At 39.7% G+C, this 121,896-nt stretch overlaps 11 protein-coding genes and 1 pseudogene across 15 annotated transcripts in view; 5 read left to right on the top strand and 7 right to left on the bottom strand.

The window, feature by feature from the left end:
- The first annotated feature begins 2,162 nt into the window (after positions 1 to 2,162).
- LOC147222969 (uncharacterized) lies at positions 2,163 to 9,728 on the top strand. Its single transcript, XM_086167528.1, has 12 exons — positions 2,163 to 2,362; positions 3,048 to 3,156; positions 4,540 to 5,019; positions 5,869 to 5,942; positions 6,242 to 6,834; positions 6,907 to 6,994; positions 7,094 to 7,166; positions 7,498 to 7,534; positions 8,244 to 8,340; positions 8,504 to 8,620; positions 8,712 to 8,771; positions 9,225 to 9,728. Exons 2-12 carry the CDS (start codon positions 3,117 to 3,119, stop codon positions 9,312 to 9,314), a joined length of 1,749 nt encoding a protein of 582 aa, XP_086023654.1. The 5' UTR covers positions 2,163 to 2,362; positions 3,048 to 3,116; the 3' UTR covers positions 9,315 to 9,728.
- On the bottom strand, positions 9,659 to 13,614 carry grcc10 (gene rich cluster, C10 gene). Of its 2 annotated transcripts, XM_086167533.1 has the most exons (5): positions 13,496 to 13,614; positions 12,871 to 12,924; positions 12,234 to 12,410; positions 11,983 to 12,106; positions 11,109 to 11,241 (listed from the first exon to the last, which is right to left on the bottom strand). In XM_086167533.1, the coding sequence occupies exons 2-4, from the start codon at positions 12,920 to 12,922 to the stop codon at positions 12,015 to 12,017; spliced, it is 321 nt and encodes a 106-aa protein (XP_086023659.1). In that variant the 5' UTR covers positions 12,923 to 12,924; positions 13,496 to 13,614; the 3' UTR covers positions 11,109 to 11,241; positions 11,983 to 12,014. The 2 variants fall into 2 exon arrangements, with proteins under 2 accessions (XP_086023658.1, XP_086023659.1); XM_086167532.1 differs by lacking the exon at positions 11,983 to 12,106 and having other exon boundaries at positions 9,659 to 11,241; positions 13,496 to 13,565.
- On the top strand, positions 13,513 to 15,025 carry saysd1 (SAYSVFN motif domain containing 1). Of its 2 annotated transcripts, none has more exons than XM_086167530.1 (2): positions 13,513 to 13,980; positions 14,610 to 15,025. In XM_086167530.1, the coding sequence occupies exons 1-2, from the start codon at positions 13,765 to 13,767 to the stop codon at positions 14,931 to 14,933; spliced, it is 540 nt and encodes a 179-aa protein (XP_086023656.1). In that variant the 5' UTR covers positions 13,513 to 13,764; the 3' UTR covers positions 14,934 to 15,025. The 2 variants fall into 2 exon arrangements, with proteins under 2 accessions (XP_086023656.1, XP_086023657.1); XM_086167531.1 differs by having other exon boundaries at positions 13,518 to 13,971.
- A 132-nt stretch (positions 15,026 to 15,157) lies between these two features.
- Positions 15,158 to 20,426, top strand: bpnt1 (bisphosphate nucleotidase 1). Its single transcript, XM_086167529.1, has 9 exons — positions 15,158 to 15,697; positions 16,688 to 16,812; positions 16,929 to 17,033; positions 17,126 to 17,233; positions 17,370 to 17,418; positions 18,759 to 18,850; positions 18,928 to 19,125; positions 19,355 to 19,460; positions 19,610 to 20,426. The coding sequence occupies exons 2-9, from the start codon at positions 16,696 to 16,698 to the stop codon at positions 19,759 to 19,761; spliced, it is 927 nt and encodes a 308-aa protein (XP_086023655.1). The 5' UTR covers positions 15,158 to 15,697; positions 16,688 to 16,695; the 3' UTR covers positions 19,762 to 20,426.
- Positions 20,427 to 20,754: 328 nt separating this feature from the next.
- Positions 20,755 to 24,558, bottom strand: LOC147222965 (serine/threonine-protein phosphatase PP1-beta catalytic subunit-like; annotated as a pseudogene).
- A 2,179-nt stretch (positions 24,559 to 26,737) lies between these two features.
- LOC147222964 (phospholipase B1, membrane-associated-like) lies at positions 26,738 to 44,370 on the bottom strand. Its single transcript, XM_086167137.1, has 41 exons — positions 44,212 to 44,370; positions 42,732 to 42,792; positions 42,603 to 42,637; positions 40,843 to 40,927; positions 40,710 to 40,761; positions 40,460 to 40,522; positions 39,933 to 39,998; positions 39,779 to 39,837; positions 39,595 to 39,667; positions 39,038 to 39,133; positions 38,515 to 38,613; positions 38,186 to 38,257; positions 37,959 to 38,033; positions 37,806 to 37,866; positions 37,087 to 37,145; positions 36,336 to 36,409; positions 36,154 to 36,197; positions 35,947 to 36,055; positions 35,519 to 35,570; positions 35,257 to 35,337; positions 35,107 to 35,172; positions 34,922 to 35,022; positions 34,673 to 34,754; positions 34,480 to 34,584; positions 33,475 to 33,570; positions 33,227 to 33,298; positions 33,062 to 33,139; positions 32,381 to 32,441; positions 32,056 to 32,114; positions 31,840 to 31,907; positions 31,500 to 31,543; positions 31,209 to 31,308; positions 30,390 to 30,441; positions 30,225 to 30,305; positions 30,061 to 30,126; positions 29,881 to 29,975; positions 29,645 to 29,726; positions 29,460 to 29,564; positions 29,274 to 29,369; positions 29,103 to 29,177; positions 26,738 to 28,287 (listed from the first exon to the last, which is right to left on the bottom strand). Exons 1-41 carry the CDS (start codon positions 44,240 to 44,242, stop codon positions 28,000 to 28,002), a joined length of 3,219 nt encoding a protein of 1,072 aa, XP_086023263.1. The 5' UTR covers positions 44,243 to 44,370; the 3' UTR covers positions 26,738 to 27,999.
- Positions 44,371 to 50,716: 6,346 nt separating this feature from the next.
- Positions 50,717 to 53,363, top strand: LOC147222963 (protein yippee-like 5). Of its 2 annotated transcripts, none has more exons than XM_086166926.1 (3): positions 50,717 to 50,844; positions 51,511 to 51,688; positions 52,353 to 53,363. In XM_086166926.1, the coding sequence occupies exons 2-3, from the start codon at positions 51,548 to 51,550 to the stop codon at positions 52,572 to 52,574; spliced, it is 363 nt and encodes a 120-aa protein (XP_086023052.1). In that variant the 5' UTR covers positions 50,717 to 50,844; positions 51,511 to 51,547; the 3' UTR covers positions 52,575 to 53,363. The 2 variants fall into 2 exon arrangements, with proteins under 2 accessions (XP_086023052.1, XP_086023053.1); XM_086166927.1 differs by having other exon boundaries at positions 50,722 to 50,844; positions 51,522 to 51,688.
- Positions 53,364 to 55,537: 2,174 nt separating this feature from the next.
- On the top strand, positions 55,538 to 61,463 carry slc35a1 (solute carrier family 35 member A1). Its single transcript, XM_086166916.1, has 8 exons — positions 55,538 to 55,721; positions 56,026 to 56,206; positions 56,924 to 57,083; positions 58,041 to 58,193; positions 58,276 to 58,342; positions 58,634 to 58,810; positions 58,908 to 59,042; positions 59,532 to 61,463. The coding sequence occupies exons 1-8, from the start codon at positions 55,712 to 55,714 to the stop codon at positions 59,663 to 59,665; spliced, it is 1,017 nt and encodes a 338-aa protein (XP_086023042.1). The 5' UTR covers positions 55,538 to 55,711; the 3' UTR covers positions 59,666 to 61,463.
- rars2 (arginyl-tRNA synthetase 2, mitochondrial) lies at positions 61,464 to 72,085 on the bottom strand. Its single transcript, XM_086166915.1, has 20 exons — positions 71,958 to 72,085; positions 71,682 to 71,755; positions 71,487 to 71,589; positions 70,788 to 70,871; positions 70,591 to 70,691; positions 70,467 to 70,522; positions 70,299 to 70,382; positions 69,969 to 70,045; positions 69,548 to 69,706; positions 69,315 to 69,421; positions 68,729 to 68,824; positions 68,458 to 68,518; positions 67,699 to 67,775; positions 67,480 to 67,604; positions 66,911 to 66,978; positions 66,321 to 66,430; positions 65,922 to 66,017; positions 65,747 to 65,821; positions 65,567 to 65,630; positions 61,464 to 61,601 (listed from the first exon to the last, which is right to left on the bottom strand). The coding sequence occupies exons 1-20, from the start codon at positions 71,991 to 71,993 to the stop codon at positions 61,515 to 61,517; spliced, it is 1,740 nt and encodes a 579-aa protein (XP_086023041.1). The 5' UTR covers positions 71,994 to 72,085; the 3' UTR covers positions 61,464 to 61,514.
- Positions 72,086 to 72,938: 853 nt separating this feature from the next.
- Positions 72,939 to 76,882, bottom strand: akirin2 (akirin 2). The gene is made up of 5 exons (XM_086166884.1): positions 76,364 to 76,882; positions 75,840 to 75,974; positions 74,180 to 74,329; positions 74,023 to 74,094; positions 72,939 to 73,537 (listed from the first exon to the last, which is right to left on the bottom strand). Exons 1-5 carry the CDS (start codon positions 76,533 to 76,535, stop codon positions 73,527 to 73,529), a joined length of 540 nt encoding a protein of 179 aa, XP_086023010.1. The 5' UTR covers positions 76,536 to 76,882; the 3' UTR covers positions 72,939 to 73,526.
- A 1,932-nt stretch (positions 76,883 to 78,814) lies between these two features.
- Positions 78,815 to 82,973, bottom strand: cnr1 (cannabinoid receptor 1). Of its 2 annotated transcripts, none has more exons than XM_086167143.1 (2): positions 82,593 to 82,973; positions 78,815 to 81,870 (listed from the first exon to the last, which is right to left on the bottom strand). In XM_086167143.1, exon 2 carries the CDS (start codon positions 81,823 to 81,825, stop codon positions 80,416 to 80,418), a length of 1,410 nt encoding a protein of 469 aa, XP_086023269.1. In that variant the 5' UTR covers positions 81,826 to 81,870; positions 82,593 to 82,973; the 3' UTR covers positions 78,815 to 80,415. The 2 variants fall into 2 exon arrangements, with proteins under 2 accessions (XP_086023269.1, XP_086023270.1); XM_086167144.1 differs by having other exon boundaries at positions 82,598 to 82,836.
- A 37,587-nt stretch (positions 82,974 to 120,560) lies between these two features.
- Positions 120,561 to 121,896, bottom strand: part of rngtt (RNA guanylyltransferase and 5'-phosphatase) — a 78,484-nt gene continuing 77,148 nt past the window's right edge. The window contains exon 16 of the mRNA XM_086167289.1: positions 120,561 to 120,935. Within this exon, the coding sequence (XP_086023415.1) occupies positions 120,781 to 120,935 (155 nt within the window). The 3' untranslated portion in view covers positions 120,561 to 120,780. The remainder of the gene's footprint in view (positions 120,936 to 121,896) is intronic.

The following is a 121,896-nucleotide window of genomic DNA, read 5'->3' as shown; positions in this document are numbered from 1 at the left end:
TTCCTAGTAGAAATTTACAGGTGATAAGTTATGCAATACAAACTTACAGTTGAAATGGATGTTAAGTAGTACATGACTTCCATTTCAACTGATATCTTCAACAATATTGCATTGCGTAATGTTGAATTTAATAACATTATTTCTTTGAAATAAATATTGTTGAAATTCATATTCAACTTTTTCCCATTTATTCTTTGCTCTTAACTTATGATCAATACAATCATGTGTGTGTATGTGTGTGGGGGGGGGGCATTAGGGGAATCAGTGAGCACCTCTAACTGCTGCAAGCTGTGCATGTGAAGAATACGTGTTACTATATGAGATGACGTGCAGGAGAGGCTGTAAACCGTTGTGTGTTACCTTTTTTTGCTGTTATCTTTAAAACATGCAACTGAATATCGAAAGGTGAATAATCAAATTGCCTTGTGTGCATGTGTGTCCTTTTTTCCTCTCTGATATAATACACGTGCGTCAGACATGGCCTCTAGGGGGGACGGATGAAATCCATCCATCCATCATCGGCCGCTTATCCTGCACTCAGGGCTGCAGGTGATGCTGGAGCCACATTTACAGACAGACATTCATTCACTCACTCACTCGCTCGTCCGGGGCAATTTTTCCCAATTTTTATCAGTTAAGCTGCTGCATGTTTTTGGGCCTACGCAGACACGGGGAGAACATGCAAACTCCACGCAGAAAGGTCCCCTGGTCAGAATTGAATAAGGGTTCTTCGTACTCTGAGGCCGAACCACTAACCACTGCACCTTAATGGGAAAATCAGTTCACCAAATTCGAGATAACACTTACTTTTTATACCAAGAGTTTTTACTGTCTTGTGCCCTTACCTGCAGCTCAACCTCGCGGTTTGTGCCGAAATGTAACTTGTGGCACCTTAAACCCACCCAAGACATCTGCAAGATCTTGGGCCAAGAACCGGAAAATTTTTACACATATATATATTTTTTTTTTCTTTTTTCTTTTTTTTTTTTATATATATTTATTGATAGAAGACTATCGGCCAGAATGAAAGGAAAGGTGCACAAGATAGTGGTGAGACCAGCGATGCTGTATGACCTAGAAACTGTTCCAATGACAAAAAGACAGCAGGCAGAGCTAGAGGTCGCAGAGATGAAGATGCTAAGGTTCTCTTTGGGAGTGACCAGGATGGATAGACTCAGGAATGAGTATCAGAGGAATAGCACATGTTAGATGTTTTGGAGGGAAGGTCAGAGAAGCCAGACTGAGATGGTTGGGTCATGTACAGAAGAGGGAGAGTGAATATATTGGTAGACAGATGCTTGAATTGGAGCTGCCAGGCAGGAGGTCTGGAGAAAAACCAAAGAGATGATTTATGGATGTAGTGTGAGAGGAAATGAAGGTAGTCGGTGTGAGAGAGGAGGATACAGAAAATAGGGTTAGATGGAGATGGTTGATTCACTGTGGCAACCCCTGAAGGAACAAGCCAAAAGGAGAAGCAGCAGAAGAAGTTTAATATATATATTATATTTCCACCCATTGCTTTTTCTATTTTATCACTTCTTTGAGAAAATTTTCTTGTCTTTTATATCAAATTTGGTCTCTTTTCTCAACTACCCCTGGTCACTAGAAAGGCTTCTCTGCAACGGATTTATCACAACACTAACACTAACCATTGCAACACCCACGAGTTAGATTTTTTTTTTTCTTGTTTAGTTTTGTTGTTTTTTTTTCCACATATAGTATACAGACAAAACACATGAACAAAACACATGAACAAAAAACATGGCTAAATAGAATCGAATGTCAATGATATATACAGGCATGAGGAAACATAAGGACATGAGGACATTCATTTTGTATGTAATCAATGAAGTGTAAGAATAAACAGGTTTTAAGGCCTACGAGTGAGATTCTTTGTTTAAAATTCTGCTGTAGTGACGTCAGGCTCACCTGACGAAGTCACTCTCAGGTAGCAACTTTTCTCCCGCATCTCTTTTCCCGTTTGCCTCTGACGTTACGTGATTCAGTCCACGATCACGATGGAAAATATGCAGTATATATTCATACATACATTGCTGTTGCTTCTTTAAAAAAAAAAAAATGTTAATAAAAACACACGTGTCGCCGCTGTGCGGTGTCACGTCTGCGCACGGGGTTTGTTCCTCCCTCCCTGTTTGTCGCATTGGATTCAAAAGGCGAGGCACATTGGAATTATCGGAATTTAAATTGCAGATGGAAGCCGCATCTTCGAGGATTGTTCTTATTGAACATTCGGGTGGAAGATGACTGTCACCGAGGCGGTGCGTGGGTGAATTGGTGCGGGACGAGAAGCGACTGGTCGGGGGAGAACCCGCAGGCAGGAAGAGGAAGACGCACTCGTCGGGTAGGTAAGGGGAGAGGAAATAGAAATAAAAAGAATCGTCTCTAAAGTGAAACCGTCCCAAACAAAAAGTGATGAATGGATGGAAGGGCAGATAGACGCATGAATGGGAGGACTAGAATACTGCAGCTTTCATTGTATTTACATTTACCGCTGCGTGTCTTTTCTTGTACATGCGCAATGTTCACCTTTGTGAAAATGCGGAGGTGCTCGAAGTTGGGCTCTTAATTTTAAAAATGACGATTTATCGAGAGAATTTTCTTGCAATTCCCCTCCCCCGTGTTTATTATTCCTACTACCTTCAGGTACGGGTTCTCACTGTGATCAGAGAAACTTGAAAATAAATAGACACTCCAGTGGAGTTTAGTTAATCGTTGCGTTATTCAGCTGTGTCAGCCAGACAGGTGAAAAGGCTACTGTTTGCATGTTTGGTATGCTTTTGAAGTGACATGTTTAACACACAGCAAGTATAATCTTGTCAACTAAAACTGGAGACACACACCCAGAATTTTTTAGATATTTTGTTTACATCCAAAGCAAACCTTATTTCTGTGGTTTTTGAGATCCCACAGCTATGGGCGGGATGTGGGTGTTCTCAAGCTCAGTCTCAAACATGAATATTGTTCTTTTACTGTTAAGACCTCTACTTTTGTTACATAAATATTTCCTTCTCCTCCTGAACATACAGGGCTTTCACAAAACACAGGACAGAGTGAAAGGCAGTGAGATAAACTGCTGGTACCATCCATGCTGGACCATGGGTAACCATAATGGCAAGGACAGTTACCGCCTAACAGGTATCTGAGCGTACACAAATTTATTTCTGTGTCATAGACACGCGGGTTAAACTCAGCAATTCTACTAGAAGCACTACACCTAAAAATTGAGCTATTTCACTTGTAAACACATGTTGTTAAATGCTCTTTTTTTACTGAATTAGTGTTAATTCCGAGACTGTGATGAAGGCCAGCTCCTTGATAAATGTCTTAGGTTATTGTCTTACCATTACAAATTAGAAATAGCCTATAATCATTTCACAAAAACAACAATTAAACAATGATTTAATAGTTTGCAAGGAAAAAACATGTATTCAATTTATATAGTACCTCTGCAATTGTTGGACTAATTTGTGTATTGTGAAACAAAGTATCCAGGAGTGACTCAAAAAGATGCTGTAATATTCCAACTCTACATTTGAAAATGGCTAAATATAGCACAATACTGAGTATTAAGTAGCTTCCACAAAAAGTGATGGGTTGCAAATCCTGGGCATCTGTGGTCTTTATTTTGAAAACTCCAGATTCAATTTCAGGGCACTGATACAGTCTTTAATTAGAGTTTCTATCACTCCTTTTCTGTTCAGTTGATCTGTTGATTTATCTAGTTCTGATTAGGTACTGTCTGATAGCAAAAGTCTTATCTCGACACGTGTTAAAGCAGCATAGAGCGGCAGCTTAGCCCCTGATCGAGCATCTGTGGAACACGAGTGGTTTTTGTCACGTCGACAGCTGTTTTAAAATGTACCTTCACTCCCCGGCCCCCTCCTGCGCAGGGCGGCATGCCGCTATAGAAGGAAGTGGTGAGTCTGCAGAATCTTGCAGTCCTACACAAGGGCAAGGAGAGGAAGCAGAGTTCTGACAATTTTTTCCTGGATGTTCATAGGAGTAGAAAAAGTAAACACTAAAAATGGCAAACAATAAGTCTGCTGCAGAAAATGTTCTTCTTTTGTGGATGTTTTGTCTTGCCTTTCTTTTTGAAATCAGCGGTAGAAAGCAGTCAGCGCTGTTGGTTGATAAAAGAGGCTTTTGTCAGTAGTGAGACCAGCTGAAAGAAGATAAGGGAAAACAGTGTCCCATACTGGATTTTGCAGTGTGTGTGTGTGTGTGTGTGTGTGTGTGTGTGTGTGTGTGTGTGTGTGTGTGTGTGTGTGTGTGTGTGTGTGTGTGTGTGTGTGTGTGTGTGTGTGTGCCAGCTGAGATATTGGCAGAAGAGCCTTTTGCTGCATCAGTCCTCCCAGGACAGAAAATAAGGGAGTGGACTCAGTGCCTGCAACTGCATTGAAGCAGCAGAGGGGTTAGCTTCCAGCACTGTAGTGTTTTGAAATATATTAGATTATTCTAAGGATCAAAACAATTGTGCTTTTCGTATTTTTTATATTAATCTCCGATGTTACTCCTCAGGATCTCCTTTAGATTTCTTCCAAACTCCTCCTACAACACCGTCCGAGGCAGAGCTGAATGCCATGGCCTTATCCTCAGAAGCTTCTTATAATAAGGTAGTAACATCATCATCGGAGGCTGCTACTGGCACCACCCCCTCGACTGCCTCTCCAGTTGCAGACTGGACACAGAAACTATCTGCTCCTTCAGAGTGGGCTGTTATCACTGTGGACACCAACGTCTCACCGGAGACAACTGTGAGCGATGGAGCGGCCGGACGGGACAAGGCAGCGGTCGGTCCATGTTGTGCTTCATCCCTGCCTCCATCCATGGGATCGCTTTCAGACCAGAGCTGGCAAGAGCGGGACAGCGGGCTGGAACCTCAGGCTGCAGCAGAAAAAGGCGGGGATGAGATGTCCCTAGTTTTACTGAGTCTAATGGAGCATTACCGAGCTTCACTGGGCCTTACCCCCAATAGTGGTGCGACAACAGGACCAGTAGGTGGGCCCTTTACTCTTCTTTTTACCATTTAAAATAAGTTGTATCTTATCTCAAATCACTGCTGTGTCTGTTTGTTATTGAAAAACCACTGCCTTGTGCTAAATGTTTGTTCAAATCCCAAGTTGTTATTGGTAAAACATTGTTATAATTATAACCTCTGTCAATCCTTTAGAGATGTTTGTGTACTGTAAACTATTCTGCATTGATAGATGAACTGAATCTATAACGACAACTTACATTATGTGTCTGCAAAACCCATTATCTCCAAACATGGACCTGAACTTGTGTTCAGGATGTTTCTAGTTTACATCCCACACTTTTCGAAAGACAGTATGATTGGCTCCAACATATTTTCAATGTGAGTGGCATGGTGGCACAGCAAGAAGGTCCCTGGTTCGATTCCAACCAGGTTCCCCCAAGGTCTCCAGTTTATTCCGCATTCAACAAAAGGCATTGGAGATCTTTAAGTACCCAGATGTGTAAATGAAAGTGTGGCTGGTTGTTTGTCTATGTGGCCCTGCAATTGTCCAGTTGTACCCTGCCTCTCACACAGTGACAGCCGGGATAAGTTCCAGAACCCCTGCAGTCATAAGTGCAAGATAGGCATGTAGACAATGAATGAATTAATGAATATTTGCACATTGTCACAAACATATATAATAACGACAGGTTCAAGGAAAGCACAGCCCAGTACCAATCTACAAAGGGAAAAACTCTGAAATATAAAAAAAGCAACAATCAGTAAAACATAAACTTCACTGAAGCGTTTAGTTAATAGTTCTAGTATTGACATACGGTTTTTAACATGTTGGCACATTTCATGTGTGGGGTTTTCCTATTATTTGTCAGAGCTGCTTAAGCACTTGATAACAGAGAGAGAGGAGCTGTTTGAGGAGGTGAGCAGCCTGAGGGAGACACTGAGGGTGAGTGAAAAGTACAAACCATTACTTTACAGTATTTGAGGCCTTTTGCAACTGCTGTGAGAAAAAATAAAACAGTATTATTTAAAAAATTTGGGGGGATCAAAAATTCTCTTGAATTGATTTCTCTTTAAAAAAATAAAGAGAAAAAAATCTTCAACTTAAACGAGAATATGCAGTGCCATTGGGCATCAGTGATATACATTACTTGTGATATATTACTGCATTATAGAATTATTCATGGAAGTGATGCTTTGTGCTAGTTTTATAAGGTGCATCCATTATTTTGTCCACTGTGATAGACAGAGAGGTTGGAGTGGCAACAGTTCCAGTGTGACCTGCAGGTGGCCGTGTCTGTGGCTGACCGGCTGCGGGCTGAATCAGAGCAGGCTTTGAGTTTGCTTCAGGAGAGTCACAGGAGTGTGGAGGAGCAACTGGCCCGGGCTCTCAGCAGACAGCAGGATCAGGACAGAGATCTGGCGGCTCTGAGGACAGAGCACAGAGGAGTCTGCAACAAATTGGCTGAACTCACCGTGCAGCAGCAGCGGGACCGAGGTGAGCTGGATGCTCTGAGGAGAGCATGCGGGGAAAAGTCTGACACAGAGGATGCAACAGCAGGACAGAATGAAAGGGGAAAGTCTGGGGAGAAAATGGAGGAAACTGTGAAGGAAGCTGAAGCAGAGCCTGAAAGAAAAGAGAACGCAGTGGCTATAGAGATGGATGCTAAAGGTGTGGATGAGTACCCTGAAGAAAGCAACGGATCAGGAAATAAACAGGTGAAAGGGAAGGGGGTTGCAGAGGGATACCTTCGCAGTTTGGCTGCCCAGGAAAGGAAAAAAGACGGGCGCGAAGAAAAAGATCCGAGGCGGATTGTGATGCTGTCCGAAAGATCTTGGTGAGTTTACGTGAAAGATACATTATAAGAGCATCCAGCTTCTGATCTCCTATGTTTTTCCTCTTCTTCTAGGAGCCTCTCTCGTCTCCCGTTCTCTCCGGACTCCTTCAGTCAAAATGGAAGCTCAAAAAACTCAAGCACAACATTGCCACTATGCAAGGTTCAAACACAGTTTGTACATTATCGGTGCATTTACTCTTTAAACCTTGGTGAGTCTCGAACTTAGCAGTCGGTCCACGGTCTCCTGATAAACTGACAGAAAGAAGAGCCAACCAGGGGAAGGGTGAATCGGGTGCTGCAGCGGCAAGACAGCTGGTCCAGCATTTGCACAGGTGTGTGTGAATTCTTTACTGTGCATGCAGCACGTTAATTCATACTGAACTTAAAGTGTTTTCTATATGACAATATTTGAATTAAATAAGGTGATTTCTTGTGTGCTGCATTTTTTTTTTTAAATCAGAAGCTTTAAAGTAAAGAGATGGGACCCAAACTACTGGAGGTTTGTGGTTACAAAAGTTAATGCTAAATGTCTATTTCAAAGTCACTTTGAAACTTTTTGACAGTGAGGCTGATGTTTTGGTTGAGAAAAATAAATATACTTCCAGAACCACATGGTGTAAATGAATTAGCCAATATAATTGTGGCTGCATTTAAATTTTTCAGCAACACATGACGAAGACCAAAGCTCAGACTCCTTCAAGTGAGTAATCACAATGTTATTTTATTGAATTTGCCCATAATGTAACTCCTGTATCTCTTTATTCGGAGAGACAGGTAAATGTTAAGCATTATGAAACTCCATATCAGTTTTTACAATAAATTTGTTTCTTTTTTTCCTTTTGGCTGCCCCCTTCAGGTAGTCAGTCATCTGTCGCCATCTAACCCCATTCTCTGTATCCACTTCTCTCATACCAATTAATTCCCACTTGAAAAACACACAACACTCTTCCTTTTTCAGCTTCCACTACTTAGTCCTCTGTCGCCTTTGTCTTCATCTTCCTTTCTTGATAAGAATCCTTCACATTACATCTGAAGTCAGACGATCTACTTGTCTCCTCTTACATTTACTCCTATGTTACCCTATGTTCCTGTCTTTTAAGGAAACAGCCGTGGTATTCACTGCAGCCCTTTCCATAATTTTTGCAGAGTGCCTCCATCTGTCCCTCGGCATTGCTATCCTGGATACCAAACCTACCGATTACTTCTTCATCATCTGTTATCAACATGTCCATTGAAATCAGCACCAACTACCTCCTTCACATTTCTAGGGATGTTCTGCATCACCTCATTGAACTCACTCTAGAATTTCTTTTCTTCTCTTCTAACATCCATCCTACCAATTTTTTTTCAAAAGAACTAAAACTTCAAATGACTTCATGAGTTGGATTGAAATCATCTCTACTTCACAGACCTCGAGATGGTTTCAGTGCACTGCTGAGGCGCCATGGTGGCTCTAGAAGAAATTCTCTTCTGCGCTGGTGCCAAGGTCGTACTCAAGGTTATAAGGTTTGAGGAAAAGAATTCATGAGATAATCACAATCTGAAAATTCCATAATTTTCAATGTGACAGTTAATGTCACTGCTGCTAATGCACCTCAGCATACATACTCTGTGTGTGTGCTGTGTGTATATACATACATTTATGTATATATATATATATTTCTGGCAGAATATTGATATCACAAACTTCAGCAGCAGCTGGGAGGATGGCTTGGCATTCTGTGCAGTGTATCACACGTACCTGCCGACTCGCATCCCGTTCGACAGCCTCAACCCAGCAGAAAAGGTAAAACTGCTGTAGCAAATAAGGCTTTTTAAAAACATCAACATGAATTCTTTGTAAATGCTGCCTCACTTACTGCTGTCTTTTCTTTTAGAAGGAAAACCTGGACCTTGCTTTTAAGACAGGAGAAAGTGTTGGAATTACTGCCACTCTGGTAAGACTCTACCCATACACCTTTTGATCAAAACTAACAGTGTGGATGGATGGATGGATGGATGGATGGATGGATGGATAGACACTGTGTATCCAACCAAGACTTATGTAACACTGTATTTCATCAGAAATTAATTGAAGATATCAAACAAGTTAATAAATTTACTACATCGAATAGATCACCACTTGTTAATTTGTGTTAAGTTGGCATAAACCAGACGGACTAGGTCATTACGAATAATTGACATAAAACACTACAAAGCCCAAAGGAGGTCACGAGGTATTTACTAAATTCACGATTTAGTTCTGATGAACAGTTCGGTGACTGAATTGCAACTTTTGTAAGTCGCTTTGGATAAAAGCGTCTGCCAAATGTAAATGTAAAATTAAAAGATTTCTTTGTTTAACATTTGACTGTCCGGTGCTTTCTCTCTTTTCATGGTCACCGTGACAGACAGTGGATGACATGGTGAAGGCAGATGGGCCGGACTGGCAGAGGGTACTAGGCTACGTGGAGAGTATATTTCGTCACTTTGAGATGTGAAGCTCCTTCGTCTTGCCTCTCTTCTTATCCCTCAATTTTACAACTGGATCGGCTGTTTACTTAAAAGGGAGCTGTGCTCACATGCTGTTCTCCAGCAACCATGTTTCAGCAATATTGGACTTTGACCTCGATTTGATATCGGCACACTTCCACTGCTCAAAAATGAGACATGCCTGACAGTGAAATTACTATGGCGGTAAAATTGACTTTTTTTTTCTTCAAACACAGGAACACATCATTTGAGCTACTAGGTTACTGTAATTACATTGCACAAGAGTTGTTTTGCATGTTGTTTTTTTGCACTATTTTTGCACCAATTAGTTCTTTAGATGGAAAAAAGGCACTTTATGATGAATAGAAATTTTATTTTAAGTAGATTTGAACACTGGGACTTGATTTCTTTTCAAATCTGCCAAGAAACACACTGTCAGGGAGCACCCAAAAACTAAATATCATGCAGCTGGGGGCAGACTTGAAACCAAATTTTAGATGTGCAATAATATTTTAACCACGTTGTCTCAATAAAACAGTAAATGAGTGGATGTGAAACTATGTAAGGTCTTAAATATTTTTTTAAAAACTCAAGATTGTTGCCAATGCCTAACTGCAATAAAGTTATATGTGGAAGTTTTCTTTTCTCTCAGACATTTTTGTTCTTGTAAAATTCAGAGAAATATCTTAAATACAAGATGACATTTATTTGATAGCATCAAATTGGTATAAAAAATGATAAAAGAAATGTTTAAGGTTGAATAGCACAAGAAAAACCCACTGTGTAAGAAATAAATACAGAAACATTCAAAAAAGCAATAAGTTAAAAATTTAAGCAAACATGAAATTCCCTAAAACACGTGCAGGGTAAGCTGAATGGGTATGAGTAAAAACATGATTTATACACAATTTTTATCATTGAAGGTATCATTGTCGGTTTAAATTTCAGTACTTTCATAATAATGGTCTGGATGTAGCACTTTCATAATCAAAACCAGGCATGGGCAAACTACAACTAGCAGATCCCTGAAGGTAACGACCTCCTGGAGGTCTCCCGCGGCAAACAAGGCAACCTGTCCACTGGGAAGGGAAAGAAGGCAACCTGGCAACTAGTGGGACTGGAAGTGGTGTTTTTAGTCCCACTGATTGCCTGCCATGGGCGGAGTTGTGCATCAGAGTGGACCAAATCAGCTGGACCACCAGAAAAAGCACTTAGAAGAGTGCTTTAAAAGATTAGAAGAGTGACAACCAAGGCAAGTTTTAAGCTGGCAGTCAAATTAGCGATTGGCCACATTTCTAAACATCCTGCAGATGGCACAAAAGATGCTGAAGATGTTTGGCTCAACCAACATATGTGAGCAGATATTCAGTATCATGAACATCAACAAAGCCTGTCACAGATCCAGGTTAAATGACCAACACCTTTGGATCCATCCTTGCCTAAACAAAACTCAAGGATTTGACACGCTGGCAAAATAGGTTAGATCAACAACACTGTTCCGACTGAAACTGAACATGAGTTTCTCTAATGTTTTATGAAATCAATGCATTTGGAAAAGAATTTTACAAAGACCTTGACATCTTCATGCTTTGCTAAAAGACCAAATACGTTCATGGAATGGCTTTACTAAAATTCAACCTATGTCATTTATGTTAGTTCACACAAACACTTCATCCATCTGTTCCTGGCTCAGCCCCTCTGTCAAATTTCAGAAACCACTGTGGCCCACGAGTCAAAAGGTTTGCCCACCCCTGGTCAAGACAATCCTTAGTTGTACCAGAGAATGAAAAAGTCCCTATGAAGCTGGAATGGCGCCCCCTATAGGTGGTGTTGACAGAGGCGGCAAGAGGAGAGACTTCAGTTTGACTGACATGGCTGCGATTTCAGGGTCTTGTGTTTCATACATCTTCACCAGTCGGGCAAATTTGAGGACACCTGTGGGTGAAGAAGATTATGAACAGCAAATTCTTTTCTAATCTCTATTTTGACAATTTATGTTGCTGTGACAGTATTATATTCCTGGTTCGCTTCCGAGCTCTTCCTACTGCGTAGAAGTGTTGTTGAGCAAAACACTAAACCCAATTGCTACCCTGGCGCTGCTCGACAGCAGTTTACCACTCATGGCTCATTCATGATGGGTTATTTGCAGAGAACAAATTCCCCCACGAGGATTAATATAGGATAAATTATTATTAATTATCATTATTATGGCAACTATCTACATATACTTAATATCATTGTATCACAATTTCTTCATCTAGACATGAAACACTGTTTGCTTAAAATCTAATTTTGCTTTTAACTATTTTTTCATGCTTAGGTATATCATTTTAAGCAATTCTACTTGTTTTCAAATTGAGGGGAAAATACCATAGGTGAGCAAAATATAAGAAAGGTCAAAAGGGTCATGAAAATATTACACAAATTGGTAAGAAATGTTACTTCGAAACAGTGGCACAAATTAAAACACCAGCAATACCGGAAATGGTGGACAGGAGCTATTTTTCACTGTGTTGTGAACATAATCAGTTACTTGTTTATGTATTTGCCGTTAGATGTTTTCTTTACTAGCGCAGATGTAATATATATCTAAGAGGAGCCTGTTATTATTATGTGGGTTTTCTCAAACATCAAACTATCCTATCTTTGATGCTGATCTGTAAACAACTTATTTACCTGTATCCCTGTTCCACAGTAACAATCTGTTGTCAACATGTAAATGTATTAGGGTCCCTGGATCCTTCTTTTGTTTTCATCAAGCTGTGGGCCTCTGGCTGCACAAAAAGTGTTCTGAAGTATGCTGTTAGGTACCACAAAAAGGTACATCTTACTCAGAGCATTGAATTGCACTGAGTAAAGCTGCATGCCCTCTTCAGAGGAAATGAATAAAGTCAAAGAATGACCAAAAAAGTGTTTGGCCATCTCACCTTCTCCTTCATTGTTGAAGCCATAAGCTTTGATGACCTCTTGTTGAATCTGTGTGGCCACAGGGAGCACTAGCTGCAGCATCTTGCCCATGTCATTGCAGGCACTCTCACGGGCCTCCTCCATCCTCACTGCATTTTCAGGGACTGAGAAGGCCTGGATCACCTCACTGAGAACCACTGTCAAAAAAAAAAAAAACATCAGGAGGTGCCATGCTTTTGAATCATGTGTATTTCATCACCACATAAACCGATTCCCCTCAAAACGTATTTCCACTTAAGAATCCACGGCACCCAACAAACACGAAGTGATCTTCGGCTTCGGCTTTAATTAGTTCTTTTGACGTATCGAAATTGTAGAAAGCTTTGTGAGATCTAAAGTAAAAATACAAGGGTAACGCCTAACCAATTCTCTATATTTCTGGAAACTAAACTAGATAAAAGCAAGTCCAGATATCAGTGAAGGAACTTACACATCACAGCAAAAGGACAAAACAAAGCCAAAATGATGTAGATGCATTGTTTGACTAACAGAGCTAGTCAAGAAAGAGTTAAGCTGGAAGGAAATACACCAATGTCTCAAAATGATGGGATGAACAGAGAATCCGATCATGACCTTGAGCAGGTCAAGTCTCCTCACCTCTAGTCTGCTCAACAGTGAGGGTGGGCTGCTGTGCTGGAGCTGAGGCCATGTCTGGTGGAGAGCAGAGGGACACAAAAGTTAGGCATCAAATTTGTATCTTAATTTTGGAAACCTAAGAAGCCACGACTGCATCGAGCAAGGACTGACCCCTTGTTGTTCACGAAAAAGGTAACAGTTGTAACAGTATTCAAATTACAACAGCCATTATAAATACAGGTCAATCTACGAAGAAGTGATGATCTACAGTAGAGGCTATTGTTGTATATTGTGGTCTTATTTCATGGTAGTCGGGAGCACGATTCTGGCGTTAACTATACTAATAAAACTGAAATTATGTCAAGACTTTAAGTCGGCTAGCCTGACACCAACATTAGTAACTTGTGATAGTTCAGATTTTTTCGTCAATAGTCAGCTCACAAGATGGTCCTTCAGATAAAAAGTGCCAGAGAGATTCGACACGAGAGGGTTTGCCGAGTCCACGTCTCGATAATATAGCCGTTTATTTATACCATTTCGACAGTTAACAGATCACTAACACATGCTAGAAGTGGGAAAAGGTCATCGGGACCCCTCTAAATATGTGGATTTTTTACCATTGGCGTATTTTTCTCCTGCTACTCACCATAAGCTAGATAACGAACAAGCCACGAAAGCGCCGCCCTTTACGACAGAAAATGCTGCTTTACGTCGTGACGTTTTCATTTCAGGCAAACGTGGCAGAAGGAAGTAAACAACATAGAATTAACCAAAGTTCTACCAAATGTAGTCTAATTGAACGATAGAGTTCATGTCATTGAGGATGTTTGGAGTATAATACAATTTATTATCTAAATGCAACGCCGGGGGAGACGAGTTTGACCGAGTTCTGTGTTTTAAACCCGACAGTGTAAAATGAATGCTACAAGTTCCGGACGAATGGAGCAGAAGCTTGCGGAGTTCCGAGCACGGCGGCAGGCTGGGAACCCGCTCCGGCGGGCTCCGTGTGACGCCCCGGCGCCCAACGCCGACCCGGGAACTGACACGCCGGCGGCTGACGGTCAATCGAAGGAGGATCGTCCATCGAACAGTCAGGCTTCACCTCCGACCCCTCAACACAAGGTTGGCACAGTAAGCTAACTTCTGAGTATTTTGAAAGCGACATGCCCTGTCATCAATCGCTCCGTGCACAGTTTACTCCTCAGTTAGCACCGCTGGCTGATCCGTTTATCAATTATCGATTTTATTTATAATGGATGACAGCTCAAGCACACGTGTGACTGAACCGCACATTCCCAAACACTGTAACTAAAATGAACACCAGGGATGTTTGTGTTTTAATCATGAATGCAATTTATGCAATATTCTAGATCTGCAATTTTGCCAAGTGAACTGTCTTGCGAGATTCACTGTTTAAGATCCTCCTAAAATATGTGTATTAGTTAATTCTAAGTACTATTGACAATCATTCAAGTCAATAATGTAGACCTTGAGTGGCATGGTCATATATGTGGGACCGGTCCTGTGGCAAGGAATCAAGAAATCCCAGAGTAAAAATAGTTATAACTTTTGTCATGTGATTGAAAAAAAAAACAAAGACAAGCAAGCAATGAGAGAGACTCGGTGTCCTTAAATTATCCTGATATCGGTTTTGTCACTGCGTCATACTCAGAGCATTTAGACACAGACGCCTGCAGGATATATTATGTGGCAGTGTTTACAGGCAACCAGCACTTCATGTGATGCCATATGTTTTGCAGGACCAGAGTGACTGGCTGCTGAACAGCACACTGGGGAGGTGGCTGGCTTCCAGAAATGTTTTCATCTCTAATGTTTCAGTTCTCAAAGTGCTGCTTTGGCTGGTGCTTCTTGGCCTCTTTGTCGAACTGGAGTTTGGTTTGCCCTTCTTTGTCATCTCCCTCTTCTACTGGATGTATGAGGGTCTACGTACCCCCACTGGCCGTGAACCTGGAGAACTGAGTGCTTATTCCGTCTTCAACCCGGACTGTCAGGCTCTGCTGGGTTCTCTCACAGCCGAGCAACTGGAGGGAGAGATGGGTTACAGACCTCTGGCAAACAGATGAATGGATTTTGATGCATATCAGTGCTGATCATGATAACAAGAGCATTATTTCAGTATCACTCATTAAACTGGCAGTTTTCTTCTCTCTGTTTCATTCCACCTTTCTGGTTTATTCTGTTCAAGTTTTGCACATTCACAGTTCTAACTTGTAAAATAAAGTGTACAACAGTTACTTAAGGTTACAAATAACCTTTATAATAATAACTTGAAATATCTTAGACTGCAGCCCAAGTCAAGTCAGAGAATACAAGTACCAACTCACTTTTGTGATGGGATAGCAGAGCTGGCTTTAGTTTAGTAAAAAAAAAAAAAATGAAATCCCTTGGTGTGGGGAAAATATGAACAAAATAAAAAATAGACGCGGGTGACGACGCACAACTTGCAAACACGCACTGATACATCAATTTTGATTCACCTAATAAAAAGGAACGGGCAGTAGAACCGTGTTAAGTTTGACGCAGACTCCCCGGATTTAAAGGAAAGGCGCAGTGTGTGTGTCTAGAAGTACCAAGATTATCGTATCTATATAATTTTGCATTCCCAGTTGAACTGTGTCTGCGAAGTCTGTTATTTAATTCAGTTGAAGTCAGTAAACATTCCCGATTGTTGTAGCCGAAGTAGTGTGTCACCAGCAGGTGTCTCACTATCTTGGCACTTCCTGTTCTTCTGTTCAAGCGTATCTCACTACTTTAGTTCAATGATCTTACATCCCTCTTCTCCAAAACAATACCGAATACTTCCAACTTTCATCTCGAGTCCGTAGATGTAAGTATTAATCGTATTCTTTACTGAAACTCGCATGGGTTTTAATTGCACGTTAAAGGTTAGCTTGTTTTTAGCTTGTTAGCATGTTAGCTTTCACTAAATTCTGACTTTAAGCCAGAGCGATCTTGTGTCCAAACCGGATCCCCCGCCCCCTAAAGCAGTTTATTCCATGGCTGGCAGGTTTTGGAGCATTACCGAACTTGAAGATGCGGGGCAGGATACTTTAGGAAAAAGTAGTAGTCAATACATACTAGGATGCACCGGTGCATGATGTGCTCCGTGCATGATGTACTCCGGTCCTTTACTCAAGCTGGGGAAATGCAGTCATCTTTATTTAAATTAAAGCAATCAGATGTATTATCTGTGCTGACACCTATGTATTGTACCTAAATTAAAGTCCTCATTTTGCAGACTGTGTCTGTTGTCTCTTTGTATCGTGCATGTGATCAGTGGTGGGCAAATAGTTCAGAAGAAAAATGTGAATACACTATTGTGAAAAGTACAAGTTTGTAAGTATGACTAACAAAATGTACCTAAAAGATCAAAGTTGTCAAAGAGAAGCAGAATGTTCACGGTCTGTCTTTTACTATTACCTAAGATTGTTTGCAACGCAAGGTGTTTCCACCCAGATGTGTGGCTTATAAACACTGTTTAAGTGCAAAGCCTGTTTGTTTGTTTGGTGTGGTTTTTGCAATAGATATAGGAAGTTTGAGGTCATTTTAAAGATTTTATATGCCAATTAAGCTCAAGTCCATCCTGCAGATACATATTCTTCAAAACCTCGTGACTAGACATCAAAATCTGTTCTCCTAAGAGCAACTGGTAACTATTGTTACTAAAAATATAAAGGGTACCAGCTTTTACTAATGGATTGTAGTGGAGTAAATATACAACATTGTCAAGTAAAATAACCTTGAAGAGAGTTGATTAAATTATTATTTTGAATGTACTTAGTTGCTGCCTATCACAGATCAAATTTGTGTCCACCAGACTCCACAATGTCTGGGAGTCCTGCGGTGATTCGTCTGGTGGCCTCAGCGTTCACTGTAGCTGAAAAAGCTGGAGAAATTGTGAGGAAGGTGCTTCAAAGCGGAGAGCTTGGCATTGTGGAAAAGGTAAGACCTGCAGCATTAGAGTTCTGCATGCAGTAAAAATACAAAGTAAACTTCGCTAAAGTTTTAGTTATTTTTGTTTTCTTTCTTTTATGGATCTCCTGTGGTTCCACATGCAGAGTGGTGCAAATGACCTGCAGACCTTAGCAGATCGACTGGCACAGCAGAGCATTTGCACCTCGCTCTCCAGACATTTCCCCAAAATCACCATTATTGGTGAGGAGGTGAGCGTCGTGAGGGTTTGTTAAGATTTGTGAAAGAGAAAACACACGTAGGTGCACAACAACAGGGTAATGTCAACCATTACTTAACGTAGGAGCTTCCGGCTGAGGAAGTCCGGGAAGACCTCATTGAAACTGGTCATGCTGAGGAAATTCTACAGAAGAGCTGTCCTGCAGAGTATTGCGCCCTAAACGAGGAAGAGGTAACAACACAATAGTCTGAGAACACTTTGTTAACATGAATCCAGTACTTTTGTAATATTTGTACTCATGCTTGAGACTTTTGGTAAAAGATCTGATCAATTCCACGGGAAAATTCTTCTGCTTGTACAACCTCAGCTAGTTGTCTGGGTGGATCCCCTGGATGGCACAAAGGAATTTACTGAAGGTGAGAAGAGTTTGTTTTTTTTCTGGTAAAGAAGATTAACATAGTGAACATCAGAAAACACACACCCTTGTGACTTGTTTCTCCATCGAGACAAATTGAACTAAATTATCATAGTCACACACATCCATTTGTGTACAGAATAAGTGATGGTCCAAAGCCTATTACCCCACCACTTTTAGCTCTGCCACCAGGGCAAGGGAGAGAGTGCAACACAGACTTTTGATTATTGGCTGAATATATCAGTGTTTGATTTATGATACATAATGCACTCAACATTTCAAAATTCAGCCTCTCCATCCAATGGGACCTGTCAGTATTTTGTTGCTATCTGAAGAAAAAATCCTCAGAAATATGTTGAGATTTAGACAGTTTTTTGGAATCAAATTTAACCACAGTCAACAAACACTTAAAGTTTAGTGCCTCTCTGTTGTTTTGTACAATTATTTTTATGCTGTGCTGTTCTTTTGTATTGTATTCTGTGTTCTGATTGTAATCCATTACATCGCCTTTGAGCATCAGGTAAATGGATCAGATTTCCCCAGATTTTGTATCAAGTGACACAAGTTGGTGTTAGAAGGCATGCTGTTGAGTGGAGATATTTACCTTTTTAGAATGAGCTCCAGAACCTATAATCCTCTTGTCAAATGAGATCATTTAATTTAAGCTTCTACACAAATGAAATGACACGTGTATATTTTCACACTGCACAATGATTTTAAAAATCGGTAGACAAATTAACAGTCTAATCATAGACAGAAAATGCAAGCACCCCAAAAACAAACTGCTTAACTGAAATTGTCAAGCTTTCTTTCAAATAACAACCAAAACATTCAATTATTGTATTTAAAGTCCCATACATTTTTTTTCGATCATCATAGGCAGATGCATAGAATGTTATGAATAGCAATATTAGATATTGTTTGGTTTAACCTCACTTTGTCAGTTTGGGGTGCTCACTTGGTTCACTGTTGCTTTTATTTTCCTCCTCTGTGTATACCTGTTTTTTCTTCTTTCTCTGTCACCCCATGCCCATGTCTGCTGGTCCCAGCAGCATCAAAGTGCCTCCATCCACAAAGGCTCAGACACAAGGTCGGAAAGCCTCTCAGCCTCTCAGCACGCCTTCTGTATGGGTGACAGGCAGCCTCTGTAGGAAACTGACAATTTAACATTGGCTGTCTAGAATATGAATACTTTGAGTCAACTAGACAGTGACTTATTGTCTTTTTGTGCATTTAAACACCACTGACAACTTATTGAAGCATAAATGTCAAAATGCAGGAAATGCACTCTCAAGTGGCTAACATCCTGCTGTTTTCTTTTTTTTTTTTTTTTTAAATCAGGGCTACTGGATAATGTGACTGTGCTCATTGGAATTGCATATGAAGGCAGTGCCATTGCAGGAGTGATCAATCAGCCCTTCTACAACTACCAGGTCCAGACAAGACCAAACCACCCACTGAAGTATCATTGAATTTGCACACATGCTTAAAACAGGCTTTTCCCCATCAGCTTGGTGCAGGGGCCACTTGGGGGAGGACCATATGGGGAATGCTTGGACTGGGCGCATTTGGATTTCAGCTACAGGAGGTGCCAGGGGATAAACGCATTGTCACCACTACCCGTTCCCATAGCAACAAGCTTGTAACAGACTGTGTCGATGCCATGGAACCACATGAAGTGATAAGAGTGGGCGGGGCAGGAAACAAGGTGAGAAGACGTTAAGATAGTCCCGACAAAAAAAACTCCAGGGGGGGCATTCCATTTTTATCCATTAATTGAATATTGAGGGTTAATTTTTCCAATCCTTAGAGGCCAGGTGATTACACTGTTCCATTGAGGTCTGCCTTAGAGTTCTGTTTAATGAAAAATCAGAAATTGAAGAAGATGACAACCAGGTATAAGATTATCCCATTATTTTTGTGTAATTGGTCTGCAGATTATCCAGCTTGTTGAGGGGAAGGCGTCCGCCTATGTCTTTGCTAGTCCAGGATGTAAAAAATGGGACACGTGCGCTCCAGAGGCAATCCTACATGCTGTTGGAGGTAAAACCTGTTTGGGCACTTTATGAAGAAGCAACAAAATGTGCATTTATTTTGAATGACTAATCGCAGGAAAAGCGGCAACCGCAATTTAGAGTTCAACAATGTAGAGAAAATAGTTTCTCAGGTAAAACTTTTCTATATCATTGCAGGGAAACTGACTGACATGCACAACAACGCATACCGCTATGACGCTGATGTGAAGCACTTGAACTCTGCTGGAGTTCTTGCAACGCTACGCAACCATGAGTACTACGTCAGTCGAGTCCCACAGTCAGTGCTCCAAAACCTGAAGTCCGACTGAAATCTTTATCTCCATCAACAGTAGCAATTTAACACCACATTTATATGTCCCAGAGACCGCTTGATTTTGTAGTCTTCATTTTAAGGTGACAGTTTATGAAAGTTCATCGAAGATTACCTCAGCACTGAATTACTTGAGTTTCTCAGCAATTTTGACGTTAGCAACACAAAGAAAGAAAGCAAGTTCAAAACTACTTTGATTTATTTCACTTGTTCAAAACAAACTTGTACAAACCTCAAGACATTAGAACATCTCAACTTGAGGGCAGATGGCTTGACAAGTAAAAAGGTTAAAATTTAAATGAAAAATACTTACTAAATCTCAATTAGTACAGATGATATGTTTTACTTCTTTCAATCAGCACATAAATATCATGAACTAGCACGATGCAAGCACCTTGACTTGATCATGATGATTTTTAAACTGTCCCGTATGTCCACTGAGTGAATGTACATTTCTTTCAATGTGAATTCAGGGCTTACATCTCTGGGTGGTAAAAAAAAAAAAAAAAAAAAAAAAAAAAAAAAACTCTCCAGTTTGGATACTGAATACACACCCCCCTCTTTCACTTGCCTACTTCAATGAGAGAAAATACTCTGATGTTTTGTGAGATATGGATATTGCACCCAATGTTACATCCAAATAATAAAAAGGCTTTAATATAATTGTTTGCAATTTCTGCTGGGTTTTTAAATAGTATTTATTGCATCTGTACTTAGATTGTATTTCCACAGGGGGAGGAACAGGTCATATAAAGACATGGTTTTAGAAAATTAGCTGTTCTTAAGTGCTGCTTGGTCAGCCAATCTGGACAGAAAGTGGAAAATGTGAATCTTTTGATGAAGGCCAACTGAAATACTCCAATCAATACAGTAAACGTGCATATGTTTGAAAATGTTCTAGTATGGAGAAAAAGACAGCATCGGATGCTCTGTTTTTGTATTTCTGTTATGAATGTTATGTTACTGTCGGGTGTAAGTGTGGGTATAGCAGTTACTGCCTGTCCAAAGGCAGAAAGCTGTAGAAGTAGGTGCAACCATCATGAAATCTATGAAAAAGGAGAAATCCTTGTCTTCGAGAACACATAGCAAACATGCACATGTAACTTCAGCTGAGTTTGTTTCAATATTGCTGAAAGGTCTGGGTCATAGAAATGAGACCAGGGTCACGCAAACCATGACATAAAGAAATACTACTCACATCTTGACAAATATTCACAAAAAGCAAAAGCACCCCATTAAATCATGGCCTAAATCATGGCGGTTGAGGAACTTGCTCGCCACATCAGGATACTCCCCATGTCATTCTCCCCCCAGCCCTGGACATCTTTGTCTGGGTCTGACCACAGAAGGCCACTCAAATAGTTGAGAAAAATATCAGGCAGTCACCCACTCAAGCAGTGACTTAATGCAAGTTTAATTTCCCGGCAGTTAAGTCTTAGGTTCCAGTAGTGGGTCCCCCCTTTTTAACAGTTAATTTGTTTCACATAAAAGGCATTGTGACACACAGAATAACAAGATCGACCGCTTTAAGGACAAGACGGACAACAACTAATGCTCAAGGAATTATTTTTCAGTGTCAAGGACATTTACCAAATGAGCAAATCTATCGAAAGCCAGTCCTAGCAGATACAAATGTAAATACGGCATCTAGTGCCTTCCTGGATGATCTTCTTCTCTCGGCTTTTCTCTTCAGGGGTCACCACAGCGAATCAACTCTCTACATCTAACACTATTCTCTGCATCCTCTCTCACTACGTCCATTAATGTTCTCTTTCGTCTTCCTCTAGATCTGTAAAAGATGGTTTCAGCTGATGGGTGCTTTAGTGCCATAGATGATAGACACATACTGCTAGATGTAGCATCAGAAGCAGACCTCCACTCACTGAAAGCTGCTTTTTGACACAAAGGGCAATATTCTTTCAATAAACTCCCACATGGTGGGGGTCAAAAGGCAAGCATGCAAGAGACAAAAAGTTGGTAGGCTGGCAAAAATCATGTTTTCAATTTGTTGTATACTAATCCAGTAGTGCCAAGATGAAGTTTTGCATTGTCACCCAACATTGTTCCGACATCTATTTCTCACCGCACCCATGATTCTTGCAAGACACTGGAGAGCAGACCTGTGTTTGAGACGTCAGCGGATCTCATGATGCGTCGAATCTGTTCCATGGACTGTTGGTCAGGTGACAACCCTAAAGGGAACAGGATATTAATGAAGATGTCATACCACAGGACATCCTGTGTATAATGAAAAATAGTAAATTTGTGAATGTGCAATGGCAGCACCTACTTGTACTTTGGACATGTTTAAACAAATAAAGGGCATGTTGTTATGTCTTTTATTATGTGGAATGACAACATTTTGAAATTCTGTATCTGTATAGCACCACGTTTGGTTTTAAATAAAGCTGTTCAGAGATTTAAGGCAGACTTGCAGGGTATTAAAAGAAATTGTGCAAATTGTCGCAAAAGTTTTTGATTTTCATTACTTGCTAGATTTTGACAGATGTTTCACAAAGTTCCATAATAGCAGAAAATGTTCTCATCAATAATGAAAGCTATTGGCAAACAATTAAAGCAGTCTGTAACTGTTTTCCCAAAGCTTGATGTTGAATCTGCACTTCCCTGAGGAAAAGATTAACAAATATAAAGTGGGTGGGAGTTCTTTAACAGAGTAAGAGGATTTTTTTTTTAGTCATGTAAATTTTTAAACTTGCACTCATCGTAGAAGCTATAGATCCGATTTATGGAGGCGCATTCGTTGTTACCCTGAGCAAGAAAACGTTTTCTGGATCTTGTATGCAAGCAGCAGGCACATGGTCACCAATGAAATGGTCTCCACATCACGCCCCAGGAACAGATAGTGGCCTCTGGGGCGAATCCTCCACATAAACAGCCTCAGTAGGTCTGTGTATTGTCTATGGATATCGCCTGAAAATATTTGGTGTCTCACTATTTGCATGAATCATAAACCTGCAATTCAGATCCAGGTTGCTCAAGTATTTGGAAAAAAAAAAAAACAAATAAGAAATTTGTTTTGGGGTTTTCAATAAAAGGGTCAAATACTGCTGAGCATTATTTTACTGATACCATTACTTTCAAAGCAGGGGTTCTGAAAGAGGAGCGTAGAAGTTTCAGAACCGAAATTCAAATTGACTGACTTGGAATCAGAAGCGGTCATTGGAAGGCTGGCTAAAGTATAAAGTGCAGGAAAAAGAGTTCAACACTGACCTCTTATGGTTTGGTTGCATCTTAAGACTTTTGAAAAGACTCGTGTAACACTATCATCTCACAACAGCGGACATCTTCTAGACTAGTTTTTAAGAGTTTTAAGTCTCAGTGTAGTCTGAGACTAAAGGTTGCAACGCCAGTAAGACTCCCTTATAGCTCTTAAAATTTCCTTCCAACTTCCAGTTATAAGTCTAGAAAATATGAGCACGAGACGTTCGACATTAATCATAGTTTTCCATTCGGTTGACTATTAACTTTACCTTTTAGTTCTCTTGAATAAATGATCAATAAAGCTGTTGATTAATTTCTCACCAAAAACAGGTTAGGTTTAGGTGTCCGTGGCAGTCATTTGCTGGAGTATACATGACTCACCACTTTTGTTTGGATTTTCAAAGCACATATCAAACAAAACAAAGCCAGATAATTTTATTGAAAAATATGAACCGTAGATAAAAACCTGTAGACCTTTGCTAAAAATATCAATTGGGCTCAAGTTACAATCATCATTACTCAATCTGAAACAGCAAATCTAAATTTATCAGAGTCTACGTTTGATTTTTAGATTAAATGTTAATTTGCTCAACTAAAAATTGAGTTTTTGTTTGCTTTCACTCTCACCTGCCTTCAATCATGGAGGGTGATGCACATAAACATGGACTAGACACACACACAGACATCCATGCAACAAGTTTCTTTTACAAACACATGATGATTTCTAATCTCATTTTACACAACAGGAAAAAGTAGCTTACAAGGAACCGCACTGTTGTAAGTTTTGAGGACATGGTGAAATACCTAATAAACAGGTCGAGATCTGATCCCTGAGACTAATACTTAAGTTCCACAGCAAATAAGTTTAGGTTAAGGCAATTTAAATGAAAGTCAGGAGATTTTGTTAATTATTTAACTGGGTGGCGGGTGTTTGGGAGGATAAGTAGGTTGTGTGACCATTGGCGAATGGCGTCCTGACAAGGTGGAGGGTTTGCAGTATGAATGTTCCAAAAGAACTTTGTGAAACAAACCTCAGACTATCATTACTGGAGCTCATCTTGGAAGAGAGAAAAGAAATCCTTATCCCCTCTTTCTGATGGCAAGATTTTCACCACGCGCTGTCTACCCCGGCGTTCAAATACGCAAATACGGACAAACGTACGTCCATAACCATAACTAACTGCAGGAGAAGAGATGAGCTTAAATTTTACATGTCGACAGTGTGGGGGAGTGACGGCTGTGAGACAACTCGGGGGAGTCCACGCATCCGCTTAAAGATTCGGTCATTGGCCCAAACGAATGCAGCCTTTCTTTCTTTTTTTTTTCGACTTTTCCCGTCGAATGCAGCCTAAATACTTTGTATCATACACTCTAGCTTCCAGTAAGTGGGAGATGAGGCAGTCAACAGTCCACTTGCTTTCTGCCATGTGTCAGATATGTGCAGGTGCAAAGAAGAAGGGCGCATCTGCCCTGAGTAAGAATTTTCAGGGCTCAATAGGAGATAAGCCAAAATCCCCAACAGAGAAAACTGGGTCCCTTCTGTTAGTGTTGACAGAAATTCGTCTGGGTACATTTTAGACAAAATATTCAATATGAGCGTTTTTACTTCATGTGTATTCAGTGACGCCGATATTGGAAATTGCATTATTCTCTCACTCATGTACAAAATGAAGGAGATGATATTGGACTTGAGGAAGGAGAGGTGGATCTCACCTGGTCATTCAACACCATGCAGACGGTTCAAAGGGCTCATCAGCAACTTCTACAACTGCATTTTTGAGAGCATCTTGACTCGGCTGCATCGCCGCACGGTACAACAACACTTCTTTGGATGCAAATGCCAGCAGTGAGTAGTGAAGACTGCCGAGAAGATTACCAGAAATCCACCGCCTTCTCTGCAGACCATCTATGACCACAGCGTCCACAAGAGAGCTGCCTCCATTGCTAAGGACCACATCCGATCCAACATGGACTCTTCACACTTCTAGCCTCCGGCCAGAGGTGCAGGAGTGAAAAGTAGAACTTCATGGGTAAAAAAATTATTCCAACTAACTTCCACCAGACTCCTGAACAGCTGACAGGAATAAACAATTATGTGCTACCTCAGAACAATCAGATGCACCTGATTCTCTGGCACTTTTCATTCAGTACACTCATGCTATACTTAACTCTTAACATTGAACCTACACAATTTGCACTTTCTCAATTGCACATCCAATACTGCCCTTATTCTGTTCATGATCTATCGTTTTGTCGTCGCTAACGTACAGATTTCTCTTCTACTTACACCCTATCAAACTATCTGGGTTCGATGAGGATGGCAAAGTTAGAATTTCACTGCACAGGGAAACACATTTTTGGACTGTGCAAATGACAATAAATGCTTTGAATCCTTAAATAATTTCATACATAACTGCTAGTTATACCAGTCCCGTAGAAGAATGGACCTGCAAAAAAACTGTTGACAGCAGGCTGTGGTCATAATTGTTTTTTAAAGATACAGCAGGGACTTTGGTGCCCCAAGTTGTAAAAGGGTGTTGAAAAATATCCCAGTTGAATATCTTTTAGGGAATCAGCATGTCATATGAGTTTAATATCGGTCATGGGAAGGACTTATTCTTGATTTCTGTACAGGATCACAAGATATTTGAACATTTATTGTGAGATGATTGTCTGTTCCCCTTCCCCCACCTGCCTAAATGTAAATGTGATGTGTGTGTGTGTGTGTGTGTGTGTGTGTGTGTGTGTGTGTGTGTGTGTGTGTGTGTGTGTGAGTGTAAAGCTACATTATTGATGTTAGAAATAATCCTGCATTTACATAAAACCAAGACATTACAGAAAAGGTTCATAATAATAAACATGGCCTGAAAAGACAGGAGCCATAGCACAGGAATTTAGCTGGACAAAACGATAACGCTTGAACATAATCTGTTGTGTCCATCTTCTCCACATGGAAGGACACTATGGATGCAGCAGATCCGTGTCAAGATCATAGATGCTGTACATCCTGATCAGATAGAAGATGCATCAAATACTGTACTGTAGACAACCATCAGCGGGAAAGGTCAGATCCACAAATCTTTTGCATACACCTCTCTCCTGACCTGTTGCCAGAAGGAGTCAAGTCAAGAAATTAAGGCAAGTAATGTCCGAATTCAGTTTCTACTGAAAGTTCCTGCTCATTATCGACTTTAAGCTGTACTATACACTTTGACCGATGAGTTATTTAGCATTTACTGGAGAAGCCTGTGCTACAGAATCTAAGGCTATTGTTACAGGACAATTAAGATAAGACACCACAAAAGAACAAACACCTCTATTGCTTCTATTCGGGTTCTGTATTTGATGAGGGACCCGAAGGATGTCCTGGTGTCTATTTGCCAAGTTGCTAACAGTTGGGTGATGCTGGAAAAGCGAAAGAACTTTGAGGATTTCTTTCAGGACTTCCTCGATGGAAACAGTAAGTTTACTTTCTCAGACGATATTTTCTGGTCCAAAGCAAGATGCTGGATTCTCGCGACCACCACTTATCTTAGAGGTCCATTAAGTCATGACGTGATCGTATTTAATTTGCTCTAATAGCTCCAGCTAACATATATTGTTTCAAAATGATTTATTCAGTTTGTGAAAGTGTTGGATCATAGGAATCAAATTGATCTTTTAACAGTAAAAATGACTGAAGTAAAGATAACTTAAAAAGGCTAAAGTTTATTATGTTGTAATTTTCAATAAAGAATTTGCTTACAGAAACACAATAAGCTGAATATGTACAAAATAAACAATATTTACATTCACCACTTACAACAAATGTAGATTGACTTCCGAAATCAGATTTTTTTTTTCATTTGATCAGTTTTCATGGGATCCCGGTCTGACCACCTGCAAGAATACTATGAGGAAAAAAATCAGTTGGACATGTTTTTTGTTAAGTATGAAGATTTGTCAAAGGTTGGTGATCATATTTCTTTCAATAAGTTACAATTCAAGTTGCTATTGGGATAATTATTTTTCTTTTTTTAAACCATATTCTTGAAATTGTTAAGGAGAGATCCATTTCCTATTGTTGAGAGATTGTAAAGATTTGTGGCTTTCTGGGAAACGATCTGACAGATGATGTCATTGATTGTATTGTAGAGATGTCTAGCTTTAAATACATGAAGACAGACCCAAAGGCAAACTTCACAGACTTGATTGAAACAAAATGCTACACACAAGAAACCATGAGCAAAGGTTCATATTCACCCATTGTTTGCTTTGTGTCAACATTACAAGGGATACTTGGAGATTATTAATTGCCTACACTGAGGAACACAGCGATGGCAGCTCTTAGTTTGTTATTCAGTGGTAAATAAGTGCGGGGTACGCCAAATTCATGTAGATTTGTGCTTCATTTTCAATCAGCTGCATATATGTCAGCATATGATCCTATAATTCTAAAACCTTTTGTCAAATAATCACATTTTCTTCTGTAATTGATGCTGTTTAAACATCTAATGGTAATTTCTTTGTAGACTATTTACATATCTAGCTATGGACTATGGACTACATTTCTTGGCAATTCATCAACTTTATCCTCTGAACCTACATTATGGAAAAAATGAATTCCATCCATTAATTAACAAGTTGCTGATAAAATGGTGGAACAAACAAGTGGACCAAGTTCCGAAGAGCCATCCTATTATGTGTTGCAAACAAGATGGAGAAGAACATGGAGAAGACAAAGTTGTCTCAGCAGTATTTCCAGGAATCGTGCTTTACTGCGGTTTAACAGGGAGACAACACTGTTTGCAAAGTACATCTCCCACAACAAAAAGATTGTGGTAACCTTTTAAAATAATAAATAAACAAATAAAGAGACATTTACCAAATGTTGGGATTCAATGAGGTAAATCAATGCATATAAAAAATAGAAAATAACCCTCCAATGAAATTTCTCGAACTCCCTTTGTACACGTAGTGGTCAGATATAAATTCTGACAACGTTGGAAAGAAATTAATTAAAAAAAAAATGGTATTAAAAACCAGTACCTTTCATTTCTAATGGTCTCTCCTTTTTGTTTTTCTGACGCTGAATGCAAGAAAGAATTGTCCAGGCCAAAGCAAAACCAAGCAGTAAACTACAAATTCCCACAACAACCGGCACCCACACTGGCAGGGTGGGAGCACAGAGTGGTGTATACACTGTGGATATTGGGCTAGAGCTGGTTTGGGTAGAATCTTCTGAGGTAGGAATATCAGTCGTAGTGGTTATTACAGGAAGGATTTGGATACTGTTGATTTTCGTAAAGATGAAGGGTTTGGCCTGTAAGAAAGATTAAATAATTCAGTGAATTTGAACACAAGTCAAGTAATACAGACAGGGGGGGTGCATTATGGATACTCTTAAAGGGGCCCTAGTAAATGCAAGAGTATCTTAATTCATTATTATCTCATGCATTCCTCTGAATTCCACTTGGTAGTGGGCTTTCAATGAAATAATTTATGACAAACTTTGAAATTTGAATTCTGGGAAAAAAGGGACAGACAGAAATATGACTGTATGATTGTTGCAATTTATTTAGGGAAACAGCCACTGAATGATACATTGATGAGATGGGAGATTTAAGGAGTTGCTGTTGAAAGATACCGTAGTTAATGTAAAAAAATGTCTTCATTAAATGAAGTACAAGACCATGAGGTTAGCATGCATTCTCAGATTTAGTTGGAAAAAAAACAAACAAAATTAGAACCATCTGACAAAATGATCTTTTTCATAACTGAGAACTCCTCCATTCTTTTTTCCATCATTAACACATTTACCCATCTCTATTTGAAATAGCTTTTAGAAAAGAAATACTCCCACATTTCTTTCCTCGTATTTTGTATGTTCGTTTAATAGAACTAAGTGCCATTGGCATTAAACACTATTGCTGACTTCTAAAGTGTGCTGATTTCTAATAAGTTTGACAGTGTTTTACTCCATCCAATTTATTACAACAAACACTATTTTATATCACATCATGATTTTCACAACAAACTGTTTTGTGTCTCTATGAAGGGAAGATTAAAGTACTATAAAACGTCTTGTCCCAAACCATTTTTGATGTGTTGTTTCTCTGAAGAATAAGAATATCTTACCTCAGAGGGACACTGAATTTTTGAACGGTCATATGTGAAGTTGTTGTAATCTTGTTTTCTGCTCACAGGCTCCAACTGTTAACATAGAATTTTCATTTATAACCAGAACAACTGGAACTACCCATGATGAAGTAAAGACTTGCTGTCTAGTTTTTCTTGACAAATGATTACCATATTGTTCCAGAGGGCGATGGCCATCTCAGCGTGAGCACGGTCACTCATTTGAAAGCAGTCCATAGAGAAGAAGCTGGTGTCTGCCTCACCTTCCTAGTGAATAGGTCCAGCAAGAACTTATTTTTGTATTTGCACATACAGTACATACATTTTTTGTTGTGCTGAAACGTCTTTGAAACTTACACCTATATGAGGAATGTAATAATTGTGCATAAAGGGTTGAAGAACAACAGCAAAGTCATCTCTTCCTTCATAACGATCTCCGGATATTAGATACTCCAATTCAGTCTGAGACAGATTGAGGGAAGGGGTGGCTGAAATAGATCACATTTTCACAAAGAATGTATTTGTTTACGTTTTATTTTTACCTGGTATTGGTGATTGATTCGTTTTATCTCTTCCAGCTCTGGGGAGTTCTCAGCTGCATTGACAACGCAAGGACAGCTCATCCTACAAGAAAAAAATATAATTTGAGATGGCAAAGTTCAAACAAATGTTTGCATTTTCTTAATATGAATGTCTTTTTACTTGGTTTGTAAAATAATATTTGCTCTCCCATACATTTCCATGATATATCTAACAGATAGAATACTGAAATACAAACCTCCTTATAAGTGAACATCCCAGACTATTTTTCTTTACTGCTTTTATTGTGTCTATCTGCATGATTTCCACAACATTGACCAAAAGCCTTGGAACCTAGTGTGGCAAGTATGGCAAAAGAAAAACAGATTAACGCTTGAAATAATAACTCTTTTGTATTCAGAGGATAGGTAAAACTCACCTGCTCATAGAGCATGTCCAAACTGAGCATAAGATTGTGGCTATAATTCTTGGGTGAGAGATTTTTCTGCAGAGAAGCGCAAAGCATGTTTCATTTTGCAATTACTTGTCAAAGGAATATGCACAATTATTTACAGAATAGATTTTTTTTTTTAAAGTACCCACTTGGTCCATGCAATAATAGCAAAGGTCATGTTCCCCTACAAATATTGTCACGAGTTTCCAATCCTCTTGAAAATTCACCTCCTGTAAGTAGTTTGAGTGGATCATGAACACGAAAGGTCAAAAACATGGTAACGGTCAGAACAGCAATTACAGAAGTTATCTCACCTTGTTTCCTCTCATGGTCTTGATGAGAGCTGGAATCTGTGTCTGGATGTCCCTGTGACAGAACAAGGGAATATTTGTTGTTAGACAGGCACCGGCAGCTGGTTCAGAGGTGAAATTTGGCTGCTATATCATACTTTGAAATCTAACTTTAATATTGTAGATGTTACCTTAGAGCAGGCCTAGCTAACCTGTGGCTACCTGAGCCGCATGCGGCTCTTAAGTTCATGTCGAATTTCGTGTTTGTGTGTTTTTTACTTGTGCAATCGCACAAACACAAAAGTCGACATGAACCACAGGTTGGCCAGGCCTGCCTTAAAGAGTTGTTAAATATGGTCAACTTGCAACTTGCTAACCATCGCATTGGTCCATCATGACACAGTCATGAGGAACATTCTCCCCAAAAAAGATGAATGGAGGGTTGGAAAAAATAGCCTCTTAAATAGCCTCCCCCCACCCCATTTTGTTCTTTTTTAAGATTCATCAAAATCTCCACTCCTGCTCTCAAAAAGCCTTTTGTTCTGTCATTAATGCTATAGTCAACCTTTATTCTGGATTTCTCTCTCAAAATAAGTCTGAAAGGAGAAAGATTTTCTCATGTTACCCATTGGCTAACCTGTCTTCCTACTCCCTCAGTATAGCAGGTTCATTAAGCCTGCCAATGTGACCCACAAATGGACAAAAAAGCAAATAAATGGAAAGAAATGAAGCAAAGAGTACGCTGTTAAACACTATGACATGGTTTAAAATAACACCTATCGTGAAATACAGTGATTCCCTTTCTGAGGATGTCCAAATAGGCTACCAAATGTATACACATACGAGGCTTTGGCTCCAGGTACAGCCATATTGAAACCCTTCCGTAATGACCCTTGACCTCTTGAGAAACCTTTCAGTGAAGGGTTGAACTTCTTCAAGATGTCTGTAAAGATAGATGGAAAAGCAGATATAGTAAGAGGCTGAAAAATAAGGTGTCTGTTTCTGCAACAGCCCTGTTGATGCACTTTGCCTGGTGAAAAAAAGGAGTTTGCATTACTAAAGATGGTAAAAATATAAGCTTTATGTCAGTGAAAACATTTGGTTGTTAGATGTCAGATGTTCTTTTCAACTTACTTGGCAATGTTGTGATTGTGTCAAGTGTCCCATCTCCTCCAATGCTGCAAGATATAAACAACAAAACACAGTTTTGGTCATTTGTAAAAAATTAGTAAACCTATTTGTTGTGTTTTGTGTAAAAGAGATGCGACCGGAGATATTAGAGTAGCACTTAGTTATTTTTACTGAAGAGCAGAGCACAGGTTATGATAGCAATTCGTACCAACAGACATAAGCCCCGCCTACAGCGAGTCTGCACATGTGCAGATTGCAAGTAAACATATATGGTTAACTGTTCAATATTACTGTGTCCACAGTCAATATTCTACACTATTATTCAACCATGGTGTTGCTGTACCTCCAAGATACTCCTTTGTATTCTTTGCTGAGTTCAAACAGGTTCTTTGCTTTTGCACCAGCACCTGCCTGTGGACAGCAGCAAATAAGCAAATAAATTAATAAAACATAATTCTAACAAGGTAAAAGCCTTGCAACTGTGAGATGTGAATGTATTTTCAAATGCTTTTGATCTCAATCAGAATTAAACATCATGTCACAGTGTTATGTCACCAACCGTAATGGAGTCTCCGAGTGCCGCCACCACCTTGATGTCAGCGGGCCTTAGCTTGTGGACTTAAGATAAAAAGTGTGTTTGAGTGACTTTATTACATGTAGATGCAGTTAATTTCAACTCCCTGTAACATTGTTCAACAAGTGAACTATAATTTGAGACCACACACACACACACACACACACACACACACACACACACACACACACACACACACACACACACACACACACACACACACACACACACACACACACACACACACACACACACACACACACACACACACACACACACACACACACACACACACTACTTTGTGCCTCACCTGAAGTTGGCACAACTTCAGATGGAGCAAGGTCTACACAGGCCAGGTCACTTCCCCAATTCTGGTGAGAAAGAAAGCATCATAAAGCTATTGTCATATCATTTCCTTCTTTTTTATCATCAGTCTTGAAGTAAGAGTTGAAATGAGTAGTGACAGTTTGTCTTATCTCTGTGATATCCTAGGCAGTATACAGGACTGTCTCAGAAAATTAGAATATTGTGATAAAGTTCTTTATCTTCTGTACTGCAATTACAAAAACAAAAATGCCATACATTCTGGATTCATTACAAATCAACTGAAAAGTTGCAAGCCTTTTAATATTTTAATATTGCTGATTATGGCTTACATCTTAAGAAAACTCAAAAATCCTATCTCAAAGTATTAGAATATCATGATAAAGTAATTTTTGTTTTTTTAATTGCATTATAGAAGATAAAGAACTTTATCACAATATTCTAATTTTCTGAGACAGTCCTGTAAGTGTGTTATACCTGCCGTACAACATCTTTTTTAACGTTGGTACAATAGACACGATAACATACTTTATTTGATTATTTACATAGGAAGAACACACTTCACAGTGGTGAATCTGTTTTATTTGAATATAATTTAATTATTAGAACTTATTAGATTGGATTGGATTGGATGAAAAAAATACTCAATTGAATGGTATATACTTACTTTCTCTGGTTTAGGTGTCGGAGACGGCTTACTGTACGTATAATTGCTGTTTAGATAAGTTCGAATGTAGGGTGAAGTCTGTGAACAAAGAAAGTATCAGCATCACACCATCTGTCTACTTACATTCTGAGCGTTTTCCTGTTTTGTTTTACTATTATGTCCTACCTTGTTTGGACATTTCAGCGTATTGTTCGCAGCAAAATCCAGTGCGGATGTTTTGCTGCCCAGATTTTCCAGCTTGTAAAATAAAAAATAGAATACCATCTCGTTCAAACGATTCAAACAATGGATAAAGCATTCTTTGTGTATTTCACATATTTCAGAGTAATGCAATGTGGTATCCTTTATGTCATGAATAACCGTTCCCTCATACTACATTTGGTTTAAGCCCACTTTTGGTATTCGAATCCTACCATGTTGTTCCAGAGTGAGCGAGCCATGACTGTCTGTGCTTTCTGGCTTAGGTGGAAGCAGTCAGCACTGAAGTAGGAGCGATCAAGACGGCCATCCTGTGAGACACATAAATTAAAAATAATATTTCTTACCGACCAACTAAATAAGGTTCAACAAGTAAGGTTATAATATGCCAGTACTCAATTTTGTCACAAATCTTATCACAAACATTCAAGTTACAATAATGGAAGTTGTCAGTCAATGTCAGCTTTATTGTCAATACTGCCATATGTTTTGCAAATGCAAAGGATTGAAATAGCATTTCTCTAAGACCCAGGTTGCAAAACTACAAAAATTATAAATAATATCACAGACAAGAGCAAGTTATGATGAGGTAGCAAGGTTATTCCAAAGTCCAAAAAAAGAAGTTCAGTTGCAAGTGGAGCAAGTACACGAACAAATGCTTTTCCTCGAGGTAAACTGCACATTCAACATAAACATACATCCAGAACATACATGCTGTAGATTCTACAGTATGTATGTACTGTATGCATGGATGTGTGGATGTATGGCTACAGTGTGGACACATGCATATACAAACACAGTCAACACAAATTCAGCAATAATCTGAAGTAAATAACAGTTAGCATCATCTGACTGGAGCTTGCAAAGGCCAGACCAGTATTCCAAATAACAATTTTCATAACCAGGGCCAATATTGACTTTCAATAAATTCACTAGTTTGTTGTAGGAGACCAAACAGATCTGAAAATGTGGTTAGCTTGCAGAATATAATAGATATATGTAATATAATTGAGATGATCGAAGCAAAATTGTTGCCCTGTTTGAGAAAGTATTGGAATATTCCTATGATAGAATACAGATTTTGAAATTCAATTCAATAGTGATCGTTACTTAATATAGTCAAACTTCATGTAATATTTGATATATAACAGTTTCCTATATGGCATTCCCCTAATGGGCTGAAATTAGTGTATATACCTCAAAAAAGTCATGCTACTAACCGGCATTCTAGGAACAATGATTTCTCTGAAGAAAGGCTGGATGACCACGGTAAAATCTGAGCGGGTGTCATACCGGCTCGACTCCACAAGCTTGTTCAGCGCTAGCTGTAATACGGGCAAGAGGGCTGTGATTTAATATTGCAACCAGGAAGGTTACATATGAATTACCGAATTATCCTTTATGGCTTCATACCTGATACCCTCTATTGATTTCCTCCAATTTCTGCAAAGCTATAGAGCCTTGTTTTGGCAAGATTACACAAGGGCATAGAAATCTGTCAAGGAAGAGATAGTAAGTTAATAAAATGAAATAAAATAAAAATAAAAAGTTTCGTTAGAGAACTTGACCTGGATTCAAATGACTAAGTGACTTCAAGTAAAGCATGGACTTAAAACATGTCTGAGTGTGTCACATGGAGCATATGTGGTATGTGGCACTTACTTAACCAGCAATGTTGGACACTTCGTTGAAGAGTCCATGTGCATTTCTCTAAGTGGGACAATGTGAAGCGGTTCTACCAGGTTCACCAAAGCTCGAGGCACCTAATAAAACAAGCTGAATTAAAGACAATGTAGAATGAAGCAGAGAAACATATCATTGAATGTGCAGCAGCATGAATGTTCTACCTCTTTGTGCAGATAATCCAGGGCAGCCCGAATATTGCTAACATAATTGTCTACAGAATAGAGTAACTGTAAAAAGAAGAGGGATTTAATCGTCCAGTTTTTCATCAGTTCATTTTGACTTGTGAATTATCATTCAACATTGGTACTCACAGAATTTTGGCAGTGATCACATATGTCGTTTCCACCAATAAATACAGTGATCACTTTCCAGTCTGATTCAAAATTGATTCTCTGAATGAAATGACAGTAATCAGTAATCAACTGAGTGAAATTGAGTTTCGCACTGACATTAGTTACTACAAGACATTTCTTTGATATAATAAGTTGGGTTACTCTGCACATTAAAAAACATCTATTTGCTATCACGTTATCCAGCAGGGATATTCATAGATGACATTTTCCAAAAACCTACTGGGTCATTCTTCATCCTTGACACCAGGGCTTCAACTTGCAATGGTATGTCCCTGAAAACAAATTGAAAAAAAAGAAAACAATTCCAGTATAGGTGTTCTGCACAAGATCAGAAATATTTCTGCCTGCAATTATTTAATGATTATTTGACAGTGACATGTCTGCAGATGACATTGTGATCTTTGATGAGACTAGGGAGCAAGTGCAGAAAAATCTAGAGAGGAGGAGGTACAGTATGTCCTGGAAACAGACAGTAACCTCACTGTAGATTGGAGGACAAATAATGTATGAATTGCATTGACATGCAGGTATCTTTGGTTTTGTGCTTTAATAAGGGTATGGATATAGGGTAAAATATTGGGTATAGGGTATGAATATAGAGGGTATCAATATGAAATATTAAAGACAAAATAAAGGGAAAAGACTCACATGGTCTTTGCCCCTGCAACAGCCTGGTTGAGAGAGGCCTGAGGAGTATGCTGTTTTCCCATGCCAGTAGAGTAGCCCGTCACATTGGGGTTAAAATGCTTCAAGATATCTATTTTTTGTGAATTGTTGAAAAGAGAACTTAGTCTTAATAGTTGTCGTGCCCTAAATACAGTTGCTGGTATCTAATCGATAACTCAGAACACTCACTGGGTAAAGTTGTTACATCTGAGAGGTTTTTATCTCCACCAATACTGCATGAGAGAAATATAATTGAACAAGAAAATGAGGGTATGATGCTATGATATAGCAAAATAAAGTACACAAAAATGAATACAACATTGTTTTCAATATTTTGTTTCATGTTTTGATTGAAAACACATTTCGGTCACCTCCAGGATAAACCTCTGTACTGTCTCAGGACATCCAGAATGTTGCCTGGGCTGGATCCGATGCCATTTCCTGCCTGGGGATTAAAGAATAATTGATCTTATTCCTTGCAATATATTTCTCTCCAGAGCATATAATGTTTTGGTTTAAGGCGTTTTTATGGAGAATTGTACCTGGCTCATACTTTATGCTGATATAAAAAGTATTGCTGCACTGTAACATTATTGTTAGGCAATCTGATGAATACAGCTTGAATGACAAAATATGATCTCTAAAACTTTCCAATTCAATGTAAGATCATTTATCCCTACACATGGGATATCACCTACAAATGGAACGTGTGGCTCCAAACTTTGCATTTTTTTATGAGTACTTATTGCATGTTTTCTTCAATGCACTGTAGTTATTTACTTGATGTTATGTACTGCTGAAACTGAACTTACCCACCTACCTACGTACCAGTTAGTCTGGATATTGTTGATATAATTGTACAAATATGAAAAATGTTTTTATGCCCTATCAGACCCTCCAGTTTCCTATCAATGTGTCGACATTTCGGAATCAGTCGTCTGGTTCTTCTTGCTGTGTGTTTAGACAATGATGTTTTCAGTAAAGTATTTTATCATGGTTGTTTGTTCTCACTTTTTGGATAAACCCTGACTATTTAACCACAGATATCTCTATTTTGGATTGAAGTTGTATTTGTAGGGTTGGGCACCCTACAAATAGAAAAAGAAGAGATGTATCACTCACTGTCAGAGAGTCTCCCACTGCAGCGACAACTCTGATATCTCCTGGCCTGAGCTTGTGTACTGGGGGAATTAAAAACAAAAAAGGTGATAAGGACAAAAAAAAAGTGTTAACCACCTTTAAAAAGTTTTAAGGAGATCATATGTGTTATTTAGTTATCAAAAGATTCGAGTAAATGTTTCACAATTTTACTTAAAATTAAACCAAATATAGTGCTGAAAAAGTCTGTGACTGACAGTGAAAATGTGTGAGTTGTACAATTTAAAATTTTGTACATGTTTTTTTTAATGTATTCCCATTGGTTCAATGGGCTTGTGAACCCATGGGGGGTTCAAAGCGAGAAATGCATAGTTTAGATGAATTAGTCTTAATTATTTTTATTTATTTTTGTAAAAGCTTTGAATGACAGCATCGTAAAAAGGCAAAGTCAATAATTAAACAAAAGTGAATCCAAAATAATTCGAAAGGTTCCAAGAAAATTATATAAAATACACAATAAGGTGCAAAAAGTATTTTTAAAAGCCAACAAAATGAGATTTCATAAATTCTCCTCTAATGAGACGAAGCATTGTATTTTATCCCTCGTTAACAATTATAATAATTTACTTACAGGTTAACCTCCAACCTAAAATTACACACCTACTTCATGGGTCATGATTTGCATTTGTTTTGAATATGTCATTGATTTAGTTTTTTTATAGAACTGATAGACAGCATCTTACCTGAAACAGGTGTGGAGGGGGAGGGGCTGAGGTGCTCACAGGATAGTTCTGTTCCCATCACCTTGGAGGATACACAAAGAACAGACAGGATCAGGACCAAACAGGAGCTGAAGAATTCTTTCACTGCTGCCATTGAGCTCAAACAGCACTCACTGAGTGAAGGAGAGGAGATGCATTGCTCTGTTGATATAAGGGAGAGTTTCCCCTCGTTTTTAGAAAGGGACGATCCTGGGGGAGGGAGAAAGATAGCCAGGGGGGGATGGAGGAAAGGTGTCAAAAAGTGGCAAAAGCAGTTTGAAATAAAAAATGTCCTGTTATGTCACAAATTAGAATATTTCAGTCTGCATATATCTTATAAAATATTCATTTTAGTTCTTTACTTCACTTGGGCATGGCAAAGAGATGATCGTCTCTGCGGCGTCTGTTTTTGGTTCCCCACTTGTGGGCTGCAGCTGAGCAAAAAATGAATTTATTTTCTATTGAGACAGTAACAACAATGAATCTATATCTGAAACTATCTGGGTTTTACAATTTTTTTTGACGTCACAATGCCACATATTTACATTTATTTACAACCACGAGTGTCACAAACTCAAACTCCCCTGGCCTTCCAGCAACCGATTGCACATTTCCATGCATACAGTCAGGAGGAGGCATCAGGAGCAACTCATAATTCAGCAGAGAGAGAGAGAGAGAGATGTGAACTTACCAGGTTCATCCAGAGCTGCACCATCAGTTTATCAGTTTCAAATGACAATTGTTGCTCGGACAAATGCTTCCCGCGCTGTGCAGAGAACACAACAATGTGCTGTTAGTACGATACAGAAGGCAAATCTTCTGTTAGTCCCTCTATCTGTCACTGTCAGAGGCAGAGGACATTCGCGCCTCAGAAGGTAGAGACTCTGGCTCTTTAGTGGCAACCAAATGGGAGCAACAACTACAGAACAAAACTGTATCAGACACTGTTGGTCTAATACCTAAGTCTGAGCAGTTGTATACATTGAGTTGTATTTTTGGTACTATTTGTGCAACAAAAAAGAAGACAACATAAAAACAATATATCTCATGATCCTCAAAAATAAGCCCACAGAATTTCTCTTTCATTCTATTGTGAAATGTGGCCATGCACTTCCTGCAGTAAGATATAGTCAGTATACAAGATAGCCTATGTGAAAGGTTGTAAAGGTTGTTTGGGCTCAAAAGAATGCTTGAGCTAGGTGTCAGTGACTCACAGTAACCAACGAGATGACAGGTTCATCCTGCAGAACCACTGCAAAGTCGCCTCTGTCATTGTACCAGCTCCTCTCCACCAGTTCAGCCAAAGACTCCTAGTGAAAGTTGCAGGTTTGGTGTTTCAATGATAAAAACATTTACAGAGAGCATAAAGAACTTTTAGATAAGAAGCTCTTAAACTTTGCAGGGAATTAACCCCAAAATTGAAGTGCCAAGGACTCAGACCATCTTATCTTTTGAAAAAAAAAGTATGGCAGAACCAGGCTATTTCTGATAAATTTGGAAATTACCCTGTTCACAAGGAACAGGGTATTTTCTCCTAATATATAATTTCCATCTAATGGAAGTTTGTAGATTTTTTTAATACAAATTTTGCCTTAATCTTTAAGGTTAATATGTTTTCCATGTGTTTTCATGCTCATCATCAGATTGCTTTCCGGGATATGATTTCTTTCTTCAGATAATTTTTTCAAACATTTTTGCAGTTTGGAAAAAGAACTAACTGAGGAGAATGACTGTCGATAAGTTAGATAAAATCGAAAACAAACGGACAAACCTGTAGACTTTGTATCATCATGGCTCTCAAAAGTTTGGCCTCTCCTTGATTTGATTGCATGCATGGACACATCCTGTCATCACAACAATATATACTCAGACTCAATATTTACAGTTCCAACTATTATCCTTTATCTGACCTATTCAGTCTGTGAGGAAGAAAACATATTGTTCACTCAACTTACTTGCCAAAAGAGTCTTGCTCTCCATCCCATAATGTGAGACTTACAATTGTATGCTTCAACTGTGGAGTCATAGGAAGGAGTCATTAAATTGAATGCAAACTGTGTAAGCATGTATAATGCTGTTGAGAACAACGGTGTAAATTGTGACATGTACCTGAGAGTGCAGTATCTGCAGAGCCTCCTCTACCTGACTGACCACCGACCTGACCTCAGCTTGGATCTGTACAGAAACATCAGCAAATACATCAGCATATCATTTGATTGGTATTCTCTGATAAGTGTCAGAAAATACACTTATCTGCATTTTATTTCATTTACTCAGAGTTCTAGTTTATATTACTTTTTTATACAGTGCTAGGTATTCTGTGAGTAAAAGCAAATTCACAGTGTTTTTTTTTTTTTATCTTAATTTCTAACACAAATAGTCTGGCAAAGTCTCATCATTCCGCACTCAGTACTACTAATTCACATGCTGCCAATCTGTCATATCTGATTATTATCTTAATAGAAAATATATTCTCTCTGTCATACATGGTAGTATTTGTTTCATTCATTTACCATATCTTTGTTGAATAGTGTTTTATACCATGTACAACATATATAACAATACTTCCACATTTAATCTGATCAAACTCCCTAGAAATGAGTTTATAACATAAATGCAGAGGTTTAAGAGTTTACCTGTTGCTCACAGGCACAGAGCTGATCAACTTGCACAAAGATAACCGCCAGCTTCCAAGTATCCTGCAAGAGAATAGAAAAAACAATGTCCTTTTTCATCTCTTAAAAATAAATGCTCCTGTGTCACTGCCAGACACTTACAATCAACCAAATTAGATAATATAGAATCTGATGACAATTTGACAGTGCCTGATGGAATTTGAAAAGCTGAAACTGTAAAAAGGGGTGAATGAGTCAAAAGGTTACCAACCTGTCTGCTCTGCAGAAACAGGGACGCCTCTATTGCCTGTTTCTGCAGTGTTCTTGAAACAGAAATAACATAAAAAAATCAGTAGAGGTACTACAAAGAAGTCTGTTTTTCTTAAAGAACATTACATTCATACCCGTGTGGGAAAGGCTGATTTGCATCCAGGTTCCTTCCACTCGAGAGAGGGGATATCATTGCTGGATTGAACAGGCCAAGCAGCTCTATAATGGAGGTTAAAGAAAGTAATGGTTAAAACTAAATGGATAGAACAAGGAATGGATTTTACCAGAGATGTTTGGTTAAAATGCCACAAATAAGTAAGAGATGGGTTTAATTTTTAAAACCTATCTTTTTAGGATGAACACTGAAAACAACAAACAACGAAAAAGTCAAGTCATTTCAGTCCAATTCTACAGTTTATAACCTTAATGATGAAATTCAGACACTGTGGTTTTACAGGAACACGTTTTACATTTTAAACCAAGGGAAAATCAGTGCTGAAAAACCTTTGTTTTCAACCTTGTTGATGGAACACTGTGTTGTATCCGCAGTTTTACTGTAATCCAGGAAATGTCCTTGAGTCAGACGCTAAGGCCCTGATTGCTACTAGTAGGCCAGGATCACTGCAGGTCATGGTCACTTCTTGTTACTGTTAGTGCAGATATCGAGCCGTTCATTTGAAATACTGCCAAATGGAACTCAATCAATTGAAATCATTATCATTTATCATTTGTCAAAAACTTTTCTGGACTTTTTTAAGTAAGAATCCAGGTCTGAACTAATAAATATTTTGCAGGTGTGGGGATATGTACTTGACATAACATCGTCAAGCCCTTCAAGTAGCGATAAGGTGTAAAAGCAACATGTAAACATAGGTAACATTGTTAAAAAGGTCCGTATCGGGGTACAGTATTGCATATTATCTTTGTACATTAAATCTCGGTTCAGTAAAGATAATCCCCAGTAATCTATTAGAAGCTCATACCAATATCTTAAGACTAATTAGACTTTGAAAGCTGACTCTTGTGAAAGTAAAGCCTTTTGTTTGCCACTGATTATCTGATTTGATCAGTCTGGAGCTTCTCTGTGTAAAAAAGAACAAAGGAAAAAAAAACAAGATTCAATCCATACACCTGTGTATTTCCAACCGTATAATCCAACGTTGGTTTTGATTCTTCTGGGGTCTTAAAATTAGTTTGAAAAACAAGCCTTACAATTACTGAAGTTTTAAAAGTATTGAAAGTGTTTATCGTCATATAAACAGTGTGGAAACGTGTTTCCCTGCACAATGAAAAAAATCTTGGGAGAGTAAATGTGTAGCATCATGCTTTCATGAATGGTGAACATCAAGTATTTTCTTGCACTTTAATGCATAATAAGATGAATAATTTCTTTTCCTGTGAGACATTGTAGACAGGAAAGTCTTATCCCTAATGTTATCAGAATAAACATATACCGTAATGTCCTGTGCTACTTGTAGATTTGAAATACAGCCATTTCCTATCTCATCCTTTTATCAGAACTTGGACATATGGACCAGCTGATATTTTTTTTCTTTCAAAATTTGTGAAAAACTCAAAAACACAACTGAAGATTTTCATTTGACAGATAGGCTCTCACCTTCATATTTCAAATAAATAAGCCTTATATCAATGCAGTGGATAGAAATAATGAGGAGAAGGAGGCAGCCTCCCTCATCCCCAATACAGATGAATTCAGTATCACAAATATCTGTCAATGCTTATGCGCAATTCTCAAACTGGGAAATGTATTATTTCCCAAAAGTAATGGGCGATTTAAATTTTACTCACAAACTGATTAATATCTTCTCCTTAAAATTGATTAGATAATTGTTTGAGAGACAATGCAAACCACGGTTAAGGGATGGAAAATTACCTTGAAGTCTTGATATCACATTGGACATTTCAGAGCTGCAGAACAGACAAAATCGAATATGTCAGTTTCCTGATGTTGTGAAGCAAATGCATGAAGTGAGGCAAATTGCTGAAGCTGGCCAGATCTTACCTCTGCTTGTGCAATACCAGAGGGGCAAACGCAGCCACATCTCCAGGCCTGATCTTGTTAACTTCATAGAACAAAGTATAATTTGATTGACATACTTTGTTTGGATAGGAAAATAAAATACATGTTGTTTTTTTACATGTGATACATTTGTTTGTTGCATGCCTACGGACTGAATTTTATGGATGAAAAAATTAGTAGACAGGACAGACAAGCAGACCGGGCCTGGAAATTACAAATGAAATGTAAATATACATGAAAAAAAGGCAGGTATTTGAACCACTAGTTAATTTAATTGGGGAAAAGTAATTACTGACCAAAAAATAAAAATAAAAAAATAAATCTTTTTAATAAAAAAAATAATCAAGAGTATATGTGTGTGAATAAGGAGGATTTCAAGAACTTTGGACTAACAGTCCAGAGCATCCCAGGATGTGGAAAAGAGGTGAAGAAACAGGCTCAAGCAAGTTGGAATGAGTGAAGAAAAGTTTCAGGAGTACTATGCAATAGAAGACTATCAGCCAGAATGAAAGGAAAGGTGTACAAGACAGTGGTGAGACCAGCGATGCTGTGTGGACTAGAAACAGTTACAATGACAAAAAGGCAGGAGGCAGAGCTAGAGGTCGCAGAGATGAAGATGCTAATGTTCTCTTTGGGAGTGACCAGGATGGATAGGATCAGGAATGAGTCTATCAGAGGGACGGCTCATGTTAGACGTTTTCGAGAGAAGGTCAGAGAAGCCACATTGAGATGGTTGAGTCATGTACAAAGGAGGGATAGTAAATATTTTGGTAGGCGGATGCTGTAATTGGAGCTGCCAGGCAGGAGATCTCGAAGGAGTCCAAGGAAAAGATTTATGGACGTAGTGAGAGGATATGAAGGCAGTTGGTGTGAGAGAGGAGAATACAGAGAATAGGGCTAGATGGAGAAAGCTGATTCGCTGTGCCGACCCCTGAAGGGAAAAGCCGAAAGCAGAAGAAGAAGAAGAAGAAGAAGAAGAAGAAGAAGAAGAAGAAGAAGAAAGAAGAAATTAATCAAATGTCCAGGGACCTTTGTGTTCTGCCAGTATAAGTAGCAAAGACAAATGTGACAATTAAATATGGAAACACATTCAAACACACACACAGTGCATCCCACTCTATGGTGGAAAAAATACAAAATTAATTAAATTGAAGAAAAGGACATTCAAAAAGCTTTTAAAAATATTCTGACCTAAAGTTTTACATCATCTTTTTTTCCAGAGCTGGAGTCTTGAAATACAAAACACAATCCACATTTTTTAACATATTGTGCTGTTTTATTTAACAATTTATTGAAGTTTTTGTCTCCTATATTATCATTTTGGTAGGAAGGAATTGATTGTGATATCTAATAACTAATTCTGATGGAGTCTGAAATACAGAGAGTGAGTCCAAATTAGAAATACAGAAACATACAATAATACTCAATAGTCAGTGTGAGCCAATGAGGCTAACTGACATACCGTCAACAGGGGGAGGTTGAGAGGGGAGCATCCCAGGACAAGGCAGTGCAAACACTGTGAACAAGGAGTGAAAACGCAAAATTCAAACATCATGTTAGTACATTAAATAATTAGATCAGACCCATTTAGGTGTTTACTATGCACGATCTCAAAGACAGATTATTTTTTACAGTTGTATTGTGCAAAAAAAACCTGATGTCAGTGTGAAGCCCAGCAGTGTGATCAGAGCCAGATGCATCCTTTCCTCTGAGTATGTGCCTGTGGATGTTTCTTGAAGTTGTCTTTCCTCTCTGATCTCTGTTAAGCAGTCAGGTCTCTTTCTATGTCATTATCAGCAGGACTTGACCAGTAAAATATTCATATCATTCAGATAAAAGGTGTGTGTTCAAAGGACAGGGTTGTAAAATTTTATACTTAAACAACTGACAGATAAGATGTAAGAAGGCTGTGATATGGTGATCCCAACAGTCAACATTGTCTGGGGTTAAACGACTCATATATCTGTGCAAAAGTCAGATTACATAACTTGATATTTACAATTTATTACCGTAAATAAATTGGAGTCAATACAATGTTTTAATGTCTTTTAGGCTTTAAGATATAGAAAAAAAATTGCTTGAGGAGTAATTATTTATTTGTTGTTAATCTTATCTTCTGCTAAACAATGGAAAGAAATTTGCATTTTAGTGACAAATAAGACTGAAAACAATATGACTGGCTACAATTAGTTTTAGATTTGACATTGTATTCAACCTTGTTTGTAATTTTGCAATAATCCTACTACTATTTCATCATTATTATAAATGGCAATGATTTCATTATTTTACTTCAGAACTTTTATAACTTGATTATTTTATGACATATTGTTTGCTACAATTGTATTGAACATTTCTGGTATTCTACTTCTAGTTGTTTCATTGTCTTCTGGTCTGTCTCAAAGTAATTAAGCCTACTTTTAGGAGGAAAAAAAAAAAGCATATATGAAATTTTAAATTTCCATCACCAAAGACAATGTATCCGCACAGCTTGGCTAATCGCCTCTGGGCCACATTTGTCTCGAAGTCAATCTTTTTATATATCATATTGTATCATGTATCATATTTTCCACATAATACAAAAACTTTATCACGTCATGTCAAAATTTTAGATACTGCTTCTTCTATTACTTTTAAATCCTCATACTTGAACCCCAATGTATCAACAAACTTACTCAATTCATCATCAAATACATTATTTTGAAATACATTTCTGATGCTGACTTTTAATTGTATGTGCAAAAAGAGAAAAAGATGTTCTCAAATACTTTTGTTTAAAAAGGAAATCAGTTACAAGTTTGCAATTCGATTAAAAATATTTTTTTATTTTCACTAATTTTATCATTTTTATGTTATCGTCTTATCACTGATGCTCGAATGACATGTATTGTTACTATTATCATAATTAGCTGTAGTAGTACTAGTAGCAGCAGTAGTTATGGTCACACAAATAATTTCTGGCATCATAACCTTGGCAAACATTAATGCAATCTGTTCTGCAATCTGTTAACTGTCAAGGTCAAGAGTCAGGGGTCAAACTACTTTATGATGACAGAAACCCCACAAGTGCAGGTGAGGAAACTTTTCTCCCGCACTATCAACCTTTTATTTGTTAAGTATTTTCTAGGTTGAACTGTCTCCTTGCACTCTAATTGAACTGAAGAAATAGCATCAAAGATAGCAAGTCTGCATTTTCAGGGATAAGGTCAGCAGGTGCGTGAGACACTTAAACTCAGTGCCGGAGTGTCTGCAAGTTCCTCTGCCCCTCTGCACTAAATCTGTGGGCACTTGTCCAGGGTCACTTTCTCTCGGTGAGGAGATCATGCCCTTACTCAACATTTTTTGGGCCAACCTTTTCTTATATAAGTATGATGAACAAGTATTATAAACCTCCACTATCAATTGGATCTCATCTGATTAGTGAGGTAAGGAGATATGGAATTCAAGTCAAACCGGTGAAAAACAGGCAAATGGCCTGTCACCTGTCACTGTCAAACAATTTATTTCAATGCAATCGCAAAAGAAAAGAAAAGAAAACACATATTTGCAATGTAATGTTGAGATCAGATTAGGACAAATGAAAAGGTATATGCGATCACAGAGTTTGTTCCTTCCTGTGAATCTGACAGTCATGATTACAATGATCAAGATATGAGGTTGTATTGTCTTTACCATGTTATCGTCTATCAAGCCCATTACCTCTCCGTGAACCTCAGGAGTATGACTGTTATCGCCATGATCCATTCTAGTCTTTGACCAGTTTGTCAGTGACAAAAGATTGTGATCAGTCTCAGTATCAGCCATAGCAAGAGGTACTTTAAGGAATTTTACACCTTGACCTGCTGTGTGGTTTGGAGAGACACAAAAAGAAAGAAAAAGACAAAAACACAAACAAAAGGAAAAAGAAGAGAAGAGAGTAAGACAACTTGTCAGAATTTTATGTGCAATAATTCATTCATTTATTATCAACACCACTTATTCTGTATTCATTGTCTCAGGGGTAATACTACCTACAGAAAAAAATATAAAATAATATATTGTTGTTTACATTTTCAAATAAAGGTGCTGAAGAGTTTGAAAGAATAATCATAGGAAAATGTGCTTTTTCGTACAAGAATGTGCATAACAGCATATTATCATTATTTTTAATATTAAAATAGTTTTATTGTTGTTGCCATCATTGTTTCCTTCTAATGACTTGTTAACCTGAAACTTTAAACTGTCTGTATAACTTTGACCAGCATACTTGTTTTTAGACAGGAAGCATAACACACAGGAGTGTGGTTACAAATTTAAATAACTGCAGTTTATCATGACAAAGTTGAGAAAGTGTAAAAAGTATCTTTGCAGAATCAAATCTCATGCAGAACAAACATTAAACGCATTGCTTGCTTACTTTGGCCTAACTTTAGTGTGTGGACAGCTCATAGTGGAGTCTACTGATGATAACTGTTGGTCCTCTCCCAACCGTTGGAAGCACAAGTGCAACAAAAAGACAGGTATCTTCCTCAAAAAAAAAAAAAGGAAAGAAACTATGAATTATTACAACTACTACTAAAACAACTATTATAATGATAGTAATTGGAAAATAAACACAAATTTGTGAAGGAATAGGATACAATACAGTAATTTTAAAAAATAAAACAAAACAATCACTTCTTCCTGGTACTGCAGTAAGAGTAGGACACAGGGAAATATAAGATCATGCTTTCATTCATTTATTGTCGATTCCACCAGTCCTGCAGTCGGGGTTGCGGAAGGGCTGGAGGTCTCCCATTAATCCACTGCATTTTTGAACTGTGGGAGGTAATTGGGGGAACATGACCTTAGAAAAATAAAAAACTCAACAACAGAGCTCCATGGACTTTGGGAACACACAAAAGGCTGGAACCCCAGGAGTGTAATGTTCATGCAGCCACAAACAACTTTGCTAAGTCAGATAAATAAGATGGTACAATGCCATTGATGGTTCAAGTCAGCTATCACCTGAAAAGGAAGCCTATTTGCCAGCACAAGGGTAAAATGCTAATTTACTTGCTCTGGTCAAAATACCACAAACACCACATTCGGGTTACACTCTATTTCTAGCGATTTTTAGTATTTGTTCAGTGTTTGCTCAGCACAACAAAAAAGAATGTATGTGGATTTTCCTATAGGTGTATGTTTGTGTGTTGACAGATGTGTATAAGACATCATTAATGTTTTCAGTCACTAGCTAGAGTAGGTAGGTGGGGGAAAATTTAAAGAGGTGAAGGTATGCCCATGAATGTAGAGGAATGATGGCTAGCCACGGCAAGACCAAATATATGCATGTAAATGAGAGGGACCTATGTGGAACGGTGATGCTACAGGGAGTGGAAATAAAGATGGAGACTTCTAACCACTTAGGGTCAACATTCCAGAACAATGGAGAATGTGGAAAAAAGGTGAAGCAATCGATTCAGCAGGGGAGCAAAGTGTCTGGGATGATGCATGATAAAAAGAGTATCAGCCACAATGAAAAGAAAGGTGCACAAGACAGTCATGAGACCAACAATACTGTATGGTTTAGCAATGAAGGGAAGACAGGAAGGTGAGCTGCAGGTAGCAGAGATGAATACATCGAGGTTTTCTCTGGGAGTGTTTAGGATCGATAAGATAAGGAATGAGTCTATCAGAGAGACAACACATGTTAGATGTTTTGGAGAAAATGCCAGAGACTGGTTATTTACAGAAGAGGGATAATGAATCTATTGGTAGGACACTGCAGTTGGGTCTAAAGGAAGATAGCACAGCTTAACACAGTCACTTAGCACAGTCCCTCACCAATAGCACAATTTGCATAATTCTGTACAGTAACTTATTGTACTTTATTCTGATGTTTATAATTTGATGTGCCCCTCAATTGGGCCTCAAGGATAAATACAGTTTATTCTGATTCTGATTTTGATTCTAATATGCAAAGACTGATGGACACAGTGAAAGAGCAAATTAAGCTAGACGGTGAGAGAGAAGAGGATATAGAGAACAGGGTTAAATGAAGGGTTAAATAAGGGGTTAAATAAGACATCATTAATGTTTTCAGTCACTAGCTAGAGTAGGTAGGTGGGGGAAAATTTAAAGAGGTGAAGGTATGCCCATGAATGTAGAGGAATGATGGCTAGCCATGGCGACTCCTGAAGTGAGTAGTTGAAAAGAAGAGAAGAAGAATATGACTGAAAGACAAGATAAAAAATCCACTTGAAAATGTAAACAAGAATAAATAAACAAACATTTCCCAAGAAATAGACGTGACAGACAGGTAGTCTGATTGTTCAAAATGTTAACAGAATTAACAGAATTAACAAAATGTTAAACTGGCAGATGATCAAACTGTTGTATCTTAAAATGTTAATGAAATTAAGGTTGACAATCTCATTCTTTGTCTGGCTGGCCCAAAAAATTGGGACAGTAACAGGGTGACCATTGGGCCAGATATCTCACAATTTTAGATGGGAGATCTAGGATACCTTTTGTCTTTTTGGAAAATCGGCTCAATCCAAGGGAGGATAGCAGATATTTTCCAGAGTCCTTTGTAAATCACATCTTGTTCCAGTACCTGTAGGTTAAATGTGTAACTACAGGCAGACATTTTATAGAACATAATGATAAGGGTTGTCTGGGCAGCTCATGCAAAGTGTGACCTTACGTGTCCTTTATAAAAGCTGAAGTTGTGAACAATATTAGCTAAAATATCAGGTAGGTAGCACGGGGTGGTAAACGAAACCCACAACTGGAAAAAAAAATTGCTTTAATAAGCTTTCCCTTCTTTAAATTAACTGCTTGTGATTGAGCATAAAAAGCACATTTAGTCATTGAGGGACTAAAATCCATTTGATTCTTCACGATGTTCTCAATATTGATCACAATTCAATCATAACAGAAGCAACAACATCAGGTTTAAACTTACATACATTTGTCACCAATATTATTGTGTATTTGTTTAAGTTTTAAAAGCTGGTAGTTTTACATGACTTACTTGAAAAATCTCAGCTTCTTTTAGTGTGGCTCTTACTTTGCATGGTCTTTGCGCACTTACATCATTTCCTGAAATATTTACGGTATTTAGAGGGAAACATTGCATATTTGTAGTCATGATGATTGATGTGAGGAGACAACTTGTATGATTCTCATTTAAAAAGTCATTGTTTTTATTGTTTTATACTCTGCTGCCCCTCCAGGTTCACAATAATAGCTGCGATGCACTCCTGGTGAGAAAATGTTGTTCGAACAATTGATCCTGATCCTGATCCTGATCAGCTGGACTGAGAATGACAGGGCTATTGAGGCTTCTCTCAAGAACACTAAGAATAAACCTCAGCCATGTGTTCACATTTTATTGAAGTAACAGTTTTTTTTCACCAAGTTAATTTTACAAGGTTAATCGTAGATTCTCAGTCATTCAAGACATAATATTAATCGATGAATCTTATCATAGCAAATGGTTTTGATTGACTTATCTCTTTCATGATGCTTTGTGATTTTTTTTTTATACAATGGCAAATAAAATAAAATCGCAACAAAAGCTGTGTGAAGACTCTGTTTTTATGGAATAATGTTCAAATATCACAGCAGTCAGTTTGATTCGACAATCTTCTTCTTTTCCTTTAGGCTTTTTCCTTCAGAGTTTGCCACAGCGAATCATGCCCATCATACCCTTTTCTCAGTATCCACTCCTCTCACACAAACTTACTTTTTGTCTTCTTTCATTACAACCACAAATCTTCCTTTAGACCTCCTGCCTGGCAAGTCCAACCTCAGTGTCTTTCTGGCAATATATTCACTATCCCAACTCTGTACATGACCAAGCCATCTCCAATAACATAAAATAAAAAATATGAATATAAAAAAATAAAATAAAACAAAATGAAATCAATATATTCCTAAAATAAAAAAATATATATTCAAATAACCCGCGATGACTTCCGGGATGGTCTCTGTGGGGTCACGTGACGAGCACACTTCCTATGACGCAGCGTCGCTGATGAAAACAAACGCCATCCGGACTGCACCAACGCTCCCCGTCGCTGCTTTTGCCAGTAACAACGAAGAAAATTGCAACATCTGAACGTTTTACAAGGTATTTAAAAGACGAAGTTCATCCAGGAATTTGGCTGCTTGTACCGCTACCTGTCGATAAAAGATAAGATATGCCCCTTTAAACTTACTTGTTTTCTGGTTTACGTTTTTTTGGGTGACCTGGTCTTTTAAAGCGCTGTTTGTTATGTTAAACCGTATAACCGCTGTGTTGTCATCAACATACCACTGTACACAAAGCACCTTGCTGCAACATAAGCGACAGTAACAAATTGTTTTCTGTATACGTCATGGAGAGTGTTTGTCAAGAATAATCGCAGGATGAGGTCTTCATTTTGTCTAATGTATCTTATCACGCAGAATACTCAAAAGAACTATATTGCCACTCACTAGAGTCTTAACAAATATTAAGCGCGGCCATTTGCTTTATAACAGTGACATTGCTAAAAGGAGTAGTATTATCAGAGCCCTGGAAATGTATCAAACCTACCAGACTGAAGATCCAGCGATTTAGAAACCTGAAATTTATAGATTTAATTGCACTAATTTAATTGCACAAAAATCATTTTTTTATGTAAAAAGTGACCCCATTTTTATTTTACAGTGAAATTCATCAAAAGGATAGGTATCATAAAGAATCAGTATGGGGAGAGCTTTCCGAGTTAGTCTAGAAGTCACCTCATCTTATCAGCTTTCATTTATCTGACAGCCCTTCCACAGGCCTAACCTCCCTAACGTAGAGCAACATGGGCCGGATCTTCTTGGATCACATTGGTGGCACTCGTCTCTTCTCCTGCGCCAACTGTGACACCATTCTGACCAACAGAGCTGAGCTCATTTCCACACGCTTCACCGGAGCCACCGGCCGAGCCTTCCTTTTCAACAAGGTAGCCTTACCGAACCTTCCACCTGCACTCTTGTAGTTGCTCTATCTAAATCTGAGTGATACCTTTCACTTGCAAGCAAATTCTAAAATAAATTGTTGTTTTTTATAATCTCCTTCTTTTGGCTTTTCCTTTCAGGTGTCGCCACAGTGAATCAACACTCTCCATCTAACCTTATTCTCTGTATCCTCCTCTCTCACACCAACTACTTTCATATCCTCTCTCAGTACGTCCATTAATCTTCTCTTTGGTCTTCCTCGAGACCTCCTGCCTGGCAGCTCCAATTCCAGCATCGCCTACCAATATATTCACTATCCCTCCTCTGTACATGACCCAACCATCTCAGTCTGGCTTCTCTGACCTTCTCTCCAAAACGTCTAACATGTTGTAATTATTTAATAACTGTCCCTTATTATGTGACAGAAGAACATTTCTTCTTTCATTGTTCATTGTCTAAGCTGTTAACTCACTGTTAATTTGTGTTGTGTAATTTTCCATCTTTTACCATACACTGATAAAAAAGATTCACATTATTGTTACATCAATATTGTTTTTATGAAATGCTGTCTAACATTTTACATGTACCCAACACAACAAAAAGCCCATAATGTGTCTCATTTGAGAAGCTCTAAACTGTAACCCGGATTGTTCTCCCCTCCTCCCACAGGTTGTGAATTTGCAGCACAGTGAGGTGCAAGACAGAGTTATGCTGACTGGGAGGCACATGGTGCGGGATGTCAGCTGCAAGAACTGCAACAGCAAACTGGGCTGGATGTACGAGTTTGCAACCGAAGAAAGTCAGCGCTACAAAGAGGGCCGTGTTATCCTAGAGAGGGCGCTAGTGAGAGAGAGTGAGGGCTTTGAGCATGTGCCCTCTGACAACTCATGAGGTCACAGTAGTTACTGCTGCTCAGTCCATGCTGGTAAAGCTTTTTCGACAACAGCAGTGCAAGGACATTTGTGATCAGAATTACACCAAACAATATCACAGTTTGTGAGAGGTTCAGACAAGAAGTGAGTCAAGGATTTCTCCTTAGGAACACCATTGCTTCTCTATCCCGTATCGCCTGCTTTCTCACAGTGTGTGTTGACAGGCAGCAATGTTCTGAGATGTGTGGGTGCACTGATATTTTGCCTGCTGTCACAGGAAGGAGGCCTTCTGCTGCTCTGCAAGAACATCAGTCTGATAAACTCATAGTTAGAGGACTGGTCTGGTTTTATTTGGCGAAAAGAGGAACGTGTTTGCTTTAAGAGGAGCATCCTGCAATGCATCCCTTTTTCAAGAAAATGATCATTGCACTGCTGGACATGACGTTATGTATTTGCGATACTTTAAATACAAGCTTTCACAGTTTGTTGTTGAGTATAAAAGAACATAAGTAAAGTTTATTGATGTTTTAAGTATAAATAAAACTAACATTAATGTTCATAATTATTATAATAACAACACTTTTATCCATTGCTCTTTAATTGTGAGATCTGGAAATGTTTTACTGTAAAGTTGTGGAAGTCATTTGTTGTCACTTGCATCTCAGCATTTCAAACATTATTTGCATTTCCAATTGCTATTTATTTTTTTAAAGCTATATCATTTTATTCTAATTGATAAATTCAACAACTTCTTGTGATTGAGAAAGACTGATATTTCAAATAAACATTTCCTTCTGCAACAAATAAACAACTGCAGACATTTTTTTTTACCCTATGAGAATATTGATATGTAAACATGAGTCATGTGACTTGACAGAATCATAAAAGACATGCAACGTGGCTTGAATTTTAACAACTATTAAATACATTTACATTGATACCTCTAACTCAGTCATATCTACATGACAGCATCTTTCAGCCAGGAAGATATCGGGCGGCATCCTACTTTCACATGGTGTTTCAACCTTGAATCACAACACCCTCCAGTTTTTAGATTGGCAGTGATGGCCAATCACTTCCCATCTCCTCCTGGCCCGCAGCTCAAATCCCTCTTACTCCGGAGCCAATAAGAACAACTTTATTTATCTAGAAGGAAATTGTTGTGCCAGAGTTTCAAGTAAAACATAACAATAACAATACGGACAGCTACCTTTCTCTCCTTTACTGCTTTTTCCAGAGCTGTGAGCGTCCTCCACACAGACTGTGCTGGAAGCCCACTACATCTGACCTCAAACAGTTTGAGTACAGCAGCATGCTTGGGATTGTTCCTAAAGACCACAGGCTTTTTTGTATGATTTTAGACATAAATTAAATAATTCCTTATTTTAATGGCCAGAGATTGAACTGGGGGCACTTCAAACTTTATCCTTCCCTTTTTGACCATCCCTATATAAATATTATAGCAACCCCAGGAAAGAAGCTATAGGCCAGGGGTGGTCAAACTACAGCCCGCGGGCCACAACCAGCCCTTTGGTCTTTTTAATCTGGCCCGCCGAAGATTGGTACAGAATTCATACTGGATGTGAATGATTGAATGATTGGATCAATGAATATGGGAGCTCAAACGGGAGATTATTTCATTTTTGGCACTGCTTGAGGATTTTCCTGAGCTGAATCCACACGGATTGGCTTTGTGATTTAGCCTTTACTGTGGACGTACAGACACACATGAATGAGCTGGACGTGAAGCTAACAGGGAAAAAACAGTTTGTGCATGAAACACAAGCAAACGTCAGACAATGTTCAGACAAATGTCAGACGAGTGTAATATGTACTGTAATCAAACATGTTTTTTTCATATGTATCGCATCTAGTGCTGACCCGGCCCGTCTGTCAAACTTTAAAAGTCATTGCAGCCCACCCCTGCTACATGCTGTCAATCTGTCAGTCTCAAACCCTTTGCTGATCCCTTAGAACTGCAGGTTTGTCACATAGGATGCAGTCCGGTGATCGGTGGATAGAGGCGGGGGGGAGAGGGTAGATGGGGGTGGGAGAGAGAGGGTTTGAAAGGTAGAATGATTTTTTTTTTGTTTTGTTTATTTTTTTGAAAGGTAGAATGAGTGATGTGGAGCGTGGAGTCTAGTACCGTTGTATCGAGAGAAGTTGTTGGAAACATTGAGAATAAAGTTTACAAAATGGTGGAATAAAATGGTGGGCAAACTTTTTGGCTCAGGGGTCGCATTGGCTTTTAAAATTTTACAGACGGGCCAGGTCACCACAATATACAACGCATATGAACAATAAGAAGCATTTGTTAACAGTACATATCAGACTCGTCTGACATTTGCTTTGAAAAAATAATATTGGTTTTGAAAGCTCTTACATTTGGCTCTACATGGTTTTTCCCTTTTGGCTTCACGTCCAGCTCATTCATGTGTGTCAGTATGTCCACAGTAAAGGCTAAATCACAAAGCCAGTCTGTGTCATTCAGCTCAGGAAAAGTGTTCTCAAGTAGCTCCAAAAATGAAATAATCTCCTGTTTGAGCTCCTACATTCGTTGATCCAATGCCCAAGCCCCATCGCTTTATTCAATAAAGCAACGACATCTACAGTGAAAGCCAAGTTGCAGACGCCTTCATTGAAAGGTTACAAAATGTGGATGTCATATTTGATATATTTCAGACATATATACGTTAAATCGTTTTCAATTATTTTTAGATGTTCATACTCTGATTATTTTTGCAATGTGGTCACAAATAAAATAAGAAAATAGGTAGGCAGCCAATACACACACAGTCTGTAATTTATAGTTCCTGTCTCATCATTTCAACATTGGAATTTCTTTCCGAGCAAGAAGCGAGGTTTTATCACATCTTACCTTTTCAGAAAATAAAAAGGAAACATCCTTTCGGCGTTATTTCATCGGGGCTTCTCCGATGCAAAAAGCAACTCACCTTAAGGCCTGGATCTCGCTCTGCATGCTGGGACATGTAGGAAACATGATAATTGACGAACGCAGCCTTCTTTGATGTGGTACGGGTCGTAGGATAATCCCCACAAGAGCTCACCGTTCCCCTCTGTCGGTGTTAATGGCAACCGACGTGAGCAGGACATCAAATTTCCTTGAAACTCGGACGGACATAAACCAGAGAAACAATGGCCGGCGGTGAGTTCTGCCATTTATTTGTATTTTTTTGCTAGCCTGCTAATCATGCTAGCTGCGGGAGCCGCTAGCGTACACGGTGTTTAGCAAAGACACAAAACGAAATAGAGTTAAGTTAAAAAGCTCCCTTCCATGCCAGTTATCTTCACTGACAGCAGTTTTAATTTGTCTGTAGATGTATTATTACGATATTACTGGTGCCCTTGTGTCGAATGAACCTCGACCACTAACGATCGCTAACCTGCTTTCATTAATTATTAGTAACCGTTAGATACTTGAAGTAATTAGTATCCCTTCTCCCTCCCAGAGAACGTGAGTGTGATCTTCAAGCTGTACTGTCTGACTGTGATGACACTGGTAGCAGCTGCCTACACGGTGGCCCTGCGCTACACAAGGACCATCCCCACCGGAGACTTGTACTTCTCCACCACGGCTGTTTGCATCACCGAGGTCATCAAACTCATACTCAGCATGGGGATGCTGGCTAAGTAATTGTTTCCACTAAGTTTTTGTGTGTGTGTGGGTGTGTGATTCCCCATATCGCCTTGTCAAGCTTACACCCCTTCCTCAGGCTGAGATGATCATTATTCTAATTTATTGCCTGCAACCCACGCAACACAAGGTAATGTAGCTGTGTGAAGCCTATACAGTGACTCATGGCGTTGCAGAACTACAGCAAGTGTTACTGTAGTACAAGCGCAAGTACAACTTCAGATATACTGAAAAGTAATCTGGTCCCATATGTGAGGTAGGAAGGGGCGAAAAGATCAGTTTACGATGATGCCTGTATCTGACTGCACTCTGACGCTGAAGGAAACTGTCCCCACTAAGAGCAATGCCCGTGTTCCTTTCACAGTTGATAGCCCTTTTTTATTTCCATAGTGATGTAATAATACTTCCCTGTGCCACGTGTACCACAGAAGGTGAAATACTGAATTTATACAAACCGCCGGTGCATACATCATAAGGAGAAGTTGAGACACCTGTTGGGCATGTTCCACAGAGTTCTCCTGCTGTTTTTAATGCAGATGTTTAGAGACATTTACACTGGGTTATATAAAGCAGTCACTGACCCTGTGAAATTGTATTAAACAATGAATTTTTCACAGTAATGCTTAATTTCCTACCTTTCCTCTATGGGGATTAATGAAGTATTAGCTTAGCTTATCTCATTAGTCTTCTTTGGTATCTCCCTCCTCTCCCAGAGAAACAGGAAGCCCCAGCAGACTAAAGAACACCATCACAGAACATGTATTCTGCAGCCCCAAAGAACTGCTGAAACTGAGTGTGCCCTCAGTCGTGTATGCCATTCAGAATAACATGGCCTTCATTGCCTTGAGCAACCTTGATGCAGCTGTTTACCAGGTAGGAAGCTGAATATTTGACTAAGGAGCAACAGAGGGGCGTATTATGTTTGTCGCATGTGAAATGGAACACGTAACTGCTCAAAAGAAAAAGCAGAGAATGACAAAGTACCATCCGTGATCCAAGCTAATATTAGTTTCTCTATTGATAAGTCTAAAAAGGACAAAGACTGTTTCCTGAATAAAATAAGTGTCAGGTTTGTAATGACAGCACAAAGCACAGTTGGAAGTGAACATAAAAAGGAATGACTGGAAACATTATGGTTGATGGGGGAATTGGCACAGGGAGTAACTTTTTTGAAGTTAGTTGGTGTGAGAGAAGAGGGTTCAGAGAATAGGGTTAGATGGAGGAGGTTGATTCGCTGTGGCAAGCCCTGAAGGGAAAAGCCCAAAGGAAAAGAGGAGTAATATTTAGTACTCCAGCGAAAATAAGGCTACTCACTGTTACTTGTGTACTGGTGTTTCTTTTCTGCTCACCCATTGTGATCCAAGGGTGAAGAGCAACAGTATCATTGTTGAAGCAGTGTTGAAGTTGATAGGATATAGGAGCAGCTGTAGATGGTAGTAAGCTTTGTCAAAGTCAGGCCATAGATGTTTATCTGGTGTACTTTTTCTTTCTTTATACATAAAGTGGTAAGACATCACCCTTGTTAGCCTCAGAATCACTACCAGCTCCAGACGCAATATTCCTGTTTAGAAAAGGGGAAAATGAGCAGTTTTCCTTCAAACTGAACATCCCTAGTTCGATTCCCGTACCCCTCCTAGCCTCCCAAAGTGTTTTTTTCTGCAGTTCTCATTGAACTGGAGGGTAAGTTCCATATCAGTGTTAAAACAAAACAGTTTAGTCATGCACTTTTGGTAGACAAGGGTAGGTTTGTTTGTGCAAAGCCAAAGATGTCAGATCCATATTAAATGATTCAAACCTATTTTTTTGACATGACATCTGCTTCTGGTATAGGTAACTTATCAACTGAAGATCCCCTGCACGGCATTGTGCACTGTCTTGATGCTGAACCGGTCTCTCAGCCGGCTGCAGTGGTTCTCTGTTTTCATGCTCTGTGGGGGAGTCACTCTTGTACAGTGGAAGCCCGCTGAGGCCACGAAAGTTCAGGTACGGTTCGAGAAGGTAATTTTCTTTGAATAATTGCCCCCATGCTGTGTTTTTACAACATCGAAGTCTTTTGTTTTTTCAGATTGAGCAAAACCCTTTTGTCGGGTTTGTTGCAATTGCCATTGCTGTTCTTTGCTCTGGATTTGCAGGTAAAGCTTTTGTAGCTTGCATTTGTTAATATCACTAGTTCTGAGTGAATTAATAGTACAGCATGCCAAATCCATCCTTTTAAACCAACAGTGCCCTTAGGCTGGACCTGAGCTTATTGTACTAATGCCTTCATTAAGTTATTAAATGTAATGAGACTTTCTCGTCTCCCTGCCACCTTTGTGAAATTGTTAAACGATAATTTGTAGATGGCAGATTTAATTACAGTAATAATCAAGTGTTTTATAATGTAATAGGATTCAGCATCTTATTATTTTGTGATTTCCTTGAAGGCGTGTACTTTGAGAAGGTGCTGAAGAGCTCCGACACTTCCCTCTGGGTGAGGAACATCCAGATGTACTTGTCTGGCATAGTGGTGACTCTATTCGGTGTTTTTTTGACCGATGGGGAGCAGGTCCTTGAGAAAGGTTTCTTCTTTGGGTACACACCCTTGGTTGCCTTTGTTGTATGTAAGTAAAATTAAGCCTGGAGTTTTTGTTCTGTTGGATTCCACCTCCTGTTCTTGAATTTTTGGATGACATCTTGTGTTTGTGTGTGCGTCACCAGTCCTGGCAAGTGTTGGAGGTTTGTACACGTCTGTGGTGGTGAAGTACACGGACAACATTATGAAGGGTTTCTCAGCTGCAGCAGCCATTGTCCTTTCAACTGTAGCCTCCATTATGTTGTTTGGATTACATTTAAGTAAGTACTGTACTGATTTGCTGCTTGTATTGTCACCAATATCTGACGTCAAGTTGACTGTGCCAATATGACTTTTGACTTGTAAGGCAGTTGTGTATTAATGTTATCAGATCTAATGGTCTTGTGTAGTGCAGGAAAAGTTTCAAGAAAGTTTATTATAGCTTGCCATCATACCTAAAAGTAGACTGGTTGTAGTGGGTGGGGGGATACCACCACCACCTTCTGACCACACCTTGTTTCCAATATTGTCAAAATTGAACCTTGAGACATATTACATCTAAGCTGCTTGGCCATTTGGCTCACCCCCATTGAAATCAGGGACAGCACTCTAAATCTAGCTTTAAAATTTTACTTAATAGTGATATTAACTGACCAAACCACCTCAATAATTTTACCTCCCTTGTTAGAAGAATAAGTCGTTAGTCTTTGACATGTATTTGCTTAACTTAATCTTCCATTCCTCCTCTCACCCTGTCCTTTCCCAAACAGCGATCACATTTACCTCTGGAGCTCTACTTGTATGTGTGTCCATCTACCTGTATGGGCTCCCCAAGCAAGATACTACAAAACTCAGCAGGCAAGACACAGACAAGGAACCCAAACAGAAACAGATGACCGTGTGAGCCAGTGTGGGAGAAGAGCCTGCTTGAGCAGGCTGTGTGCTGCTCATTTGTGGCTACCAACAAGTCCCTGGATTGGGGAGGATTTTAGAGCCCAATTTCTTATTATTCAAATGAACACTTAAGATTGTTGGCTCTCATTGCAGTTAATGGCCTTGATGAAAACTCATGTTCTTCTTAATGTAAGTGGACTGGTGACAGAACCATTAAAATGAGTTGTTTTGAAGAAATCGGACATCTTCTGAGGATGTTTTAAACTGTTCCAAACTAAATGCATTACCAGCAAACCGTGAAGTCTTCGGACTTATCTGCAGATAGACCTGGGATATTGTTGCCTTTATTTACACGCCTTGTTTCTGTACAGTTTTAAAAGCAAGTACAAGGCATCTGGTCACTGAAGTCACCTCTTATAACAGAGTTTGACAGAAAACTGTTTTGACTTGTTTGGATTCTTTTGAATTAATCTCAGATCCCTTTGAAACACCTGGAAAGCAGCAACTGTGTCCTTGCCAAAAAACTCAGAGGGGAACTTCTTTGGTCAAACCAAACCTGTGTAGGAGATGCCTGATATTAAATTATTTCCCTGCCAACACTTCATTAAACCACAAGGAGTGCATGTGTATCCTGCGATACCATTTTTTTGTGATACGATCGATATTTGATCTGAGCCATAGAGGTGCACCTCACTGGACCTGCTGAACCACAGACAGTTGAATAGCTGTAAGCAGCTCAAGTCACGCAAGTGTGAACGATAAAACATGGATGGATTTTAGATTTATAAATGCTAACACCTGAACACAGCTTTCAGTGAGCTGACTAGATGTAACTTTCCAAGTTTAAGTCTGTTCGATATGTGGTCAGAGCTCTGGTCTTCCTAGCAATAAGTTCTAGAAATCTGGGTGTGGTCAGCAAAGCGGCGATCCAAAGGTAGTTGTTACTAGGCAATTTTTCCTTGACAGCAGGAAGTAGACCCACACTGGGACCAACAAATTTAGAGATTCTTGACTGCCCTCTTTATAATGTGATTTATTACAAAGTACAGCTGATCTTTCCAAAGCTGGTTGGATGATTTACATTATTTGTCACTATTAAAAACGTATTTCTCAGCTACCTTTTTGACTGAACAATTATTTGGTTATGTTATATTAGTAAGGTTGTGTATTGGATGTTTAACTTTGAAATTTTGCAAATCAAGAATTTGGCCAGGATGCATTCATGATTGAAAATACTTTCAACTGTGTATCTTATGTCTTGCATTTTGTTGGGGAAAATATTTTAGGTATTCATATAATTTAGATGTAAATTATTTAGAAGAAAAAAAATACATAAAAAGACTTAACGTGATTCTACTCAAAATTGCTGTTTTGTCTGCATTAATTGTTGTGGCCTATCAAACAAAAGCTACCATAAAAATAGATTTTTTTTTTTTAAGTTTCAACTTGTCTTTCCACAACTCTGTTGCACAGCGACACATCAGAACAGAATAACCAGGAAGAACAGAAGGTCTTCATTTCACAATTTCTGATTCTGTTGTGAGACCATCTGTAAACAAATGCATTGATCTGATGAAGGCCTGTGGTGGAAACATTCTTCCAGTTATTTACCCTCATTCATGGCAGAGTATCAGATAAAGAGAAACCATCACTGCAGGGCATCCTGACAGTGAACATAAACCATGTGACCAGAGATCTTACAGTGAAACTGAAGCCACAGTGATAATCCTCCGTACCACTGAATGTCATTTCTCGAGGGAACTTGGTCATTCACAAATAAAACCAATTTCTCTTTATATTAAAAACAATTTGCAGCAGTTTCGTTTTAATGACCATAAAATTGTTCAAGTAACCAGACTTCACATCTTCTCAACAGGTGTGATGCCAAGGATCCGCATCCCGTCGGCCAGAACTGAGCGGGTGCTGTTAAACAGTCTTAGCCTCACCTATTTGAAGTTAGAGGATATAATGTTTCATTAATACACGACAAACTTTTCTCTTTTTACCGAACTACTCATTTAAAATAGTGAATCATTTTCAGACAGACGTTGAAATCATCTAGTAAATTACAGGAATTAAAGAGTAAAGAACTCAATATCTGAACAATGCAGGCTGATTGCCCAAATATGGCTTTATATGGTTTTCCTCCACCCTTTATCAAAAGTTGGGTTGCAGGGGCAGCAGCCAGAGCAGTGAGGCCCAGACCTCCCTCTCCCCAGCCACATGATGGCCCCAAGGCGTCCCCAGGCCAGCCAAGAGACAGTCTCTCCAGTGTGCCCTGGGTCTTCCTCGTGGCCTCCCAGATGGAATGCCTCCCCTGGGAGATGTCAAGGAGGCATCCTGACAAGATGCCCGAGCCATCTTATCTGACTCCTCTATGCAGAGGAGCGGTGACTCTATACCGAGCTCCTTCTGGATGACCGAACTTCTCACCAACTCTCTAAGGGACAGTCTGGCCACCCTGCAGAGAAAACTAATTTCGCCTGCTTGTATCTGCAGTCTCATTCTTTCGGTCACGACCCACAGCTCTTGACCATAAGTAGAACATAGGAACTTAGATCAGCCGGTAAATTGAGAGCTCTGCCTTCTGGTTCAGCTCCCTGTTCACCATGACAGACTGGTACAGAGTCCACATCACTGCAGATGCTGCACCAATCCACCCTTCAATCTTGCTCCATCCTTCCCTCAAATATGATCAAGACCTCGGGATACTTTAACTCCACCACTTGGGGCAGGGCCTCTTCCCCGAACCGGGGTGGGCACTTCACCCATTTCTGGTTGAGCACCATGGTCTTGGATTTTGAGGTGCTGATCCTCATCCTGGCAGCTTCCCATTCAGCTGCTCCTGAGAGAGCAGTAGATTATGGACTGATTAAACCAGTAGAACCACATCATCTGCAAAAAGCAGAGACTCGTGGCCACCAAACCAGATCTCCTCCACGCCCTGGCTGTGCCTAGAAATTCTGTCCATAAAAGTTATAAACAGAATCGATGGCAAAGGTCAGCACCGGCAGAATCCAACGCTCACCGGAAACGGGTCCAATGCGGACCAAGCTCCGACGCCATAATACAGGGACTGAATGGCCCGTATAACGTAGCTCAGTATCCCATATTCCCGGAGCTCATCCCACAGGATTTACTGCGGGACATGGTCGAATGCCTTCTCCAGATCCACAAAACACATGTAGACTGGTAGGGCAAACTCCCATGCCCCCTCGAGGGCCCTGCTGAGGGTATAGAGCTGGCTCACTGTTCCATGACCAGGACGAAAACCACATCGCTCCTCCTGGATCTGAGGTTCAATGACCGGTTGGACCCTCCTCTCCAGTACCGCTGAATAGACCTTACCGAGGCTGAAGAGTGTGATCCCCCTGTAGGTGGAGCACACCCTCCTTTTTAAAAAGGGGGATCACCAGCCCACTCTGCCAATTCAGCGGCACTGTCGCCTGAGGAACCCAGGGCAGACCTCCTCCGCCCCCGGGGCCCCACTATTGAAGAGCTTTTTGACTGCCTCAGCAATTTCAGTCCCAGTAAAAAGTGTTTCCGTTCCCCTGGCTCTGCTTCTTCATTGGAAGGCATTTCGGTGGGATTGAGGAGGTCTCTGAAGAATTACGGCCACTGATCTACAATATCTCGAGTTGAGAGGTCAGCAGCACTCTGCTCCCACTGTACACAGTGTTGATGGAGCACTGCTTCCCTCTTCTGAGCCACCGGATGATGGACCAGAATCACTTTGACACCCATCGGAAATTGTTCTCCATGGTTACTCGAACTCCCCCCATGCCCAAGTTTTTGTCTCAGAGACCACTGAAGCTGCATGCCGGCTGGCCTGCCGGTATCTGTCAGCTGCTTCCAGAGCCCCACTGGCCAGCTAGGCCTGATAGGACTCCTTCTTCAGTGTGACGGCATTCCTCACCGCTGGGGTCCACCAGCGGGTTCGAGGATTGCCATCCCAACAGGAGCTGACCACACATTTATGCTTAAACATGGTGTTTGTTAGGGGCAATCTGTGACAAGCACAGATGTCCAATAAAACAGCTTGGGTTCAGATCAGGGGGGCCATTCCTCCCAATCACGCCCTTCCAAGTTGCATTGTCATTGCCCACATGAGCGTTGAAGTCTGCAAGAAGAGCAAGGGAGTCCCCGGTAGGAGCGCTATCTAGGGACCCCAAGAAGGGTGGGTGAACTAGACTGTTGTTCTGCTGTTGGGTGCATTACCACAATCAACAGTCAGAACCTGTCCACCACGTTAAGGCGGAGGGAGACTACCCTCTTGTCCACCGGGTTGAACCCCAACATACAGGCACCAACTCGTTGGGGAATCAATATGCCCACACCTTCCCGGTGGGCACCGGGGAAACTCCAGAGTAAAAAAAAAAAAAGTCCAGCCCCTCTTGAGAGGCCTGGTTACAGACTCCATGCTTTGTGTCAAGGTTAGCATGATTATATCTAGTCTAAATCTCTCAGCCTCACGCATCAGTTTGGGCTCCTTCCCCACCACAGAAGTGACATTCTGTGTCCCGAGAGCCAGCTTCTGCAGCCCAGGGCCGGACTGCCAAGGTCTCCCGCTCTGGCCACCGCCTGACTCACACTGCACCCGACACCCGACATAAAGCCCCTGACAACATATCTCCCAGGATCGCAAACCCCTCCACCATGCTAAGGTGGCAACTCAAGGATGGACTTTCCCACTCAACTGGTAAAAGGCTGAAATCTGTATCTTTTTGTAACATATTGTCAATTCATTTCATCTGCAATTATTTAGAGTAAATAAATCATAAAAAGGACTGCTTTAAGCCCTCAGTTTGACATTAAATGTATTGAGATTGGCAATGGAACAGCCAAACATGTTAATAAAAAAGTGATTCTCCTACTTTATTTCAACTGTTAAATCCTAAAACAAATTTGACTTACAAAAATGAAAAATCAACAGCTGTGATTCTATGGGAAAGTTTTTTTAAAACCTTTGTAGTTCTATTTGTTATTGTAATGTTGGCATTTTAATAGATGAGGAAAAGAACTAAAAAAAACAAAATAAAATAAAATATAATCACAGAAGCCTGACAGACCAGAACTAAGAAAACAGCCTTGAGGTGGAACCATTCAAATACTGAAGCTACTTTTGCTTTTGCACTGATCTGTGAACAAAACCTGTTTTTGGAGAGTTGGATATATCTTAGGCCAAAAGTGGTGCATAAAACATTCGTAGTTTGGTGATTGACATTGATTTTCCAGAACTATCAAGACCTGCAGCATCATTTATGATCAATAAATATGAGCGAGTTTTGTTCTACTATCAGACCTAGTCAGGGAGAACCTAAGGCAATAAGTACTGATTTCACAGTGGAGACATACTGGATGCTTACAGGCTTGATAATTACTTAGTAATTGTAAGGACTTACTAGTTGTAACAAGTAGTTTCTAGAGTTTACAAATGTGTCTTCACAGCTTTGGTGAAACTGACCAAGCTGAAGCTTGAGGCTTCAGTATTGGACAAAAGAAGGGGAAAAGGCAACAAAGACACCAAATTCGAGGGGAGAGGGCGGCCTTCAAAGTGAACGACTGCATGTTGAGGGAGGTCTGAATATGTTTCAAAATTGAAGACATAATGTGAGGCTGCCCATCTGATCAATCTACAATTTTAGACGAGGGGTTTGTTATCAACATGGGAACTGTCTTAAATAGATACTGTAAGCATTTTTGACATCTTTTCTATCGCATTGTGAAAAAGACAATTTCAAAGGTAATTGTTAATAATAATGTAAGGCATTATAATTAATCAATTGTTGAATAGTTGCAGACTGTTTATGATATGGATTATCACTGAAGAACTCACTGTAAATAGTTTGACGAACACTCACACTCTGGTGCATTTTAAACACAAACAATGAGAGGGGTCTGTCCTTCTCACCTGTGCAACATCCTGTGGGCTACCTTTCACTTGCAGCTCCCTGTGTGCTGAGCCAATCAGGTGGCTGGAAGACACACAATTAATAGCTTAACTGTGCACACAGATAAACACTGGTGCACAGTGATGGCAGGTAAATATTGAAAGATACTTCCACCGTGTTTGACTGTTCCCGTTCTTTACCTTAGTTTCAATAAAAAGTTGAGGAGATGTTTGGGCTGCAGATCCCTTGCTGACTGGTACAAAACTTCGTCATAGCTGGTGACAGAGAAGATAGACAACCGTGTGACCAGGCGTGGTGGGTGTGACCAGTTTTCATCACACCGTGTGTGCTTGTAGACAGGGGTAGTTTATTTACCGAAGGAGGTGCTGCAGAATACGAACACTTGTCTGTTCCAGTAGAAGTGACGGAATCACCGTGGCTGCCTTAAGAATGCCAGTCCTCTCTATTAAACTGCAGGAAAAGTGAAATGTAAATATTAGCTTGTCACACAAACAATTACAAATACACTTCACATTTTCTCTTTTATGCTGCTTTGGATTTTTGGATATTTGACTTCAATACATATTTTATTACCTTTTATTCACCTTAATTTATTGTTGAATTATTTTTTTTACACAATAGGAGCGATTTCTATGGCCGCCTCTCTTCAATGTCAAGAAAACAATAAAGAGACACAACCAAAACTCCAGAAAGACAATAGGTACTCAGAAGTTTCTATTTTGTCATCTTATCTAGCAGCTGCCAAGCTCCAACCTGCAAAGGCGAGCATGTGTGTACTGGAGAAAAACGCCGGTGTCGCCCTGAGCCTGTAGTATTCTGTCCCAGTTGAACCTGTAGTCTGACTGCAGCGGACCTTTGAAATCCTGGAACCCTCAGCAAAACACAAGATTGAATAAAATTACATGTTCAGTATGACATACAGTTTGTTTACATTTCTGTCAATGAATATAACCAACAGTCAATACCAGATTGCAATTCTTTTAATATTTGTACCCTTTAAAGGCCAGTCCCTGTATTGGATGTAACTTATTAAAAAAAATATAAAGTCAAGTTCATATCTTCAAAGTTAAGTGGTTGTCCTGCAGTCTTTTTTACATCATTAACTTTAAAAATATATGGATTTTCTGTGTAAGAATTAAAGTAGCACAAAAAAGTATACACATATTTATACTCTTTTCCTCTTGTTGGTTTGATCTTAACCATTAAGTATACTGATCATAAGCACATAAATACTCCTTTTTAAAAGGTACCAATGTCCTACTGCATTTAGTGAACACAACAAGGAGTTTAACCGAACGGAAATGCATATTTGTCCAACATAAAGAGCCTTGTTATTTATTTACCTGAACTATTAATGCACTGATTCCCACTTTTTCTGCCGTGTCCTCTGGGTTGTCAAGTTCCTTTGTCGCTGCAAGATTAGAGATAAATGTTGTTGACATCTTGTAACATTAATGACAGGAGTTTGAAATGGGTCGTTACCAGTTTCTTTTTAACTACACAGTCAATAAGACAGCAGGGGCTTTTCACAATTAGGACCATGGGCCATTCAGGCAAAAACATTTGGTACTACTTTTTCTTGTCAGTTTTCCTTTGGAGAAGGTTTAGAAAATAGCTTCAAAGAGTTTTTAAAACATCCTATGTTGCCCCATTAAGGTGAATTTAGTGGGAGTGATTTAACGCACAGACCCTTTAGTTAGCTGGAAGAACAGCGCCTCCTCCTGTCAGGATATGCAATCAGACAATTCTATGTCATGCAGAGTGCATAAAAGCATTAAACGCAATGCAGAGAACGTTAAAAGACGACAGCAGCTCAGTAGTGTGTGCAATAGCATCATTACGTCATTGTAATAGCATGAGATTGTGTTACTGTGATAACACATCCAGGCAGTCAGTGAGCCATAACATTTACTTTTTGACTGGCTCATGTTGTGCAGGATCCTGGACCGGGCCTCATCCAGCACATCCTCTAGAAACACCACCTCACCACTCCGGGTCTTCATGCCCTGTACTAGGCCGAAGGGGACGTGCTGACACCTGCAATGGCATTCCGGTTAAGACTTTAGGAGGCAGAGGAGGCCACTCCCAGAGCAACTTTTCTCATGGTTACCTGGACTGTTTCTCGCCTTACCTGCTGGCCCAAGGATATCCCATAATGTCCAGGATCTGGAACAACTGTTCAAAGTGGTTTGCTTGACTTTTGGCTGTCTGAGAGAGAAACAGGCCAAACCGCAAAAGCGGAGAAATTAATGACCGTTAGTACTGGTTCTGTCTTCTCTTGTGTTATTTTATCTTTCTGCTCCTGTTAGATGATAAACCACCACTTCAAACTCTATTACCCTATTTGTAATTCAGTATTCTAAAATAAACTGTTGGGGATAAAGAACCCTGACTGAAAAAATCCCTTTTAATCAGTACGCTTTTATTGAACGGTGCATGTGATTTGTGAAAAGGTCAGAAATACCATATTATATATAAAATTTTTACTTTGAGTTAGTTTTTTTCTTGAATCAATTTGACCCTTTAACCTAGTGACCTATTTAAAAATAACACATTGAAAGAAAACCACAGATTGACATGAAAATGAAAACATGGTATTATGCATTGTGTCTATACAGTATTATTTGTCCATACATATTCTTATCACTGGTTTCAAATTTATCAACTATTTCATTTTATAATTGCATCCTTTCTGTATTTGTACGATCAGAACATGGATTAAAAATAAAGGACAAAAAAACGTATGACTATTGAAACCAGCCATCCTGGCAAAAGTAATAAAAGAGCACAAACAACAATTCAGGGTTTGTGACTTGTCATTGCTATATGTGAATCATAAAGTGACACCCTGAGAAGAGCAATGGGAGCTTGTCCGCACGAATGTTCTTACCACATAAATCATCTCATCAAAATGGTACTTGTCCCATCGGTCAATGGCGGCAGCGATATCTCTGAAATAAACAAATTGTCAAAATGAACAGAAATTCAGTGTCCACAACGAACATTTAAGTGTTTCAGTACATGTTGTGTGTGCTGAACTTTCAAAAAGGACATAAGATTTGAAGGCGTGAATGGTTCTGCTCTCCAGACTGTTGTGAACACTTGTTTTTTTCATGATTTCTGCCAGAGGCAGATCTTTCAATTCCACTTCTTCTCTTCACCTGGTGATGTAGAGAGTCGTGCCGTCGCTCCTTAGCAATGCACAGATGCTGCTCAGGTCCCTAGCCGGGGAGAGGTCCACCACACCGATCCTCTTCCTACAAACACAGTCTTTGTTCATTCTGGTCCATTAAGGTTCTCAATCAAGAGACTTTATCTAGAAACTATGACAGTCATTTCTTAATTCTTTGATTTAACTCAAAACAGAACATTGAAAGCTTTACCAGTTAAACGGGCAAAAATTTGATTAAACAATCAAACAAAATGAGCCCTGATGAATGGATTCTATTATCCACTGTCCTTTTCATACACCTATTACTGGAAGACAAACAGACCAAGGAGGACATAATTCTAAATCCAAATACAGTCTTTGGTGGTATGAATAAAAAAAATTATGGACGGTCAGACAACATTTCGTCCTATACGCCATGTTGCTAGAAAATGTGGCCAAACATTTAAATAGCCAGTTTAACAATTATCACCTTTTCCAAAATTGCCAGTTACGCATGGTAAACCATTAGTAACCAACTGGGTGTAGTTAAATGATCTGCCCTCCTCTTAAAACACACAGCAAATGTCTTTACATACTCAGTGGTTTTCAGCAGGCCTTTGCTCTGCAGCTGCTGCACCACAGTCTGGGCCTGGGCCTGATGCAAGGACTCCCCTGAGTAAATATCAAAGTGGACCCCCAGCCGCTGACAGTGAAATACAGGGAAGAAACCTCAAAATGCAACTTGTATGTATACAGTAAAGCATTAACCTCTGTGAACAGTCACACCTTATGATTTCAAACTCTTGGTAACTGCGTCCCACTGTCTTACCTTGTAAAGCTGCTGATACTCATTGACTGTGATTTCTCTGAACTGTTGCCATAACGACATGGCCTGCTTCTCATGCTGCTCCAGCTGTCTAAAGAAGTCTCCAGCAGCCCGCTTTATGTCCTCATTGTGCTCTGCTTCTTTATTCGCATGCACATAAACCTGCAGGACACAAACTGCTTAAATGTGTATTGTACAATCAAATACTCTCCTATGTATTGAGTTTTATGCAGTCTAACTCAGGAAAAAGGATCCACAATGAGGGACAAAGGCAGCAGGAGTTTTTTTTTTTTCCATTACTACCCAAAGGAAGCTGGAATGACTGCAAGAAAATTTCTTTTATTCACACACACTTCCGAATTCCCCAAAATATGATACTCCACTTCTCACCAATCACTCTTGCTGTGTAAACATACAAGTTTACCTCGAACAAATGCTGTAATGGATTTTGTTTCAGTTTCTCCTGACATCCGAATTGACTGAACCCAGCACCCAGCAAGCCTGTTATTCAAAAAGAACAAGAAAAGACTGGATTTTCAGAAACCAGCAACGAATGAGGATAAAAAAAACATTACTTCCAGTCTTGTGAGTTCAGTCAGTTCAGTTCTGAACTGAAGAAGCCTATTGTATGAGGGGTGAAACATCTTCAAGTGAAGAAATTTTAAGTACAAATGCCATGACCAGGAGATCTCCAATTCACCATGACCTGGGTGACTAAGAAACTCCATAGCCATTATATCCAATCAACACTCACCAAACTGCATGCCCCAGTCTCCAAGGTAGTTCATGCGAATGACTCTGTTCCCTAGCGACTGCTTAAGGTTTGCAATGAAGTTACCTGCAGAAAGAAATGAAGCTTCCTGGTAATCATTATAACAACTGCCCCTCATAATGCATAACCTTTACCTCAGCATAAACTCACCAATAATTGTAGATCGTAAGTGTCCTGCATGGAACTTTTTGGCAATATTTGGAGAGCTGTGACATATACAGAGAATCATTAACCCTCTATGATTTTAGAGAACCTTTAAATTAAGTTTTTCTACCTGAATTCTACCAACGTCGTTCCCTTTTTCAGAGTATTGAGGAGCTCACTATTTAGCTCCAATTTGTCATCTTCACCAGTTCCAAAGGACTCTAGCGTTTTCTAGAACAGATTAAAACAGGCACGTGACTATCGTCCTTGAAGTGATCAAGACTGCGTTTAAATCACCAGGCAGTTAAAAAAAAAAAAACAACAAACCTGGACAAGGAGTGTGCGATTAACCCTGAAATTGATCACTGCCGGTCCAGCCGATATATCCTCTACAACACTGTCAGGTTTCAGCTGAAAAAAACAACTCTCTATTTAGTCCCTATGGAAAATTTTGTATACATTTAAGTTTCCAGGGTAAAAGGAATTTATCCTTTATTATACCCCATAGGGAAATTCATTCTCTGCGATTAACCCATCATGGATGAACCATGAGCAGCATGCATGCCGTCGACCAGCACCAGGGGAGCAGTTAGGGGTTCAGTATCTTGCTCAACAACACACTAGGAAGAATCTTCGACTCAAAAGATGATCGCTCTACTGGAGCATTAGTTTATGGTTTTGAAAATAAATGAATAACATAAATTATAAATAGAGGCTTTATAAGAAGCAAGATCATTTTCAGCAGATGACATAAAGTAAAAATTAGATATGTGGGATCCCCATGGGGTCACACGATTTCTGTGTGGCGTTTGCGTGTTGCCTGTGTGGCTTTCCTCCGGGTTTTCCGGTTTTCCTCCCACAGTCCAAAAACATGCTGTTAATTGGGGAAACAATTGGGAAAATTGCCCCAAATGACTGTCAATATATGTGGCCCTGCCCTAGCAATGACTTGTTCCAGCATTCCCTAAGACCCTAAGTGCAGGATAAGCGGCAGAGGATGGGTGAATGGATCCCCACTGACCAGACCTGAGAAGCCAAGTCCACTGTCTGCTGCTGGATGTCCCCACTGGATGGCAATATCCCACTGGCTCGTAACCAGCTGACAGACAGTCTGAAGTCAGGGGTCAGCCTGAGGAGAGGACAGGTGAATGGAGCTTTGAGAAAATGGCAGAAACGCTGGCAGTTTCGGTACAGATAAAGATTGAATGTGAGACACTTAACTGTTTCTGAAAAACTGGGACAGCAGACAAGACTGGTAAAAAGACATCGTCAGGCTGCTGCAGTGTCCTGCCCAGCTTGAAAACAAACAAAAAAAAAATCACAATATTTTGAAAATACGGTACTGAAACAGATAAGTAATTCAATTACAGCTGCGTTTATCATTCAGCCTGACACAGGTACGCCTCTCATGCTCGAGGTCAAAACATGCTCAAAAGTTAGCATTAGCAGGGTCAGCGTTTGTAAAAAAAAAAAAAAAAAGAAACGTATCATATTTACCTTTGCTGCTATTGTTCTTCTAAAGAAGCAAGACATATTTCCGAGCGGAGAAAAAAATAATATTATTATAAATGTGTTCACACTACGACATTTTTAACCAAGGCGGTCATGTAGACGCTATTCTTCCGCTTCAAAAACGTCACTACCGCCAACTCGTCAAATCACAAGCTTTGGTTTGTCGTCGTCATCAAACACGGGGAGGTGTGTTCGGTTATTCTCTCTTTCACTCCCGACAGAAGCCGACGCTTCACTTGGAAAGAAAATAATATATTGGTGCTTTGGATTTGCTGTGAACTTTCTCGGTCTTGTTGTTTTTGGAACACAATTTTGTTTGGAATCGACGTTTTGTATCTACACATTTCTGAAAATAGCGGATATAATGTTCGAGTCCAAATCTATCAGATAAGAAGGCTTTAAATTGGCTCTTATAAGCCGGCAAAATAATATCTATTTATTACAACATAAAAATCTGGAAGATAAGCAGCTCATGTGTATGTTAATTTTTGGTGATGTAAAAGTTGTGCTATTTGACACAACATGTTACAAACATTAGATATTCTATTAGCATAGTAGTGAGAGCACTGTTGTCTGCGTGGGTTTCCTCCAGGTTTTCCGGTTTTCTCCCTCAGTCCAAAATCAGCAGGTTAATTGGGAACAAACATAAGAACATTGCCTGTTATCTGCAAATGACAGCGAACGGATGCGGTCTGTGAATGTGACCATGCGATAAACTGGCGACCTGTCCAGGGTGTACCCTGCCTCTCGTACGATGGCAGCTGGGCATGTCTGCATCCCCCGCGACCCTAAGCAGGATAAGCGGTAGACAATGGATGGATGGGTAATAATGTACATTAGTACCTTCTCGTTAAGTTTTTGTGGGCTGGGACCAAAACAACTTCTCATGCCTTTTGCCGTTTTGTCTCATAAAATAAACAAAAAAAAACTTTCTAACAATCTAATCATTAACTCAATATAAATCAAGACGTTTGTGTAAACACTTTTATTTGTTTTTTTTCTCCCTCTGATCCCCTGTATTTTATACAGCAAATAAAATCGTGAATTTTGATACAATGAACAAAAGTCAAGCAGAGATTAAAAAAATACAGTGTATACAAATATCAGTAATTGCCAGTAGAGTTTAAAAGACTGCAAAAATAAAAAGTCCTGTTCCTGGAGTCCAGTCAAAAGGCTGCCTTTTCATGTCCACTTGTCAATGTTCAATCCCTTTTTCAAAATTTACATTTAACACAACTAACATCTGCATGAAATGGCTAAATTGACAAAAAAGAGAGAAATCAAAAGGCAGAGTATGGTGGCAGTCAGGCTTTATGAAGGCATCAGGACAAAGCAAAATAAATATTGGCATGTCAGGAAAGAGGCCACTGGTCATCACATAGTCCTTACACATGATGGCAGCAGGAGGCTCTCCTAAACCTGGCTGCCACTGACGGAGGCCTGAGGCAGCGAGTCCACTTAGAGGCGATATGACCCAGCTAGGAGAATCCAGCTAGACAGACGAAGTCCTTGGAGTAGGTTGCAGCAAATAGTATTCCCATATTAGAAAAACACTCAAGAAACATCTGTGAATGCAAAACAGGAACACATGTAAACAACACATTTCTGCATTAATATTTACCTAAAATGGAATATTTGTGTCTGTGTGTGTGTGTAATGGATTTAAGTTGAAAATATATTTTATGTCGTTAATGTTGACCATTTTCCCCTGAGTGGAAGAGGAAAAAGTAATGTTTTTTTTAAATAACTGACTCGGTTCATCAAAACATTAATGAAAGAGTAAGGTTTTGACTTCACAGAAATTAACATTTTTACTTGAGTAAGGCATTTATGTATTAATTATTCATTTATAAGTAATTCTCCAGTCATCTTATAAAAGCTCAGAGTAGATTAAGGGATCAAATATTCGAATCAGTACTGACAGAAATGTGCCATGATTTGACTAGAACACTGCTTTACATGCTGTCTCCAACTGAAATCTTTTTTTTATTCTTGTTAAAAAAAGGTGATTTAATGAACATAGATGCAGAGAAAATGTAAATGTACTCACAGCTGGCAGGTTGCTCCCCAAATCGTCGCATCAGCTGATCATGTGTGAACTTGACAAAGGCATCGTACTGCTCTGTTTGAGGGATACAGTAGAACTGAGTGTGGGTCTCCAATTCGACGAAGAACAACAAAAGTTAAACAAGATAAACAAAAGATACCTGCAAGCTTTGTGGTCAGTATTTCATCATACTCCTCACGAATTTTGTCCTCCCGCTCTTTTAGTAGTCTTTCACAGATCATCCCAACTTGTCTGAGGGAGAATAGCGGCTGCTCTTTTCTGGTTGGAGAGGAAGCGCCTGATGATGTACCTGTAAGAAGAGTCATTTCTTACAATTATTGACAGCTTTTATTTTTGCTAATATTATTTCCAAGTTGAGGTTAGAAACTAAGCATATTATATCCTCCATGGACAACAAAACAAATTAAGAAACTAACCAAGTCATTTATGTCTTTGGCTTATATTTTCTTGGGTAATTAATGAAAGAGCAGTTTGGATCTGATGCACATTGCAATGCCATGAACCTGTCAGTCAGAACCCAAAATTTACAAACATGTCCCTCAACCTCCCTTATCTAAATCTCAGTGTAGCAAAATAACTACCCAGCTCTAAGTCTTAATTAGGAATCAACTCTTTTTGTAGCTGTTATGAGTAAGCCACTGCCTTAGTTTAACCTTAGATACTTTTGGTAATAACTTCCTGTCATTTGTAACCACAAGCATTAGTAATTTGCCACAGTGGTGACTGTGTGGTTTAGCCAGTCCTAATGATAATAATCATAATCAAACTCACAAGGCGACAAAAAGTGAGATTTTCTCAAACTACATTGTCAAGCTCTTTCGAATAGCCATTGTCCAAACTGTTGGTTGTGGCGTTTAAACATAGCAGTATATGCAATTCCAACGAGCATAATGCTAAACTAGCCAACTACATTGCTCATATTGGCTTCCTGCCACACCAAGCAGCAGAAACTTTTAAAAATAGTTTTAACTATAGTTACACCAGGGAAGTTGAAAACAGACAACAAATATCTTCGAAGATCAGCAGCAACATCTTTTGGATCAAAGTGCAAACACAAAAAGTTGGTCTGTAATAAGTTTTTCACAGACAGAAATGTCAGCGACAGTCCACTAACAGTAGTGGCTTCAAGCAGACTTAAATTATTGTGCAAATGAAAGAGAAGCTCCTTATTTGTGCAAGCAATACTTGCTATGTAAGTATCATTAAACAAGATGCTCCACATTCCACAAATTTGCAGAGGCAGAATTGATCACGCTGTGTCTCTGAATTATATTATCATAACATTGAAACTTCTAAGGTAATAACCATAATCATAGTCAGAATTTCAATTGCGATATTCAAACGCACAATCTTTGAAGTAGCTTTTACTGTAGTTCCAGCAAGACACTATATAATTAAAGGTTAAATGCATTAATTCACTGGGATTATTTAGACTCCATTTAAGTTCATCTGTATTGCAAAGGCTCCATTGAGGACAGTAGCTTTGGATTTGATGTGTACATATAATACATGTACAACATTACAGCTTGCGAAACATTAACTATGACCATTTTTAATGCATGCTCATTTATAGCTAAATTTGCCAATTGTCCGGGCAATCCTATCTTTTTCTGTAGATACACTGGGTATGAAAGGTTTGGGCCCATCTTGAGACCTGGTGGGCTTGCATGAACACACAATCTGCATGGTACCACCTCTGGCTCATTCTGAGACAGCAGTGAAAGTCCAGCGCTAAGTGAACCATGGTATTCCTACGAGACATTCACATGCCAAGTGTGAAGGGTATTGCCTCTAACTACCTGATAGTGCAGATCCACAGGGAATGTTCTGCAGATCCAGAGGGCAGCAACCTTCTGCCTGCTGGAATCCAGTGTCCAGGTGTCGTCGTTTCTGAAGTCGCTTATACTCTTGTTTTATATTGTGAAGTATTTGCTCTGTAATAAAAAAAAGTAATTTACCTAATAAATCTAAGATACTTCTTTCAACTTTCTTTACATATTTAGTCTGGAGAACTAAGTCCACACGTTATACTACTACCCGACATGTTAAACTAGATAATTATCCAGTTGTTACAAGTGCAACTACGGATGATTTTCGTCTTCCAGAGAGAAACAAGCACATGTAGACTAACTCTTCAAAGGAAATGTTCGACATGTTATTCTTCGAGAAACTAAACATAAAAATTATGTATTGACATTAATGTTGGTCTGAGGCTATTTAACGAGCCAATCCTACACGGGGAGGGGGTGCAAACGCTAATCTTAAGATTCAACATAATTGACTAACAGAGGATGATTTCTGTAGAATATAGTTACATTCTTACCGGTTGTGAGCCTGGACGACACTTCTCCAAATGGTGAGGGCTCCATGCGCAGATATTTCTGCGGTGAGGAAACTGGAGACATTATCGGAGCGCACCTCCTTCTTTTCGGAGAGGCCTGGTTCATTAAAGGGTCGAAATCCAGGGTCCTTTTAAGAGTTGCCCCACAAGCCATCGCACTGATATCTTCTCAGCAAACGAAAGAAAAATCTGCTCCTATTCCCCGTTCACCGGTAAACTCGCAGTCCGTATCCCGGTATGTGATGCTAATGCTAACTGACGTTATGTAGCTTGATCGAGCAGCAATTCCGGGATGAAAACAAATCAGCACTTTCTTCGTCTCCTTCTTCTTCTGCTGATAAATGTTGTTCGATTTCAGACAACGAAGGTGATATGAATCGAACAAGTCACAAGAATTAATCCTAGATGACGAAAGAAGTTAGATGATTGCAGATTTTTCCACACAGACCTAAGTCAAGTAACGGTCAACCGGTTACAGGCGTTACTTTACCTTTATTCTCCGAATCGGTCGGTTATGCGCATGCGCAATAAAGAACTCCTCAGTTGGAACTTGTAGTTTTTGCATTCGGATTTTCCTAAGGGCATCGCAAGCCAAAGTACTACATTTCCCGAAAGTTCTGTATTGTCCTGGTTTAAATCAGGTTTGTTCAGAAATCCATTCAAGTGAAAAGTTTCATTTTCGGCAAAACGTCTGACGTCTTGGGTTAAAACATGTTCAGTTTCATCTCCTGTAATGTGATCAGGCATTTAATTTATTTGTGTAAATGTCTTAAGATGCCCAAAAGATTTTATTTTTTTAGTATCGGCCTATTTTAACGCAGGGTGCCTCGGGTTTTTTGTTTGTTTTTAACACAAATAATAATATGAACGTCACATCAGTGGAGGAAAAACATTTAAGGAAATTAAAGCTTCATTGATTGTGATTATTACATATGAATTTGAGTTTATGTATCAAATATTCAGTATTGATGTTTGGCAAGTTTAAATTCTTCAGTTAAAGCAAATAATGCAGCACAAATTGATATTGAAGTGCCAATTTATCTTTTTATCTATTATTGTGTATTGTTTGAATACCGAAGCAGTTCTAATGCGATATAAATGCAACCATTTTGTTTTCAGTTGGACAATTTTATGTTGTACCTGTTGGATTTTACAAACCACAAATAATATAGGATGTTAAGGGGTTCCAAAAATACTAAAGCATCTCAAATAACAAAACACCAGTTTTGGTCTGTTCATGTCAGTAAGTTGGTTTGTTAATTATGCATTTATTTACTTATTTGTATGTGTTTTGTTTAGAGGCCCAGTCCCAGGCCCTTCATTATCAAAGGTACTGGCCACATACAGGTCTGGCATAATGCTTGCAGTGTTATTTGTTTGCTTTCTTGTTTGTTTGTGTCTCTCTCCTTCTCGTTCTCTCTTCTGCTCCAAGTCGGATTGCAGCTGGTCACGCTCGGAAGATTAACAATTCCTCTCGGCCCTCTGTAGATCGGAGTGTTTGGTAGTTACACAAACAAAACCCCGTTGACATCTGTGTCGGCAGATGTTGTAATTTATCTAACCCTCTAGCCAAAAGATGAAAAGAACAGAGCATATGCCGCAATCATATGATGCTGCACCAGTTGATTACTTGCAGTTTATCACACGAAGGGATTATAGGAAGGTCAATCATCAATCTAAAGCAGGCTAAAACACCTCATAGAGGAAATGTATTGATTTCTTCCCTTCTTTTTACTATGCACTCAACAATATTTGCAATCTCTAAATATCAATCAGTCTGGCATTAGAAGTTCATTCCCTTGTGGTGCTATGAACTTTGCCACCTTTTTCATGCCAAGAACCTGCTCTGTTTAAGGGGAGTAAACAAAATATAAATTTACATTATTTTACTCATTTTGATACGCATAGCAAACTACTGAATATTTGTACTCAACAGTCAAATAGCATAAATACAGGCTGTTAGCTGTAACTGGAGGAGGTATTTACAATTATTTTCTATTTTTTGTTGTTTCTAACAGTAACAGACAAGGGAGTCAGCAGATTCACCCTTGAGTGACAATTTTCTGTTCTGGTGTTTTCCAGTGCCTCATTTAGAAAATCACTGCAGCTTTTTCAGTTTATCGCAATTTACAATCACAGCAGCACAAATTCATTTCCCTGAGGTCTAACTATTTGTTGACGCCGCAGTCAGGGTCATAGCCCAAATAAAGGAAATACTGATGTTTTATTTTCGGATATGTCTTTTATGCCTCCCCCCCGTTATATCCTCAGGATTCAAATAAAGGGCTTCAAACTTTATGGTTGTTTACAAATTATTCAGAAGGGGGCGCTAGAGCACTGTCGACAGCCAACATGGCTTTGTGATAGAATCAACGAGGCGAGGTGCTGAGGGCTCCTGCTTCTTCTACTATAATAAATCAAATGACAAACATATGAAATGACAATGAGCTGCAACTTTATTGAAAAAGTTTGAAAACAGCAATACTAAAAACACTTGACTGATGGTGTTTTTTTTTTTTTTTAAGTCATAGTTTCCTCATTATGCCACCACTGTACAGAAGCCACTTGACAATTGACATTTTTTTTTTTATCTTCAATACTCAATACTACAAGAGGCAGCAAAGCATACTGATAAACAGCTGTCTGGATAATTTTACACCAAGATAAAATTCTACAGAACAATTGTGGTGTGAGATTTCTAGATTAAAAGTATTACATCATCTATTGGAAAATCACATCTTCTCAGATTCTATTGTAAGGTAATTTGCTTTATCTCCACACAATGCACACATACAAAATCCCAGTCATCACCAGCTAATCATAAGAACCCTGGGTCTTTGTTTCAGATAATCAAAAGCAAACATATTCTTTGAGATTTACGCCAAAGGTACTTCGCTAGGCCTGCGCGTGGGTTTCTTTTTATTTTCCAAAATTATATCCCACTGCAACAGAAGCACTAAAACAAGTCACTGCAATGATCGAAGGCTTGGGGTCAGAAATATATTACCGAGTTACAGGTTACACATCCAGTAAAAACATGAGAGCAGCTTGTAGTCTGAAACCACTTCAGGTTGTTACAGTAGTGACCAGCACACTGCATCTGCATTTAGGATTGAATACGTTCAAACATTATTTTTTCTTTGCCCCGAAGCTTCCATTGATGTGCTGGCTATATAGCCCAGCAGGTGGATCAGAACACTTTACTTTGCAATAAAACACTGTACAGTTACATTTGAACAAAGACACATTGCTCTAAAAGGTCTAAACTGCTAGCGATGATAAGAAATGGACAGGAGGGATAGTAGCTCCACAGAAAATATCATTTCAGATGTTACATCCTCAAAAGTCAATGTGCTTTCATCTCTTTGTTCCTGATGCCAGATATAGTTTTGTCTTTTTTTTTTCTTTTTTTTCATGAGCATACGTCAGCACTCATACCTCAGAATAACTTCACACATTTGCCACTCACCAACCGTTGTCAGAAGTACAAAAGTAATGTGTATAATGATGAGTTAGAAAACAGAAACAGTCAGTTGAATCTCTTTATTCTTTGCTTGTAGAAATGTCTATATGCAACAACGACATGAAGCCTGTGGAAAGTCAAGGCATGAGAATTTCTTCTGTTCATGGTGCAAATGACACAGCAAGTCATCGCTAATTAAAAATGTCAGTAGCCCCTTATCCCATAAATGAAGATACATTGTTTGTTTTTTTTTTCTTAAACCTGAATTCACAGTACAAAAATATAATATGCCTCCGCTAACTGGATCCTATGAAGTCTATGGCAAAACAGTGGTCTTCCTTTTGAATCGTGAGTCCTTTCTATGACCTTGCAACACCATTTGGCTTTGGCACTTTGGCACTCTGTGCTCTCACTCTAATGAAGAATAATGCAACCACTAAAGTCTAAGTGAGGATGTAAATCACTACTTTTAACAGACGTTTCTTCCTCTTAATACAAGTTTTGCCTTATAGGGTTGACTGGCGATGTTTGGGGAGGATGGCATTTACACCGTTTCCTCGGTGACGGCCAATTAGACAGCTTCAGCAGAAGTTTCAGTCGACACAGACATTGTTACTTTGGCTATTTTCACAGTGGTCTTCACACAGCTCTCCGTAGCCCTTTTGGCAGAAATGTTGGTATTTCTGTTCTGGCAGTCAGACTCCAGACTATTGTCCAGTTGTTGGGCGCTGCCCCTGCAGACGTGGCAGGAGCTGAGGAAGGCGTGTCGCAGGTCCTTGCTTCTCAAGGCGTAGATGATTGGGTTGACGGTGGAGTTGAGCAAGCAGAGCATGCTGCAAAATGCAAACACTGTCTTGATGTCATCGTCCACTTTCCAGAAGAGATCGTAGGCCATGATTGCAAGCAGGGGGCCCCAGCAGATGACCAGCACCACCAGGATAAGCACCAGAGTCTTGGCCAGGCGGATGTCCATGCGCGCCTGCTCAGGCCGTGTGGTTTGCACTTTAGTCCCATCCGCTGAGTATATGACAAGGCTCTTCTGGGAGGTGCGACTGAGCATCCGCACAGCGTGGTGGTGTGCTTTCCACAAGATGTAAATGTAGGCGTAGATAATGAAAAGCACTAGCACAGTGGTCACCCCGATCCAGAACAACAGGTAGTTCACGTCAATCAGAGGGAAAATGTCTGAGCATACGGATTTGAGGCGTTTACAGTTCCAGCCAAGCAGAGGTAGCACTGCAATAATGATGGAAATGGTCCACATCATACAAAAGGCAATGACAGCCTTGGTCCGTGTCACAATGCGCCTGTAGGCGAGAGGGCGATGTATAGAGATGTAGCGGTCTATGGCCGTGAGGAAAAGACTCCCCACAGATGCGGTGAAAGACGCTGTGACTCCACCCAGTTTGAAGAGGAAAACATTGGGGCTGTCCTTTCGGTGGAAAACATGGAAGTCCAGAAAGCTGTACACAAAGATGACACTGCCCAGCAGGTCAGCGATAGCCAGACTGCCTATGAAGTGGTAGGAGGGCCGGCAGCGGAGGGTGCGAGACTGTAATATGACGCAAAGCACGACCAGGTTCTCCAGCACTGTGAAGGTGCCCAGAGTCAGTGACATCACAGCAACAGCCAGCTGCTGGCTGGGAGTCAGGATCATGAAGCACTCCATGTCCATAAAGTTCTCCCCACATTGTATATTGTTCGCCTCATCTCTGAATGTGCTCCTGTTGCCAAACAGGTCTGTGGTGTTGGTGGGGTAGAAGGGGAAGCCTTTGAGGGTCAGCTCCTCATCTGCATGTTCTTTGTTCGGGAAGGAGTTGCTTCGAAAAGCAGAAAAGGGTTTCTGCAGAGAGAAGCTGCCCTTGAAGTCTACATTGCCGATGGAGTCGTCATAGTTAGCGTCGTTCGAGCCCAGATACTGCAAACCAGATGTAATAGTCCGGAAGGTGGTGTCCGCCACACCGTCCAGCACAGATTTCATTGTTGCGTCTGAAGGTAAAACTGCAGTCTAAGGTGCTGGAACAACCTACAAATTTACAACAAATATTTCAGACATGACTTGAAACATAAATTAGAACCAGTGAAAGTGACGAGAAGAGATTTGCAGCCGTGGAAATTCTGAGCTTCTGACCTTAGATAAAAAATCAACACAATAACCTTCAAAGAATCATGCACCATATAAAAAATGTAGATGTCCGTAATGCATTTCAGGAGTTCCTGGATCGGACATCAGCACATATGGTCTCTTACGGTGCCCTTATAAATATTCTATTGTGCATCGTGTACTTTTCACATCACATTTAAACAATTGTCATCACTGAGTGCATTTCAAGATGGGGATGCACAAATATGTAAATTACTCTAGAAGACAGTCAAATAAATGTAAACAGGTCTGGGACCACATATATAGGCGGGAAGCGCAATAATAATTCAGAGGAAACAATAAATCCAGTCAATCAACCTTTATAGGCTGAAAGACAATTGAAAAGCAAAGTCCTGATAAAATAATAGAACAGTGGGTAGTTTGCTTTTAAGTGAAAGTAATATCTATCAGTTCAACTCAACTCAGGATTTTGGGACGGTGATTTTCAAAATCCCACTCATTCAAGCAGAAGGGACACTTGCATCCAGGGAGAAAAATACAATTCGAAGGCAACGCATTAATACCGTAATAAAAACCTGATGCAAAAAGCCAAAAGAAAATATCTCAATGAGGGAACGTATAAGATATATTTATTCATATTTTACCTTACATAATTTTCCAAGTGCGCAGAATCGCCCTTTATCTCCGCGCGCTATTCCAAGTCAGGGGCGCATCATCCGACCAACATCGATCTCACAGAAAACACACTCAGACTGCAGGCGAAAACTGGAAAGTGATTCGACTTCTATAAGTTTACTAAATGGACTGATCCATGGACAGGTTTCGGACGCTTGCTCCGGGTCCGTGGACGCGGGTGGACGCTGCGGCTCCGGCGTCTCTCCGGTCTCCTTTTCCCAGAGTACCGACACTTTTATAAGCGGGTCACGTGTTTCCACAAAGCTTCATCTGCCCAACCCATGAAGCAGTCAAGTGCATCGCATAGGAACAAGGCGACGGCTGGGATGGAGGCAGATCAAAAAGAAGAATACGATCAGAATTTCCTCAGACTATGTGCTCGGACACGCACGGGCAACACCGACACGATTTGATGTTTTAACATCCTCTCAAATCCTAATAGGTGACATAACTTTTTACAAGCGCTCCTGCCTCCTTGCATCCAAAGGCATCTGGAGGTTGCCGAGCTTATGGCAAGTCTACCTGTGTCTGTTTATTGAGTAAATAATTAACCATTGTTAAAAATTTAAACTAGCAGATTTCACCAGCTTGCTTATTCCCACTGTTTGATTCAAAATGTTTTTGACTTCTAAGCTTCACTTGTTTGAATTGTGTCCCCCGGCTCTGCTTGGATAGAAATACTTTAACACAGCCTACATCACAAGTGAAGGGTTTTCCTTCGACACAGATGGGGAAGTGAAATGTGAAGGTAAAATGCACATCACCCACATCCGAGTGTGTGATGTGCATCCTTTGTGCTCACCGTTTATCCCATTTTCTCCTCTCCTCAGGATGCGTCAGTGAGTTATTTATTCGGTTTACGCCATCGGGCCACAAATAACAATAACCGAGAGGTGGGCTTCTTGTTGCTGATTGCAAGTGATCTAATTTCCATGTATTCATCCAACAAACATTTTAGTGAAGTGTTTATGTTACACTTTCCTACTCTTTGGCTGAATCAATGTCGCAGGCCATCGAGGCAGAAGCTAAGCGGCTGCTTCTTTTTCCCTTTTTTTTTCTTGCAGATAAAATCAGAACGAATGCATTAATATGTTCAGATTTCCCCTGCAGACACAAAAGGGAAATGAGGCTGAAATGAGGCTATTGCTCTGCCATCATCACAGGTGCATTTATTAATATCAGTCATCCACAGCTGACATCTCTCCCTTACTGGAACAAAATGTTCTCCCTCCTAAAATGAGTAATTCACCAGAACCAAACGTCAGGAATTTCTTTACAAATCTAGATAGATACATTGGAAGAAATTTATAAATAAATAAAATCTAAATTTCTAACTCTCTCTGGCAGAATGTCAGTTTGAGCAGCTGAGCTACTTAAATATCTTCATCATGCTGATTCTCATTTATCTTTAGGCAAAGAGAGAACGATCAACAATTATTTACAGTTTTGATCTGATGGATTAGATACAGATAAAAGCTGAAGCGCATGCAGATTTAAACCTGAGTGCTGCCCAAAATACCCCCCCCCCCATTACCCACAAATCCGCCCCCCCCTTCCTCAACTGTTGTTAACTGATTAGCTGAAGCAGAGATAAACACTTTGTTCCAGAAACATCAAAGATGTTGAACACGGGTTCACTTCCTGAGCTCAGGGTATCGCCGACTGTAACCGCAGTTTTCTCTAAAAGCCTGGAAGCGAAACCTCAACCTCAGTAACCCCCCCCCCACCATCGCAGTTTGAGAACTCGAGTATTGGATTATTTTTGACTGTTTCGCATAGACCTGTTAGTTTTTTGTATCTATTATCTCTCACCGTATACCAGGTGCCTGACTGGGTGCCTGACTACCTCGCTCGATTTATAACCAACCAAGACAAATAGATATGTATTATCACTACTTTTCATTACATTTACCACGGACTATGGTGTATCAACCCACTATGCCATGAGAAAGTAATAAATATTCATAATGAAAACCAGACTGATCACAATATCATGTTGGATAAATTCTGACACCCTCAAAAGAGACAAGTCTGACCCGTTGTTGACTCTTAGCGACATAGAACGTTTACAAATGTATTTCGCCATAAATTGCAATTTCACCTGTTATTGATGTTAATGCAGCACTTAGGGAAATGTGGCAGAGTGCAATATTTGTGTAAGTCATTTAAATGCACGGATATATGTGTAATACATATTATGATACGACACATCCATCGTGTAGATATAAGTCATGTATGTATTTGCGTGATGTGGAATCAAAGTGTATTAGATAGATACATGTTTTCCAATGTTACAATAACTGCATAAACAGCATAAATAAATCTATAGTTTTAAAGGCATCAAAGCAATTAGAAGTGGCATTTTGTCTGCAGGCCAGAAGGGACCCTGAGCAAGTTATTTTCTTTAAAAATCAGTTCTGTTATTAGAGGTTGGTTTAGAAAGTCAATAACTTCATCAATGCCACTTTCACATAAAAACCATTATGAAAATAAGGAATATTAAAAGAGACCACTGTATTATGAATATGAATTAGAGAGATTTACAAAAAGTACATATTTTTGAACTAGTCCTGCACAAAAGCATGATGGGTCATGGAAGTTGCTGCTACAATAAAACATGAAAGGAAAAAAAACAAAATGTGTGTGTCAATATTGATTGTGAATATATATGCCTCAAATTCATTGTCTTAAAAAGATTCTCCATGCAGATGTTTAAATTTCAATTTCAAAATCTATGTATTAATCATACATCAACTTACAGACATATTTATATATACAGAAATACATGTATCACATTTCATAATGGTATAACAGCTTCATAATCAAATAAAATGATATATTTCTGTTCATCCACCATCACTGTACACTGGCAATTCTACATCAAATGCATTTTTTCTTACAAGATAACCTCTATTAACACACAGTGGACTGCCCAGTGTTTCATTGCCGGACACAATTTTAATACTATTTGAAATTCAGCAGTTTATTATTATGATCCCAGTTACTGCTACACACCACATGGAGCAATTAGACTTCAGGCGGCACAGTTCATTTGCCAAACTGAATGGTGTACAGTGACAGTTTTCGCTGGTTTGGTTGGCATGCTAACCCGTCAGTGAGCAATGGATGGTGGCTCAAGCAAAGCTCATGGCCATCTGTGTTTCAGTTGTGGTACATAACATTTTGTCCTCCGTGACTCACTTTGACAAGCTTGTCACTTCCCAAGCACCCAAGTACCCACATCACATCAGTAACAACGTGTCTAGTCAATACAGGTCTAAGGCCGCTGAATAAACATGATCATTCCCACTTTAATCTAATTCTTCATTGCGACTGGTATTCTGTTGATCACCATCCTGAATTTGCAGTCGTGTAACAGGATAAAGCATTGATTAGCTTTATCACATGTTCCTTATTTTAAGTTTGAATTCACCCCTGGAAATGGTCCAAGTGCATAAGCTATGTATTTTTTTTGCAAGTAAATAAACACATAAGTATGCACATATCCTCTTGCTGACTTGATGCTTGTTGGCAGTAACAGTAAAATTCATAAGTCATAATTTGGCACTTAATGCTTTATTATGCACGGTTTTAGTCAACTGTTTAATGATACTGTTTGAGCTATCAGTGCAATTGTATTATTAGTAAATATAAAAGTGACTTACATCAATTATGATCTTAGGTGCTGGTAAGACAGAAATATCCCTTGTTATTTGATAAGAAATAACTGCACGAATTTCACAACTTTCTTAAGTATAAAGTATTAAGTATAAAGTAAGGTCTGGTTCTTAACGCCCTCAACTGACCAGCAGTTACTTATTACTACACACCCTTCAATTTGTGGTTTCTCTGTGCACAAAGAACAGTCTTATTAAACAGACCTTATCACATTATTAGCATCTTGTAATGCCTCTATGAATCAAAACATACTGACATCATCATTTTTGTAAAAGGCTTTCTAATTTGCTATTAATAAGCTGTAATTCAGAGGCTGTTGGGGAGAGCGCTTATAATTGGCCAATTGTTGTAGAATATAGCCATGATGTTAATTATGGCTGTGCAAGGGGAATATGAGCCAGTGGTAAATGATGAATATACATCGCCACATATCGATTCAATGAGAACAGCAGCTGCTGTCACAGTTACATGTTTGTTCTTTGAGTTGCACTTTAGCCTGAATTGACCAGAAACATAATCTATCACTTATACATATAACAATGAATATTATGTCGATCGTTGTAATGCGTAGATTTGATCAGTTGATTAATCTCCTCACTTGGGATTGGAGCTATTTTAAGATGGATGTTTTACTTGTTGGTGCTTTCTGCCTCACTAAGACTCAGTCATTTCACAGGAACAGCAACATATCGAAATCCTGTCAGTCAAATTGTGGGTGTGTTAATGCCTTTTATTGATTTGATATTTCACATTTCAGGACAGATTTAAGGAAAAATTCAAAAAACAGACGGATCAACAGAGAGGTTGACAGTGTAGGTATCTGAACAGCATATGACTCAAATAAAGACTTTAAAGGTTTTAAAGGGCAGTTTACACCTCCTACGTTTCTCTCTTGAAAGGTACAAGATATGATGCCAGTGACTTTTAAAGAAAAATCTGGGTAGGTGCAGTGCGCTTACAATGAGCAGTAAACTGATTCTCCTCTCAAAATTGGATATCATATTACTTCTTCCTTCTAAGTCTCCTATATTTGGTATAAGTTTAGCTGCAATTTCATACAGGTTGCAATATCACAATTTTATTTTTATTCATGAATAAAGATGCATCTTTATGAATAGTGCACTGAGGTGATATTGCTCTCTAGAGACAGTTATGTAAGTTAAGTAAAATGTATTGTTTAATTTGCGATAGACAAGAAGAGAAACAGCAACACTTCACTTGTATTTTGGGTTTGTAACTATTTGATAAGCTGAGCTACCGAACAAAAAATAATCTATATCACTATCAATTTGCACTGTTTTATGTAAAGACATGTGCATGTAAATTACAACAATGTATCCTAAAATATAACGAAGATACCCTGTTTCTATGAAGTATATTTTATGCAAATCAAATACACATATGAGTCACCATTACTAGAACTTTTTGACATTTCTCTGCTCCTCCATGATCAATGTGGTCACCTGGTCCATACAAAGAATTTCCCGAATTGGTGCTGTTTTTTTTTAATTTGTCCCTGTACTAACTTAAAGTGGATTTTGTGAGAGAGGGCTGTAGGACAGAAGATACGACAAAGCCAAATGTATTTCATGGGGAAATCAGCGTTTGTTTATCTCTATTTCTCCCAAATTTAAAAGGGAAGCAATAAAGCGGGCAGTCTCGCATGGGTGAGCACAAAGCTCGCTTCTGCTGCATGTGGCTTTATGATACTGCAGCACCCTCATGCACATGTGTATATGTATCAAAATAAACATCAGAATCAAAAAATAATTCCTATTTGGTGTAAAAGTGTCCTGCCATCTGAATGATTCAAATCCGAGGTTGTCATTTACTTTCCACCGATACGCACTGATTTTGATGGGGAAAGACGCACAATTGTCGCACCCGTGAAATGAACAATCTCATTAATGGTCCCAAATTCTGCAGAGTTTCTTCCCCCTGGTAAGCATTTGTTGACTCCAGCTGAATCGGTGACCCTCTGGCCAAAACTCAGTCACAAACCAATAAAGATCTGAGCTGAGTTCTCATTCAGAGCCATGTCACCGTCTGACTTGTCGTGACATTCTTGCACTTGATGCCCCCCTGAGCAGCCATTCCAGATTATGTAACACTGCAACCTCCTCAACCTCTGAAACTTCTCTTGAGCAGCCACCCTCTTCCTCATTGCTCTCTTGAAGGACCATCGATGTCGTGGAACCCCCAGCTCCTTACCGAGCTCGTGTCCAGAGAGGCCGAGTCATCTGTCTACAGAATCTATCCTATCAAACCTGCGGAGAATGAACGGAGAGCAGCTGGGAAGAGATGGGGATGAATCTAAAGACAGTGAAGAATCCAAGAGTAATAATTTGTTCCCAGAGGAGAGGTTGGAGTTAAGTAAGTCACAGGAGTGATCGTCTCAAGTCTCAACTGTCAGCGTGACATCGCTGTGTTAAAAATCAGGTGAGCCCAGCCAAGCATTTACTGCAAGTCGACCATGACTAGTCAGGTCAACCAGTTCACAGGTGGAACCATATGAAATTCTGATGCTCTGCCTCACTCCCGTAATTGTCTTTCACACACACACGCACAGTTTCGTATCATTGAAATACAAAACAAATTTAATGTCTAAATTATATTTAGTATTCCAGCTATCACTAGACCAGGCTGTTGGTTACTCCAGAGAATGTGGATTTGGATATTTGAGTTGTTTCGACACTGGTTATTTATCGTTTCTTTCATGGTTCCAATGATTTACATTGATACAATAAAATGCAGTCCTTGGTCTTGATTTATTTATTTTTAGACTTGCTGCCTCATGATGGCTACTGTGCGCCTCAGGCCTTTGGCCACCTGCTGGTCAGACAGGTGCTCCTGGTTGTGCCAGTTCATACAAGCCCAACAATTATTAAATGCCCAATTTATTTCTTCATTTTTGAAATAATCTTATCCATCAAATATCAAGTCCTAAAAGTTGCAATTCAAGTCTGTCTGACCTTATCCCAGCATCACACCTGCCATCACTGTGCCAACAGTTGAGAATGCAATGATTCTTTGACATCTGGGGCATTTCTGACCGCAATAAAACTGACCCCAGCTGCATCACGACTCAGAAACTCTCCAGTCCTGGAGTGGGGTCGTTTTTTTTTTTTTTACTTTAATTCAGATCCAAAGCTTTCAAAACAAGGTTCCCCCAACAGGTGCCAGAATTCCTCCAACAGAATGTCCTTTCTTGACCCAAATCAGACATGCCTGAATAAAACAACTCTGTCCCTGTCAGCAGTCTAGAGGGCAGTTGGGGGTGCAGCTCAGATGCTCAGTCTGTCAATTGCTGGAAGTTTCTGCTGTCTTTGAAACAGCAAAGCACATTGCGTCTGTTTCTCAGTTTTGTTGATTATGCTTTATAAGAAAAATCCCCGCCACACCGGATTCAGGCTGCCGTTCTTGGTTCAAGTTACTGTTATCTCCCTCTGACTGGTGCAAGGTCCCCCATTGGGTTTCCCAGCATGAGCAGTAAGACTCAACATGTTCTCATCCACAGTGTGGAATAATGCTGCTCGCATTTTTTTTTAATGTGACTTTGCATTGCTCCTGCTCTCTTATGTAGGAAATACCTTTGCACATCTGTTAGAGACAAAGCGAGCTGTCAGTCCTCTTTTATGTGAAAAAGCTTGCCTCACAAGCTGACATCTCTCAGCTTCTGGTGTCAATATTTATCCGGATAGCATGCATGAGGAGGGCCAGGTTGGTCCCATGGATTGATCCCAGAGATATTCTGTGACAGGAATAGTTTAGCTTAAAAAAAACAAATGCTCGGTGTGAAGAGACTGTCAAGGCCAGGGTTAAACTGTGTTCATGGTTGAGTGTGCGCAGGCCACACAACACGAAGCAGGTGCCCCGAATGTCACCTTCACTGTACCTGACAGGCTGCTGTGTCAAGAATACAAAATGCAGCCTTGCAAGTAGGTGGGAAATGTTAAAGGTCATGGAGATTATACATTTTTGATGAACTTGGATGTGAATGTCTCATCCTCCCCCTCAACAAGCCTAACTTGCTCTTGCTGTGCATTCCTTCTTCTGATTTCTTTGCTGTTCGACCCAGTGAACATTTTTTTTTTTTAACCTATTTTTACAGGGCTTGAGTACTGCTTCTCCTTTTTATGTTGCTTTGGATAAAAGCATCTGCCAAAATGAGTAAACTATAAAGAGAGAGCATGTGTGGATCTCATGAAACTGCACTGTAAAACATCACAAGATGGCTTTGTGTGTTTGTCAGTCAGAATTAGAAATCTTAAGCTGCCAAGTTGTACAGCTGTATTGAAAGAGTTTAATGTTTTGGGAAATCCACTCTGATTTCCTCTTGCCAAGAATTAGATGAGAAAACACTTGTTATTCTCAGACAGTGGAAATGCTCGTTCTGGCTTCAAGACAGTCCAGTGTTTGAATGCAAATTTCTGTAAAATGTATCTGTAAAACAGGAGAGAGAATAATAAAATGATACAGGGTTTCTTTTTTGCTAGTGTCATTGCTTTCTTTCTGTTTCAATCGGGCGGAATATTCTATCATGCAGATGCCATCCTTATGATGCCGTCTGAAGCCGCGTTGTTGTTCATTTTGGTCCAGATGGCTGCCAAAGTTCAGTGAACAGGTATCAAGGGACTCTATTGACACTAATCTGTTCTTTTTTTCAAAACATATTTACAATTCTTCTTGAAAATGAATGTCACTAGACTTTTGATTTTCAATTTCAATTCTCCAAAGCAAAATATCTGACTTTTATTGACTTCCAAAGAAATTACTTTCTTAATATTTTGGTCAAAGAGAGACTGTTAAATCAAAATAAAGTGGAAACTGGTGAAATGGGAAATTAATATTCTGACATATCAGGGGAACTGTTCGTGATGGAAAATATCAAAATTCAAAAATGCATTTACTAGATTTGATCAGAAAGTCACGTATCCGATACAGAAATTTAGGAGGGAAATGATGTTAATGAAGATATATATGTATGTGTACTGCTCAAAAAATAAAGGGAACACTAAAATAACACATCCTAGATCTGGATAAATTAAATATTCTTATTAAATACTTTGTTCTTTACAAAGTTAAATGTGGTGACAACAAATTTACACGAAAAACTTATAAATGGAAATCAAATTTATTATTCAAATGCTCAAAATTAGAGTGGAAAAACACACTACAGGCTGATCCAACTTTGATGTAATGTCCTTGAAACAAGTCAAAATGAATCAGTATCGCCTCCTAAGTGGACAGTTTGATTTCACAGAAGAGTGATTGACTTGGAGTTACATTGTGTTGTTTAAGTGTTCCCTTTATTTTTTTGAAAAATATGTATACGGATAGATAGATAGATAGATAGATAGATAGATAGATAGATAGATAGATAGATAGATAGATAGATAGATAGATAGATAGATAGATAGATAGATAGATAGATAGATAGATAGATAGATAGATATTTCCAAGAAAAAGAGAATGTGGAAGAGGACTCGGGGAGGCAGCTCAGACTGACAGACAGGAAGTGCACGGCAGCAGATACGTTGTATTTAGGTAATAAAAGCTGCTGTTCAGGATTTGTAAAAATTTCTCCTCAGTCTTCATCATCAGCTAGCTACCTGCAGACTTCAGTCCAAATTTCTCGTCAGTTACATCCTTGGAAGTGCAGCACTGGATAAACGCACTTGCCAGTGTGTGAAGAACAACCATCCCATCTCTCCACTGAACCAGCACAACTGCCTTAGATATGCCGTTGGCATGACAACCAGTGAGGATCAAAATGACTAGTCACATGACACAGCCAAGGTTGAGCACGAACAAAGACAGAGAACATCATCATTTTTTTCCACAGGGGAAGACTTGACAACAAGAGCATCGCAACAAAAAGAGGTCCAATAACAAGATGTTCCGTGCCAATTATCCCAGGGACATCCAGTGGGTGCGAGGATGCCTCCTCTGCTGCGCAATAAAGCTGAAGTGGGTGTAAATTCCAGCCCAGCACATCGTGATCCGACAAGTGTTACTGAGTTACACACAAATGGTGCATTACAGGTCCTCCAGGAAGGGTGAGGACACAAAGTATAAAAGAAAAATGAGCAGAAAACAGTAAACATCTCCTCTGTGAACTAAGGCTAAGCTTTGGTGTCATGGCAACCGTCTCCGTTTGAATGAGGTGCTGGTGTTCCTGAATAGCAGGCCCCTGGACAGACATGGTCACGGAGAGGTGATCCCAGCTGGGGTGTGTTCACATGGAGCCAGCGGTTGTACACAGACCCATCCTACATCCGTCCCCGGAGACGCTGACCATCACAAAAACAACCTTGAATCTATTCTCAGGAAGTTGCCTTTTGTGCGCATTCGCAGTTTTTTACGATTAAGTTGGAACGCCGGGTCATGTTTTATAATGTAAAATTAAATATAACTGCTCTCTACACACATAAATACATCCTTATATCCTTTGTTTTATCTAATTTCTTTCATTTTCTCGGTTGTTCCGAGTGACTAAATACAAATGGTAATAAAAGCAGATAAAATGTCAATTTAGTGTTTGTGTATGTGTTAAGAAAATCTACCCCCTCCGTGAGCTGCTACCTTACTGTGGTGAAGGGGTTTGCGCATACCAGGGATCCTGGGAGCAATGTTGTCAGGGGCTTTATGGAAAACAGGTCCCAGGTGAGGGATCAGACAAAGTGCAGCACAAAAGACCCTCATGAAGAAGATAATCATAGGACCTACCTCCCCTGGAGCCAGGCCCGAGTGAGCGCCCGGTGGCCGGGCCTCTACCCATGGGGCTCGGTCGGGCTCAGCCAGAAGGAACGCCATGAGTCCCTCTTCCCTCTGCAGTGTGAGCTGGGCGGTAGTCGGAGCGGGAGGGACCTTGGTGGTTCCATGCTTCCGTGCCGTTTGGGCGGTAGACTGGAGCTGCAGCTGTAAGGCGGTCGGTGCCTGTCAGGGTGGCAACCCTTGAACCCACTGGTGGACTCCAGCGGTGTCGAATGCCGTCAAAATAAAGGAGTAGTCCTATCGGGCTTTTGTTGGCCTGTTGGGCTCCGGAGGCAGCTGACAGGTGCCGGCAGGCCAAGCAGCATGTGGCTTCAGTTTTTGCCAAGTTGCCAAAGCAAAAACTCGGGCATCAGAGGAGTTCAGGAAGACCATGGATAACGACATCCTGTGGGTATCGAGGAGATTCTGGTCCACCATCAGGCGGCTCAGGAGGGGGACCTCGTGCTCCGTCAACATTGTGTACAGTGAGGGTGTTGCACTGCTGACTTCAACTAGAGACGTTGTAGATTGGTAGCAGGAATACTTCTGAGACCTCCTCAACACCTTACGATGAAGTAGCAGAGCCAGGAGACTCTGGTATGGACAACACCTATTTCCGGGTCTGAAGTTGCTGAAGTTGTCAAAAAGCTCTTCAGTAGCTGGGCCCCAGGTCCTGGCTGACAAGCCTCTGCTAGATGTTGGGGACAGTGCCAGTGGACTAGCAGTCTGGTGGTGATCCCCCTTTTTAAAAAGGAGGGTGCGCTCCACCTACAGGGGGATCACACTCTTGAGCCTCCCTGGTAAGGTCTATTCAGCGGTGCTGGAGAAGAAGGTCAGCAGGTTTGTTGAACCGCCAATCCAGGGTGAGCAGTGTGGTTTTCATTCTGGCCGTGGAACAGTGGACCAGCTCTATTCCCTTAGTAGGGTACTTGAGGAGGCATGTGAGTTTGCCAGACCAGTCTACATGTGTGTTTTGTGGATCTGGAGAAGGCATTTGTGGGTGCAGCCAGGGCGTCAAGGGGATCCGGTTTGGTTGCTACAGGATCGAGTCTCTGCTTTTTGCAGATGATGTGGTTCTGTTGGCTTCATCAGGCCATGATACCCAGCTCTCACTGGAATGATTCCAGTGAGAGATGGAAGCGGCAGCGTGAAGCGGCAGGGATGAGGGTTGGGGAAGAAGTCCTGCCCCAAGTGGAGGAGTTCAAGTATCTCAGGGTCTTGTTCACAAGTAAGGGAAGGGTGGAGTGGGAGATCGACGGGCGGATCTGTGCAGCGTCTGCAGTGATGTGGACCCTGTACCGGTCTGTCGTGGCGAAGAGGGAGCTGAGCCAAAAGGCGAAGCTCTCAATTTACCAGTCAATCTATGTTCCCACCCTCACCTTTGGTCACAAGCTGTGGGTAGTGACCGAAAGAACGAGATCGCTGATATAAGCGGCCAAAATGAGTTTCCTCCGCAGGGTGGCCGGACCGCAGGGTGGCAGACCACAGGAAGACCCAGGACACGCTGAGAGACTATGTCTCCAGGCTGTCCTTGGGGTCCCCCCAGAGGAACTGGACCATGTGGCAGGGGAGACGGAGGTCTGGGCCTCACTGCTCTTCCTGCTGCCCGCACGACCCGACTCTGGATAAGCGGGGAAAGAGAGATGGATGGATGGATGGATGGATGGATGGATGGATGGATGGATGGATGGAAGAAAATCAACTAAATGGTAGTTTTATGCACCAGGGGGCCAATAAATGCCATGTGGGCTGTTTATAAGAGAAACAACAATGCTCCAATTTCATCAATTTCTTTGTTCTCTGTTGGTCTATTTTCCAATTCTCATTTGTCAGTGCTGAAAGAAGAGTATATTTAAGTCAGTTTGGAGAAAGAAAAGGTTGTCATCTTGTTTCAAAATCCCATTGTTGAGAATTCACTCTGTGGAGTGGTACAGTTTCCATACATCCTTAACCTCAGACTAACAGTCAAGTGTTAGTCCGGGGCAAGACGGATTCATCGTGCCACATATATTTTGGTGAGCAGCACTCATTAAATATTCATTACACACTGACGGTATGAAAACTTGATGCCTTCGGGTCATACACTCTGGCAGTGGACTTCAGTCAATTTGTGTGGCCTGAGGTTCAATTTGATAATTGAGTAATGGCTGCGTATTCTTGTGTATCGTATTTTTTAACAAGGTTGTTTTGAGGAGGAGACATTTTAAATATTTTATTGTTTAAACCTTTTTCCACATGAAGAGGAAATCTTTAAAGACTGACTAGATTATCCACATGGGAAATGAAAGGCTTTTAAGATATTTTAGGATTTTTTCTTTCTATTTACGCAACAGGTGCTTTTTTATTAGAAAAGTCATCTTGGAAAGTTCATGGAAATAAAAGAAAAAAAGCTATACACATTTATATCTGCATTATCAAAAACTACTTTGAAGTTATGTAATCCAGCTAGTTGGCAACAACAAATTAGCTTCTCCCCGCTGAACTGAGGATACTTTATTTTATGTCAAACTGCTTGGAATCACCATAGATTTATTGTTCTCGATTGTACTCCATTTATAGTGAACAGAGTTGTTTAGATTTCTTGTCATATTTGATATATAAGTTCATCTAATCTTGTTTTTTTTCCATTTCATGCTCTTATTTGTTTTACCTCTCTGACACCTGAAGTAAAATACATTTTTCAAGACGGTTTGGTCCATGGTGCGATAGCACCGGAAAGTACATAAAGGAAGAAAAATGCTTTACAGTGTCACTTTTATGTAACTAAAACAATTACTTCCAGTTGGTTGATGCTGAAATTGAGTACATGAAGAATGCAGGAGACATTGTTTGTGCATGTGTGTGTGTATGTGTGTGTGTATGTGTGTGTGTATGTGTGTGTGTACATGTGTGTACATGTGTGCGTGTTAGTCTCTGTTGCTTTTAAACTCTGCAATGGCTTGACAGAAAAATATATTCATGAAATCAAAACATACATCTATAGAAATATGACATATGACAAATAACATAAATAACACTATTTTGTAAAGATAATAAAATATATAATGACAAATAAGTGTTGTTAATATAAGATAATTAAAGTGCTAACGAACAACACAAACGCAAGTAAGAATATGAAAATTGTTTGTAACTTTTTGAATATATTCATATTGAAATGGAGAGAGTTAATCATTGTATGTCTTCATTATGTGGCCCTGTTGAGTGGCAGGTGATAAATGAATGACTGAAGACATACTTATATCCGTTTATCAAAATTGGACTATTCAAGTTCAGAAAATGACTAAATGAATCTAAACTAAAGAATTGGGTTTTTTGATAGTCTTTAGAAAAAAAGTCAACACTGTTAAACATCCTGTTACTACTCTCCAACTAGTTAATCTATGAAAACTAATCCGCCTCAGTTTTAACAGATGAGCGAAGGCTAAGTCAATCAGACCTGGCATTTCTCTTTCAAACCCTAATTTTTCACATGCTTGTCAATTGATGAAAATGTCTAGTGTTCATGAAAGATACAGAGATTAACCGGATTTTTGCTGATAAAGAAAAGTGTGTTTTCAGAGAGGAAGGCTGAATTCTGTGAGGGAGCTCTGTGAGGGAGAGGTTAAACACTAGATATCTGTCAATCAACCTCATTGGTTCCTGCTTCACTTTACAGATGAAGTTATGTTTTGGCGCCTAAGCCGTCGCAGCTCTATCGATTAAAAGCAACATCAGTCAGACAATTCAATCAGTAAGGCAATTTCCCCGACATTAGTATGCATTCCGCATCCAGACTATGGAGCCATATAATTTATGAGGGCAGATTTCCTTTACACTGCATCCACATTGAATCAGATTTCTCTCTGCTGTAATGCAGATGAAGACAAGATGTGGAGAAACTTTAATTACTCTTTGGGGAAATGGGACAGAAACGAAGACCATGCTAATTAGATAAAGCATCCACCAAATAAAAACACCGCAAATTAGATTTCGAAAATAAAAATTCACAACAAAGTTCCTCTGAGGCATGGAGATAATAAAAAATGCCGGGGCAATTATACAGAGCAGAGATGGCAACTTGTGAAAAAAATACAGACGCTGGAAAAGGGCAAATAGATACAGGGTGTAACTGAGAAAATCAGCCCAACGATAGATGATAGCAAAGATGTCTGTTTCCACCAGGCCTCAGATTCACCTTCCTCTCCATGATGATGTTGCAATTCACTCTGGGGACGAACACCTGACGCACGCACGCTGTCATTTGCATGAATTATTGTTGAACCAGAACTACTTTATGTAAACAAGGGGACGTTCAGCGTCAACAATGAAATGGACCAAACAAACCACCGCAGATGTAACATAATCATGTGTTCCACAGCAATCCGGATGATTTATTTATCTATTCAACAATTTTCCTCAAATTGTTTTCAGAAGCAATTTGTTCATACTTGACTTTCGTAGAAGAGAGCTCAGTAATGTTTGAGCTCACGATATGTTTGGTGGTGAATTACACCAACGGGTTGTAATTCACTTCTTGGGTTGAGTTTCATCCGCTAGTTTGCAGTCAACATAACACACACATTGTCTTCATAACGCAAGCAAAATTCTTTATTAATCCCAAGGTGGGGAAACGGCAAAATAGTTTTACTTCTCTCTGAGTTCTGTGCACAAGTTAATGAAAACTTGCCATAGCAACGGCTGTGCACATGTGTTGAATTGAGATGCTTCACTTTCTAATGAAAATATCGTGTGAATGTGTGATTTGAGGCCAACTTTATATGTCAGAATTTATTAGAGACTGGAAGTGTATCAGACGAGTAGTTTTAAGTCTTTTATGTTTTTTTTGGCTGCTTTATTATGTTTGAATCTAGGTCGCTGTTCACTTCAGTTGTTTAGGAGAGAGCTGATAAGCTTTTTTATGCTTTTTTTAAATAAAATTCAGTGAGTGCCCCCCCCCCCCCCCCCAATCTTCTCATGGTGTAGGGGAGAATCAGTACTGATTCCATTGTCATTAATGGTGAACTTTCCCTGTTATGTGGAAACCTGGCAACATTTTGAATTATCTCCAAATTGTTGAGATGAATAGGATCGTCTATATTTAGAGGTGTGTGTGAGTGTGTGTGACTGAATGCTCAAGCATGTCAGATTGTACAAAATGTACAGCTCTCTGTCTATCATTTCAATGCTCCAGTGGGAAGCGCTGCAGAATATGTACAAAGACAAATGACAGTTGCCAAGCTTCGTGCCTGTGATTCTTTTTTAGAATCATGCAAAAAACAAGAAAAATACAAGGCAACTCGAGAAGCGTTTGTGAGATTTGATATCGTTATCAGTGCACAGCATAGCAGGATGTATGTATGATTTCAAACCCTCCTGGGCTCACTGGGGGGACAGTTCATGTGAAGCCTGTAATGCAGAGGGAAGTGGGCGGGGGGTGTGTGGGGTGTGGGGTGTGTGGTGTGTGTGTGTGGGGGGGGGAGTTGAGCTGAGGTTGTGTGATGGAGGCTGGCTGGTGTGGGTTGGTGGCTGTGGAAGTGATGGACAAGCTCGGAGATGGGAAGAAAGACTGTCATCCCCCCCCCTCATGCTATTTCCATCCATTACAAAGTTTCCTCTGCCTGCAAGTTGTCATAGCTAAGACTCCTTTTTCTTGTTTCTGAAAACAGAGGAGGATGTTTTGATATGATTTTGTGGGACTCTTTGATGAGGAGGGGGGAAAAAGTTGAAGGGTGCTTATTTGTTGACATGTAACAGAAAAAAAAAAAGAAAGATTGCAAGAAATGATTACGGCATCTTATCTGTCAGAGCACCGCCATTACTTCCAAAGATGTAATCTTGTATACCAGAGAGTAATTCCATGCGGCCTCTAAAAAAAAACAAAATTTTCAGTCATCTGAACCTGAAAAGAAACTGAAGTGATATAAACAAAGTCCAAACAAAGACCTCGCCGCCCACATAGGTGCCACAGCGCAATTATAGAATTGGGCCTCTGGGTCGGATCAAGCCCGGCAGTGTTGATAACATATCCAACGCCATCGGGTTCGTGTTACATGACAAAAGAAAATTACTGTAATTTGAGTTTGATCACAAAGACCATCTGCTTAATTGTTTCTCACCACTTGCAGGATGTATACTTTCATTATTTTCTTTCCCATTCAACTCTTAATTCTTAAACTGAAAACAGGGGCCTCTTTCAGAAATAAAGAAGTGTAATTCTGCCTATTTAATAGAACAGTAAATATGTTTTCACATGTTTGTATGACCCTATTTTTTTGTTTACATTTCAGTTACACATCCCAAGGCGATAAAGAAGAAATTCAAGTTGCCCTTTGAACTCGGCTTTTCCGTCTGGCACCGGGTTGAGTTCAGGTCCCCAGCTTTCCCTGCTTTATTTTGATTTCCTGCAAGCAAAGAAAAGAGATGAAAATTGATGTTTTTTGCTTGAATGTGTGATAATGAAGCTCTCTTGTCTCCCTTAGAGCGGCAGCTGCACCAGCTATTGTGCATATAATTGCACTCCTGATCCGGGTTCTTACTCAGACGAGTAATAAGTAAACAAGAACTCGCTTTGATACACAGGTCGGAAAGAAGGAGTACGTTTAATTAATTCTTAATTGCAAAGTGGCACTTTCAGAAGCTTGATATATGAGGTCGCAGACTCAGCTTTGGGTGTCCAGGTCTGTCTCACATCACATTTGATGAGACAATCAATTCTCAGCCAAGCTGTTCCTTTTTGAATGATCTGACCAGCGTGCAGCTGGGCGACTGTATGGTACAAAATGGATTTTGCCGCTGCTTTAGGAAGGTGCTCATAGTAAAATGTTGTAATAGAGAGACACATTAATTCCACAATGCCACCGAGCTACCCAGACCCTGTTACTTCTGAGTCGCGGATCTGTGTGATTGTGAAGGACAGTATTGTTCCTAAATCCAGGCTCTTAAATTCTTCAAATTAAAGCAGCAGCTCAGTCTGGCATAGCTTTGTGTTGCCTCCGCACAGCAAGACAAAGAGTCCGTGTAACAATCACACAAAGCTTTTCTCTGCTCCCTTCACTAAAGCTCCTGTTTCAAAGCTTCTCCCCCAGCCCCATTATATCACTTTCAAACACCCCCTCACACCAACATCCAGACTTGATTTTGTCCTCTTGAATTTCAAAAATGCACGACTACAAATAGCAGCCAGCGTGCGATTCCCAAAATCTATTTTCTTCCCAGCCCAACACATTGCATGTGCGATTGCGGGCAAGGATATCTTTTCCACGGATAGAAATTTGAAAGGGCATTTGTAATATCCTACTACTCTTACAAGGCTGAGCGGCATGATACAGGTTGTTCCCATTTTCCTCAGTTTGATGTTTGTCAGCAGGATTATGTCAAACCTACGACGGCAATTCCCAGGACAGTGGGTGGAAAAGTGAAGCATGGCCCGAGATAGAACATGTGACATCCTGCAGCTGGTCCCGGCTAATGTTTTCACCAATGCTACCACTGTTAGATAATTCGTGACCTCAGCTATTGAGAAAAGTTTGCACGGATCATTAAGAAAACTAAAGTTCAGTTTTTAAAAAACATCACCCAAAATTTGTTTCGTTGCAATTCCTCACACGTGACTTTGTCACCCCGGCGACGTCCGGCCTCTCCGAGTGGCCTCGTAGTCATTTCCATTTTCTGTCTACAGAAATCACAAGAGAAAGATTCACTCTAATCAGTTACTGCACGACTTCACATTGCCACTTTGCTCATCACTTATTCCTGCGTATTGGTAAATATGGAGAACCTTTTTTTTTTTATAGATTATACTTTTTATGTTTACACTTCAGAGTTTATTTATTTATTTTACTTGTATTTTTAGCTAGCCTGTCAACGTCTTCTCCTTGCATGTCTTGCTGCTCCTGCAAAAAAAATTCCCAAGCACTGGATCATTAAAGTACATCTCATCTCATCTCAAGACAACATTGAATACTTTCACTCACCTTGTGTCGACCCCCTTGAAAGCTGCCAGACTCAATAAACAGCTCCGAAAAAAGAAAAAAAAAACACATCGGCAAATAGGTTACAATAACAATTAAATGGCACTTTCCCAAGTCATCCTCAGATATCCAATATCTCACCGATGATGCAAGACATGTCATTAGTGGAGCTGGAGGCTGAGGCGAGGCGGAGCTCTCACAAATCAAATGGATCCCCCACGTTGACAGTTGCACGGAGCGACATGCAGCTATGTGGTGGACTCTTCTGTGAAAGGTGGATTTTGGGAGTGGAGACAGAAACAGGACAAAATCGACACTTATTTGAATAATCATTGACTGTAGAACAGGTACCAACAACAATTACAACTATGATGCATTTCATGCGTTTCAGAAACTCAATATTATGTTATTAGACAATTCTTACAGTCTCCCGTTTAAATTTCCCAATTGGTAAGACAAGGAGATACTCAGTCTCCGAAGATACCACCTCTAAAATTCTGCATGTGCACGCATGCAGACACACACATACAAACACACACATACACAGGAAAATACAGCCTCTGCAATTGAACATTTACAGTTTTCTAAAAGGGCTTAAATAGCAGATAGAGATGGTCCTTATCTGGAAAGGGTTTTGTGACTGAGCATCACTGTGGAGCTTGATTTCGGTACTAAATGTCAGTGCTTGTCTGATCCGGACAAGACAACAACTTGCTCTGCCACCTGCTGAAATGCTGAAGTTTTTTCAGGGATGCATAATGATGTCTCCTTATCGGTTCAATTTAAGAGAGTTGTTTTTTATAATCAGTAACAACATGTCTCAATACCACAGGACCGCTTATGGTTTATTTGCGGCGTCAGATGCAGGTATGCACAACAAGAGATAGGGAGACATTAGTGATACTGAAATGCAAAAATTTTAAAAAATAACCAAAATAATATTAATGATAAAAATGAAATTGCAAGGAAATAAGGAGAAACATAAACACAGCTGGACAGAGAAACACAGTCGGAAACAAATAGGGAGATGAGCGGACCGGACTGATTAGATGGTGCAAAACAGGCCGAGAATATTATTTCACAAAAAGTAAAAAATTGATGAAAACAAGTCACCAGATATATAGATGAGAGAGTGAATGGTTGTATTTCTCTATATGACGTATATGACACACCCGCCAACCCTTACTGTGGGATAGGTGGCATAGAAATGAATGAATGAATGAATTTATGAAAGAACTTCAAACTGAAACAGTATGCTACTAAGACTGTTAATCTAAAAGAATCAAAGCATGGCTTGAGGTAGACATTAGCAGACAAAAGACATGCGATAAAAGGTTTTTTAAAGTTTCAGAGGTGGCTCTGTGAAATGAACTGAAGAATATAATGGTTATGAACATGACATCAAATACATTGCCTAACTGTATATGATTTGATTAAATATTCAAAAGTTCTTTTTTGGAGGTTTACCGGCCTCCTTTATCCCTGAAGTCAGGAAATTAATAGTCAAAGGCAGAGGCGTCTCGGTGAAGTCTGGTTTTATATGAAACGGCAATATATAGCCCACCTGGGCTCAACAGTTGCGTGGATCTGTGATCAAATACGTCAGAGACTTTGAAAACCCCTGCGGTGGATAACACAATCCAACTGCCTATGACAGGAAACTTGAAAGCGAGGAACTAAAAAGCCCACAGTTTATAACCAAAACTTGGCAGCCAGACTGAATTATAAGAGGTATGCTTACTATGTACATGATGCGTTTTTAAATAGCACTGGGTGAACAGCTAAAAGTGAGACTGGTGGAGATGTTTACAATGATGCTCAAAAAACTAAAATAACAGGAGGGGGGTGCTATATTTAAAAGAGAAACATATAATAATAGATAATTAGAAATATATTATATGATTAGAAATAATATAATTAGAAATATAGCAATATGGCAATTACGAGCAGAAGTTGAAGGGGATGATCACTGGGGGAATGAGGAAATGTCTCAGGGTTTGTTATCCTAATATCTTGTATCCTAATATCTCTGTTAAACACACTGTGCAGGAGGCTGATAAATAAAGGTAGGAGGGGGAGGCTAAATAGCCACTTAAATATCCACTTTAACGGTACGTTTATTGATAATATGTCAGCAGTACGGGACAGACTCAAAGTCGTCATCCAAATACATCTACTCCCTCCTAGATTATGAAAATCCCATGAAACACTTTCCTGTAGCTTCATTTTTTTTTTTAATTCTTTGTCAGAAAGGATAGTCCCCTCTCAACCCTTTCCTCTCCTGCAGACAGACTGAGAGAGAAAATATGAACCCTTTCACCCTGTCTAGTCCCTACAAAGATCCAGCAATTATGATCTGATAACGTGATTTAGCTCTCGCAAAAAAACCCTCGACACCCACTGATCTTATTTATGTCCTTAATTTTAGATACTGGTAATTAGTCTTGACATTTTCCCCAAAATAAAAAAATGTGCTCAATGCTAGGGGCATGTATGTAATGTTTGGCTAGAAGCAAATCTTGCGGGTTTAAAAAGCGATCCATCAACAAATTACATTTTGTAATGAAGAGGAGGTTTTTCGGAGCACTTCGATAAATGCCACTTTGAAGCTCTGCCATCTGCAGCCCGTGTAATTACCCGCAAAGCTCTCATATAAACAGTCTATTCTCTGTTAATGGCAGTCATTCTGTGTAAGATCAACTTGAAGCCGGTTGCAGGGGAAATGTGAATATGTCAGGGTATGCAGAAGGTAATGATTGACATCTTATTTCAAATGTGTTTCCTGGAAAAGAATCTGTCACAGCAAGAGCAGAGCCTGATGTTACAATCAATAAATTGAAACGCTGACATCCTTGCAAAAGTGTTTGGTGTTCTTGTCTATCCAGAGGTACAGCAGGAACAACAGTATTCTAACACTGTATGCTATCAGGGGTTCGCGCACAGTCATCCACGTAAATCTCTCTGGAGCCGCTTTATAGAGGGCCTGGAATAAAAAAAAATAACACTTGGGGTGACAAGCAAAGTTTCAGAGATTGACATTTTAAAAACTCAACATAAGCAAATCCCCTTTTAAAGTCAGCTGAATCGGCAGACAGGATTCGAATAATGCTCATTTTTATCTTTGCTGTGCCCTTGAGAGTGAGATGCCCGTGAGCTGCCTTGCGTTTATAATCAAATTTTGCTTACATGTCTATCTAAGCATGCAGAGCATCATCAACACCTACTTGGGTTTCTTTGCCAAAACACACAATGAAAGAAAGAATAATCTCAGTTTGACTCCACACTTTGCATGATAGCAGATGGAATAACTGCGAGAAGCTTATTACGTGACTGATGTATGTATTTAGTATAGTATGTACGATCTATGTATTTAGTCTTACTATGAGCTATTGCACCAAAACACTGGTTATTGAACCGACGTGATGAAAAGACACATTTGTGTCTTTCCCAGGAGCAACAACCTGCATACAATTGCACGTCCCCATTTTTCAACATGGACTTTGGGTCCCGATGGGGATGTTGATGAGCAGAATTTGGGAAAGAGGCACAGAACTTTTTCTTGATGACAGAGTAGAATTCAACCGTCACCTGCAAATCCTGGGAAGACTCACCGTTACCCCGCTGTTAATTCAACGTAATGCTGTTCTGTTTCCTAAGATTCAACGCTCCATTGAGCAAATGTTTTCTGCAGGCAAATCCCCTGCCTGTGGTGTGATGTGCAGCTGCAGGACCCTGTGGCTCTGTCAGGAAAAAACATCCCAGGTGTGTTTGGCTTTGTTTACAATTTCAAACATTTAAAATGACAGTATAATAACACGACGATAACACAACTCCAAACCCAAGTTGCTGGAATGTCTAGTTGGTAAGCTGATAAAGTCTGACCTTCACTAACTAGTCAGGGATGAGTGTCTATTTATCGTCTAGTCAGTCGGACAAGTTTCTGGATTATTGATGAAAACATGGATGATGGAGAGAGAAATTTGTTCTCAGTTTGGTTAATTAAGGTGAGCGCAGTCCAAATGGCAAGTGCGGCAGTAACATATATCCTCTGTGTCATTTTTGTCATTAAGACCGCGACCCCGCTCCGTGAAACTTTTTCGAGTCCATTTCCTTTACAGTGTCTCATTGGAGTCAAAACGACGCCCGCGCGTCTCGCTGCCGTCGCTTCCTATGTAATGAGGTGTGGTGGAATGTGACTCTTCCTTCTGGCACTATTACAAAGAAACTTTCTGGAGAAAAAAAATATAACGTTTACGGTTATGCCCATTGAGCAGGGACTCTGGCATTTCCCGCCGTCATTTTCATCTACGACAGAAGGAGCATTGAATGGTCCTGCAGCTCCGGCCCATGAAAAATGATTTTTTCCTGTGACAAAAACAGCCACCTCTTTCCCGGCTCCCACCAAATCCACTTTAAACGTCTCCAAACCGCACCGCTGTCTCTTTGAGCACAATACTATGTAGATCCGGGAGAGCCCGTTGAGGAAAGAGTCGGGAGGTGCGTTTCGGGGAGAAGCCGCTGGACAGAAAAAAAGATGGGGGAAAAAATAAATGTTCTAATTCTTTGGTCAGAAGCTCGAATATTTCCCTTTCAATTTTAGTAATTTTCAAAAGCAGATCTTTCTCAACCAAAGTCTTATTTCAAATCAAAAGTCAGTTGCCGGATATACTGATCAGACTCATTTCACATGAAAATGGATTTTTGGCCACACGCTGCCGGTTTCCATTAGTGTGTCTGAGATCAAGGTCACCAAAGCGATCACATGTGAACAAGCCTCAGCATCACATTAGTTGCCATGGTTACAAGAAGATGTGCGAAACCTGGATGTAGAGAGAGATGAAATTAATCCGTCCGTACCCGAACTGAAATCTCTGATTGATTGTAAACAGTAGAGCTAAAGGTTTCGTATCGCTGCGGCCGGCGCTGCAGCTCTCAGGGGAGGCTTGCATTATTTAGCTGAACAATCATGCCATGTGAACTGTTGAACTTTGCAGCTCACGATGAAACAGGACTAAGCTGCTCCCAGGAGGGGCGTACATGGAACTCAATACATGAACATGCATATAAATACACATGGAGTGCGGCGCCGATCGTCATTTGTTTGAGCAAGAATTCTAATTTGTCGACCCGGCTGCTTGGATAAGCGAAATAATCATCACTATTAAAACATTTCTTCCTTTTCTGAGATGATCCATCCCTCACACAGGAGTGGGACGTCTCGATTATAAACCGGGATTGTCATGCAGGCATTCCTTATAATGACTGTCTTCAGAGAGCAATGACGCCGGTGAGGTTTACTCCTCACATTCTGTCCCCGCAGACGGACACCGAAGACAAGGTGAATAAAAATCCTGCAGGTGTGTCAGATTCGAATGAAACAGTCCAGCAGGGTCCATGAGGGGAGCAGGCAGAAAGAGGTGCTGCGGCAAACAGCAGCTCGCTGCAGCTGGAGATCCAATTTTCTACAATAAGCCGAAGAAGTCTTCAGACAAAAGGGACGTCTGAAATATTTTCACACTATACTGTTTTTTTTTTTTCGTAGAACTATCTGAACTTGAAAAGTTTGCTTATAACAAAGTAACAACTTTTTTATCTTTCCTTTTCGCAACGGATTGGTTTCTCTTCTTATTTCATCCGCGGCCTGGCGGAAGCGCGGTTGTGGAAACTTAGCAACGCTGCAAGTTAAGAGCAAACTGGAGTGAAGTTTTTGTAGATAAAGTAGAGTCCCTCGCTTACTTGAAAAAAAAAAACACAGTCCTTCGACAAGGTCATTATGAATACAATGAAAGCAGAGGAGAAGATTTTGGAAACTAATTATTTTCTTTACTTTGTATTCTGCAAAAGGAATAACAATCTTCTCCCGCTGTTACTTGTTGACATGCAATTATTCTGGAGGAATTCCTACATAATTCATATGATTGGGTTGTGTTTGTTACAAATATTGATGCTGTGTCATGTTTTCACAAACTCTGGCCTCTATATTGTAACACAAAGTATTTGGAAAGACCTTTTGGAAACTGGTCGCGGCAGCAGACATCCGACCCCCGACCTGGATTTCTTTCTGATGGTGCTAACTGATGCTAATGGCCTATCGAGGCTACAAACATCCTTTCTGACAGGCAAGTTGTCTTTCAATCGATTGGACCGTCTGGACTGTTGGGGATCAGATTATGTCTGTGAGCTTCGCACAATTCGCACATCTTGTGGAGGATTGTGACAAACATTTCACAAAACTCCGTTATAATTCCGATGTGTTAGAAACACATGCAGTAAAAAAACCCAAATGGTGCTTATCGACACGGGAAACTAAAACTTTGACCTTGCTATTCTGTTTCTAGTGTTCCAGTAGATCTGCATCCTGTTTCACAGTGTTTATTTCATGCATTTGCATTATTATTTAGGATACAGGGTCATAACAATGTAATCAACTCACTCAGTTCATCTCACTTACTATGTTATTAACAAAGTAAAATTAAAACAAATCCAGATCTTTTTTGCTTCATTAAGTGGCAGTTTGATTCTTACAAATAAACCATACTCCTGCACTGAATAGAGCATAAAACCCTTTTAAGTGTTTTTTTTCCCCTGTTAAAGGAGACTAATACATTTTGAATCCAAAGACAGAGCAGTTGAGCAGAACTGAGAAGCATACTGCGCCATTTTTATCTGAGTGGTCCAGTTAAATTGACTCCAAATTGTGAAACAATATTTGCTTTCATTATGCATATTGTATTTATCTCAGCATTATTCAGCCATCAGTGCTGATGTAAGAATCTGTATCAAAGGTTGCATTTGTGCGACATCTGCAGACTGAAAAAAACATGTGAAATATGAACGGAATCCATGCAGCCAGTGAAAAAGGAAAGACTCCTTTTAGGAAAGAAAATGAAAATATCTTGATGCCATAATATTTCCTTTTTTTGATTTAACAAGCATTGAAGCATAAAGTTCTTAATGAGGTGATATAAACATCAACCAGAGTATAAGTTTGAACTTGAATTACTTGCCACTCTTGTTGGCTGTTAGAGCTGAAATTAACTGCAAATACGTTGCCGCATTTGCACTGAAAAGGTCAAAGATTTTTTTTTTCTCTGCTTCTTTGAAAGCGACTCCAGCGACTTGTAACGTATCGTGCTCTGACTTTTACCCTAATTGAATTGAAAGAAAGATACACTTGAACCGTGTATTTTCTTTTGTTCCGTTGTCATGTTTGTTTAAATTCAGTGATTTTTTTTTCTCGCCAACTGAGCCGTAAAAAGCAAAGAAAACACTATAACTTCGACCAAGGTTCCCTGGGCACGTGCCAATGGATGAGTGGTGGAGGGATGCACTCGACCTGCAGCTATATTTTTTTCTTTTCTCCTGCAATTTGCATTACATCTGATTGTGACACAAAGGAGAGTGTATAAGTTGAATTTAAAGGTACCTTTCATCACCAAACTTTTTGGAACCGGTCATGCCGGAGGGTGGCAGATCTGACTTCACCTGCCTTGGTAGGTTTGAATGTCATTTAGTTTGAAACCAATTTGAATCCTGAAGGGGCTGATGAATGTCATTTAAATGTGACAATAAAAATCCATTACAAGAACTATAGAGGCTGTAACAGAGCTAAGATTGACATTACATATGATTCTCATTGCCTCAAAAATACAGATGTGCGCACCAGTGTGAGAGAGGGTCAAAGGTGCACCATTAAACTGGATTTTAGTGAGAACCTGTGTAATGATTCAAGTCTAAATTAATTGGAATAACCATGTGGTTTGTTTAGCATATGTTGGATTCTCTGCTTGCTATTGAACCAATGTCCTGGATCCCAAATGATTAATTTAAAAAGAATTTCGAAAGAATTCAGAGCGATGACGGACCAAGCTAAAGCCTGAAACTACAACATAAATAAGTTGTAATTTTCAATGACACAGAAGAAGGTTTTTGTTTTGCTGTTTCAAGTTTCATTGACCTCTTAGATTATGACAACTAAAGCGCAACAATAAATCTGTAAGACAATTCCTTTAACTGCCACTGGCCGATAGAAACACATCTGATATGAAAACATGTTGTCCCTTCATAAGGAGATCATATTTTGTGTCATCCCAGGTGTATTCTGGGATGCGATTGGCCAAGGGGCTAAGTTTGTCAATGAGTCAAGAACTCTGGGATGTGGGATCCAGACCAAGGGTCTGTTGTAAGTGTTTGAAAGAGGAATTCATGTCAAAATCTTCTTGCTGTGGCAACCGGACTAGAATTTCCTCACTTGTAGAGGCTTCACCCCTCATCTGAGAGGCTTCTTCAGCTCAATGAACAGTTCAATGAACTGAGGAAGCCTCTCGGATGAGGGTTGAAACCTCTACAAGTGAGGAAATTCTAGTCCGGTTGCCACGACGAGGAGATTTTGACATAAATTCACCATGACCTGGAAGACTGAGAACCTCCACAGACATGTTTGAAAGAGGGTCCGCCATGTGATGGGGATTGTTCAGATGTGTCTGTGTGTTATGTAGTAATCATTTTGTAAGTTGTTTTTTAGTTGTTGTCCTGAGGGAAGTAGACGAACGGTAAAACTGTCATTGTTCAAAGTACGGTGTTCAACATAAAAAGCCGACCGAGAATAACATCTAAAACCCAGCTTGCTGTCATGTGACCACAGTATGTGAGGAGTTTTTCAAGACGAGAGGCAAGATTTTCTTTGGATTCATATGAGAACAACTGAACTGACTTGTACTTATTTGGATTTTGTGCACTTTGGGTGATAGGCCCTTATAATTTGGCTTTAGACATCTTGAACTTTATGACAGTTTTGTTATTTTATTATTACAAATTTATTATCATAAGTTCTTGCAAGGATGCTACATGGGGAGTCAATGGTGATCCCAATATGTCAGCCAACATGTTTTTACAGCTGTCGAGGATAAGCTCAACTCAGGCTGGAGACAGAGGGGGTCGAGGACAAAATTGGATGCCAGGTGACAAAAAGAAACAAAGAAAAAACAGAATTGCATTTAAATAGCGCTTCTAACTAACCAATTACCGAGCTCTTTCAAACAGCTGCAACCGGACAGTTTAATATGTTTCGAAGCATATAGTTTGGTGGTTAAAAGCCAGACATCTAAACAGCTGGAATTGGCTACAGCTCTATGTTACCCTGCAGTAACATGCAGGACTAATGTACTAGTATCATATAATAAATGAATGAAAATAAAATAGAGGCAAACGTTGATAAATTATACTTTATTTAGATCATGACGACCGATTTAAGTGCATTCATTTAGATTTTTGTCATGGATATGGAAGATAATAGAACATAGCATCATGTTCACTAACCCTGAAAAACATAAATAACAAAGAAAATTTGAAATGTAAAACTTGTTCAAGTTAATTTAAAATGAGAAAGATCTTTAATTCAAGGAGGCGATAGAGTATATTGATGCGACCAGGGCAACCTCTTCCTCCAGTGATGCCAGCAGAATAGACTCTCTGCCATCACAAACAACTGCCTAATTGCTACCTCTGATGGGAACAGGAGTGCGGCAGCAGTATCATCACCATTCCACTCAAATGGGAGTCATATGTTGCCACATGGCATCACGGCTGAGCTGCGCTTATGGGAGGGAGAATATGTGATAATAGATATATGGTGTCATGGTTGCCTGGCTCCAGCTCTGAATTTTTTTTTTTGCAATTAAATATCTAATTTCAGCATATTAAACCGGTGGAGTCGGTCCACTATCACTGTCAGACTGTCTGGGTATTCATTCAGTTTAAGATTATTTGGCTGTATACCGCTTATGAGACAAAGAGACGAAAGAGAATACGTTATCGAACAGCCCAGTCAGGCCATAAAAATAGACTCGCGGAAAAACAAGGGGGAATAAAAACATCAGCTGGAAAACCACTCAGATGATCAAGTCATCACCAATCAGCGCAATTTCGCCAAATGTTTGGATATAAATCAATTAGAATTATTTAAACAAAACAAAAATCTAGAAGATATCATATGGAGATGAGTAAGAAAAAAGTAGGGCTAAAATGTTACTTTAAAGTAAGGCAAAAATCCTCAAGCAATAGGGGATGTTAGTTTGCACTATTGGTATTTTGACAGTAAGCATCTTAGAAACATTATGAACCTCTGCTCTGAAGAGCAAAATCAATTGTATTGATTTTAATGAGAGCTGAAAATGTATCTGGGAGCTGGCTTGAGCTTCACAAACCCCATCTTTGCACCTCTGATCAGAGACAGAGGCCCATAAATGTATTATTCAGAATGCAGATAATATTGAAGATGATAATGGTCTGCAAGTCGTCTCTGCTGATTCAATATCATCGAGGAGCTCTGCGGCTCCCTGACTCAAGACACCTGAGCCAGAAAAAGGGACTGCGCCTCATAATCTTCGCCATAACCTATGCTCACGCAAAAAGCGTGTTCACATTTCCACATCTATTCAGTCACAGCATCCACAGTCTCGTACTCCGGGGGAATAAACATACCGGGAGAAAAAACATTATTGATGTTCCTCGAGCAGCTTTCTTTTCACGCATTTGTGGGAGTTGTTTTGTGTTTGCGGCCTTGTGAGGACGCCCGCGTATTCACCGGGAGAATGTTGCAGAATCATTTAAAGAAGAAAAAAAAAGGGCACTTTGCTACAGGGGGTGTTGGAATACAACAGGTCTCAGTTGGAATTAGATCAGCTGCTCGCAGCTATAGTCGGCGCTGGAAAATATGAATGGAAATTAAGTTTGCGGCGGGAAAAAAAACAGAAGAAAGAAAAAAAGAGCTCTGAATATTTCTGCTGTTGATGCTGCATCTGCGAATGTCTCATCGGCTGCAACCTCACCGCCGAAAGGTGAGCGAAGCTTTGATGGGAATCAGCCTGCTTTCATGTGCAGCCAGAGGGGAAGAGAGCCCGGGGAGAACAACTCATCCATCCCCGCTATAGGAAGAACAGTCGCCTCGGGCACCAAAAGACAGGAATTCAAACCGTACAGGCTTGATTTGTTCCACTGTGCGATACTCCGCTGACTTACATTCCCTCCCTACATCCTGATTTTAATTCTCCAGACTGCAAGACAAACTACTCCTGTCACCCCAGTCTTAAAATCAGCAAAATGTCGGACTCAAACCCAAAAATAAGTCATTTCGCCACACGGGAGCGCAGAAATACAGGTTTCTAAGAAAAGAAACCCCCCTCCAAATAATTGGTCCAAAATGCACTTACTTAAAGTCAGACAAAAAATCTGCCCATCTTCATTCAGTGGTTTGATGGATCCTCATCACAAAGCAGTGCACTGAATAACAAAAAAAACATTTCTTTTAAATGTGCTTGGAAAGGAAGCTGCAAACCTTGAAAATCAGCGGATTTTTGCTGATGACACCTACGGAGGAAATCAACATTACAGTGAAAGACAGATGATGCAGATCGGCTGCACTTTGATCAACAGGCAGGCGAAAACACATCTAATGTTTTGCAGGAGAAAAGTTCTCCTGCAGGGTGAAAACAGAGGCGAGAGGCCAAGTAATTCTAAAGATTTGATGGGAAATTCTGTATTTGACCAGCATCCACAGGGGCTCAGAAGGTTATAGGCATTGAATAGTGTTGACTTGTTGCTAGAAGAACAATCAGCTGAATCCATGCTAGTTAATGTTTTAGTATAAATATTCCCGGCGTCATTATCGTGAATATCACCCAGGCCGATTACTCTACGTGAGCGACGTACTGGTTTATTACACCAGTTATGTCATGATGATACAACTAACACCCTTTAAATATTCCTTGACAGCATCTGCACTAAAATGGAAAAATCATGAGACATAAATTCTACAAGTGAGATACTTGAACTCTACCACTATTCTGCTACTAATTCTTTTTGAAACATGATTATGATCACACAGATGAGATGCTTGTTTATCCCCTGCTCCTGTTGTCTGTCTAAAAAGAAAGACACACACACACAAACATTTGTAAGTAGCTCAGTCACCCTATACAGCGTTTTCCCTTCCAGCTATTAATTACAATTCTCAAATTGTAAACAGAGAAAGCTGGTCAGTTTGAGTGGTTCAGAAAAAAATTTGTTTTACAGTAACTGACTTTTCCTAGCTGGTGTCATAAAAAACAATGCAAACAACAAGTAATTCTGTATGTGGTGAGTTGTGTGTGAATTCATATAAAGTATTACAAACGTATCAGACCAGCTTCAATGATTCATCGACGACCCGGCCAGCGATCGATTGCGGTTTTGTAAACAGTCTGATCGTTTCAGTATCCAGTGTGTGGTCCTGTGTTCTGTTGGGTCGCTTCAAATCCAACCTGTCCTCTGTATTTTCTCTCCAATCTTATTTTCTAACTAAAGCTAAAACACAAGAGTTATAATCTTTTAATGAAAGAACCCCTGGAGCTTTATTTTGTTTGTTAATTCAAGGTGTAAATCATTGAATTGAATTTACAGGTAGTTTTAATTTGTTGTTATTAAGCCAGAAATTTGGGGTGTTTTTTGCCAATCTATTATTTTGTCAAGCATCAAATATCTTCACTAAATGTCACTAGACGTTTTAGTAAAATAGACCAATCGCTGCCCTGATTGGCTGTGACGTCTGACATCATGCAAGGTTAATGATATTCAAGAATGCCGGGACCTGGTGACGGAGGTATATCATGTATATCATTACTGACCTGTACACGATTGGTGTGTTCAGTGTATTTGGTGATTAATAGTGACCGTGATGGACGTCACATCCGCTTACATTGAAATGGCCTTTAGAAACAAAAAATGCGTCTCAGGTGGGCTTTATTCATTCTAAAAGAGGAGGTCGCTGCGGTGGATGATTTAATTAACCCTGAAATGAGGGGACACTGTGGCATTTAAATTTCCAGATAAGAGGCGTCCTAAATGTTGGGCCGGTTACAATGGAAACTGACTTTCTGAAAATTATTCGCTCACTCAAGTTTTTTTTTTTTTAATAAACTATGAGTTTAAAAGTGTCTCCGTTCCCTCAAAAAGATATTTAATTTCCTCAATCATTTATTTCATATCAAAGCTTGTATTGAAGCTGATCAAGCAGCAGAGGCAAGAAAACCTTCTCAGTATCCTGTCTGTAAATAAACTTGCGACACGAGGACTTTGCAATGACAGCATGTCACCATCAAGCTCCCCCTGGCCTCTATTTTTTTCAAATTGCACAGAAGCGCTGCAGATCAGTCTTGCAGTATTTTTAAAATAAGACTGTGACTCTGCAAATGATGTGTGGAATAGAGTGAGAAAATATGTGCACGAAGGGCAATTTTTCACATTTAACCTGCTGCATGTTTTTGGACTGTGGGATGAAACCAGAGAAGCAGGAAGAAACCCACAAAGACGCAGGGAGTGCATGCAAACTCCACACAGAAAGGTCCCCTTGTGAGAATCAAACTAGGGTCCTTTGTGCTGTCAGGCCAAAGAGCTGACCACTACGTCACCGTGCCGCCGGGAAAGGTCATATCAAGGTTATTCTTTTGAATTCTATATTTTACAGCATTTTATCTGAGGGATAATTCAAAGCAACAGGCAGAGTTATTGATACTTTGCTGGGAAGCAGCCTGCAACTTTTGTATGGGATTTACTGTGTGGTGTTCATAGCTTGCAGAGGCGTAAACCGATTATTTTACAGTTTTGTTTTTCCAGGTGTGTATGTGTGTGTGAATATGGTGGGTCTTTGATTTGTTGCATTGGTGCTTGGCGGTAACGTTTGGATAAAGGAGGTCTAAATGCCAAAGTCTATCTTACTGCTGTGTTTTCATCTTCCCTCTCCTCTGTTCTCTCTCCCAAACTTCCCCTGAATTTGCAATTACATGCAAATATCCGACTACACCATTGTGAGGTTCGCAATCATTGAATTATTCAAGTGGGTTGATGAATTTTTCCGCGCCGTGTCTCACTCTCCACTCACCTTTCACACTCAATCAAACCTTCATGTCAGTCTTTGTCCCCAAAGATGTATGAAATTAAAAAGCTTTATCTACAGTACAAAATGACAAATCATACATCTGTCTCCAGCGTCTCTTAATTTTATTCCTCTGACTTCAGATTAACTAAGACTATAAAAGAAGAGGGAAATCCAATTCCAAATGTTATTTGAACGAGATCATATGCTCGTTGGACTTTCCTCTTCCCCTCTCACTGCTTTTCTCACTGAACCTTTTTTTATTGTATATGTACAATTTAGGCAGACATGTTTTCCTCTCCTCTTTCAGGTAGAGAAAACCCACATACACAGACATTCATATAGCAATTCATACAGCACTTTCACTGTGGTTTACATTACATTCCACTCATTGATAGAAAAACTCAGATGCAAGGTATGAACCGGGTTTTTGGGAGAAAGCTGAGGTTCAGTTGCTTAAGGACACTTCAACATACAGACAACAAGAGCCAGGAATCGAAACACCATTCTTGATTGGAGGGATTCCCACTACCAACTGAGCCGCGGCCCCGTATGAAATACCTTTTTTCATTTAAATTTGATCTTTGACCTTGACTTTCCAGAGGTTTTCCTCTATGATGAGAAATGAATTGGATGAGTTCAAGATGAAATTAGATGAGCATCTCCAGGTGATACTGAAAATACTCCAATCTGCAGGTCAAGCAGGCCAACAATCTGGGTTGCTATGGTGAGTTGCTGAGGAAAATCTGGAGTTGCGAGCTAAAGTTAAACATAATCCCTTTCTATATTACAGCATTTCTTATTCTCAATGAAACTCCATGTGATTTGACAACATATAAATACATTTTATCTCTGAAATAAATACTTAAATTGATAAACAAAGTGAATGTTATGCAAAATGTCTTACTGTAATTGTTTCTCATTCATAACAGCCCGATTTAAAACCTGCGAATCAAATCTACGACTTTTACGGCAGATTGATCGAGGCCTGGGTTAACATCAACTGCCATTGATGCCGATATACAGAGAGTACCAGAGGAAGTTGGGGTACTATGGGTAAAAGAAGGAGAGGAGGGAGTGCTCGGAAGCAGAGAGAAAAGAGGAAAGGCAAGAGTCTCAGTATCTAGGAGACCACGTGGAACAGTAGCAAGCGCAGAAGCTTCGATGCAGATTTTAAGTTATATTATCATGGTATTGATGAGGTGAAAACTGTCCGATAAGCTGATGAGTCTGAGGCTGGAAATCAAAGTTGTAAAGTTGTGATGCTCAATGTTGTGAAGGGCTTCTCCTCCACAGGAGTGGCACAGTGTGAGTTGGAGGAGAAGGAAAAAATCTGGAGCTCGGTGGAATGACGCAGAATATCCCCAGAGGGGAGAGCCTTCAAGTGACATGTTAGTGCAGGCAGTACAGGTGACGAAGTGATGGGCAGGTTTGGTATCCAGGATAAGGACACATGGTGGTAGGCTTTGTTAAAAGGATGGAAATTGCAGTAGTGAATATTTTTTTTCCTAAAGAGGCAGGAACATAGGGTAACTTGTTAGAGCAGATTTTCAGAGCACACAGGTACATAATCCCAGGGTGCCGAGAAGGGAACTATGATACTGTATGAGGAAGTCTGATGTGGCAGATAAATATGTTTGACTGGTGCAGGACATGTATGCCAGCTCTTGAGACTAAAACCACTCTGGTTTTAGTGTGATGAAAGAGCATCAGCCAGTATGTAAGGGAAGATATATAAGATAGTGGTGAATCCAGTGATGCTCTATGCTTTAGAGACAGTGGCATTGCAACAGGAGATAGAGCTGGGGGTGGAGGATGACGATGTCAAGGTTCTCTTTAGGAGTGACGAGGATGGATCGTATAAGGAATGAGTCCTTTAGAGAGTCAGAGAGTGATGTAGTAAGAGGACATGTATTTAGTTACTGTGAGAGAAGTGGATACCCAACATGCTTAATACATGCAGTTTAGGGTTAGGAGTTTTGTGATGCTCAATGGAGATGCTGTCAAAAAAATATTACAAATAGTGCATGAATTGCATTTGTCACATTTTTTTTTTACAGAAAAAGACATTGGGGATTCAAAGCAACTCACATAGATCAATTTCCAATAAAAACATCATTACTTTGTAAAGTCCAAAAACATCAAATCTCCATCAGCATCCATCTAACTGGCCTCAGGGCTGTTTCAGACACAAGAGATGGACTGTTTGACTTTCAATCCATGAATTGTAGAGCATTATGTGTCCCTTTGATCCAAGTGCTGTCAGGTCATTTTCTTCACTGCTCAAAAGCTGGTTTTAGTGTGTGACACTTTAATCCTTTTTCATTTATTTATTTATTGTGCACCGACATTGTCTGCATGCAATACAATTCTGTACTTTATGTCTCAAAGGCCTGATCAGTCATTATACAGCTATTAATGGAGTTTTGACAAAGATAATGATTAGAAGAGACTTCATCTACCTGGAGTGTGGGGACTAGAGTTCAGAAATAGGTGGAGTTGATCCTGTAAACAAATTTTTCATCAGAGATGAGAGGGAAAGAAAGGGAAGAAAAAAGTTAATTGATCCCCTGCAGATACAAGAACTGATGTTTGTTGTCATGCACCAGAATAGTCTCCTTTTAGATAAGAAAAAGAAAAAACACGGTAGGTTTTATTAAAGTGTTATGTTTGAGGATAATTACAACTCTGGGCCTGGCCTTTCCAGTAAGTCTGTTAATTGAAAGAACAGCAGAATCTATAGTTGAAATAAATGTGGGTGACTCATGAATGCATGCACGCACGTATGCACACACACTTGCAGCAAGATTGAACCCTGCAGCACCATTATCCAAATACACACGCCTGTTCTCAAAATACTTGAAATTTTGAGATTGGAATTTGTCAAACATCGAGAAATAATGATTTTAAATGAATAACAAATGTATATGCTCTCTTACAAGTATTTCACTCTTCACATACTGTCCTCTATGATACTACAATGCCTTTTTAATTATTAAAAAAGTACTTCGTTTAGCTGCTTTAATTTCTCATCTCTCTGTCAGGATGGTACAAAGTCAAGGCATGACTTTGAGATGTTAGAGCATGACGTTTCTGCTTTACTGGGCTCATTTGTGAAGCATATGGTGCTGTTTACTTAGCATTTAATCCATAATTGTAAAAGATATGACTCAATAAAAAAGACATTAGACATGTCTTGAATTATATCTATTATAACTTAACTGCATTACGTATAAACAGTGTTGAGCCTATCTAACACAAGGTGTGCTTCCACCGATACAAACACACTTCTGCCTCACTTTGAGCCGGGATAAAACCCGGATTTGTTTTGTTCGACAATTGGGAATAACACTGAGCGTGTTCCCGTCTAACTGGGTTGTGCTCTTAGGGTAGATTGAACTCGATCCCTGGTTAATCGATCACTCCATTCAGTGAAGTCCTGCTCGAAGTACCTAATGAAAAGTGACAGGAACATGGCAGCACTGACTGATGGGCATTAGTGAGTTAGGGGATCCCACTACACTAGGATCGGCTCACGGAATTGCAAAGAAGGCTAACACTGGCCAGCAGCTGCATTTTATGATTTATTCAGTTCGGCTACTTCACTGTCTAGGTATGTTTATTTGGCATGTTCTGTCCTACAAACATTCTATTTACTAAGTGAAATCCAAATACCTCTTTTTCAGAGCCCTGTCCACTGGTGGTGTTTTTTCTTAAATGTACAATCAACACAGTTTGTGTTTTGTTGAAATAACCTGGCAGCAGTGTCTATTTGGACAAAGATCTTAATCTTTCCACATCATAAAATGAAAAATGGACATTTAAATTATACAGTAATGCTTTGTTTTAAAGCACGGAATTTCCTGCAGTGCGGTACCTCTCTCTCCTTTGTGCAGATAATTTTTAGGGATAATCTACTTGGTCTGACAACCATCAAACCCAGACACCAAGACTTTTCCCTCCAGTGCATTGCTGAGAAGTCACTTTTTTTGGGGGGGGTCTGAAATAAATACAAGAAGAATAAATTACACAGAGGAAAAAAAAAACCAATTAATATTTAGTGTAACACCTAGATGATTTATGGATGTAGTGAGACACTATATGAAGGAGGTTGGTGTGAGAGAGGAGGATACAGAGAATAGGGTTAGATGGAGAAAGTTAATTCGCTGTGGTGACCCCTGAAGGGAAAAGCCAAAAGAAGAAGAATAAGAAGTAACACTTAGATGATGTCTGAGGTGATGTCAATGACAGTAAAACAAATGGATTTGGAAAAGGTACATGATATGACTGACAATAACAACAAACATGAAAATACATTACTAGGAAAAAATTTAATCAAATAAAATATTTTCTTCATATTGTTACAATGTTACTATAAAGTTTTTTTTACATATAAATAAATAGAAGTTAACACAAGTTTCTAATTTTGCCTTGGGTAATTTGAGGAGTTGAAAATGAAAAGTATTTCATTTTATTATCTAAAAGATAGCTTAAATATGTTTTTATTTTCAAGTGGTTCTCCTTTTTGATCAGGGTGTGGTTCCATCAAAAAGCATTGACCTGAATGCAAAAATTTTGACGTTGGACGGACCTTGAAGAATTGATCTTAATATGATTGACATTTCCTGTGTAATGACAGTTAGAGAGTGGATATCTAAAGTTTGCACAGGTGAGACTTATGTGACAGCATTTACATACTCTCTCATTTTCCCCTCTCTAGACACTTTTTTCCAAATCTTTATATTCTATATCACACAACACCTTCACAAATACACATGCACATGTTCATACATTGTCATGGGAGGCTGTGCAATGTGGAGACTTATTACCAAACAAAGTCTCACCTTTGCTGATAATGCTGAGGTCAGAGTTGTTGAAGGGTACTTCAGCGTCTCTAGAGAGCAGTGGATTGAACAAGGAAACCTTGGATTATCAGAAAGTGAATGTACCTCCTGTGCCTCCCAGACCCTTGTGGTTCATATTTAGCCTCTGCTTTCTTCCTCCAATGTGAAATGCCCTGGTGCTTGCAGCTATGCATGTAATTGAAATTCCTTCACATTATTTCAGTAAACAAATGTGTTGAGAAATCTCCTATTTGAAAAAAATGTTGTTTTTTTTGGGCCAGGTGGTATTTATTATTCAATACCATAGATACATGAATGCAAACAATATGATAGCCATCAATGCTTATTCCAATCTATAGTGCTGCGACCTTGTTTCCTGGTCCCTATTTTGTTCTCAGCATAATAAGATGATTTTCTTATGGATTCAGGGTTAAAACAAAGATTCTACCAAGGTCTTATCTTTGAGACAAAACAAATTTGGTTAGTATCTTTTATTCACCTGTTGCTGCATTCATTTGCTGTGCATGGATTAAAGTCAGAGTAACTAATCTAGTTTGTTCCTTCAATGCTTCAAACAAAGCCCTGGGCTGCAGAGAAGAAAGATCTCGAGATAATTTCGAAATGCTTGTTTGAAAGCATTTAAACAGTAGATTGAGATTTGATGATGTTTACCCCTTCTATAGTACAAAGAAGCAGCTTGTTCAGAAAACATAAACAATGTTTGCATTCCTAGGATGAATTTGAAGCCATAACAATGGCCAAGTGGATAAACAACAATTAGCCACAGACATAGTCAACTGATTGTTTTTTTTTTTTTTTTTTAATTTTAATAAGAACACCAGCAAATGAGGCTACAAAGAAGTCTACATGGTAATGCAGTGACAGTGATACAGTCTGTTTATGGATCTTTAAGTCCTCATGTGTGGGGCCTGATTTCCCGTATGTAGCAGAGCTGGATGTGGGCAGATGCGGCTGGTGATGAGGATACACACTGACTCTAAAGCAGTCCAGATGAGTCTGGCTATGGGATAGACCGGTTGGGTCTCTTTGGAGGAGGCATGAGCTCAGAGTCTGGGTCCTGTTTCCGTTTTTGGGCTTGGACTCCTTGAGAACAGCGGTCCAGATACTCCAAAAGGATTTCCTTTGTGACGGGCTCCTGGATGCTTTTGCACACAGCTGCAAAGAAAAGAGGAAGAATTAACACTCAGAGGAAGGAGGCGGTTCTGTCGGTGATGACACCAGCCAGGAAAACGGTGTCAACACAGAAAAAAACGAGGAGGGTGCTGTGGTGATGCATCAAACGAAATACTGTGCATTGGTATAATGTTTCTATGTATGCAAATATCCATGCAAATGAAATCGTAAACCAACATCAACTTTTATGATTCATCGTTTTCTTTCATAATTTGTTTGACACCATTTTCACCGTAAGTACCATCTGCAGGCTCCTGCCTTTCAAATGAGCCTCATACGGGCAACATCCCTGAGTCTAACGGCTGTACAGTGAAGGAGGATGTGTGTGTGTGTGATACCATCTGTCTAAGACTTCAGTAATGTGATATGATGAAAAAAACATTGCTAGCAAATAATGTTTGGCTGGACCCAAATCCATCAGTCTGCTTTTCTTTCTCTATAACATTAGCTTCCATCTTATATTCTATAGCTCTCTAAACTATTGAAATTATGCAGTGAAAACCTCGATCTGTATGGAGATTGTTTTTAAAGTCTGCATTTAATGGATTTCACCATCTTGGTGAAGAAAACGGGCACATCGCGGTAAATCTAAGTGATTCATTCTGAGCCTGACTGAGTCCACACTCAAGTGGCACATCCCTGATCATTTCATGATCCTGACCACACATGCACAATTATCCTGTGACCAAGTAACGGTGTTAGCAGCATGAGGGGAAATGCACTCCTCTCTTTTAAGGTTCCAGACAAAATTTGCTTTTGCCCACGGGGTCTTCAGGCGCGCAGCAGCCACTCGGAGGATCTAAAGCTTAATAATTCACGGACTATCTTTTTTTATCATCTGCAAACAATTCAATTTATGCCTGAGATAGATTTTGTTTTGGATGTGCTTCATGTTTTTATTGCTTCAATTTGTACTTTGATGTGCATTTGTGTACAGCACTAC

Source organism: Fistularia commersonii, chromosome 20 (assembly GCF_037954325.1).
Source record: "Fistularia commersonii isolate RoL2024-O1a breed Wild chromosome 20, RoL_Fcom_v1.0, whole genome shotgun sequence".
Lineage (NCBI taxonomy): Eukaryota > Metazoa > Chordata > Actinopteri > Syngnathiformes > Fistulariidae > Fistularia > Fistularia commersonii.
The sequence above is the reverse complement of the archived record's forward strand: the minus strand, read 5'-3'. Positions and strand labels throughout refer to the sequence as shown.

Coding starts and splice junctions, on each gene's coding strand:
- LOC147222969 (XM_086167528.1), top strand. CDS start 3,117: ATGGGTAACCATAATGGCAAGGACAGTTACCGCCTAACAG. Junction 8,621..8,711: donor GCCTCAACCCAGCAGAAAAG/GTAAAACTGCTG, acceptor CTTTTCTTTTAG/AAGGAAAACCTGGACCTTGC. Junction 8,772..9,224: donor TTGGAATTACTGCCACTCTG/GTAAGACTCTAC, acceptor TCACCGTGACAG/ACAGTGGATGACATGGTGAA.
- grcc10 (XM_086167532.1), bottom strand. CDS start 12,922: ATGGCCTCAGCTCCAGCACAGCAGCCCACCCTCACTGTTGAGCAGACT. Junction 12,411..12,870: donor CACTGTTGAGCAGACTAGAG/GTGAGGAGACTT, acceptor TTTTTTTGACAG/TGGTTCTCAGTGAGGTGATC. Junction 11,242..12,233: donor CTTCAACAATGAAGGAGAAG/GTGAGATGGCCA, acceptor CTTCACCCACAG/GTGTCCTCAAATTTGCCCGA.
- saysd1 (XM_086167530.1), top strand. CDS start 13,765: ATGAATGCTACAAGTTCCGGACGAATGGAGCAGAAGCTTGCGGAGTTC. Junction 13,981..14,609: donor CTCAACACAAGGTTGGCACA/GTAAGCTAACTT, acceptor TATGTTTTGCAG/GACCAGAGTGACTGGCTGCT.
- bpnt1 (XM_086167529.1), top strand. CDS start 16,696: ATGTCTGGGAGTCCTGCGGTGATTCGTCTGGTGGCCTCAGCGTTCACT. Junction 16,813..16,928: donor AGCTTGGCATTGTGGAAAAG/GTAAGACCTGCA, acceptor TTCCACATGCAG/AGTGGTGCAAATGACCTGCA. Junction 17,034..17,125: donor TCACCATTATTGGTGAGGAG/GTGAGCGTCGTG, acceptor TACTTAACGTAG/GAGCTTCCGGCTGAGGAAGT.
- LOC147222964 (XM_086167137.1), bottom strand. CDS start 44,242: ATGCTCCCCTCTCAACCTCCCCCTGTTGACG. Junction 38,614..39,037: donor CTGTCATCTCGTTGGTTACT/GTGAGTCACTGA, acceptor TCGTACTAACAG/CACATTGTTGTGTTCTCTGC. Junction 30,127..30,224: donor GCTATTATTGCATGGACCAA/GTGGGTACTTTA, acceptor GCTTCTCTGCAG/AAAAATCTCTCACCCAAGAA.
- LOC147222963 (XM_086166926.1), top strand. CDS start 51,548: ATGGGCCGGATCTTCTTGGATCACATTGGTGGCACTCGTCTCTTCTCC. Junction 51,689..52,352: donor GAGCCTTCCTTTTCAACAAG/GTAGCCTTACCG, acceptor CTCCTCCCACAG/GTTGTGAATTTGCAGCACAG.
- slc35a1 (XM_086166916.1), top strand. Junction 57,084..58,040: donor TTGATGCAGCTGTTTACCAG/GTAGGAAGCTGA, acceptor CTTCTGGTATAG/GTAACTTATCAACTGAAGAT. Junction 58,811..58,907: donor CTTGGTTGCCTTTGTTGTAT/GTAAGTAAAATT, acceptor GTGCGTCACCAG/TCCTGGCAAGTGTTGGAGGT.
- rars2 (XM_086166915.1), bottom strand. CDS start 71,993: ATGTCTTGCTTCTTTAGAAGAACAATAGCAGCAAAG. Junction 71,590..71,681: donor GTCCCAGTTTTTCAGAAACA/GTTAAGTGTCTC, acceptor TCCTCTCCTCAG/GCTGACCCCTGACTTCAGAC. Junction 66,979..67,479: donor CAACATGAGCCAGTCAAAAA/GTAAATGTTATG, acceptor CTAATCTTGCAG/CGACAAAGGAACTTGACAAC.
- akirin2 (XM_086166884.1), bottom strand. CDS start 76,535: ATGGCTTGTGGGGCAACTCTTAAAAGGACCCTGGATTTCGACCCTTTA. Junction 75,975..76,363: donor GTCGTCCAGGCTCACAACCG/GTAAGAATGTAA, acceptor TTTTTATTACAG/AGCAAATACTTCACAATATA. Junction 74,095..74,179: donor ACTGACCACAAAGCTTGCAG/GTATCTTTTGTT, acceptor TCCCTCAAACAG/AGCAGTACGATGCCTTTGTC.
- cnr1 (XM_086167143.1), bottom strand. CDS start 81,825: ATGAAATCTGTGCTGGACGGTGTGGCGGACACCACCTTCCGGACTATT.